This window comes from Sphaerodactylus townsendi, linkage group LG16 (assembly GCF_021028975.2).
Source record: "Sphaerodactylus townsendi isolate TG3544 linkage group LG16, MPM_Stown_v2.3, whole genome shotgun sequence".
Lineage (NCBI taxonomy): Eukaryota > Metazoa > Chordata > Lepidosauria > Squamata > Sphaerodactylidae > Sphaerodactylus > Sphaerodactylus townsendi.
The window spans coordinates 13,348,271-13,470,166 of record NC_059440.1 but is presented as its reverse complement, the minus strand read 5'-3'; the positions used below and the strand labels follow the sequence as shown (position 1 = coordinate 13,470,166).

Below are 121,896 nucleotides of genomic sequence, written 5' to 3'. Positions count from 1 at the left end.
GGGAGGGGGGAGTGAGGGGTGGCGTGCAAGGGAGGGGAGGGAGTGAGAGAGGAGTGGCTGAGGGAGGGAGGGAGTGAGGGGTGGCGTGCAAGGGAGGGGGGTGAGGGAGTGGCGTGCAAAAGGGAGGAGGGGGAGTGAGAGGTGAAGCGTGCAAGGGAGGGAGGAGTGAGGTGGCGTGCAAGGGGAGGGAGGGAGTGAGGGGTGGCGTGCAGGGAGGGAGGGAGTGAGGGGTGGCGTGCAAGGAGGGAGGAGGGTGAGGGTGGTGCAAGGGGAGGGAGGGTGAGGAGGGTGGTTCCAGGGGAGGGAGGGGGGGGGGTGGCAGGAAGTGCTTAGTGCAGGGAGGGGAGGTGAGGAGGGTGGGCGTGCAAGGGAGGGAGGGAGTGAGGTGGTGCAAGGGAGGAGGGAGGTGAGGGGTGGTGCAAGGGAGGGAGTGAGGGGGTGGCGTGCAAGGGAGGAGGGTGAGGGTGGCGTGCAAAAGGGGAGGGAGGAGTGAGAGGTGCGTGCAAGGGAGGGAGAGTGAGGGGTGGAAGTGCAAGGGAGGGAGAGTGAGGGGTGGGAGTGCAAGGGAGGGAGGAGAGTGGAAGGTAGAAGTGCAAAGGGAGGGGAGAAGTGAGGGTAGAAGTGCAAGGGAGGGAGGGAGTGAGGGTGGCCGGTCCTGAGAGAGAGGGAGAGTGAGGGTGGTGCAAGGGAGGGGAGGGAGTGAGGGGTGGCGTGCAAGGGAGGGGAGGGAGTGAGAGGTGGCGTGCAAGGGAGGGGAGGGAGTGAGAGGTGGCGTGCAAGGGAGGGGAGGGAGTGAGGAGTGGCGTGCAAGGGAGGGGAGGGAGTGAGGGGTGGCGTGCAAGGGAGGGAAGGGGAGGGGGCCTGGCATCTGGACACGGCCCACCCACCCTAATGGAGGGAGGGGAGAGGGTGGGGTGGCATGGAAGGGAGGGGCAGGAAGGGGCCCAGCATCTGGATCTGACCCACCCACCCGAGGGGAGTGTGGCATGCAAGGGGAGGAATATATATTCCGTCGCAAGTCTTTGGCTGGGTATCTCTACTTCTTCCAGTAAGTGTGCATTTATTGTGCTAGAGTGAAGATGGGTGTAGTGATTAAGAGCGGTGGACTCTAATCTGGAGTATCAGGTTGGATTCCTCATTCCTCCACATGAAGGCTGCTGGGTGACCTTGGGCCAGTCACAGTTCTCTCAGAACTCTCTCAGCCCAACAGAGACTGGCAATGGCCAAGTGAAAATCTCTTGACTTGAAAACCCTGCAGGGTCACCCTATGTCTGCGGAGACTTGATTGCAAAATCACTCACAAACACACAATGAAGTTTTTAATCGACATGATCAATGTCTACTTTGATTTAAGACACTCAAACGGCCATGACATCTGAAAACAGCCCCTGGGGATAATTAACCCCTGCATCAAAATCATGTGAAATGTTGCTTCTTCAACTATATATCAGCTCAAGTATCCTTACTGCTCTCTCTGCCCCTGATTCATTTCTGAGGATTGTCTTTCTCCATTTCAGCTAATTCCTCAGCTGTATTATGCGTGCCGCAGGTAGAAACAGGGTGGCCCACACGGGTTTTGCTTTTGTGTTAAGCTCGTCCAGATAACCATGACGTGGCCCAGGAAACCACAGCCCTGTCTTAAGACAACAGGTTGCCACATAAAGCTTGTGCCATGACTCTAAACACGTCTACCCAAAAGTAAAATGGCAATCAACCGGATCCTACTCCCTCGGGAGAAGAAGAGTTTAGTTTTCTATCCCCGCTTTCTCTCCTGTAAGGAGACTCAAAGGGTCTTACACTTTCCTTTCCCTCCCCCACCCCCCACCCCCCACAACACCTGTGAGGTGGGTGGGGCTGAGAGAGCTCCGAAGAACTGTAACTAGCCCAAGGTCACCCAGCTGGCATGTGTTGGAGTGCACAGGCAAATGTGGTTTACCAGATAAGCTTCCACAGCTCAAGCGTCAGAGCGGGGAATTAAACCCAGTTCTCCAGATTAGAATGCACCTGCTCTTAACCACTACACCAGTCTGGAAACTGACCTGAAGCTGCTATCTGGATTGATGGAGGGAGAGGTGGCCTCTCATGTACATGGAATCCAGGTCACGAAGGGCTTTAAAGGTCAGGACCAGCTCCGTTTGAACCCAGAACCACACTGTCAAGCAAGGCAAAGATTTTGAACAATGGAAAAAGTGACCCCCCGCAGCAGGTGATGCCGTTACTTGCGCAAACTGCAGTTTTGAGCCGAGGTAAGAGGTGAACCCACATCTCAAGATCTTACTAAACCGCTACCACATACTACATGTCTTCTGAATTCCTACAGTTTCATCATCACCGTTGTCTGGGGAGTTGGGGTTTAGTCATCGCTAACGGGGAAAGCCCTTGTTTCCCCCATGACTGCAAATGTTGTGAAGAGGTGGGAGTGGTAGCTCTAATCTCTGTAGACCAGGGGTAGGGAACCTGCGGCTCTCCAGATGTTCAGGAACTACAATTCCCATCAGCCTCTGTCAGCATGGCCAATTGGCCATGCTGAGGTGAGAGCTGATGGGAGCCAGTTCTGGGCTGAAACACTATGAACTTATATGTATTTATTTTAATCCGTATTTTAATGTATTTTATCAATGTATTTTATTTCAATCTTGAATGTAAGCCGCTCTGAGTCCTATGGGGGAGAGCGGCATATAAGTTTGATGAAATAAATAAATAGGGTGTTGTGGGGTTTCCGGGCTGCGTGGCCATGTTCCAGAAGCATTTTCTCCTGACGTTTCGCCTGCATCTGTGGCTGGAACATGGCCATACAGCCCGGAAACCCCACAACACCCTAGTGATTCCAGCTGCGAAAGCCTTCGACAATAAATAAACAAACAAATAAATAAGTGTTTGCTATTTGAATGTTTGGTTTGGGCCTTTAAACATCACCAAGACGGCAAGGGAAGGGGTGAGAGGTGGCGTTGGGCCTAAAGCCACCAACTTCCATCCTCCACAAACTTCAGTTCTCTGAGATAGCATGTTTAGTAAATATCACTGCCAGAATGGACTAGTAATGCATATATAAACATCACCTCCAAGTAGAGCTCAAGGCAGTTTCCATGAGTCATAAAAACATAAGAACATAAGAACTAGCCTGCTGGATCAGACCAGAGTCCATCTAGTCCAGCATTCTGCTACTCGCAGTGGCCCACCAGGTGCCTTTGGGAGCTCACATGCAGGATGTGAAAGCAACAGCCTTCTGCTGCTGCTCCTGAGCACCTGGTCTGCTAAGGCATTTGCAATCTGAGATCAAGGAGGATCAAGATTGGTAGCCATAGATAGACTTCTCCATAAATCTGTCCAAGCCCTTTTTAAAGCTATCCAGGTTAGTGGCCATAACCACCTCCTGAGTCCCACCTCCCCCAATATTATCTTTACACCAACCCTGTGAGGTAGGATTCAGTGAAGGTTCCCAGATCCCCAGAAAGCATCATGGCTGAGTAAGAATTTCTACTCGGATCCGCCCTGGTCATCTCTAATTCCCCATTCACGACACCATACTGGGCTGCATACAAGATAAACGGCAACATGTTTTTAGTACCCAGGTTTCCACACACAAAAATGACTTGATGTGTTAACTGCACTCAACCACTAAGGGATTCACAGTGGTGTGCAAGGTTCTCTTTCCCCCGTTTTATCCTTACAACGACCTTGTGAGGTAGGTAAGGCTATGCGTGGTTGTGCTTGTGTGACAGAGAGCAACGACAATATGACTGGCCGTAGTCACCTGGCAAAGTGGAAACGTCAACAGCCCTCTTCATTGAAGCTACATTAAGTTAGGAGAGTGCTCCAGTCACATAATGCAGCAGAATCCACCTGGTTTCTGTGTGCTGCTAAGAAAGAAAGTTATGAACGGAGCCTCTTTATCTTGGCAAAACTAATATGAATCATTTATTGTAAGGAATTCCATTTTAGACAGGATAGAGAAGAGGAACTAGTTAGCGTGGCTAGAGGTACCAGAGGCAAGTCTCACCCTCATGGGGCCAAATGGAGAAGAGATGGTGTAGAGAGAAGGTACCAGAAGAAGAAGAGTTTGGATTTATACCCCACCTTTCTCTCCTGTAAGGAAACTCAAGGCAACTTACAAACTCCTTTCCCTTCCTCTCCCCACAACAGACACCTTGTGAGGTAGGTGGAGCTGTGAGAGTTCCCAAAAACTGTGACTAGCCCAAGGTCACCCAGCAGGAATGTAGGAGTGTGGAAACACATCTGATTCACCAGATAAGCCTCTGCCTCTGCCACTCAGGGTGGGAATCAAACCCGGTTCTCCAGATTTGAATCCACCTGTTCTTAACTACTACACCACGCTGGCTCTCTGGAAGGAAGATTTCCTTAAAGCAGTGATTTACATTGCAAAGGGAGAACATTAGAGCAGCAGAAAGGAAAGATGTTCAGGGTCCCGACCTATCTGTTATGGTTTGGATTCCCAGCTTGAAACCCACCATTTGGCATACCTGCCAAAGAGGAGCTGATAGACGGACACCACTGGCAAAGTGAGGGGGGAAGGGGAAATGGATCCCCAGGTGCCACTTTCTTTAGGGTCGCATTGCAGGGCTGTACCCCCTCACAACTGTGCCCCAGCCCGAACTCCCTGTGGAGCAGAGTCACCCAGGCTCGCTCACCCCACTTTCCACGCAGAGGTCAGGTGGGGCAGGCCTGTACGATTCTGGCCTCAGTTTGCCCAGATCCAGCTTTAAACTGCAGCGGTCTTGTGATTCTCCTGCTCTGCCAGCAGCCAGACCACGACATCTGTGGAAGCAGCATGGTGCCACCAGAGGTGGAATCCAGCAGGTTCTCACAGGTTCCCGAGAGTGGGTTACTAATTATTTGTGTGTGCCGAGAGGGGGTTACTAATTGGTGATTTTGCCACGTGATTTTTGCCTTAGTTACGCCCCTCCTCTCGGCAGTAGTGCGCAGAACTTGAAGCAGTCTAGCAGGAGGTGAACCGGCGTGCGTGGCAGCCTGCGCCTGCGTGCATTCGTTTCCAGGCCATGGACCGGCGCAGCAGCTGTGTCCTTGCCACAGCCCCGCCCAGCAATGCCCCGCCCCCGGAATGCCTGGCCACACCCCTGTCGTGCCCCACCCAGCCCCACTGGCGCTACGCCACAGTTTGAATCCCACCACCATGGGAACCTGTTACTAAATTTTTTGGATCCCACCACTGGGTGCCACTGCCGCCCCATCCTGGTCGCCACTGGGCTCCTTGCCATCGGGATTGAGCTGTACGTCAGACATCTTACACTTCATTATCTGAATCCTGGTGACCAAAATTATACCTTGGCCGATATATTTGCATGGGGACTTTCTGCTTCAGATGTGCAGCTGCGGGAAGGGTGCTTTTTTCCCTTTGTCAGAATCTGCATTGGGCAATGAAGTTTCTCTCACTTCCCCTTAATTCTGAAGATAAAAGGACTAGCTGGTTGGCAGACACCTACAGAGCAAGGAAGAGAAACGCTGCAGTCAGTACCCCGGTGGAGTAGTTGAGGTACATCTAAGCTGCCAACTAGTATCAGCAAACATGGGCGACGTCTACATCAGACACATTGAACTCCTGGGCTTTGAAAAGAGATTTTACCCCAGCCAACACTATGTAAGTACCTGGGGATACAATCGCATCTATGGGCGCATTCAGAAGCGTTCCATACTCTCTTAGGTGCCAAGACAAAATATTTATTTTTACATGGCTTTTAATGCAGGGATTAATTATCTAGCTGTTTTGTGCTTGTGGCAGCTGTTTTTCTTTTTAATGCTGAGCATTTTTTAATGCTGATTTTTTTTGGTAATGTTGGGGTTTTAATTGTTAACTTTTATGATATATATATTATTATTGTGTTTCACTTGAAAGCTTTCTTGAGCAAGTTCTCCTGGTCAAAATGCAGCGGGATGGAGATAAGTTCTGGTGAGCCCAACCAAGTTGGGGTATAAGCAGTGGTGGGATCCAAAAATTTTAGTAACAGGTTCCCATGGTGGTGGGATTCAAACAGTGGCGTAGCGCCAATGGGGCTGGGCGGGGCACGACGGGGGCGTGGCCGGGCATTCCAGGGGCGGGGCATTAATAATTTCTCTGTTACTGTAAAAAACTCTTACTGAAAAAAAAAAGTTCCTAATTTCCAGCTGGTATCTTTCTGTCCATAATTTAAACTCACTATAGCAAGTCTTATCGTCTACTGCCAACAGAAACAACGACTTCTCCTCTAATTGACTGCCTCTCAAATACTTAATATTTTCAAATACTTAATTTTGTTTCTAGGTATCAAAAGAAGGATACTTTCCTTAAACAAGGAACTTTATCATATTTCTAAAACATGTTTTTAAAACAGCCCAACAGGGAGAATTATCCCGTTTTCTACCTTCGCTAACCAGCCACATAGGAAACAACAGGACTTTATGATTTTTGGACCGAATGGAATTTCTAACGGAAAAGCAGACTCAATTAGTAACCCCCCTCTCGGCACACACAAATAATGAGTAACCCACTCTCGGGAACTGGTGAGAACCTGCGGGATCCCATCTCTGGGTATAAGGATTCTTCTTTCCCCAAGGATTCTGCATTCCCCATTTTACAACAACCTTGTGAGGTAGGCAAGGCTGTGTGAGGGAGTAAGAGATAGAAAATATTACCAACTGTAGTAGTTTCTCTTCTCTTGCATGGCTGGAGATCCCTGATGGTTCGCAAGAGCAAGGAAACTGTGAGGTTCCCCTCTTGTTGTGGGGCTTCCCTCCTTCTGAGTGGCTCCAAACAAAGGTTACTTTGTTTTTTAAAAGCTCTTGAAAGGTATTATCAATATTACTTATATCGATATACTGGAGGGTGATTTTGTGGCTTTCACATAGATCCTTGGGATGCGGGGGGGGGGGGGGCACCCCACTGCTCTCAGAGAATGACAGCTGGCTTTTCCCTTAAAAATGCAAATGCCCCGAAAGCAGCCTCCACAATATTGATAAAAGCAACATCGATATTACATTTCAAGGGTAATATTGATCTTTCCTTTGGACTTTTGCTCTTTCCCTTTGAGCACCATGGGGACGGGCGATTGCAAGCTGCAATCGAGACACTAGGACTGAGCTGTTTAAACAGGGAAGTCCGAGGAGACCCCACGGTGGAGACACTGTGGGGTTAGGACCGCCACGGAAACCACTCCATGCATAACGAGCAATTGATTTCTCTAATCCAGAAAAGCTTTCCATCTTCTTTTATACTCTGTGGAAGGTCTGCCGGTCAATTTTCTCATCGCTGAATATTATGTTAGCTTATTCAGCCATTCCAGAAAGTACGGATGGTGGTTGGCCTTCCACTTCTGGGTTTGTTTGTTTTAAATGTCGCATCACTGTCATTTCATCATCAGGTTTACATATTCTTGGTGAAATGGCAAGATCTTACCGAAAAGATGGTGTATCGGAAGTTCACCGAGATGTATGAATTTCATGTAAGTAATGACTTGGTCTCTGCTACCTGGGGCATTGGGCTAAGAATAGAATCCTGTGCATGCTTCCCCCGGGATCAAGACTCAATGGTTTCTCAGTGAAAAGGCCAAAAATATTCTGCATGTACTCAGAGGCACACTGGATCCGAATACCAGTACCAAGACGAAGAGCTCAAGTGAAATCCTGGTGCTGCCTTGAATGGAAGCTGCCAGGTTTTCTTTTTAAAATCTTTTTACATTATTTTATCATTTAGGAATACATATTAATTGGCTGCCAGGTTTTGACCTTCTGAAGGGTTCTGTAGGTTTAAGAACCATACTAGAACCAGGGGGCATCACAATACTAGAACCAGGGGGCATACATTGAAAATGCTGGGGGGGAAGAATTAGGACTAATAAAAGGAAACACTTCTTCACGCAACGTGTGATTGGTGTTTGGAATATGCTGCCACAGGAGGTGGTGATGGCCACTAACCTGGATAGCTTTAAAAGGGGCTTGGACAGATTTATGGAGGAGAAGTCGATTTATGGCTTCCAATCTTGATCCTCTTTGATCTGAGATTGCAAATGCCTTAGCAGACCAGGTGCTCGGGAGCAACAGCCACAGAAGGCCATTGTTTTCACATCCTGCAGGTGAGCTCCCAAAGGCACCTGGTGGGCCACTGCGAGTAGCAGAGAGCTGGACTAGATGGACTCTGGTCTGATCCAGCTGGCTTGTTCTTATGTTCTTATGTTCTTAACCAGGCAGCAGAAAGGAACATTTGGCCCAAAGGAGTTTCTCCCTTTACAGCAGGGGAAAAGGGGCAGTGGGTGGAATCCTCCTTTTATATTGTTCTGAAAAGTGACAGTCGCTTCGGGATTAAAACTTGACCACTGAAGACTGACTGAAAAATAAAAATAAAAATCATGTGCCACCCGCATGCTTTTCCCTGGCATTGCTGGGCAGTCTGGGCAACCAGAAACCCAAAGGTTTCTGCTTGCACATAGGCAGGGCAGGCAGGGCAGGGCAGGCAGGTACGGGGAAAGGTATGCAGCTGGGTTGCCAGCCAGCTGGCAGCTGGCAACTGGCAAGACTCTAGAGGGCGCTGTTGCATGCTGGTGATTTTTGAAAACCTTATTTTCTCCCACTGGTCACAGAAGTTAGGGTTGCAACTTGCAAATTCTAGATATAGAGACATATGCAATATATACAGTGCACCAACTGTAACATCATGAATATTCCACCTCAGGGTATGCTGATGGTAACTCCACCTTCTTAAGCCATTTACTACTGTGTGTAAGATCCATTGGTGTGTAGCACAATTCATCTAGGAAAGTTCTTCAAGTTCTGCCGGGCTCCAGCTTAGAATATTTTGCATTAAAAACCTTCTCCGCATATAGAAAAATGACTTCAGCAGGGAGATGGGTTCTGTTCTATCCCCCTCTTTGCCTGCTGAACTTGTTTTTCGTTTTCAGGGAATTTTTCAAAACAGAAAATTATTCTCTTGCGTATGGTGAAGAGAATTAGGCTATGACAACCCACCCCACTCCCTCAGTTCGGGTCTTGCCTATGCGGCCTTCAGGTCAAAACAGAGGGGATGAAGATCTTGGATCTCTGTCCTTCTGTGAAAAAGTAAAGAAGAATAAGAGTTGGATTTATATCCCCCCTTTTTCTCCTATAGGAGATTCAAAGGGCCTTACAAACTCCTTTCCCTTCCCCCCTCAACAAACACCCTGAGAGGTAGGTGGGGCTGAGAGAACTCCAAAGAACTGTGACTAGCCCAAGGTCACCCAGCTGGCATGCGTTGGAGTATACAGGCTAATCTGAATTCCCCAGATAAGCCCCCACAGCTCAGGCGGCAGAGCGGGGAATCAAACCCGGTTCCTCCAGATTAGAGTGCACCTGCTCTAAACCACTACGCCACTGCAATAAAGTGCATATTGTACAATAATCACAACTCAGTTGGCTGACTGGGAATGGGAGGATTTAACCCCTCAACGCACACTCAGTTTCTGTGATCAAAGCTGTTCTTCCTGTGCAGCTGGCAGCATTTTAAAGGTGAAAATGAAACTTCTAGCGAGGCATGACGGTTGCTATTTCTTCCCTCCACAGAAAGCTCTAAAAGAGATGTTTCCAATTGAATCTGGGGATATCAATGTCGAGAATCGGATCATCCCCCATTTGCCAGGTACGAGACTTGGGTTACAGTTGAAACAGAGATTCTCCAGGCTAAGACATTTAATAGTGCAATCCAATGCAGAATTCCATCTTAATTAAGCACATTGCAATCAGCGGATCTAGAGAGGTATAACTCCACTTAGGATTTCCATTGTTAGTTTCCACAAACCTCCTGCTAGTTTTCCTCCTTGCCTTCTTTCTACCGGACCCTCGGCTACTTTGATTGCTTTTTAAAATGAACGCACCGAAATGCTGCATTTCCTGCTTCCCCGGGGCAGATCATCCATTCAGAAATAGTTCTAAACAATAAAATGTTGGAATCTCCCAACAGCCATGAACTTGACTGAGCTGTCAAATGATCAAGAAGAATGAGGAAGAAAGCCAGTGTGGCAAGAATTTAACTATGAAAAGCCTGGCAGAATTAAACATGTTTTTACCTTGCACTTAAATGTTAACTCCAAAGGTGTTGGATAGGAACAGTAAAAGAATGCCACAGAGGGGGTTGCTGCCACAGAAAAGATCCTGAATATCAAGCAGCCCAGTCAGTGGGAGTGTGGGAAGTTGAGTCTATGTATTTATAGTGTCTATATATGAATTGTGCTTTTTGAAAGCAATTTAAACAGCTTCCTATTAGTCATGGCACAGCTATATTTCCCCATCTGACTTCTTTGTAGTATTGCATCGTGACTACAACCCATATACTTTATTGAGAAAATTATCTTCTGGTTTGACTGTGTTCATTTTTAAGCCCTTTTATTGCTAACTCATTTACCTTTCTTGAATTTTAAAAAAAGTTTCTACTGTAGTGTCTAAATTAAGCCCTAGGAAATGAGTGATCTGCTACTGTTTTACGTAACAGCATTAAAATGGGATGTCCCATGGGGTAAACAAAGTCTATTTGGAGGGCTGGTTAGTCGAGATTGGCGTGTCTCGAGATTGAGGAATTGTGTGGGTTGAAGGATGTGAAACAGTAGTTCCCATGGGGCTAGACAAACAAACCACAGCTGTCAATCAAACTGTAGCCAGAGGTGTCAATCAATCAGCATCCAAAGTTCTCTGATATGGTCTGATGTCCATGGGAACTCTTTCTTTCTTTCTTTCTTTCTATCTTTCTTTCTTTCTTTCTTTCTTTCTTTCTTTCTTTCTTTCTTTCTTTCTTTCTTTCTTTCTTTCTTTCTTTCTTTCTTTCTTTCTTTCTTTCTTTCTTTCTTTCTTTCTTCTTTCTTTCTCTCTCTCTCTCTCTCTCTCTCTTTCTTTCTTTCTTTCTTTCTTCTCTCTCTCTCTCTCTCTCTCTCTCTCTCTCTCTCTCTCTCTCCCTCCATCCCTCCATCCCTCCCTCCATCCATCCATCCATCCATCCATCCATCCATCCATCCATCCATCCATCCATCCATCCATCCATCCATCCATCCATCCATCCATCCATCCATCCATCCATCCATCCATCCATCCATCCATCCATCCATCCATCCATCCATCCATCCATCCATCATCTAGTCCCTCTTCTCTCCCAAAGGCAGAGGTGGAGTGAGGAGAAACTCCGCCCGGGCGCACATGTGCCGTACACCTCTGCCACAGCACCGTCCCTGCTCCATCCCGGAACACCCCACCCTGCCCCTTCCACAGCCTGGCCATGCCTCCCCGTGGCTCCGCCCAAGGTGTCATGCCCCACATCACCCGGTTGGTGCTACGTCTCTGCCCAAAGGACATGAGGCGGCTTACAGTAGATTCAAAAGACTGATAGATACAAAAATGCTGAAAACACATGAACCAGAATTAAAAAACAATGTGTTGACTTTGCGATGGACATTGGTTATCTTACACCTTAAAACTCCTCAAAAACAATTCAGCCTTTCAGAGGGGCAGCAAAGCTGTCAAAGTAAGGGGATCTTCCTCACAACCTCAGGAAGGCCATTCTGTGTGGGCACCCCCACAGAGGAAGTTCCGGCCTCATTGAAGTCTGAACTTGCTTACAAATTGGAACCAATAATAGGCTTTGATTGGAAGAATGTACCTGTAGCAACATACTGTATCTCTTACAGGGGAATGTAGTGATTGGACTTTTGTAGATGACATGAGTGTACAGGTAGATTTCTAATGGATAAGGAGCTGTATCGGTAGCTACAGTATTACTGGTTCATTAAAAATAAACTCTCCTATCTTCTGTTCAAAGGGGAAGGGTTTGTAACGTTCCCCCTTCATGCCTAATTAGGTCTTGAGTAAATGAACAGATCCAGATGGGAAGTAGTCCTTTGATATTTATAATCTATGTTGCTGTTCTGTGACATTGATTTGTACTTCTGAGAAGCACCTAGAATGTGGTCTTAAAAGAGAAGGCATATAAATTCCCTAAAAGATACGCTGGGGCTTGGGCTGTAGATTGGGTTGGAAGAGAAGTTTTCTAACTTTTAAAAACTCTTTATGTAGCCCCGAGGTGGTTTGACAGCCACAGATCCACCCAAAACCGGCAAAGTACGCTGTCGGAATACTGCTCAGCCCTGATCAACTTGCCCCGCAAAATCTCCCAATGTGGGCATGTCCTGAATTTCTTCAAGGTCAGAAACGATGACGTGAATCCACCTACAGTAAGCCAGTGAGTAACAACAGGATGCTGGGAGGGAGATTGGTGTTGTGGCTTGTGGGTTTTTGAAAGGGGGGGTGGGGTTTGACTTCCAAATGGAAGTTTCATCTCTTTCACACCAGTCTGAGATTCAAGGCAGAAATGCGCAGAAGTGAGATGTGGAAGTTCAACGCTTTTTGTTTTGTTCTTTCCTCGCCAGATTCAAAAAGTCAGAAGCTTTTTTAATGCCAAAGGACCCCAAGAAAAGTGTAGCAGGTAAGCAGTGGAGCCTCAGGCTATGGTGAACAGTTCTCCATTCCTTTCTAGGGTGCCAGAACTTTTACAGGTCAGGCACAGATTCCATCTGCCCTGTGAATTCGTCCAGTTTTATGCATTCTGACAGGCAGAGATTCTCAGAGCGATTCTCATATTTGAGATTCTCTATTGGAGACAGCGAGAATTGAATCCATGACCCTCCCCCTGCATATAAAACAGGTCTGCTACTACTGACAAATGGCACTTCCTTCCAGTTTTCTCTACTATCTGTTGTGATATTGGCTTTGTGGAATAATTTTCAAGCTGTCTATTGAATTGATCTTGTGAGAATGGCGCTATTCTAAGATACTGTGAAGGTCGTTGTTATATTGACCTGTGTCTGACTACATTAAGATAACTAAAGTGCCCTTAGATTTTCTTAAGAGAAGGTGACAATTTCCACCCAATCCCCTCTCCCATTGTATTCCCCCAGGGACTGGCTGACCAGAACAAAATTTCACTACATTCAGTCAGGAACAGTGGCTGAGGGGGGAATGGGTAGAAATTGCTCCTCCCTGTTAAGAAAACTCAAGTAGCATTGGGGTCCAAATTCCAAATCTCGCTGCGTTGCCACTTCTGTCCTGAATTTCCCTCACATGACCTGCTTTTCCTCCTCTAGACATCACAGGGCCCATCATCCTCCAAACCTACAGGGCCATTGCTGATTATGAGAAGAATTCTACCACTGAGATGGGGGTCAAGACAGGCGATGCTGTGGACGTAGTGGAGAAAAGTGAGACGGGTAAAGAAGAAAGCCATTTTTTTGCACTTCCTTTGGAGCAGGTAGTTTTATAGCTACGGCAGAGGAATCAGCTGTTTTGCTATGGCAGGGGCACACCGGACCCTATGGCAGGGCTGGCTACTTGTCAAGGGAGTGTGTCTGCACAATATTCTCTCTAATGTCTCCATCAATAAGTGTGCATAAAAGTACCTTTTCTTCCTCCTTCTTTAGATAGAGCCAGACCAGCCACAATGCATTCAATAAAGCGGACTGTGTGTATCACAACTTCTTACGCGACTAATTTTTAAAGTGCCATTAGACTCCTGTTTTATTTACTATATTCCCAAATGTTTACATGCACAGACAAGAAATGCAGAATAGTTAGAAAAATGAACACACATGTCTCTGTTCTTTTATTGACTGATTCCTACTGATTCTTTGCTCAGATAGTTCTGAGGGGTCTTTGCATGTACTTTACTGGTTTTCATCCAACTTGGTAGTTTGTTTATTGTTCTTTTCCTGCGTAATTTCCTGTGTAATTTTTCAGCTCCTTCAGCTGGAAGCCACAGAATACTGCTGCTGCTGGTGTGTGTCTGTGTGGGGTACAAGTATTAAAATGCATGTCATTGTTTGTTATTCCAGGCTGGTGGTTTTGTCAACTAAAGAATAAGCGTGGTTGGGTCCCAGCTGCCTATCTAGAACCCATGGATAGTCCAGATGAATCTGAAGATCAGGAACCCAACTATGCAGGTAGAACATCCTGTGCCTTCTTCAAGGGAGTTCATGGATATTCTGGGGCAGATTATCCTTCAGATTAAGTACTGCGTAGACTACATTGACAGCTGAGGAAATGGAGCAGATAAATAATGGAGAGCTGGAAAGAGTTTCAAAAGATAAATTATTCAGGGATGAGACTGCTAAAATTGGGGTTGAGAAATATCACACCTCACAAACAAAATGATTGGGGCGGAGCATTTGAATCCTCTTTCTCAAGCCTTTCTGCCTTAGAACAGACATCTGATTCCCAGGAACAATCACTTTTCAAAATATCTGAGGTAACTTCCTGAAATGCTTGGTTGACTAATAAGAGTGGACTCATCTCCACCATGCTGCTGTAAACATGATTGCAGCAATCCTTTCCTTTCTATGGCCCTTTCTGCATAAATCACACAAAACATTTGTAAAACAGCAACCCCCTGCCTTTACCACAATGTTCGTTGGCACTCACCCCCCTCAAAACAATTCATGGGTGGCATTTGATGTCCCCCTGTTTTGTTGAATCGAAACTTCACTGCTTCTTTCTGTGACTCCCACCACTCGGATAATCGATGCCTTGAAGATTTAACCCTTCCAAAAAACAAACAGAAATGCTAATAAATAAGTGAATGGAGATTGAGCTGAGGAAATGGCCCTGACAAGAAAGTGCAGGGAAGGCAAAAAGCTGTGGAAAACTTCTTAAAGATTCCGCACACCACTGAAGCTGTTTTGAAAACGTTGCAGCCAAAAGCATCATTTTTAAAGAGGATTCACTGAAAATGTTTTGGGGCTGGAAACAAAACGTTTTCAGAACATAAGAGGGAAAAATAATGCAGAATTCCAAAGAGGAAACATTTTATTTCCTGCTTCAAAACATTTTAAAAGGTTTGTGAAGTCGGCCCGCAGGGGTCGCAAGGAAGAGGCGAGACGCGGTGATATCATCCGGTGGAGAGAGCCAGCAGCAGGAAGCGTGAGATCCGTGGATCTGGCAACTCTGCCGTGTTCTAGTCCCTGGCACCTTTTATTAGGGTTTACGTTAGGGGCGGCAATAGGGGCGGACCGGGAGGCAGGAGAGCGGGAGAATACAGTATAGCAATGACATCATGGCGTGGCCTACGTGCGGGAGGAAACGTTCACGTCTGGGTCTAATCCATACCTGGGGGCAAGTGCCCCTTTGTCCCTTTGTCTGGGACATCTGGTGACCGTGAGTCAGGCATCTCATGACCTGTGACTCATGGAGGCCTGGGGGACAGGTGAGCGTGTGCGCCCAGAAGGACACAGATGGCACAGGCATTCCTTGCGCTCTTTCTGAGGTTCTGCTGGGTTCGCGGGGCTCATCCCTACAGGTTTGTGTGGGGAAAGTCTCGTTTTTCTTTTATTCCATTTTTCTATTTCTTTTCCCCACTCTCATCCCTGGCCATTTCCATAACACATTGATTATAAATATGGGCTGCTAAATTGGGAGGGAAGAAATGGAGTGATATGTGGAGTTGGGAGGATGTGTGGATCTCCTTACAACAGCACCCAGTTCCCCTGGAGAAATGGCTACTTCAGAGCTGGACAGTATGGCAAAATTAATGATAAAAATAGTAGCAAAATCTTTCTTGGGTGCTGTGAAGCTTGAAGAGACCTTTATTAGGCGTTAACATTCAAAAGGAATTGAAACAGAAATATTGCAATTAAGTGTTTTTTAGTGCCGTGTTTGGTACCCCCCAAGACCTTTGAGTTCTTCATGAATCCTCTTCCTTTCCTGTTCAGGTGAACTCCACATTGTCCGCAAAGGCTACTCAGCTGCCCAGGAAGATGAGATCACACTGAAGGAAGGAGAAACCATTGAAGTCATCCATAAATTGCTTGACGGCTGGTGGGTTGTCAGGTAAGGCCTCAAGGAAGCTTGTTCGTTTATTGTATTTAGAGCCCCGTTTTCTATCATGAAGAAAGTTGGAGGTGCTGATTTAGAAAAGTCTAGAGATCTGCTCAAAGCAGTTCCCAAAACATAATGTAATAAAAATCATAAAAAGCAGGGGGGAAAAACCCTTAACACAGACATTTAAAAAATCCCAACCAGTGCATAAAAACAGCACAAAATAAACAGCACAAACAGAAACCTAACATGATCCACATAAAACAGTCCTCTGGCTAGAAGCAGACCATAAAACCATTGAAAAAGATAAACCTACGTTTGCATTGGATTCCCAAGTATCTTCCCCTCATAGCCTGGCAATGACCAGATCTAGATCCACTTAATGTCAGGGCCCTCCAGCTGCACCCTGGGACCCTCTCTCTGATCGAGAAAGCCCTCCTGTGATTTTCCTCCATCGTCTGCTAATTAGAAGTAATCTCCCTCTGAATATGGAGTCCATTCCAACCCACCGACAGACTTCTCTGTGCGTCCAGCCCTTTTCAAAAGCTGCCTCTGTAAATGCCAAAGGATTCCATAGACTAAAAACACACCAGGAGGATAAAAGGGCTTCCTTTTATCCATCTGAATCTCCTGTCAATTGTCAATAATCAGATATTTGTGCCTAATTTGCTACAAAGCTAGGAGATTATATAAAGATATGCTTGTTGCAAGATCACAGTTGAGATATATTCATAATTAAAAATACATTTTGTGGTTGCTCTCAGGAAATCAGTGTCTGGGTGCGACTGGAACCGCTGCATTTGCTATTTTGCAAGAACCAGCAGATACTTGCTCATGAGTGAAAGGGCAACAGTGAACACTGACCTAGGGGTTTGAAGCATGTGAAGATGGTTCACCCAACTGGTTAGGCTTTTTGCTGATTATGCTTACTAGACAGAAATTATAAGTAGCCCCATACGTAACCAAGTCAGATGTAACCAAGTGAGATGATGCTGAATGTATGCTTTTAACGCTGAATGTATTCTTTAAAAAATATATATATTGGGAATGTGCTGATTTGCAACAAGTCAAGATTGTGACCCTGCGTAGACAGCCGGCCAGGATTGGCCAGAAGTGGTCAGGAGGGTCTGTTCAGAAATGGCTTAAAATGAACTGTATTGCGATGCAGACTTCAGAGAGCTGATGCCACGCTATTGCTCTCTCCATGTCTGCAGACATGTTAATAAACCTAACTTGCTATTAGCCAACTTGGTCTGGAGTTTTCAATGGGTAAAAACTTCCATAACAAACCTTAGCCATAATTTGGTCTTTGGAGACTTTTACTAAGTGTGTGGATCACAAGTTTCCTGACTTTAATCTAACCTGGAAGAGTGGGGATGCTTCTGTGACAGGTGCCAGATTTGAGTACAGTAGTCCTTGAGGGACAAGATTTCCAGGGTATAAGCCTTTCTGTTTCAAAGCTCACTTTATCAGATGCCAGGGAGCTTTGAATCCCGGAAGCTTATATCCTGATCAACTTATCGGTCTCAATGGTGCTCCCAAACTCAAATCTTGCTCTCCTAAATGTAGACCAGTGTGGCTATCCAACCCAAACTATCTTCTGTGATGAGTCTCACCCTCAGTAGTTCATGCTCCCTGACCTTCCATGTAAATGCTGTTGTTTCTTCCATCCCAGGAAAGATGAAACCACAGGCTATTACCCTTCTATGTATCTGCAAAAATCGGGGGAAGAAAACACTCCAGAGAAGAATCAGCTGAGGAACAGAGGAGCACCACCCCGAAGGTAGTGTGGAGGGAGGGGGAGGTGTTCTTGTTACGTTGCAGGTACAGGAACAGGCAATAACGGCTTGCGGTCATCACCAGCACATACAGGATAGCAGAGAAAACTGATATGCTAAAGGAACCGCTAGGCTAAGCTGACCCTAGGCTAAGCTGACCCAGCTATTTTCTCCCAACAGCCACAGAGCTGAAGAAGAAAACCTGGGTGCTTTCACAGGGTGGAGATGCAGAAATAAGATCTGCGTGCTTTCATGCGGATTGAATTATGCACTTTCAACCTACTGTAGTCATCGTTTGCAAGTGGATTTTGCTTTTCAACATGGTAAAATCCCGTTGCAACGTTATTTGGAAGTGGGTTGAAAGTGTTTTATTCAGCAGGTGTGAAAACATATGCAGAATAAGGGACTTCGTTTACTGTGCTCAATTTGTAGCTTTGTTGCAATGTCGATTTTCAAAGTTGTTTGGAGCTTAAAAATGATACTGATTATATTAAGTAATTTAGAACATTTGTGTACACTACTTGAGTGTTGTGAGTTTTCCTTACTGTGTGGCTGTGGTCTGGTAATCTTTATTTCTAACACTTTATCCACATCTATGACTGGCATCTTCAGAGACATATCATGGTAAGATGATTCTTTCTGTGGCACGTGTCTTGCTGTGACATGCCTCTGACAATGCCAGCCATAGATGTGGGTGAAACATTAGGAACAAAAACTGCCAGACCATGGCCATCCGGGCAGTATGGCTGTGTTCCAGTAGCATTTTATCCTAAGGAGAAAATGCTACTGGAACACAACCATACAGCCTGGAAACCCCACAATACCCCAGTGATTTCGGCTGTGAAAGCCTTCGACAAAACCAGTTGATTCTGTCTGTGAAAGCCTTCGACAATACATGGTCAATACCACTTCTCCAGAATCCAGAGGCGTACCTGGGGTAACCGGTGCCCGGAGACAAATTGTCTCCAGGACGCCCCCACACTCTGCCCGCCCCCACCCCACCCCCAGGCACTGCCCTAAACCCCATCCATGTCACCATGGGCAAGGTCTAGGGTGCCCACCTTCCCCCCAGACTCCCCCTGCCGGCTGGGCTCCCAGCCAGCAGCCTGCAGTCTCTTCTGACCTCCCCTCCGGGCAGGCCAGAAGAGACTGCAGTCCCGGCCTCGGAGACCTTCTTTTATAAGCACTGAGGCTGGGTGGGGTGGGGTGGGGCTTGGGGAGCAGGAAGGGCAGGAAGGAAGGGAGGGGGAGTCCAGGGCAGGGTTGAGGGTGCTTGGAGGCAGCAGGAAGTCCTGCTGTCTCGTCGTTTTTGAGTGCCTCGGATGGGGTTGAGGCTCGCGAAAATGACGAGACAGCAGGACTTCCTGGTCACATGGGGGGCTGATTTTGCGCCCCCATGTGACCAGAAGAGTGGCGCCCGGGGACAAGGGGTACCCCTTGTCCCTAGGCAGATACACTACTGCCAGAATCTGCTTGTGGTGGTGCACTTAAAATTTACCCATTCAGATTCACCATGCGGCCTTTTGCAATGGACCAAATAAAAAGGTAAAGTTTTCCCTTCAGTCGTGTCCGACCCTGGGGTACCACTGCGAGCAGTGATTTCATAGGCAAGCCTCTTTTGTGGGGTAGTTTGCCATTGCTGCTCCCGGCTATTCTTTACCCTCTAGCTATAAGCTAGGTGCTCATTTCTTGACCAAGAAATGGATGGATGGCTGACCCACAGGGGGCTCGAACTCCTGACCGTGTGAGTGGCAGTTCAAGCACTTAACCACTATGCCACGTGGCTCCTAATGGACCAAATAGCTCCCTCCAAACTGTTTCTCTTCGGGGTAATGGGGGACAGGTTGTGGAACTTTGAAGCCCGTGCGTCACAGTCGAATCCAGGGCAAGAATTGCTCGCATGACAGGAACATATAATTTATGTATGAATATGATGGAGTTTGCTGGATAGTTTGCTGGATAGTTTCCGCTCTTTTATGACATCTAGTGGATCCTGCCACCCCTCCTTTGGGTTAGAGGGGACTGATAGTAGGTGCCATCTTGTGCTAATGTTAAATTTAATATTAATGGTAATTTGATGCTGCATTTTAATGGGGAAGGGTTTATTTTTAATCTGATTGTGTCTTATTTATATTCTGTTCACCGCCCTGAGCCCTCCGGGGGAGGGCGGTATATAAACCCAATAAATAATAATAATAATAATAATAATAATAATAATAATAATAATAATAATAATAATAATAATAATAATAATAATAATAATAATAATAGGTGTGAATTGTGCCCTAGAGGGAACAGCTGGTCAGCAAAACTTCTTCAATGGGAGAAAGGTGACCCTGGTAGTGTACACCCATTGGCAGTCTAGCGGCGGCATTTCAAATTTATACTTTTAAAACGTCTGAAGAGCGTCACATTATGAACACTGCAAAAAGCCTTCTCTTGCTGCCTCTCGGTAGATCCACCATCCGGAACATCAAGAGCATCCACAATCAAAACCGCAAGCAGATCAGCCAGGACACTTACAGGCGGAACAGCGTGAAGTACATGCAAAGCAGAAGGAAACTGAAGGGCTTCCTGAACAAAAGCAGCCCCATTGGTAAGTTCTTCTGGGGGCCATTTCAGACCTTGGCAATGCCCAGTTTGAAATTTAACCATTTTAAAAACACGCCCCTCCTAGAGATGCCAACCTCCAGGTGGGACATGGGGACCCTCTGGAATTGCAGCTCATCTCCAGACTACAGAGATCAGTTTCTCTTCAAAAAATTGGATGCTTTGGAGTGTGGACTATGGCATTGTACCCATTTAGGTCTTGTCCTCTCTAGGTTCCATCCACAAATCTCCTGGCGTTTCATAACCTGGATCTAGCAACCCTACTTCCCCTTGCCCCATCCTGATCCCCTGCTAGCTGCCAAGGAGGACCTGGTAACCCTATCCTAACTTTGAAGAAGAACAGTTTGGATTTATATCCCCCTTTCTCTCCTGTAAGAAGACTTAAAGGGGCTTACGATCTCCTTTCCCGCCCCACCTCCACAACAAACACCCTGTGAGGTGGGTGGGGCTGAGAGGGCTCCGAAGAGCTGTGACTAGCCCAAGGTTGGAGTGTTGGAGTGCACAAGCTAATCTGGTTCCCCAGATAAGCCTCCACGACTCAAGTGGCAGAGCGGGGAATCAAACCCGGTTCTCCAGTTTAGAATGCACCTGCTCTTAGCCACTATACCATGCTGGCTTTCTGAAAGGGACAAGAAGGTGGCAAGTTACAAAACCCTGGGAAAGGATTGTTCAGGCCAAAAGTTCTCATGTCATCCTTAAAATGTTTTCTAGTCCATTTCTCACTGAAGGCCAGGCTCTGGTCTAGCCACAAGATACAGTTGTTCAGTCTGGACGGAAGATTTGCAGTTTCTCCAGGCAGAGCCGGTGAAAACTTTTGCCGTGAAACGCAGGGAGTGATTTCTCTCTCTTTATTTTACAGCGGAGGATGAACGAGAGGCACAGCCTGCCATTCCCCCAAGACCCAGTAAGGACTTGATTCTGACCCGCTGCTCAGAGAGCACCAAAAGCAAAATCAAATGAAGGGTGCCGAAACTGCACGGCTTCTTTTTTGCCCTTGAGACATCTCAAAGGACCATGATGGCTGCTGAGGAATCTGTAATGATCTTTGCTCATGTGTAACAATATGTTCCAGAATGTCCCATTTACTTTTTTGGATTTCCGGCAATGTATGTAACCAGTGGTGGGATCCAAAAATTTTAGTAACAGGTTCCCATGGTGGTGGGATTCAAAATGTGGTGCGCCAATGGGGCTGGGCGGGGCACGACGGGGGCGTGGCTGGGCATTCTGGGGGTGGGGCATTCCTGGGCGGGGCTGTGGCAAGGGCCTTGCCGCTCTGCATGGCAGTCCTTGGGTGGGGAAAGCGAGATGCACTTGAAGTATGAGGCTGCCACGCATAGCCGGTGCACCTCCTGCTAGACTGCTTCAAGTTCTCTTGCGCAGCTACTGCTGAGAGGAGGGGCGTAACTAAGGCAAAACCACCAATTAGTAACCCCCTCTCGGCACACACAAATACTTAGTAACCTACTCTCGGGAACCTGGGAGAACCTGCTGGATCCCACCTCTGTATGTAACATTTTTTTGGGGGTAACATGACTTTAAATCAGAGCGAGGCTGACCAACTATGACTTGTGTGAATTGTGTTACTCGTCCAGGTTTATTCTCCCCTCTGGAGTCCACCTTGAAAACCTTACGGACTAGAGTAGAGGTCCCTATGCTTTTTGAAACAGTATGCACATTTAGAATCCTGACATGCCATAGTGGGCACAGCCGCAAAAATGGCTGCTGCAGGAGGCGGAGCCAGCTATGAAATGATTGCCATAGCTTAACTTACATAACACAGTGTAGGTCCTTGCATTGTGGCAGCAGCTGCTGCCCAAGCAACATTTGTTTAGAATCTGCTCAGCCAATCAAATTTCCAATAGTCAGTCAGAAGCTTTGCTGGGCAAAAGTCCTCCCTGACCCCGACATAATATAGATAGAAATACTTGGGGGCATCAGAAATGGGCACCATGCTGGGGAGCCTCGGACTAGTAACTTGTGTGGCTCTAGTAGCAGCTACAGCCCTAGTGCCTCTATAGCACGATCGAAGCATGGATGGCTGTAGATGTCTTGGGAGCCAGCGTGGTGAAGTGGTTTAGAGCAGGTGGATTCTAATCTGGAGAACCGGGTTTGATTCCCCACTCCTCCACCTGAGTGGCAGAGGCTTATCTGGTGAACCAGAAGTGTTTCTGTACTCCTACCACATTTCACTGCTGGTGACAGGCTGGCAGGGGTAGGAACCTCTGACTCTCCAGATGTTCAGGAACTACAAGTTCCATCAGCCAGCCTCTGTCCAGCATGGCCCGATTAGCCATGCTGGATGAGAAACTGATAGAGATGTAATCCCTCAGGCACATCTGGAGAACATAGGTTCCCTACCCTGGCTAACTCCCACGGATCTCCTTGAAACTCTCTCAGCCCCACATACCTCACAAGGTGTCTGTTGTGGGGAAAGGAGCTTGTAAGCCACCTTGAGTCTCCTTACAGGAGAGAAAGATGGGGCATAAATCCAAACTCTCCTTCTTCCTATGTTTCTTGAATTTTCACCAAGGGGACTGATGCTGCTCAGCCATATATATTGTTCCTACGTGTGGCTTTCTCAGTTTAGTTTGCTGAGATCTTTGGTGGTGGAGGAATGGGAAGGAATGGCTCATAAATCAAGTTTGGGGTAACTGTTTGAGTGTCGGAGTGAGGATTCAAATCTGGTGTGGCAGTTAGAGTCTCAGAATAGCAAATGTTATGAATCAGTGTCCCTCAGAAGGGCTTGAAGTGGGCACCCTATGGCTGCTGACTAGGTTAGACTTTCTGCATAAATTTGGAAGACGGTGGAGGAAAATGCAACTGTACATTTTCAAAAGACTTGGTGGCTTAAGAGGGACTGAAGGCAATTAATGTCTTGAGGGAGCCACAGGACTCTGAGGTCAGTCAGCATCTGAGAGAGAGAGCGACTGAGAAAACAAATGGGAAATGGAGAAATTGACTTGGTGACGAAAAAGGGAATTTCCCAGTCATTGATTCCCCACCACCACACACCAATTTTTCATAGCTGCTCAACTTGCAAAAACAATTATTCTCACCATATGTTTTTTAAAATGTATAGCATTATTTCTTTTGTGCAGTGTGTATCAGATAAATAGGATCTTGGTGTATCTGTGTTCAATATGTTATATGTCTGCAATTATCTAAGAAATAAACAGGCTGGTGGGAAAGTCTTATTTTCAACCTTCTTTCAAAAGAAAGGGAACTTGCTGTTGGTAATCAGCCAGCGTTGCGCCAGAAAGGAAATCCTTTATGGTAATTCTTGGCCTGGAGTGGCTGCATTGACTCATCACGGTGGTCCCTGACATCTCTTGCATGAGACTGTTTTCTGTGAGCTATGAATAATCCTTCAGAGTGGTTGCTCCTGCATCTGCTGCTGCTGCATTTTATAATACAGAGATAAATAACGCTGGCCTACTTTTCAGGGATGTTGCAAGGTTTGCATTCGGGGGGGGGGGGGGCTTCATCACATGCATGAAGTGTTATTTTATTGATATTTAATTTGTATACCGCCCTCCCCCGAAGGGCTCAGGACGGTGCACATCATAATACATCAGCAATACATGGTAATACAACAAAAGTAGGCAATAATAATATCAATTGCACAGGCCCCACATAAGACAACAATTCACTAAGGACTTAATCATTCTACATCAGGTTAACAAACCAATAACAGTTAATAGTTAATAATGAGCATTGACATTATATTTCATACGGCAACAGCATAATAATAACATAGGAGAAGCAGAATACCATAGTAGTCCAAATATTCCAAACAACAACATAATAATACAACAGCAATATTAAGATAATGCCCTAACAATATTAACACAGTAACCTAAATCCACAATAACAGCATTCCCTGAATTTTGAAGAAGAGGAGGAGGAGTTTGGATTTACATCCCCCCCTTTCTCCCCTGTAGGAGTCTCAAAGGGGCTAACAATCTCCTTGCCCTTCCCCCCTCACAACAAACACCCTGTGAGGTGGGTAGGGCTGAGAGTGCTCCGAAAAGCTGTGACTAGCCCAAGGTCACCCAGCTGAATTCCCCAGATAAGCCTCCACAGCTCAAGGGGAATCAAACCCGGTTCCTCCAGATTAGAGTGCACCTGCTCTTAACCACTACGCCACTGCTGCTCCAGTGGACAAATACAGGGGCCTAATGAGGCGAACTGGAGCCCGGGGCCAAACCTGAGTTGGATGCCCCCCCCCCCCCCCAATGTGCAGCCACTCCACCACGACCAAAAATTTTTTTTGCACCAAGTTATTGGTGCCTGCAGGGGGTGAATGTTTAGACATATCTGCATCAAAATGACATATTGGCACCCCGCCGGTCAATCAAGCGGAGGAGGAGGAGGAGGAAGGGCGGCGGCCCAATCGGCACGCTCTCCCGGGACTCGTCACCCCATAAGAACATAAGAACAAGCCAGCTGGATCAGACCAAAGTCCATCTAGTCCAGCTCTCTGCTACTCGCAGTGGCCCACCAGGTGCCTTTGGGAGCTCACATGTAGGATGTGAACGCAATGGCCTTCTGCGGCTGTTGCTCCCGATCACCTGGTCTGCTAAGGCATTTGCAATCTCAGATCAAGGAGGATCAAGATTGGTAGCCATAAATCGACTTCTCCTCCATAAATCTGTCCAAGCCCCTTTTAAAGCTATCCAGGTTAGTGGCCATCACCACCTCCTGTGGCAGCATATTCCAAACACCAATCACACGTTCGTGAAGAAGTGTTTCCTTTTATTAGTCCTAATTCTCCCCCCCAGCATTTTCAATGAATGCCCCCTGGTTCTAGTATTGTGAGAAAGAGAGAAAAATTTCTCTCTGTCAACATTTTCTATCCCATGCATAATTTTATAGACTTCGATCATATCCCCCCTCAGCTGCCTCCTCTCCAAACTAAAGAGTCCCAAACGCTGCAGCCTCTCCTCATAGGGAAGGTGCTCCAGTCCCTCAATCATCCTTGTTGCCCTTCTCTGCACTTTTTCTATCTCCTCAATATCCTTTTTTTGAGATCGCGGTGACCAGAACTGGACACAGTACTCCAAGTGCTTGGTCGCACCACTGCTTTAAATAAAGACATGACAATCTTTGCAGTTTTATTCGCTCAATTCCTTTTCTAATGATCCCCAGCATAGAGAGTTTGCCTTTTTTACAGCTGCCATGCATTCAGTTGACATTCCCATGGAACTATCAACTAAGACGCGTAAATCCCTTTCCTGGTCTGTGACTGATAGCACTGACCCCTGTAGCGTGTATGTGAAGTTTGGATTTTTTGCCCCGGTGTGCATCACTTTACATTGTGCTACATTGAACTGCATTTGCCATTTCTGAGCCCACTCACCTAATTTATAAAGGTCCGCTTGGAGCTCTTTGCAATCCTTTGTGGTTCTCACCACCCTACATAATTTGGTATCATCTGCAAACTTGGCCACCACGCTACCCACCCCTACTTCCAGGTCATTTATGAATAGGTTAAAGAGCACTGGTCCCAAAACGGATCCTTGGGGGACACCACTCCCGACATCTCTCCATTGTGAGAACTTCCCATTTACACCCACTCTTTGTTTCCTGTTCCTCAACCAGTTTTTAATCCATAGGAGGACTTCCCCTCTTATTCCTTCATTGCTGAGTTTTCTCAACAGTCTCTGGTGAGGAACTTTGTCAAAAGCCTTTTGGAAATCCAAGTAGACAATGTCCACTGGTTCCCCCTTATCCACATGTCTGTTTACACCCTCAAAGAACTCTAGTAAGTTTGTAAGACAGGATTTGCCTCTGCAAAAGCCATGCTGACTCTTTCTCAGCAGGTCTTGCTTTTCTACATGTTTTATAATTTTATCTTTACCCCGGAGGCGACAGGGAGGGAGGGGCTCCCGGCATTGGCTTCAAACGCCCTCCCCCCTTGGCCTGGCTCCCCCGTGACCCCCCTCCCCCCCTCCTGATCGGGTGCCGCAGTTGAGGAGAATCTGCCCCACAGTGCTCGGGAGAGCCCCGTCCCTCACCGGGACCACGCCACGCTGACCGCCGCCTTTGCACGAGCCCGCACGTGGATGTCATGGAGGGATTCCGCTATCTTCCCGAGCCTCTTTGGAGCTTGGCAGCCCCTTTGGACAATGTAGCCCAGAGCCCCTCCTAGGGCGCCACCTTCGCACGAGGCCCCACGTCCAGGTTGTGGCGTGTCCGAGCCTCTTTGGGCAGGGGAGCCGCTGGGGATGCTGCTGCTGCCCTCCAGTGGCCAAAGGTGTGAATTACAAGCGCACACCCCCTCGACCACGCAGCTGTAGTTGCTATAATGTGGCGTGTTGGGGCCTCTTTGAGAAGGGAAGCCGCTGCGGAGGGCTCCCTGAGATCGTGGTAACGCTGTCTGAGATCGCGTGAAGGCTGCGCGAGATCGTTGTAACGCCGCCGAAAAGCGTGCTATCACTCTCTGCAGCCGCGTTATCACGATCTCAGGCGCGTTATCGCTCTCTCCAGCCGCGTTATCACGGCGTCAGAACGCTCTTCCAAGGCGTTAACACGGTCTCGGACGGCGTTACAACGCTCACCAGCAGCGTTGCAACTATTTCGGACGGCGTTACCACGATATCTGGCAGCGGCACCAGCACATTCTACGCTATTTTGGACAGCGCTACAACGCTCTCCGCAGCGTCTCCCCTTCCCAAAGAGGCTCCAAAACGCCACATTATAGCAACTATAACCTGAGAACTGATGCGCATGACTCCGTAGAAGAGCGGCAGACAAGTCTGTCCGAAGTGTGATCTTTTTAATTAAAACTGTTTGCAAATTATAAAAGAAATTGTTTGATAAAATTATTAATTGTAAAAAGGAAAAATCCCCCGATTTTGCGTGCAGGCAAGTGTCATGCCCGCCGCCCGTGCCAGTTCCCCACACCCACGTGATAGAGCTTCCAGCGAATGAGATGCGAGGGAGGAGCTCCAGAAGCCGCCTTTTCCCTCTTCTGGCATGGCGGTGCCCACTTCGTCGGGTTGCGCCTGCGCAGAGGGGTCAAACGAAGCTAAAGAGGAAAGGTGGGCAAGATGGCGCTGTCCATGCCGCCATGCTGAGGTTTCTGCTGCGCTGGGCTTAGATGTGATCATTTAGGAAGAGGTCGGAGGGAGAGGGGCAGACGTAGTTCTTCTGCTCAGGGTGGTGTTGAGGAGGCTTAATGGGATCGGCCTTTTAGCATCTCAGAAGTAAATACGGAGCATCCCCCGAAGTCCCTGCTGCAATCCTTAATGCTTCAGAGAGGGATGGGGGTGGTCGCTAGAAGTGTGGGGCTTTTCTTGGGGGTCTCCCTTGGTGCCCTATAGCGGGTTGTTGCTGAGTTCTACAAACAACGCATTGAGTGCCCTGTGGGTGACATCGATAGAGCCTAAGGGAGGGCTGTTGATCCTCTGAAAAAGATATTGTGGTCTCCTTTTAAGATGTCCCTTGTGTGTCAGAGGGGGCTCTTTCCAGGCTTCCCCAAAAGGTTGCCAGGTGCCCTCTTGAGGGTTACTTTAACCCCACAGAGAGGTTTCCTTGGGGATCTCAATGGGACATTCCTAAGCCTTCCTAAGGGGATCCCACCTAAAGGGCTTGTCAGAAGCCTGGCCAAAGCGGCTGGACCGAAAACCATCAGGGACCTCAAAGAAGCTGACGACGCTGCCCCGATTTTCCAATATGTGGGGGGACAAGCCAGGAGGAAAAATCGAGTGTTCGTCTGGGGTTTCTGCTACTCGGGAGCATTGGGCATCCCTAGTTTTGTCGTGCCTGATGCAGGGTGGAAGACTCGGAGGCGAATCCAGACCACTCCATATCGGCTGGACCTGGAAGAGAAGGTGAGGAAGAGGGGAAGAAAGCGCATGAAAGCACAGTCTCCTCTCAATCAATCAATTAACCTTTATTGGCATAATTACACAGTAGCAAAATACAGTAACCGCTTTATTCACCATTGTTGATGACTAAACATAAACATTTTGCTACCAGCTCTAAGATCTTACAATCTCCGTTCAAAAGGAATATAAGTATTTGATCATCAGCTTGCTCATCAAGACCCATCAATAAAGACAGTCTCCTCTCTTGGAATGCTCTAACAGTAAATCAGATTTTGTTGCTGAATATACAAAGCTGATTTTATACTAATAAGCATAAAGGCCATTTAAGTCAACAATGTCTCCTTTGATTGGAAGCAGCTCTCCAGGATCTGAGGCATATAAGGGTCTTTCCAAATAACTGCTACTGGAGATTTAGGGAGAGATGCCACAGGTTGAGTCCAGGATATTTAAATGCACAAGTGCAATATTCAGTACGTTAATGCAAAGCTCCTGATCATTTCATTCCCAGTGTGACAATTCAGGATTTTCAGTTTCTCATCCTCTTTAGAATAATTAACAGGAGCCAGTGTCATAATTTTAATTCCATTTTATACTTTTAATCAGCTATTTTTCTAAGGGATGGATTGTGATTTCCAATTATATTCGTAGTAGGGGGAGAAACTTCAGTTGATCCAGGCATCTGCATTGAGGCAGAAAACTCTTTAGTCATGCTTGGTGTGTGAGAGAAGACGAAGGTTTGGACTTATACCCCTCTTTTCTCAGTTGTAAGGAGTCTTAAAAGCAGCTTACAAACCCCTTCACTTCCTTTCTCGACAACAGACACCTTGTGAGGTCGGTGGGGCTGAGAGAGTACTGAGAAAACTGTGACAAGCCCAAGGTCACCCAGCAGGCTTCATGTGGAGGAGTGGGGAAGCAAATCCAGTTCACCAGATCTGGACCCATTGCTCTTAACCATTACACCACACTGGAGGAAGAAGGAAAGCTCAGCAGTAAACTGTCTATCTATCTATCTATCTATCTATCTATCTATCTGTCTGTCTGTCTGTCTGTCTGTCTGTCTGTCTGTCTGTCTGTCTGTCTGTCTGTCTGTCTGTCTGTCTGTCTGTCTGTCTGTCTGTCTGTCTGTCTGTCTGTCTGTCTGTCTGTCTATCTATCTATCTATCTATCTATCTATCTATCTATCATATTTATATACCGCCCTCCCCCGGAGGGCTCAGGGCGGTGAACAGCAAAACGTATAAAATAGAGCACAAAATAAAATCAATATATCAAAATTAATTGAGTAAGTCATTACATAAACGGCTCCATGCATTAAAACCAAACCCCATTTAAAAAACCCGTTTGTGTTCATTGTGGTTAAGACTCGGTTGTGACGTCTGAACACAGCCACGCCTGCTTGCCTTTGTCTTTCCCTTCATTCTCTTGTATCATTACACTAGACCTAAAATCTTGTTGTTGTTTTTTAAAGATTTCCTCTGCTGCCTGTGGCTATGGATTCACGCTGCTTTCCTCCAGGACCACTGACATTACCAAAGTCTGGGGGATGGGACTGAACAAGGACTCTCAGATTGGATTTCATCAGAGCAGGAAGGATCGGTGTACGTACCTGATGCGTCCTACCATTGTCAGATGGGATAGGATGACATTTGACCTGATCCAGAAGGGTTCTTCTTACACTCTCTGGGTGCTTTAAAAAAAAAAATCAAACTGGTTGAAGGTACTTACAGGCATGATTGTAAGTTATGCTTTCACCACTGTTTCTCACCCTTAAGCACGTGGTTATGATTATGTCCTGGAGCCAAGCCCGATTCCATTGCCTCTGGACAAACCCCAGGAGACCCGTGTTTTGCAGGTGTCATGTGGTAGAGCACACTCCTTGATTCTGACCAATACCGAAGGAGGTAAGCGGACAGAATTTCATATCCCAATTAAGGGCAGAATACAATTGATGCCGTACTCCAGTATTTCTGTGACAGCCAGATCCGGCATTCCTTTAATTCAGGTTTTGGTGTTTGCTGTAAGGTTGGCTTTTCCAAGAGTTCAGGGTCATTTTAAAGAAAACCGGCAATGTTTGGGTAAGGATGGAGACGTAAGATCCCTGGAAATGTTGAGGCCATGAAAAAAACAGAAATTTTGTGGAAATTTATTTATTTTTATTTATTTTTATTTATCGGATTTCTATACCGCCCAATCCCCAGAGGGCTCTGGGCGGTGCGTGTTTTGTGATAGGTTGTTGGCTTAGGAAATTGAAATTAATAGGTTGTTGGCTTAGGAAATTGAAATTAATATCCTACTTACTTTCCTATCAACCCAAAACTATTATTATTGTTTTAACAATATATAGTGTAATCATTTATAATTTAGTTAGTATATAAATGTCTGCTTTCTAAAGTAAAAAGTGTAAATATCTGCAATATTTGCGAAAGAATTATAAACCACCTTTTCTACCGTAGTACTGATGTCTTTAGTTTTGCTACTTGAGAGGTAAAAAAAAAAAGATTTGAAAACAGCAAAAAAGTTCTGTTGCAAACAGGAACATGTATTATTTGAACAGAAATTTCTCATAGGCCCCTTCCGCACACGCAAAATAATGCATTTTCAAACCACTTTCACAACTGTTTGCAAGTGGATTTTGCCATTCCGCACAACTTCAAAGAGCACTGAAAGCAGTTTGAAAGTGCATTATTCTGCATGTGCGGAATGAGCCATAGAGTTACAAAAGGGTAAGACTGCCAGCCCGTTTGGATATTAAACTAAACTTTATACCACTGAAAACACAAATCTCTTTAATAATGTAGGATACCATTTAGCATATTAATTGTTGCTGATTATTTTACATTTCAAACATACCACAGTTTATATCTACAGGATAAGAGGGCTTTTTTTTTACTGCTGTCCAAAATGTCTCAGTTTCTTCCTTGGAAAAATTGAGAATATCCTCAGAATTTTTCAGGCTGTTCATTTGGAATGTCTGAAATGCTTTTTTTCCCACTGAGAAAATGTTTCATAGGAGGGCTTTTTTTGCCTCTGGTCCCTCAAGTTTCCCAATTAAACAGTGCTGCTGAACATTTTGAGTGTGAAAGACCTTGCCTCAATAAGCATTTTACTTGTTCCAAAGAAAATATCTTATAGGAGGTTCTTCCCCGACTCCTTGCCAGTGCTCTGCCAGATTTTCCAATGGAAAATTTTGGGGAAACAAAAAGACCTTGTGTCTTTGTTTCCCCTGAGCCTTCACATGCCGAGCAGAGGGAGAGAGGTCGCACAGATGGAGTGTTTGGTGGTAAAAGACCTGCTTTTTGTGCAGCAGGACAAAAGGTTCTCTGGGAGTAGATGTTAGGAAAACATGTCTACTTAGGGCCCTGTAGAGCCATTGCCTGCTGGAATAGACAGTGCTAAGCTGGATATCTCTAGGGGTCTTCCTCGCTAGAAAGGATAACTTCTAGAAAGGGTAAAAGGAGGATGGGAAACGTTGTGGGTTGTCTGAAGGGATGTTTGATGCTTTCTGAGGTTTGGAGCTTTCCAAGGTTTGCCTGACCCCATCATTTGGCTTTGTTTCAGTCTTCAGCATGGGTAACAATGTCTACGGGCAGTGCGGCCGAAAGGTGATCGAGGGGGAAATTTACAGGTAAGAAGATCCCTTTCATTCCCAATGCACCTTCCTTCTCAGCATGCTGCAAACAGGAAGTGCTTCAGGATGAGATTTCTTGCTGGACGCTCTTCCTGTCTAACCGTGCGCTTCTGCACTGGTGGCTAATCGGCCATTTATTACACATTGTGTTAATACATGGTTCTATGTAGCTTATAAGTATGTTGCTTTTCCATACTTAAAGGCAAAAAAGTCTTGTCTTTTTTGATGCTTTGGTTGTTGCATTATGCTGCTTTACATGTGATTTCTGACATGCTAACTACTACAGATTGACACTCCACATCCCAAGGACCACGGCTCCCCCACCAATATTAAGCAGATTTTTGTCTGGTTCAGCATTATAACTGCGTTATTTTTGACACCTGCCATTGTCTATAAATTAGGGATCCTCAGTCTTTTTGAGTCTGTGGACAACTTTGCAATTCTGACATAGTGTGGTGGATACTGTCCAAAATGGCTGCCAAAGGAGGCTTCTGCAACGTACTTTCTGTCACACAGTGAAGATCCTTGGGCTGTAGTGGCAGCTGCTGAACCAAAGTTTTAAAAAACCTGGAGGAACCGGGTTTGATTCCCAGCTCTGCCACCTGAGCTGTGGAGGCTTATCTGGGGAATTCAGATTAGCTTGTACACTCCCACACACGCCAGCTGGGTGACCTTGGGCTAGTCACAGCTTCTCGGAGCTCTCTCAGCCCCACCTACCTCACAGGGTGTTTGTTGTGAGAGGGGAAGGGCAAGGAGATTGTAAACCCCTTTGAGTCTCCTGCAGGAGAGAAAGGGGGGAATATAAATCCAAACTCTTCTTCTTCTTAAAAAATCTGCACTGCCAGTCAGAAGCCTTGCTGGGCAGAGGTCCCACCTGACTCTCCGTACTTTCTAAAAACACAGAATGGATGTCGGTAACATCGTGCACAACAGGACAAGACTGCAGTTCTTTCTCAGTTGTGTGCACATCTTTTTCTGGTGTTCTTTTAAACATGCAAATGAACTTATTTTTTAAATTCCTTTACTGCCTCATTATCTTTCAACGGTGAAACGCAGCGAAAGCCAGCTGATTCACAGACTGAAGGGATTTGAGGATCGGGTTGTCCAGGTAAGAAATCTGTCGCTTGTGAATAGCCACGTGGCTTGTTTTTCAAAGAAGGCTGTCCATTCCGGGCATGCCAGCCTGGTAGCTGAGGATGAAATCTGTTTGCATTCATGCAAAGCCCTTGAGTTGGATTTGTAAGCACTCAAGGTTGGGGTTAGCTGTAATGCAGAGTCATGGTTTACGCTAGCTGCCGTTCTTAATGGTCTGAAGTATTGCTGCAGGATCCATGAATGTAGGTTTTGGAATTGGTATATTAATGACTGCTATTCTTGAGTGTGTGGATGGGGAAGAGAGAGAGGAACGGCCTGCCTTATGGGTCCATCGTATACCCTGTTGATCTGCCATGATGGTTGTGTGTTACAGGAGGCTGGACAACCTGGACTCTCTTGTCTGATTCAGCAGGGCTCTTTTGACATTCTTATGTAAATGTAGTGGCTTAAAGCGTGAGCTGCAAAGCTCAGAACAAATCTTACTCTTCGGCAAGCTCACTAGCAGCAATATGGTGTGTGTGTATGTGAGATAATGCTGGCCTGCCTTCCAGGGCTGTTGTAAGATTTACTCTAAGGCACCATTGTGCAAAGTCCTTTAGAACACTGAGCTACATAAATGCAATGGTTGTTATTGGGTTTTCTTGTCTTACTGGGGCGCTGTAGTGCAGAAAAATTTAAAAGTATTTTTCAAATCAAGTAGTATTCCAAGTTTTTCAGATTTGCTGGCATATAAAAATCAATTAAGCGATGATTAAGCGTCAAAATCAATAGGTTGTAAAAGAAATAAAATTAGTGATTAAACAGCTCTGCCACTTTCTTGTTTTCAACAAGATTTCGTTTTTAGTTAGTGGGGCAGCGTAGCACAGAAAAGTTTAAAATATTTTTGAAATGAATCAGTGTTCCCAGTTTTTTCTTCTTGGCCTTCATTTCTCCTCCTCCCTTCCCTTCATTTTTGCCAACAGGTTGCGTGCGGGCAAGACCACAGTCTCTTTCGGACTGAGAAAGGAGACGTCTATTCCTGTGGCTGGGGAGCAGATGGCCAAACAGGTAGGATAATGGAAGTGAGCCAAGCTGCGGGGCCTCGACAGCCGTGGGCCCCAGAAACACGGGAGTTGGATGGCGCTGGTGATTAGAGCGTTTATTGAGCAACCAGCAGATTGTCATTGTCTTTTTAATTAAATTACCAATTGGAAAAATGGGTCAAGTGAGAGTCACCCTTTGTGTGATTCTAAACCCAGGGCCAAATATCTCCCCCACCTTTCTATTGTTCTTTCTGTTTTTTTAAAATATATCTGTATATTTATTTTCTCAACATATAGAAACACAAGAGGAAATAACAATAGACATAAACACTTTCATGCCTCTCCATAAGCGTGAAATACAAAAAGAAAGATGAAGGCAAGAAAATATCCAAATCATGACTTCCCGCTGTCTCACTATTGAATTCTAATTCATTCTAGGTTCCTGCATCCAATTAAAATAAAATATCTTGTCGGTTATACCCTATATAATTTCTAATGTAGAGTGTAACTGATAAGATGTTTTATTTTATTTCCAGAATTCTGAGCTCATTTCGTTAGGTGGATTGAAGATAGATGGATGTACACTCCATTGCGTCTGATGAAGTGAGCTCAGAATCATGACGAACTTATGCTGGCCTCAGTTGCGTTCATCTTCGAGGTTGTGCTGGGCTCCTGTTTTTATTTTACTGCTCCCTACTTGCACCATCTTATGTCTTAGCTACAATGAGTCCCCTTCTCCACCCAACAGGTCTCGGCCATTACAACTGTGTCAGCACCCCCACAAAACTGAGTGGCGACATGGCTGGGGTCCCTATTGTCCAACTTTCTACTTATGGAGACTGCTGCCTTGCTGTGTCAGCGGATGGAGACCTTTTTGGCTGGGGGAACTCAGAATACCTGCAGCTGGCTTCCATTACGGACCTGCCACAGGTTAGAAGGATTCTGAAGGGATTTGCCTCTCTCTGACTCACTGTCTTGGAATGTGTGGGGTGCAGATATCCTTCTCCCATTGTGATTTTCACTTCATGTGATCTTATTTGAATGCTGGTGCCCTTTAATTTCGGGGGCGGGGGTTAATGCCAGTCCTTTTGGCTAGTTTAATTGCCATCAAAGCTTTCATTCGTTTCACTAGATACGTCAAGGGTTTGAAGGGGCAGAGATTTATCAGGATATTGAAGAGTGAATTCTGCACCCAGGCGGAGTCTGGACAGGCCAAAAACAGCGCCCCTGGAACGGTAAAAACACTGTTCCAGGGGCTCTGTTTGCATGGCTTCCGCCTCCACAACGAAGCAGTGCCGTGCTTCCCCCACCACACACTTGGTTCAGACACGCTTTTTCCCTGCCTCACACAATGAGTGAGGCTTTTGGGAAACAGTGTTTCCGTGCCGGTGCCGTGGGAACAGCACTGGATTGGAGGCACCGCTTTTTGGCACCTCCATTTCCCCCCACACTTACCTTTTCTCCCTGCGGAGCTCCTCAGGGAGAGAAGGCAAGTGTGGGGAAAGGAAATGGAAGTGCCTCTGTGCAGAGGTGCCTCCATGGGCCGCAGCCACTCTGGGGCCTCTCACACCTCTGTGCAAACGGCCCCGGGGCTCCACCGGCATGATATATGCCGATGGGATGCCGCTGTAGGGGCATGTGCGGAATCCCCCCCAGCGTTGGCTACAGAATCATCACAGCCCTTCAAACATGGGTTGGTCCTTTCTGAGAAGGTGGAAACTGGTTTTAATTTAGACAAGTTTTTGCGCCATCTTCCCCTTTTTGGTCCCTTTTGCTTTTTCTATCAAACATAAATGTGATCGCCGCTTGGGAAACTGTCGGAAAGGAACATGAGATCACCTGTGAATCTTGCACCCTGAACAGATGAACGTGCCGAGACATCTGCCTTTCAAAGTGGGAAAGGTGAAGGAAGCTGCTTGCGGGGGAACGGTCAACGCTCTCTTAAATGGTGAGCTTCTCTCTTCAGGGGAACTTTTATTTATTTGTTTGTTTCTCGAATTTCTTAATCGCCCCTCCCAGAACTGGCTCGGGTCAATTTGCAGATCAACAACAACACAATAAAAGTGTCTCGGCGTATGTAGACCCATAAAATTGGAAAGCCGAGTAACGGTCTAAAATTTATGATAAATTAATTCAAATTAGAATTCAAAATGCAAATTATAATTAAAAATAAAATAGTCTAATTAAGGTTTTAATAAATATTTAATAAAGTTAACAAATACCACTAACTGAACCAACCACTATGGCTGGATCAGATGGTAGACCAATAAATGATGGCGACAATCACAGAACTTCACACCCTGTTTCCCCGAATATAAGACATCCTCTGAAAATAAGACGTAGTAGAGGTTTTGCTGAAGTGCGAAATATAAGGCATCCCCCGAAAGTGAGACGTAGCAAAGTTTTTGTTTGGAACCATGCCCACCGAACAGAACACAGAAAAAATAAGACATCCCCTGAAAATAAGACATAGCACATCTTTGGGAGCAAAAATTAATATAAGACACTGTCTTATTTTCGGGGAAACACGGTACTCACGAGAGATATATGGAAACAATTTGGAGACTCCTGGCTTTTTGAGGTTCAAGGGGTAGCTTTGCTGTTTTATGGATGACATGTCTGACGTTAGGGTAAGCGAGTGAAACTCTTGGCAGTGTCTGATTTGGCATAAGCAAGGGGCATGCCCCTCCTTTTCAGTGCAAGTGCCAAAATAACCCCACAGCATCTGGCTGTTTTCAAGCGAGCCAAACCAACAAACCATTTTGCGCTCCTCGACCCATAGTAGTACAATACTGTGACCCCTTCCGCACATGCAGAATAATCCACTTTCAATGCACTTTGAAGCTGGATTTTACTGTGCAGAATAGCAAAATTCCACTTTCAAACAAGTGTGAAAGTGGATTTAATGTGCATTATTCTGCATGTACGGAAGGAGCCTGTGTTTTACAGTTAATAATATCTTCATAAGTAGAGTGTGTGTTGTCTATCTCAATTTAATCACGAATAAATTCCAATATCAATTCTAATACAGATGCAGTGTTCCTCAAAACTCGAAAACTGATTTCAGTGCAATTATTCACAGTATATCCCACTAGGTATTCCTCTGAACTCAGAAACAGATTTCAATGCAATTATTCACAGTATATCCCACTAGGTTTATTGGCCACTGGTTAAAGCCTTATCTCGAAGAGTCTTTTAGGCCCGTGGTAATATGATACATTTTTCTTGAAAATATCTCTAATCCCATACGCACCAGGGTGGAACTAGAGAATCTTGCCGCAATCGCAGTCCGAATTGAAAATTGCTTGAGCATATGGGGTTAGATATAGTTTCAAGAAAAATTGATCATGTCAGCACAGGCCTGTGAAGACCCTTTGAGAAAAGATGTTAACCGGTGGTCGATCAGCCTAGTGGGATATACTGTGAATAATTTCATTTTTTTTGAGTTTAGAGGAACGCCTAGTGGGATATACTGTGAGTAATTGCTTTGAAATCTGTTTCTGAGATTAGAGGAACGCCTAGGGCGATATACTATGAATAACTGCATTGAAATCTATTTTTGAGCTTAGGGGAACTTTGTATTTGAATTGTATTAGAACTGATCTGGGAATTTATTCAACCTGGTTAAATTGGGATAGACAACACACACTATACATATGAAGATGTTATTCATTGTAAATAATACTAGTATTGTATGTCCACATGTGAATTGAGGAGCGTAAAGTGGTTTTGATGAGTTATGTGTAGATTCGGGTTGTATGGCGGTATTTTCTAGTAGTATTCTTTTCTGGACGTTTCGCCTGCATCTGTATTGGCATCTTCAGAGGATCCAAATACTGCAGAGGATCCAAATACTGCAAATGATCCTCTGAAGATGCCAGCCACAGATGCAGGCGAAACGTCAGGAGAGAATGCTGCTAGAACACGGCCACACAGCCCGGAAACCACACAGCACCCAAGTGATTCCGGCCGTGAAAGCCTTCGACAATACATGGTTTTACATTTATTGCATGGGCCTTTTTTTTTGAGGTATGCGCTAGTGAGCTGGCAAATAAAAGGGCGGGAGGGGAGATCGATAAGCAGGCTTAGAATGGATCCCAGGTCATCAAGGATCACATAAGGGTTGGATCCTGCCAGTTTTTCTGCTGGTGCAAGTTGAAGGTGGCCTTTAAGAACCAAAAAAGGGGATTATGTGACCCACATATAAAATCAGGTGGGAGGAAGGAAGGAACAATATTGTGTGAAAGGACTGGTTGGGTCCATAGCCTATATTTTACAGGCTAGGGACAGATCTTGGAAGCTAAGCTGGGTCTGCACTGGTTAGCATTTGGGTGAGAAAGTCCCAGGTTGCTACGCAGAGGAAGTCAACGGCAAACCACCTCTCTCTGTTACTTGCCGTGAAAACCATATTGAGTCGCCATAAGTCAGCTGCAACTTCACAGCACTTTTCCCATACGCAGAATGACATTTCAAGACGATTGCTGGTTCTCCCATTTCCAATCCTTTCCCCGTTTTTGGACATCCTGATGTGTGTAAATGCCTCTACTTTAAGAGAGCAGTATGGGGACCCATTTGGGTCTAGTGAATGTGGCATTGCAACTGTGTGCACCAAATCTGTTTTGAATGCAATCCAGAGGAAGGCCATGTCTACGTGTGGGGCTATGGGATCCTCGGGAAAGGCCCCAAACTGATGGAGACGGAGATTCCTGAAATCATCCCACCCTCCCTCTTCGGCTTCTCAGACCTCAGCCCAGACATTCGCGTGGTTCGGATCCGTTGTGGACTCAACCAGTTTGCTGCTATCACCAGTGAGTCTCTTAAATCTTGTTTCAGCTTGGATAGTCAGAGGGAGAAGGGCGTTGCCTTCCACGGGCTGGGCTGCCTTGACGTCCCAGAATATTTAGCAGCATTTTATCTGCTTGTTAAAAAAATGTGACTCACATATTCAAGTCAGGGGGTTGTCGTAAGGAAGGAACAATATTGGCTTCTATGGCATTTTACCTTACTTAAGTCCCTGTCCTCCCCAGACCCCATCTGTAAATCCCCAGGGGTTTCCCCACTGGATCTGACACAATTGGATCTGGTGGCCGAGGTGGGGGGGATCCGGTAATTCTAGTCGGTTGTTTCAGCAAATGGATGGTCTTGGAAACATCTCATGTCAAGTGCAGCCTGTAGGGGGCAGCAGCACCAAAAACTGGAAACGGGTTTCCCTTTTCTTGTTGAGTAGGTTTTTAAGCTTGAGCACGCACCCAGATGCAGACATAGACAGACAACGAGGGTTTGTTTTTGTAAGAAGGAAGCTGAGAAGAATTGAACTTTGTTAGGGAGCTTGTTGAAGCTGTGGTTGTCTGGTGGATCCTGTTCCTGACTGTTTCACCAGGTTCCTATGATAGTAGGAATCTTATAATTCCAGATGGATCATACCTTCATCAGCCCCTTCCAATTGGCCATGTTGGAAGGGGCTGATGGGAATTGTAGTCCGTAACATCTGGAGTGCCAAAGGTTCGCCACCACAGCTCTATGATACACCTCTGAAGAGGCCAGCCACAGATGCAGGCGAAGCGTTAGGAACAAGATCCACCAGACCACGGCCACACAGCCCGGAAAACCCACCTCAACCAGTTGAATCAGGCCGTGAAAGCCTTCAACAATAAACTGAACCTTCTTTGCTTTTTTGGATAGCTGAAGAACAGGTAGTCGTGAGTAAACTGGTTCTCTGGCACTGAAACACAAGCTTCGTCTAACTGTATTAAGCAATTAATTTAAGCAGAGAAATTTCTGGAAATTTGGGGGTGGAGCTTGGGTTGGGGGGTGGGGTTTGGGGAGGGAAGGAACCTCAGTGGGGTGTAATGGCATAGAATCTACCCCTCAAAGCAGCCATTTTCTCCAACTTTGTTGTCTGGAAATAACTTGTAATTCTGGCACCTGTTGTCTGGTAAAAGGTAAAGCTAGTCCCAGTGCAAGCACCGGGTCATTACTGACCCTTGGGGTGATGTCACATGACAACGTTTGCTAGGCAGACTGCGTTTACGGGATGGTTTGCCTTTCCCAGTCATCCTTGCTTTACCCCAGCAGGCTGGTACTCATTTTTTAATGACCTCAGAAAGGTGGAAGTCTGAATCAGTCTTGCGGAGTCGCCACCTGAAACCGGCTTCCAACGGGGGCAGAGCTTTTGAGTGTAGCACTGCGACTTACCACTCTGTCCCACTGGGTGGCGTGGAGATCTGTTGTAATTCCAGGTCTCCAGGCACTCGCTAGAGCATCGATTCCCAACCAGGGTTCCGTGGTACCCTGGGATGCTGTGAGCATGTCCCAGGGGTACTGCGGCAACACTGCCGCCTCACTTTGTGGCCTCCAACGCGCCAGTAAGGGACATGGAGCTGGTCCAGGAGGCAGGGTCTGCTGTAAGGTCAGTGGTGCCAATTTCTATCAGTCAAGTAGTTTCCTTCACCCTGGGGTGGGTGGGTGCTGCGGTACTGGGAGGGGAAGTGGGGAATTGGTGGGTACCGCGGAGATATGAAGAGTGAGGTCAAGGGTACCGTGATGTCGAAAAGGTTGGGAAACACTTCCCTAGAGGTTAGTAACCCCAACCCTCAGTGACAGTCTGGCGTGTCCTTTTGGCTTGCAGATCGAGGAGAGCTCTTCGCCTGGGGGAAGAACACCCGGGGCTGCTTGGGGATTGGCCGGATGGAGGACCAGTACTTCCCATGGAGGGTAAGAAGTGTTCTGCAGCAGCTCTCCAGGAGATGGAAGCCTGTGTGCTTCGTAATGCGCTGCTCGAAGACAATGCCAATCCACTAGTTGGACTTCCCACCCTCAATCCCCTTGCCTTGAAAACTCTACAGGGCTGTGACTTGATTGCGAATGAATAAATAAGGCCTAGCATTTCCTTCAACCCCTCCCCATAACTTTCAAACATATCCAGAAAATACTTTAATTAGTTTAGAGGGAGGACTTGTATCTAGATGCTATGGATTCATCCTCTGCCAGCATGGCCAATTGGCCATGCTGGTAGCGGCTGATGGGAGTTGTAGTCCATAACATCTGGAGTGCCAAAGGTTCGCCACCACGGGTATAGAATCAGCAGCCCTACAAGAGGGATAATTTTAGTTTCTGAATGGTCCAGTCTTCAGTTCTGGCTATGATAATGGAAAGCAGTCGTTCAATTTTCAGGATTTACCTCCTGATGCTTGAATGTAACCACAGGGGTAGCTCTATCATGCTGTTGCTTCTGAATTGCTAGCTACTGCTACAGGAGGAGGGAGGGGAAGATCAACCCAACCCACCCACCTATATGATATTGACAAGCTGGAACAGGTCCATAGGAGGACAACCAAAATGGTAAAAGGTCTGGAATCCATGCCCTACGAGGAAAGACTTACGGAGCTGGGTATGTTTTGTTTGATGAAGAGAAGGTTAGGAGGTGACATGATAGCCATGTTTAGATAGTTGAAAGGATGTCATGTTGGAGAGGGAGCAAGCTTGTTTTCTGTCGTTTCCAGAAACTAGACCAGGAGTCATGGTTCACAGGAAGGAAAAGAGATTCCACCCCAAACATCAGGAAAACCTCCTGACAGTGAGGGCTGTTGACAGTGGAATGCAATTCACCAGAGTATGGTGGAACGCCTCTTTGAGTTTTAAAGAGAGACTGGATGGGTCAGCCTGTCAGGAGTGCTTTGATTGTGTGTTCTTACATGCAGGGTTGGATCTGATGAGGCCTGGGCCCCCCCTTCCAACTCTAGGATTCTACCATTCTATATGAACTAATACAAGTCTTGTCTGGATATATTTGAATGTTATGGGGAGGGGTCAAAGGGGATGCTAGACCATTTATTTATTCACAATCAAGTCGCAGCCCTAGAAAGCCAGAGTGACTTCCAGATGTTATGGACTACAATTCCCATCAGCCCCTGCCAGCATGGTCAATTGGCCTTGCTGGCAGGGGCTGATGGGAATTGTAGTCCATAACATCTGGAGTGCCAAAGGTTCGCCACCACTGCTATGGGGTTTTCAAGGCAAGAGACACTCAGAGGTAGTTTGTCGTTGCCTGCCTCTGTGTAGTAACCCTGGACTTCCTTGAAGGTCTCTCATCTAAGCACTAACCAGAGCTGAGCCTGCTTAGCTTCTGAGATCTGATGAGATTGAGGCTAGTCTGGGGCATCCAGGTGAGGGCAAGCCTTATTTAACCTTTTTTTTTTTTAATCAGGAGGGGAGGTAGGAGCTGGCCCATTCCTGTACCTGGCTGCAGTTTTGCCGAGACGCCCCTTCCTGAGAGCCATTTGGCATTATACCGATTTCTTGTACGAGAACTGATTTCATTTGGTTGCTGGGAACTTTTGTCATTGGCCAGCTTTGAATCAAGACGTGCAGGCTGCTGTCTTCCCGCCCTATAGAGAGGTTGGAAACTAGTGGAAAACTCTTCCCTGTTTTTCTTTCCTTGTCTAGGTGACCGTGCCTGGTGAAGTGGTTGATGTGGCTTGTGGGGTAGACCACATGGTTACTCTGGCCAAATCCTTCATCTAGCAGTAACTGGACACTGCCACGAAGTACCCAGCCCATTGGACCTAGAAGGCTAAAATCTGTTAGCGTTTGCTTCTTCCTGGATTCCCAGCATACCCAAGCATGGAAGACGCACCATATCATCGGGTCCAGGAGGAACAGAGAACCCATGCTTAGGAGGTGTTGTGAACATTAGCCGAAGATAAAGAAACTCTAGCTGGCAAACAGTTTCAGAGATGTTGCCAATTACCTTTAAAAAACGAACACACTCGTTGTGGGAGAAACCCGTGGTACGTTCTCCTTCGCAAAAGGTTGCAAAGGCTTTGGACCAGCGTATTGTTCAAGAGGCAAGTTCATGCCTGCTTGTTTCGCAATGGGGGCGTGTTTGAATCGTGAAACTGAACAGGCTGTACTGTTCTGAAGACACCAATCGGAGATAAGTGAACGTGGTTTTGTCTCTTTGGCGGAAAAAAAACCCCAGCTCGTTGTTTGGGGCAGCTCTGCCTTGCTCTCTATGTACCGCTGAAGCTAGGAAACGTAATATTGTTGTATGTTTTGTTCTGTGGTAATCGACTTCAACTAAGCAGCTCCTCAAGGATCATCCCACTAGAGAATAGAGATCCGTCCTTCACAACCCGTCCAACCGTCCCAACCCAAATCCGTTCACGTTGGCTACATCCACTTTCAATCCAATTTCCACCAACATTTGTAGTGGGATTTTGCTGTTCCACACGTACCCATAGCTAAAAGGGATTGTGCGTATTTTCACTTGCATGCAGGTTGCATGTAAGCAGTCAGCATCTAAGGCCGCAAGGCTGAAGTTTCTAACTATGTGGAGGGAACCGAGACAGCAGAACAGAGAGAAAGAAAAATTCAGAGGCAAACTGACTTAGGCTGGAAAATTTTTGCAGCAAAGATGTATTGGGTGACTGCAGAGGGGCACTCGTAGAGGCATATGGTTACAGAAACATAGAGAAGGGGCCAGAGTACAGTGGGATCAGAAGTAAAAAATCCCCCTCCCCAATTCCAAAAACACTTGTAACCATCATACCCTCCAATTTCCACTTGGTCTCAAATGGACAGCAAGAGGGATGACTGGTCACAGTAGTACAACCTGATTGTCAGAGAACCAGACATCCCAAGGTTGAGTTGTACAATACCATGGAAGTTCTTTCATACACACTTCTGAGGCATCAACAGGAGTTGTGCAAGAGCTTTGCCACGGTACCATTTCCTGTGCGTTCCACAGTGGTGTGTGTGAAAAAGTTTCCTGAGGAACTTGGTTTTTACAGGGAATATGTAACCATTTTTTGTCACCAAGGCCATGGCTGCCCCACTCCCAAATCTGGTGAAAATTTGATACGATAGAAGTCTACTGTTAAATTCTGAACAGACCAATTTCTTTCAGTTATGTCATAATTTCACCAGTCAGGATAATGTTGTCTTGGCAGTAACATTGGCCTGTGAAAAACAGAAGAGTTTGGGTTTATACCTCACTTTTCTTAGCCATGAGGAGTCTTAAAACAGTTTACAAAGCTCCTTTCCCTTCCCCTCCCCACAACAGACACCTTGTGAGGTAGGAGGGGCTGAGAGAATTCTGAGAGAACTGTGAATGGCCCAAGATCACCAGCAGGCTTCATGCGTAGGAGTGGGGGAATAAATCCAGTTCACCAGTTAAGAGTCCACCGCACATATGGAGGAGTGGGAATCAAACCCGGTTCTCCAGATTAGAGTCCACTGCTCTTAACCACTACACCACGCTGGATCTCACAGATCACTCAAAGTTGCCCTTCACTGACATTCTATATAGCTCAGTTCCAGCAGGGGAAGCAATATGGCGCAGACCCCTTGAGAAATTCAATCAAGTAAAACACTTTTGGGTGAACACCTTCAAATTATCATCAATTAGCAGAGGCAGTGACCCCGGTCCCATGCCTGCCAGGTTCTAGACTCTTCCATTTACACAATCCACACTTCCTCATAATGGAAATGGCTCTTTTCCTTCACAGATTTATTTTCTCCCGCCATTGCACGCTATCGGTTGATATAGTTCCTCTCATTTCGAACCTCTGCAGGTATTTCTGTCACACCACACTCACACACGCACACAAATAGAACAGTTTTGCTTTGGAGTTAAACTTCAGAAAAAAAAAATCTTCACAGTTCCTTTATCCCGACAATTCTCCCTCCCCCAGCCTCATCCTTCCCTCCTGCCCGAAGAATTATTTTTTAAAAAATCATTTCTTTTAAAAAGCTCCCGGCGAGGAGTCGTTTGCAGTCTTCTCGGTGGTGGTTTTTCGGCGTGGCACTGCATCCTGTCTCCCGCACGCTTTTGGAGTTTAAAAAAACAAAACAAAAACAAACTATCCCCCCCTCCCCAAGAAAATACTGAGAAGAATTATTAGTATTCTTGATGAAAAATGCAGCTAGGTCCCGCTCTAACGTTTTTCAGCTTGACTAACTTGGAGTGCATTGATAACACCGTTTATATTTTCTTCTGGTACCTGTGAAAACAGACACGAAAAGTAGGTTGTTAGATGCTGATCAGGTGTCTGAACAGAGGGGTGGCTAAGTAATCGCATTAGAGATCGCCTCGGATATTGAACAGCTTCGGAAATGCCCAAAGCGTTCAGAGGGGTGACTAAGTGCAATATACCTCCCCAGAGATCATCTTTTCCTTGAGCAACTGAAACAAAATGTTCGTGTGAAACTGTTAACCTGGTTTCTCGTTGGCCTGTTGCCCAGTTAAATAAAAAGTAGCTAGCCAATTGCATCAGTTCTAATCAACTCACCTGGCCTATGAATAGTCCATAATAAAAGCCACAATTCTGTTAAATGATTTTTAAAAATGCTTTACAGGTGATTATTACTCAATCTAAGAGATATTTCTGGTGTAGCTTATAATAATCGGATTGGCCAGTATGCATGGTTTTGTGCCTTGCTGAGACTTTTCCTTGAAAAAATTCGTCTTCAATTAATTCTTCTAGGGAACAATACTTTAAATTAGCTCAGTTCATAGGTGAAACGCTGCTGTGTTAGTTTTCACTGGGTACTTGGTAAGGAGAAAGACACAAAAGGCCACAATAGAGCCCTTCCCAAGTCAACCAAGCTATCCTCTACATCGACTGAATGTTCTTTTGATGGTTTTATATACCCCTATTAGGAGTCAAATCACCAATACAGTGTTTGGTTGACACTGTTAGAGGATACTCTCTAATGGAATCGACCGTTTATTCTCAGAATCGTTTTCCAGATGTTCAGGAATTACATATTCTATCAGTTTTACCAGCATGGCCAATTGGCCATGCTGACAGAGGCTGATGGGAATTGTAGTTCCTGAACATCTGGAGAGCCGCAGGTTCCCTACCCCTGGCCTAGACCAACCCAATCCTGTTGGAACTTAGAAGTTAAACTGCGTTAGCCATAGGTAGTACTTGGACAAGAGCCTGCCCAGAAAGACTACGGTTGCTATGCAGAGGAAGATTACAGCAAGCCACCGTGGCACATCTCTTGCGTCGAAAACCCCATGGGGGTGCTATCTGTCAGTTGCAACTGGACTGCACACAATTGTCATTATGAGGAATCAAGTCAGTCTCTGGGAGGTTGAATACCTCTTGAAAGAGCAAGCTAAACATGTCCCACAGTTCCCTCTGTTGACCCCCAGATATTACTTCTTTGCCAGCTGCCCCAAAAAACCAAGTCGATGACGAACAGCTCGATTCGAGTCCAGGAGCACCTCAGAGACCAGAGGGATTGTCAAGATATAAGGTTTCAAAAATGAAGGCTCTCTTGGTTAGAAAAAGCCGATGGAAAGCTATGGACCCCTTCCATTTTGCAACACGGAGTCTGTTTCTAGTTGGTGAGGATCACTATCTTCCGTCTCCCTCTTCTTAGCACCTACGTTGTGTTTGGTGTGAAATGAATGAGTGCTATCATTCAGCTCCCGTTAATCCCAAGTCCTTATTTACTATAATTAAATTATTTCTTAGCTGTCTCCAGAAAAACTGTTCCAGGACGTTCATTTTTATCCTTACCTTCTTGTGAGGAATTGGGAAAGGGGGGAGGTACATGTGTTTTGCTGCTGACAATTCATCCATGAAATGGGACAACCTAGAGGCAGGCTCAGTGACTCCGAATGCTCCTCTAACCTAGTCCCCTACACCTGGGAAAGTAGTGCTTCAGATCAGGTGCTCAGAGGCAGCAGCAGAAGGCCATTGCTTTCACCTCCTGCATGTGAGCTCCCAAAGGCACCTGGTGGGCCACTGCGAGTAGCAGAGTGCTGGACTAGATGGACTCTGGCCTGATCCAGCAGGCTTGTTCTTATGTTCTTAGTGCAGATGGGTTCTAGACAAGTCATGCTATTTGTCCTGCGTCCAGGGCTTTGCGTACGGAGATGCACTCAGTCACGTAAGTTGCTTCCTGCCACGAGAATCAGACTTGTGTGCTGGTTTGTAAAATGGGCAGCTTTTACGAGCTTATCTTATCGGCATGGTTAATGTTCAAGAAAGCAAACACAATGGATATAACCATTTGACCTTTGTTATCTGTGATGATGTTGACTTTTTTTGCTGTGTATACACACACACATCCATACACACAGTGAGAAGAGGGCTGGCCTGCAGAACAGGCATGGAGGAGGAGGAGGGGGAGAATACCGGTTTGTTGCCTGAATGTTTCATAGATTAAAAGAGGGTTGATGTATTCTGATTGGTAATGGACACCATCTTGTGGGTTGCCTCGGGGGGGGGGGATGAGTGGGGGGGGGGCAAAATACACACAGCATGTGACCCTGTACTCTGTATTAGCTCAGCTAGTGATGCTGATAGGCAGAGACAAGCATTGAAAATTACCACCCCTGGCCTTTCGCATCACCTCATTGCCTGATCCTTTTAACTGGAGGTGCTGAGGACTGAACTTGGGACCTTGCGCGCAAAGGAGACGCTTTGCTACTGAGGCACAGTCCCTGTCAGTCTGAATTCACTTCTTGCCCAGCAAAATATCCTTGCTGAAATCCCATGCACAGATCGGCAAGAAAAGGTTCACGGAAGTCCAAATGGTTTGCCTCCTTTCCAGAAAGTGCGCCAAAGAGAAGTCGTAGTGTTGGTTCTTATACCCTGCTTTTCTCTCCCTTTAAGGAGTCACAAAGCAGCTTATAATCACCTTCCCTTCTCCACAAGAAGAGTTTGGATTTATACCCTGGTTTTCACAACTATGAGGAGTCTCAAAGTTTGGCAAGTGGGGGGGGGGGAAGAGGAGGAGGAAGAAGAGCTGGTTTTTATATTAACTTTTCTCAACCAAAAGAAGCCTACAGACTTCTTCCCTTCCCCTCCTTCAACAGACACCTTGTGATGTTGATGGGGCTGAGAGAGTTCAGAGAGAACTGTGACTGGCCCAAAGTCATCCAGCAGCCTTCAATGTGGAGGAACGGGAAAGCAAATCCCGTTCACCAGATAAGAATCTGCTGCTCATGTGGAGGAGTGGGGAATCAAACCCGATTCTCCAGATTAGAGTCCACTGCTTTTAACCACTACACCTTGCTGGCTCTCAGAGGGAACATGTATATCTTCTTGGGTACATCATTCCACACTGGGGACTACTGTAATAATGCCTGAAGCTAATGTTATTTATTAATAGATTTTATAATGGATTTTAATTTATATTATATTTTTGTATAAGTGGAGTGCTATGTATTCACATGTACTCTGATTTTAAACTATTGGCTGGCCAAAAGGCCGTAATAAATATCTATCTATCACACTGGGGACTGTGGGAATGGGTTAATGTTGCTTGAAAAGTTTGATACAACCATTAAACCCCTCAATGGGACACCCTGAGGGTGTCTGAGCATCCCCTTCAAAGTGGAAGAGATGGTCTGCAGTTTTAAGAAAAAGCTTAAATTTATGGGGAGAATCGAAGGGAACTTCCATGAGCAGAGGCAGTGTACCTCTGACTAAAAGTTGCTGGGCAGGGCAACCACCGCCTCTGTGTGCTGCTTGTGTGCTGCTTGGCTTGACAGACCCTTGCTCTAATCTAGAAAGACTTTCTGCTTTCCCTCACATCATTTCGAGGACTTACCAGTGCATGATCAAACTTGAAAGTACTGATGTAGTAGGCAGGGATGTCAGCAGCAGCCAGCGGCTCAGAAATCTGAGCAACGATTCCACATTCATCTAGGAAGAGGAGGAGAAAATAGAACCAGCAGAGTCCCGGGTTAGCCACAAACCCATCGACTTGACACCAACCAAGTCAGAACGATGCACATTCCACACATCTACCTGAGGATAGCCTTCAATCTCGAATTTGGCACATCACTTCCTGAGCCTATGTGTTTACATGATTTGTCAACATAGCCAAAATTCTGACCCCTTTGGGACTCTCGGCACCTCCCCTCGGCTCAGCACATCTGCAAACGCTTGCGAGGACTGTTCGGCCTGCCTGCAAAGTACAGAATCTTTACAGCTTGCCAAATGTCGGAGGAAAAGGAACAGGGCTGCCAGCTGCACTTTGGGAAATTCCTGGATATTTTGCCCTTGGGTCTAGGGAGGGGAGGGTTTGGAGAGAGAAGGGATCTTAGCAGGAGTAATGCCATCGAGTCTACCCTTCGAAGCAATCATTTTCTCTGGGGGAACTAATCTCTGCCAGCTGGAGACTGACTCTGGGAGATTTCCTGGACCTATTTGGAGATAGCAACCCAGAAAGGGAACAACCCCCCCCCCCGCCCCCCCACACAAAAAGAGATCAGGAATAACTGCTGACTTGCTAGTGTGAGACTGACTGTAAAACTAGCAGAACAGCCACAGCTAAGATGGAGTTGAAAGAGAAAGAGGAAGGTTATGTTACAGGGCTCATATGAGGGCAGTGTTTCTCTGTGCCTGGATTTTACCTCTCTTCCTTAGGGCTTCTCTGAGTGGATGCCAGACTATATAATGGCTTAATTATTTGAACATGAGAATCTGCTTTGTACTCAGTTGATCAGTGTACTCAAAGGGTGAGCAGCGGTCCAGAAATGGCTGCAGCAGTCAAAAAGTGGCTATTTGACTTGATGATTTAATGGAACACCCATGTTCAAAGGCACTGTACCTCAGAATGTTGGTTGCTGGGGCGGGGTCACAGCGGGGAGGGGGAGGCTTTGAGCTGAAGCTTGCTGTAATGTTATTGCAAGAAAAACAGGGGTAGGTGCACTTTAAGATAGCAAACCAAACCACCCTGCACCACAGGCTAATAAAATTGGTGAAGAAGCACAAGTTTCACTCAGAATGTTTCTAACTCTTTTTTCTTGTTAACCAACACAAATTCGAAACAAATGCAAAAACAAAGATTTTTCATATACAGCACTATTCAAAAGTACATATTCTCTAACATCGACAACTTAAAGATACAGCTTGATACTTGTAATCACACTGACAGAATACAGCAAAATGCTGACGAATACAAACAGGTGGATAGCGTCACCCTTCGAAATACTTATAATCAAACTCAAAAATACAAAAAAACCCACTTGTCAAGACCTAAACTCAGAGTGTGCGGTACAGAGTGGTTTGGTTTGCTAGCTGCGATGTCGTAGCAATGATGGGTATCAAAATGGGTGAGGAGTTTCTGTTTAGATTGGCAAGACATCTAAGGAGAGGTCTGAGGGTGAGATTTGAAGTAGAAAATGCCAGTGACCAACCCTAGGATAGAACCTACCAAAGCCAAGGGGCTGTCCTCCGATCCGAACCATCTTCCACAGTTCTCCTGATGCACTCGTAAACAACAAATTGTTGGGAAACCTGGGAGAGGGAAAATACCGAACCAATAAGGACCATGTTCAAAAGTGACGCAACAGGGTGTCTGAGCTGTTTAAGAATTGTTTGTTGCCCTGAATCATTTATTGTTTCCAGAGACTCCCAGGTCAGCTTAGCTGGATCCTACAGTTGTGGATGACTGTCTAATAGATTGTGCCCGTGTAATGCTGACTCAGTCAAATCTTAGACCCACCAATTATTACACTGTCCCAGATTCAAGGAAATCAGATCCAAGTATGTGAATCTGATCTCAACTGATCTCCCTAATCTGTTTAGATTACACCACTTGCTGAATAATCCAGATCCTTCCTTCTGTGTGATAGTGGCAAACTTCCCCTTGGAAATTATCAAAAGCCAATAGCATTTTTTTACTTAACATTTTATTCTTTGCTCTGTGTAGCCATGTTTTTTTTTACCAGTCTTCTCTTGCTGTATTTATTTTATTGTTTACTATGCCAATAAAGGCTTGATTGATTGATTGATTGATGACTGATCAGCTGACCTTTCACTAGACCATTGAATGTTCACTGTAAAAAGCTCCTTCTCTGCTGAGGACAGGAAGACATCTTGTCCAGGTGATTCCCATCTCTCGGTATAGGGAGGCAGGAAATGATTTTTTTCACTTCCTGTCTCCTTGGTGGGAGTCTGCCATTTTCAGTAAGGTAACACCAACAGCACTATAATCCGCTAACTAGATAACCAGCAATCAGAAAGAACAACTACAATTCAACTCTATTCTAATGATAGAAGACAAGAAAAAGAAACCAGAAGAACTGAATACTAAATACATCGTCCAGTAAGCTGATCTGTACAATGACCGGAGAAGGTCCAATTGCCCTCCTGTTCTCAGCGGACCTTAGATAATGACATTGCTATTGTTCACATGACTGTGTGTGGTTTTTTTTTTAACAACTAATATCTCGCTTTCCCCCCATTGGAGACTCAAAGCGGCTTACAACATAATTGTTCCCTCCTCCAAGGTCACCCAGTAAACTTCCACGTCAGGGTGGAGATTTGAACCTGTGTCTCCCGGATCCTAATTTGACAGTCTAACCTGAACACCGTACTGACTCTTATTCTCAAAGGAGTCTCAGAGGACACAAATTATTCTGGGGCACTTTAACTGCCCTTCAGCTTCCGATTTGTGGCTCCATTTCCTGGATACTGGAATTTCTGATCGGCAAATAATATGTTGCTCTAAATCACTTATTGTCTCCAGGAAGGCCTCAAATGACTTAGCTGTATCCTACCCCTAACTATTCTGGGGCATCTTGAGCTCAAGTCAACCTCTGCATTATTTCTTTTGGTTCAGTGAATCATCACATGTGCAAACTCTCCTGCTGACTGGCGGAAAGTTGTGCGAAGAGGATTATGAAGCCAGCTCACCTTTTCTGTGTCTGTACATCCATCACCAAAGAAATGTAACCCTCGATAAGTGAAAAGGAGAAAAAACGAATGTGCCCAGGATCTTCATTGCCCGCCACAGAATCTTTTACTCTGGTGGGAGGAAAGAGCAGCGGTTAAAATCTAAATCAAGAGGAGCTCGAATATGTCTGCATGATTTATTAAAGTGACACGGAGGGCTGCCACATGGCTGTGTTCTAACCAATCAGAGGTGGGGATGTGCAACCGGTCAAATAAATTTTTGCACTTTATTTGGACCGAAGTAACGAAAGGGAATCTGCTTTCTCCTCTCTGAGCCTGCTAAGATCAGTGTAGCTGAGGACCTGCTAGGAATTCTGAGGCAGATGGCAGGTAACAGAACCTCCTCTGTGGTGGCATCTTGACCATGGAGTGACCTTCCCACAGCTGTTCTAGCTTGATAAGTTTCATTCACCAGATGAAAACTTTTCTATGTGCCTGGACATTTGGTTATTTCTGCTCTTTATATTACCGTGACTTTGCTATCTCTCTCTTTCTGTCTCTCGTTGAACTGCTGCTCTGATAATGGTTAATGTTTTTTCAAGTTTTGGTTTTGTGATACTGTGATACTGTCTTTCTAACAACAGTGGCCACCCAGGGCATACATAACAAATAAAGAAATAAAGCAAGGCCCATGGCTAGAAACCTGCCAAAGTTTACAACCTGAGACAGGACACTGAATGAATCTGTTTATTACATGGGGAAAATGCTGGAGGCAGTTTAGAAAGCAGAATGTCAGGGGACTGTGAACTGTCACTTCCTCTGGGCACATACTGACCCTTTCCACACAAACCTTTTAAAAAAATTTGAGGCTGGAAATAAACCATCTCCTTCATGGAATTTCGCATTGTTTTTACCCCCAAATGTTTCATTTCTAGCCTCAAAACGTTTTAAATGAATCCCCTTTCAAAACGATTCTCTGGCTGAAACGTTTTGAAAGTCTTCGATGGCTGTGCGATCTATTGACTACGTTTCCCACGCTTCTCTGCTTCCCTGAACTTCTTTCTTGGGTCGTTTTCTGAACTCACTCTGCTCCCCCTCGCCTATTTGTTTGAAGCATTTTTCTGCTTGTTCTTTTATTTTTGGGGAGGGCGTTCTTCGAAGCACGAGGCTGTGAAGCATTGAAGCATTAATTCAACACAGAACTAAAAAAAATAATCATGTGACGGTTGTCAGCAATCATTTCAAGGGGGTGAATGCCAACATCCATCGTTGTAAAAGGCGAGAGGATTGAGAATGGTTAAGAAATGTTTTAAGGGATTTGTGTGGAAAGGGCCTTTGTGAAACAAATCACACCTTGTTCCCTCCAGCAGGTTGAGTGAAGCATGACTGAAAGAGAGAAAAACCACAATTTGGGGAATAGGAATATGGCTATGATGGGGGAAACTCACACACTTCCTTTGCTGAAGGGCCCATAAAACCCTACAGCCAATATTGGGGATGCTGCATTTATACTGTTTTGTTCTACTTTGACAGGAACAGGGAAGATTTTTTTTTCAAATGACAACTTCCTTTGGGACAATACAAGACAACTGAAGCTACTTGCGGCCCCATAAAAACCCCACGGACTGCGGAATGATCTTGTTCCACAACCACTCAAATTTTACAGCGGACTATAAAGCCAGTGTTTCTGTTTCTTTGATTTGAACGTACCCATTGGAGTAAAACATGACATCCATTAGGAGTGTAGCAACAGAAGGAAGGGTGTCAGGATCCAAGCTGGTGACACAAAACATATTACTTGGACTGGAAAGGGGATGAATTACAGGTCTCTGAACTGGAAGAGAGAGAGAGACAGAAATTAAGTCCTTGTCTGTATCGAGAAGGAATATTTGTACTTGGGCTGTATCACCTGTTAAAAGTAGGCGAATAACCTTTAATGGAGTATATCAAAATGTTTACAACACACAGACTACTAGATAATTAAAAAAAAAAGATTCTCAGCTCAATTTCATTCAAATTAAAAAAAAGATCAATAATTCAATCAAAACTAGATGAAGTAACGAGCGTTTGAGCAATTTCTTCAAGTTTAAGAACGTTTTGTTTCATAGCTTCCATCAAGAAGTTTGCAACTAAGTCTGCCGTTTTCTGGTTCCTATCATTTAGCAGGAATTTGGTCAATTTAACACCTCTTAGATGGCTATAATTTATTTCGGTAAGATGGTGTCTAAGGGGGATACTTAAAGAATAAAATTTGTCATAGTCTATATACAGGTAATTAAGTGCATCTGGAACATAACATCCGTGTAGACAAAGTCTGTCTGTCCATCCATCCGTCTGCCCATCCACCCATAGAATAATTAGTATGTGTTGGCGTTCGTATTGTGATATCTGTGCATGAGAACAGAGGAAGCTTCCCAATCGATAGATTTCATAATTATGGGGAAAATATTTAGAATAATTTAGAAAACATTTAGAATAATTGTAACTGAATATCAATTGAACATTGTATGCCCTTAGAGACATACTTGTAACAAACTGGATCTTCATATTTATATTTAGAATTGTAATTAAGCTAAGTTTCATTCTCGGTGCTTATCCTTTTCTTTGTTTAACTGGTTTTATATTGTTTTTTTTAAAAATAAATAATTGTTTTTAAAAAATAGAGATGAGCTGTAACCTCAGTAGATCCCTAGTCTCACCTGGAGGCTAGCATCCCTAATGCACCTAGCCTATCTTAAAGCATGCTCTGCCCAGTCTACAGCTATTTGACAGCAAAGGTGCTGTGGTAGAGAGGATCGTACCCAGTTTTGGCTTCATAAATCCGTTCGTTATCCCCAGGCTGTCGGCTGCCACCGTCTCCCCGTTCACGACCCTGAGGATGGTAAACTCAGCAGCCAGCGTGTGCATCACAAAGGGCAAGTCTCGCTCACGCACCTGTGCAAGGGAGATGTCAATTTGTCAACAACCAGTGGCGTGATAACTTACCTGTGGCTGAGTCTTTTCTTGGTGAGACCCACAGTATGGCATGGGAGCCAGGTGGTCTGCCAATTTGTGGTGGGAGGACGGAATCTTTTCCTCATCAAGCTTGAAAACTGGATTACTCTGCAGCACATATGTTGGAGGAGGGGGAATTTGTCTTGAAAGCATTATCTGGGCCAGATATGAATGCAGGGAAGTAATGCTCGCATAACTTTGAACATAGGCATGATAACCTACTGAAGTCTGTCTTAAAGACAAGGGAGTTTGAACTCTGGTGGAATCTCAGCTGGAACTCAGGAGAGTGTTGCGTTCCAAAAGCTAGCCTACCCAAACTTGAATGGTAACCATCTCAGCCCCTCAGCCCTGGTTTGCAACATGTTTCCTTACCAGGATGAAGTCCGTCTGGTAGGTGGAGAGCATAAATACTGAGATGTTCTGATCAGCGAGTGGAGCTATGACTGACTTGGCGATCTTAGTCACTCCAATGGGCTGGGAGCTGGAAAAGCTGCCTCCCCCGGAAACCACATTGAGGGCCAGCCAGGTAGCATCTGCCACACTCAAGTGTTCTGATGAAGGAAGTTCTGAGGAGAAAACACACACACACAAATATAATTTATCTATTCAATTCTTATCCCTTTCTTCTTCCAAGTGGCCCAAGACCTGGACATGGTCTCCCCCAGTTTTATACTTGCGACAACCCAGTGAGGTAATTGCACCTCAGAAATAGCGACTGACCCAAGGTCAGTGGGAATTTGAACCCTGGTCCCTCCTAATCTGACACAGCAACAACTATAACTAAGGATTAATTCAGTTGAGGAAACAGAGGTGAAGTTGAAAATTCAGAATAGAAATCGCCACTGATGGAACATTCTAGAAGAGGCTGTTCAAGTGTATGGGCCTATTATTTATCCTGTCAAGGACTTTTAAAAGAGAACTGATTTAAAGAGGCAAATTTAGACAACGGGAGGCTATATGAGGGAAGTTTAAAGTGACTCTCATGGTGCCAGCAAACACAACCTGTAGCTTCGAACAACATGAGGCATTGTTGCTTTGGCTCTGCCTGGGGAAATGAGAGGGGCTGTAACTGCTAAGGACAACCTCAACTTTGGGGTCTACCAATGACTGCCTCCTCAGCTACCGGCAGGTACGAAGTGCATTAGATGTTATAACTGCTTCATTGAAAGGAATGCTTTTTGGGGTGGGGTCATGAAATTTTTCCAATAAAGTGTAGCCATTTTCTTCAGTCTGGTTTTCACTCAAATAGCATAATGTGTGAGGATTATATCACCAAACGTCTCTCCATACTGAATCATCCTCCTTATTAAAAAAAAGTGCTCTGTTTTTACTGATTCCCTCTTTTACACATGGCCTTATTTTATTGAAAGTAAGCAGCGGGCATACGGTCTTGATTTAAGATGGTAATAGGTGACTTCCATGTATCATAACTGATCTAGTTCTCACCTATCACTCATGATCTAGAACCTGCACTCTATTATTGTGAACCCATTCTTCCAATAGTGCCACGGATAATCTCGAACCTTCCTTCTCTTGTATGGTCCACGATCTAGAGCCCATCCTGAATTATGATCCTTCGTTCTCAAAAGCCTTGGGTGGGAGGGTGTTTCATGCCTACAAATAGCCCCCTACTCTGAAAGAACTAATCACTTACAACACACACCAAACAAAATCATCAATAGCCTAGGGACCAGATCCCGCTACAAGCCCAGCTGCCAACTCTCTATGTTTATTCTACTATTACGGGGCTTAACCATATCAGCTGTACTACCAGGGCTGATTTCACCTGCTCATCCTCCAATATGATACACACAATTATCTGTCAGGATCTTTCTCCTATCTATGTGCAACAGGTTGGTCTCTATACAAAGAAATAAAAGGGCGCATGTTTGACAGCAAGAACTGTAATATCCAAAATCCAGCCAGGCAACATTTCCATCCATCAAGCATGTTCCTGCTGACCCAAAAGTCAGCATGCTTCAACACAGCATCAAGAACTTGCTGAATTAGAACTGATCAGCAGGTGTAATTGCGTGAAAGCTTTTGAAAATAGACCCTACACCTTTTCAGGTGTTAAACAGCTTAACATTAATAAAGCTAAATTATGAGAAGTTACAGAACCCGTGACCTAAATGGTCCAGGCTACCTTGATTTTTCCAGATTTGGGAATCAATGGAACATCAGACCTGGTTAGTACTTGGATGAAGCATTTTAAAGGGGCAAATAAACCCAAAAGGCATCTGGTTTATTGTTTAAGAAAAGAAACAGGAAAAATGGAGGATTTTTGCGGTTAAAAAAAGGTGATCAAGTGCTCCATACAGAACAAGAGATTCATCAACGTATAAAGGAATTCCCTCCCAATCTTTATAAAAGAGAAACTGAATAATGTGATGGTTTAGATGTCTATATATCAGAAGTTCCGATTAAAGGATTCACATTTAATCAAAGAAAAATATCAAATCACACATAACAATGCCAGAAATAAATTTGGCTATAAGAAAATGAAAGAAAGACAAAGCTCTGGGACCAAATAGATTGACGCTGGCTTATTATAAATGCTTCAAAGATATACTAGCCATCCCATTATAGCAAGCGATGAATGAGATTCAAGAAAGACACCTACATGGCAGGAAGCAAATATAACTCTAATATACAAAGAAGGCAATGATACAACATTACTACAATCATATAGGCCAATATCACTGTTGAATGTGGACTAAAAATATTTACAACAACTATGGCTGAAGAGGGTAAAAATGCATTTCTGAAATAAGTCATAAAGATCATACTGGATTTATTTCACAGAGGTATATGAAAGACAAGGTGAGATTTCTCTTGAATGCAGTAGAATATTCTAAGAAGAAGGGAGAGAAGACATCACTTATGTCCCTAGATCAGGGGTCTGCAACCTGCGGTTCCGGAGCTGCATGCGGCTCTTTCAGCCTTATACTGTGGCTCCACGTGGCCTGGAGGTTGGGTGGTAGCATGGGCGTGTCCCTCCAGTCCTCCAGAACAGCGCTGGAAGGAAAGGTGAGTGGAGGGGCCAAACCGGGGGCGGTTCCGTGCAGAGCCACCTCTGCGGCTTGGTAGATCTTCGGGGCCATGGAAAACGGGTCCAAATAGCTCTTTGGGTGGTAAAAGTTGCCGACCTCTGCCCTAGATGCAGAGATAGCGTTTGATAAAGTCTCTCGACTTTTTTCTAATAAAAGCTTTGAAATATATGAACTGCAGCAGGTATGTTGTGACTTGCTGTTAGTCAATCATTAAATACTAGACTGTGCTAAAATATTAACATTTGTTATTGAAAAATGGATACTTAGCATGTGTTTTATCAAAGTAATGAACAATATTAACTTTTTTTGTGAGTGGTTGTGTAGGTTGGGGCCTGGGGCCTATAATGCAGTTAAGAGCCAGCATGGTGTAGTGGTTAAGAGCAGGTGGATTCTAATTTGGAGAACTGGGTTTGATTCCCCACTCCTCCACCTGAGTGGCGGAGGCTTATCTGGTGAACCAGATGTGTTTCCGCATTCATACATTCCTGCTGGGTGACCTTGGGCTAGTCACAGTTCTTCGGAACTCTCTCAGCCCCACCTACCTCACAAGGTGATTGTTGTGTGGGGAGAGGAAGGGAAAGGAGCTTGTAAACCACCTTGAGTCTCCTTACGGGAGAGAAAAGTGGGGTATAAATCCAAATTCCTCCTCCTCCACCACCTCCTCCTCCTCCTCCTCCTTAAGATGGCCCTGTGCACCATTCAGAATTTTTACTTCTGAAGGAGAGGTGGAACAATAGGTAACTGGTACAGCAAAAACAAAAGGCCAGAAAGGGGGAGGCTGAGAGAGTGTTTTATCGGGTACAGTTTTTAGAAAACAGGAACAGTAAATAGGAAGAGCTGGAAAATTTAAAGAGCAACTTTTTTTTTGCTTGGTTCTTTATCTTTACATTGGTGAAACAGACAATCTTTTGTAATGGGATTCACAGAACCTAGCAGATAATGTGGATGAAAATGCCTCAGGGCCTTTCTACAATTTAAATCCTGACCTTTCTGAAAATTCAAATACTCATTCCTCCTTCCCCACCAGGCCTCCCACCGAATGATCATTGTCTAGGTTTTGTACCATTCTCTGGTTGCAGAACAGTGGTTTGGACCTAGACAACCTGACATAAAGGCTAGAAATTTTATTTCTTTGTTTAAAACAAAAGAACATATTATGTAACAGTTGAGCACACTGGCCCATAAAGCAATATATCCCATTAAACTCTCGTGGTTCATAGACACAGATGGCCAAATCCTCCTTGACTGATTTCTAATTGTCCTTTACAGCCATCTAAGTTAGTGGCCAGCTCTACATTTTGTGGTAGTGAACTCCATAAACGAATTACACTTTACATGAGAAGAACTGGGTATCAGTTTCAAGTTCCCAGTCCATTGGATTTTGCACACGAGTTGTCTCCTTTGCTGTGAGCGTACATTCCCTTTGGATTTGATTCACATTATATGCACACATTTTCCTCTATTCAGCAGTCACCCCTACGTCAGATCAGAGAATCCCCACAGTTTCTGACAGCTGTTGAAGTGTGACTTTTTCTCTCCCTTCACAGGGAAAGAGGAAAGCACCAGGTGTTAAACTTTCTTTGGGGTTTCTTGTCCCCACCGTTCCCTAGCCAGAGACGTAGCTAGGGAAAATGGAGCCCGGGGCAAAATCTGAATCCCCCTCCCACCATGGGCGGCCACTGTGATGTTGGAATCCACCCCCAAACGGCATCACTTTCAATGGTGTTTAAACTAGGGAGTCCAGATTCTCCTTTTAAGTCCACCTTAAAGGGAGAATCTGGGGTCCCCAGTTTAAACAACATTGAAAGTGATGCTGTTTTGGGGTGGATTATCCCCCCTTTAAACAGCAATGTTTAAACTGGGGACCTCAACTTCTCCCTTCAAATCCATGCCGAAGGGGGTAGATTCAAAAGGAGAATCTGGGGAAATTTGGGGAGGGGAGGTGTCTGCTATCAGGGGTGCGATTGTTAAGCTAGCAACACCAAAATTTCAGGGTATCTTTAGGAGACTCTCCTGATGATACCACCCAGGTTTGGTGAAATTTGGTTCACGGGGTCCAAAGTTATGGACCCTCAAAAGTGTAGCCCCCATCTCCTATTAGCTCCCATTGGAAACAATGGGGGATGGGGCACCCCATAACTTTGAAATTAATCTAGTGATTCTTCAGCAAATGAGACCCTTCCATTTTAAAGGGTTTAGGACCAGAATTTAGAAGGATTCTGGTAAGAAACTGAAAATTATCAGGAACTGGAGACAAGGCAGTAGGGAAACCCTCTTTTCTGTTATGTGCTGGTGAGATCATGCTGCCCAGCTAGGCTATTAGCCAAGTTTTTGGTCTATTAGAGGGGACGGGGGAAAGGAGATGGAAAGGATTTAACAAGGCTTGATTAAATCTGAAAGATCAAACAGGGAAATAAAAAGGTCCCAATAAGCTAGTAAACGGAGTACAGAGGAATCTGCAAAATCCTTAAATTAATCCTGGTCTGGCAAGGTTACAACTGTTCCGACCACCATTTAGTGCCTTGGAAAAGAAAGGACTCAAGTAATTCCAACATGGCAGCAATTAAGAGTCTGTCAGCGATGGTAACACCTCCCCCAGGTGTGGGGCTTTGAGGCAACTGCCTCTTACTCGTTCAAAAAGGCCCGGAAGCAGTTGGCACTATCATTATTTTGACAGTTTTGTCCTGGAAGAAACAGAAAAAGGAAACAATGCATGCCCATATCCGTTTTCAGAGAATTTAACATTTAGACTAGAAGTCTCCAAGCCAATGTTATGCTGGTAAGTTCGGGGTGCATGTAGGGAACGTGTAGTCAAGTCACGGTGGACTTTTGGCAGTCCTGTAGATTTTTCAAGGCAGGAAACATTCAGAGGTGGTTTGCCACTGCCTGCCCCTATGTAGGAACTGTGGATTTCTTTGGAGGTCTCCCATCCAAGGATCATGATCTGAGCGTCCAAGATCTGAGTTCGGACTAGCCAAGGCCATCCAGGTCAGGGTTCATAAGTTCTATATAAATCCTTCCAGCCCCTTGAAAGCCAATCATTTGAACAAACCAACCAGCAATTTCATTAATCAAGCAGTATATATTTTTTTTCCACAATGGAAACACAGCAGGTGAGTGATACAGCCACCTCCAGATAGGAGGGTTCTTCTGGAACAGTGTTTCTTCATGTGGATATTTCATTTGCTGCTTTGTTCCCCATTCAAAATCCACACAACTTTTTTTTAAAGCTTTTAATATGAGGGATCAGGTTAAAAATTTGCCAGGAAAACGAAGGACAGACCAATTTCTCCTCAGGCTCACCACACACGATAATGCATCTATTTGCAATCCTGGAAAACAGCCAGGACTCCGTAACCACCTTTAATTGGTGAACGGGGACCATGATGAACAGGCGTAAATAAATTACACTGTGCGTCAAGCTCATCGCACCACTCTCTATGTGAGTGTAATCGAAGAGACAACGGCACTACTGAAATGTTTATATTAACCTCACCCAAGCATTGGGGATCCTCCTGGTGAAACTGTGGTGAAAATTTCACTGAAGACAATGCATTTCCCTGACCATGTCTGTCTGGGCTTTGCCCCCTAAAACAGACATCACTACAGAGAAATGTGGAGAGATATTACAGTTCCCAACTCTGGGTTGGGAGATTCCTGGAGATTTGGTGGGGGGGGGTAGTGTGGGGAGGATGGAGTTTGGGGAGGGACCTCAGTGGGGCTCAATGCCATAAACTCCATCTTCCTTGTTCTTTGCCTCCCCGGGCTGCAAAAATAAAACCCCTCTTGAAAGCAGCGGGACGGAGCAGCTGTGGCGCCGCATCCTGTTGTCTCCGGCTTTGGATGGGGCTTTAAACTGTGTCAGTCACTGCCAGGAGATGTACTGATGGCCTCAAGTGCAGATGGCTTTAAATATGCAGATTTAGGGAGGAGAGATTCATTAGAGGTTACCCCCCTTGGTGGCCACATTCAGACAACCTTCACATTCGGACGCAGTAAGCATCCAAAAGCCAGTGGCTACCCAGCAGACAACATCAGAGAAGGCCTTGGCCTCTATGCTCTGTTTGCTAGCCCTCCAGAGATGCTGGTTGGTTGCTGTGTGAAATGTGATGATGGACTAGATGGGATTACGGTTTTCAGGTCCTATCTGGCCACTGGTGGTGGGTGGGTGGGTGGATAGGGTTGCCAGATCCAGTTTGGAAACTCTTGGGAGATTTGGGGACATAGCCTGGGGTATCCACAGAGCCCATGCTCCAAAACATTCAGGTTCTCCGTGGGCACTAGTCTCTGGAGATGAGCTGTAATTTCAGGGGACCCCCAGATCCCCCGAGATAGATCGCTGGTTTGATCCAGCAGAGCCCTTTTATTCTGCGGCTCGTGCCTCACGACGGCACATTTGCTCTTGCTTGCTTGTATTTCCAGTCCCTAGCTCTCTTTGCCTGCTGACCGTATAAACCAGCATCATTTCCAGCCTTCGAGAATTTGCACGTGTGCAGGTATGTCACAGCTACCAATTGCAGAAAGGGGAAAGAACTCTTTTTGTCGATTTTGTACCACCAAACAGGGAGGGAAGCCCTCTTAGCTGATTTCTTTAGACACTACAGCATAAGCCGGGCTGGAATTTCTATTTTGAGCTGGGTTAATTCTTTTTCTAGGCTAGTGGGAAGGAGGGGCAAAGTAATGCATTTTTTAAAAAGAATATTTTTGGCCTTCTGGTGAGGATTTGACCACTTCGTTGGATCCACTGTGATTCTTGATCAAATGTGCTGCAAGGAGATAATTAGAGGCGCCCCCCCCCCCAGCTTACTCTTAGAGGGTTATTCTGTTTGGACACCAGCCTGCTGATCTTGAAGCAAACCACACAAAATGCCCCCCAACTGGAGGGTTCGTTACATAATGAAGGTTACATAAGAGAAAAAAGCAACTAAAAATATACTCCAGGATAACTTCCAATGCAGCGAAGCATGAATTGACAATCCTTTTCCTTCCAGAAAGAGAGCCATCTCTCTCTCCGCCCCCCCACTCCTTTGCAGAATTGTAAATCAAAGTAGTTTGCACCAATTCGTGCCACCGGATGACTCTAATGCAGTCTGCTGGGTGTCAGGGTTAGACCTGAAATTTCAGAAGGCTTCCTCCCTTCCTTAGGACTTCCTGAGAAAACATCTCAGGGTGAATTAAGGCAAGTTATTTTCTGCTAGGATTTGGGAAGTTTGACTGAAGGCTTCACTTTATATCAGTAGGCACAACCAAATTTGTTCGGCACGACTGGCAAGATTCTACCCTCTGTTGCAATTTAGCATAGCCAGGATCTAGTTTACTAGGCTGTGTGCCTTGGTGGGCAACAGCCCACCCTTGCTGTTCAAGCTTCTGCCCTCGCACAATGGAGTGGTGACATCAAGTTGAATGTTGTGCAGCGCTGCAACATCTGGGTTAGTGACATCACAGCATCATGCGATGCTCTAGGGATTTCCCTGACGATCTATGGTTTGTCCTATAGGGATTGACAGAATTCCTAGAACATGGCACAGTGCTTTGAGGAGACATCCATCCTCAGCTGCTCGACAAGGAAACTTCCACGCATAGATGCAGTCAACTTTTGAATATAAACATCCACATTCAACATCAGGGGAAGGCATTGGCCTCTGTGCCCTGTTCATTGGCCCTCCAGGAAAACTGGTTGGCCACTGTGTAAAACAGGGTGCTGAGGTCAACGGGCCCTTGATCTGATCCAGCAAGGCTCTTCTTATGTCTTAACAGGTAGCGACAGATGTATATAAATTTATCAGCAGCAAATTGACAATTACATTTTTACCCCACAGTGTGGTTGGGTGGGGGACACCATTCGGATCTTCTGACTCACCCACCAAAATGTTCCCCTCACCCATCTCATTTCCCCCTCAGTTCACCCAAGGAAGCTAGCACCCATGCAAACCCTCCCGACATCCCCTCCAGCCACTGGAGATATTCTAGAGGAAATGGCTGCTTGAGAAGATCCTACAGCCTTGGTGGCGAACCTTTGGCACTCCAGATGTTATGGACTACAATTCCCATCAGCTCCTGCCAGCATGCTGGCAGGGGCTGATGGGAATTGTAGTCCATAACATCTGGAGTGCCAAAGGTTCACCACCACTGTCCTACAGCAATGTACTCCACTGGGGGCATAGTACACTATCTATTTATTGTATTACGCACTGTATGTTAACGTTCGTTCGAAGCTGAGCTCTGTGCTCCCAAACCCTCTGAGCTCAGATGAGGACCGAATCCAATTTTGGTTGGCTGATGTTTTCCCTTTCATTACTTATTCCGTTGTTTCCTTTATTTTCTTATCATTTAATCCCAGGAAGAAGGTTTAAGTATTTATCGATGGGGCCTTAATCGAGGTGGTTTTGTTTAATTGTTTTTGTAACGATTTGTGTTTTTATCAATTTTAGACTTTTTTCAGGAGGGCAAATGTGGTACTTTATTTTAAAATGTAAGGCTGTATTTGTTATGGCCAGGGGCTCAAACGATAATGTTATTTGCTTCAGTTTCCCATTTGCTTCATGGTTGCCAATATCCAGGTGGGAACTGGAGACCTTTTGCAATAACTGCTCTCCAGACTACAGAGAAAATGGCCACTCAGTTGGGTGTCAATCTTATTTTTATTTATTTATTTATTTGTTTGTTTGTTTGCTTGCTTATTTAATTAATTATTTGAATTTGCATACCGCCCTCCCCTGGAGGTGTCCAACAATCATATACAACATTTAGAGCAATCATATACGGCATTTAAATTAAAACAGTCAATCCCCACTAAAAGGAACCATAAATATCTAATTTCCATACTTTCAGACAGCATTAAAATACTCCTTCACCCCCCCCCTCCCTTGCGCCCACGGGAGGCCAGATGTTTATTATAGCAGATTTTCGATGTTATCCAGGCTGGCCAAATGCCTGGCGGAACAGGTCCGTTTTACAGGCCCTGCGGACACTCTGTATGTCTCGCAGGGCCCTGATCTCACCAGGAAGCCTGTTCCACCAGGTAGGGGGCCAGGGTTGTAAAAGCCCTGGCCCTTGTAGAGGCCAGCCAGATCGCTTTGGGGCATTATACTCCACTGAGGTCCCCCCCCCGCCCCAATCCTGCCCTCTTCAGGTGGCACCACCAAATCTCCTAGACTTTCTCAACTCGGAATCGGCAACCCTACCATGCCGGCAGGTGAGATTAAGTGCCACTAGGAACAATGCAAAAGCTCACAGCTTTCTCCCTCCCTGGAGGAAGACCCAGCCCTCTTGCTTGCTCAGTCTCCCGAGGGTATTGTTTGCCCATATAATTCTCCAGGGCACCTTATCAGATTAGCAGGACTTCAAAGCCTTAAGTGCACCTGGGCTCAAAAAGAATTTTGCACTTGGCTTGCATCCGGCAACAAGGCTGCAGTTGGCATACAAACACATTCTTGATGCAAGGAAACTGTGTGGGTCAATGATGGGACCATCCCTCATGGGCATAATTATAGAAACAGGGAGACCTGCTAAACACGTTGAACAGTATTTGGTGGTTGGTTTGACCTCACACGTCACCAGCACCCTGTCCTTCAAGCCGGTGCTCAGGAGAGATGAGGAATTTGCTGACTCCCGTGGAAGGGAGGATTTGACCACAATGCGACAAAGAGATCAACCAACCCAGGACTCGTATCAGTGCCCAAGGGAAGGAAGCAATAGAAAAAAAAGGGTGCAGCAGATGAAACGGCAAGTTGGACAGCCAGACTATCAGACTAGGGCCTTTCCTGCATGAGTCATTTACATTATCTTGTCACCAAATGCTACTTTTCCCCCCTTTGAATTCTGTGCATTTCCCCCCTCCGGCTCCAGCAGAGGCGTAGCAAGGGAGGAAAGAGCCCGGTACACCAGTGCGTCCTCCGCTGCCCCATCCTGGAACGCCCCACCCCCAGAATGCCCACAGGGGGTGCCCAGTGAGTCACGCACCCCCTTGCCCCCTTGAAGCTACGCCTCTGGATTCCAGAAACATTCCCCCTTCATTTTTCCTCCATTGTTTTCCTAAGCACTTTTACCCCCATGGTTATTTTGATCAGTTTCCACGCCAGTTTCCCCTGAACATGCAATCATATTGAAACAGTCTTTTTGTCTGCCCCACCAAACACCTGGCCCCCAAGCCCTGTCTGGCTGCCCAACCTCCCCTTCTGCCATTTTTTCCTCCCCTTCTCCCGCTTACAAAAAGAAATTTTAATTTTTTCCCTCTTTGCCATGTGGAATTCGTGATGTAACGTTGAGGCAGAGATACTAAGTTCCAGAGTTGATTGAATCAGCTTTGTCAATTTCACATAGAACTTGCGATGTTAACCTTCAGGCAGAGGTACAAAGAAGCAGACCAATTGGATCAGTTTTGTCAATTTCACACAGAACTTGTGATGTTAATCTTGTGGCAGAGCTACAAAGGTACAGGGACAATTGGATCAGCTTTGTCAATTTCCTGGATGACACCCTGCAAACTACCAGGAATAATACAATTTCAGCTGCAATAAGTGGAATAAATGTAACTGAACAGACAAGGGGGGAAACCTCAAAACAGTGGGGGTGAGGAGGGGCGCGGAATGATTTCACAGAAAACGTTTCCAAGACGCAAAGTTTTACCACTGAGAAAATCTGTGGGAAAGCTGTGCATATGGAAAAGGCCTAGGACTGGGGAGCCCCAGGTTTAAATTTCTACTTCACCAAAATACAGACAGCAAAAACAGACAACTCCACTTTTATAGGTGCTGGGTCCGACCACGGTCAGGGTAGACAATACTGAACAGATGGAGCAAAAGCTTGCATGAAGGCAGGTTCGTATGTTCACTGGGATGGACTATAGCTCATTACGACAGCATTTGTGCTGAGGTCCCAGGCACAATGTGGCAGTACTGGCAAAAACTAAAGACTGTGGCTCTTAAATTTTTTGAAGTAGGACCCTCTTCTGAACTTCCTACACATTTTGGGACCACTTTGCCAAATGCTACTTTCTCCTTTTTGAAGAGCCATGCATATGTTCTTCCACCGAGCCACATTCCCTTTCCAACCTAAACTCTGCAGGTGCGCAAACAACAGTGCATAAGGGACATCTTGTGGCTTCTTGTCTAACATGGATGGACAGAATGGAGCTGAGGTCTTTCAGGTTTCCCCCTTACTTTTTCTTTCTTTTTTAAAAGAATTGCCAAGTTACCCTGGGATGCCACCCATCTCACACCACAGTTGCTGCTAATTACTCTTTCCTCACACCAAGCTTCCAGCACATCACCGCCAATTGCAGCAACGTGACTAAATGTGCTTGATACATATATATTTTTGGACGGTCAGTTCTATTTGTGACAGAGGTGCTGCTTCCAAGAGAAATCAGAAAGGGGCAGTGGTGGTAAAGTCTGATGATGAGCAGCACTCTTCTCTCTCTTGTTAGCTAGTGATAAACCAGGCCTTCCGCCGGAGCGCACAGAACCACATGCTCAGCTCCTTGCCCTGCCACTGTGTTGAGAAATACGAGTGGCAGGCCAGCTCCTCCCAGTGAAAAAAGTGTGTAAGCATTTGAGTTACACAAAGCTCTTTGCCAGGAAGAATGTTTTCCTGTCGGTGTCTTGGGAATAAGAAAGTGTCTTGGGAATAAGAAGATACAATTCTGACTTGGAAAATGGCATCATTAAAGAGGGGGAGAGAGAAAGAGCATTTTTTGTTTGCAGCACTTTACTGGCGACCTGACCAAACCCACTGTACCTCCATTAGCAAAACAAGACAGGATGAACAAAAAGAAAAACTTCTTTACTTAATAAGTAACTAAGTTGAGGAAATTTCTGCCAATGAACCTAATGGTGACCACAAAGGGGATTGAGAAGATAAATGCAAGAATACTCCATCAATGACTATTATTTACCAGGATGACTAAAAGGAACCTCCTCATTTAAAAGTACCACTGAATACCACTGACTTGGCCACATTAGGGGAAAACCTCTATGCCTGGTTAGTTGGTCCTCCAGGACAACTAGTTGGCCTCTTTGTGAAACAACATGCTGGACTAGATGGGCTACCAGTCTGATCCAGCAGGGCTCTTCTGATGTTCTTAGATATACTAGAGAGGCGCATGGGTCTGTTATAGTTCCTTCCGCACATGCACTTTCAATCCACTTTCACAATTGTTTGCAAGTGGATTTTCTGTTCCGCACAGCTGCAAAGTGCATTGAAAGTGGATTGAAAGTGCATTATTTTGCATGTGTGGAATGGGCCAAAGATATGTTAAATACTACAGGATGTAGCTCAGCCACTAACAGCATGTGAACAGTCATCTGTGTAATGTCTTAGCATCCATAAACATGGGTTTATCTGTATATGTACTAGAGCAGTGATGGCGAACCTATGGCACAAGTGCCAGAGGTGGCACTCAGAGCCCTCTCTTTGGGCACACGTGCACAAAGTTCATCATGTGGTGGGCGGAAAATCACCCCCACAAACACACACATCTAGGCTGGCCTGGGCCACTGGACACAACGCCCCGCGGCGAGCAGGGAGGACTCGGCTGGCAGGCCTGGTGCCTGTGCTCTGGGTGGTTGATGCCTAAGGAGGGGCAGAGGAGGTGGAGATGCTAGAGAGGTGCAGAGAGGTGCACGCGGGACTTGCTGGAGGCTAGAGCAGGCTGGCCTCTGCTTGAGCGGGTGGGGCGGAGGCAGAGGGGTAGGGTGGAGGCACTGGAGCAGTGCAGGGCAGAGTGGCGGGTGCACGCAGGACTAAAACCTCAGTATTCAGGTTAAATTGCCGGGTTGGCACTTTGCAATAAATAAGTGGGTTTTGGGTTGCAATTTGGGCACTCGGTCTCAAAAAGGTTTGCCACCACTGTACTAGAGAGATGTTCCCAGCCACTCAAGTACTGAACTTCTATAGATGCTGAAGAGAGAATGAAATCTTGAAGAATAATAACTCTACCAATGCACAAAAAGGTTACCAGGCAGGCAGCAATGGGGACAGGAATATATCAAGGTCAGAATGAATCTCTCTGTCTCATCTTTTATGGCCAGAGGTCCCAAGAATTATTTCCCTGGGTTCAGTACAATTTCGCAACACACGCAGCTGCTACAATTCCATTTTACACATTCAATCTCCTATATTGCGATAGAAAACAAAATCTATTTTCTTTCTGAAATAGCTTACATTTTACGCCCTAAGGAATGGAAATTAGAATGCTGGATGAAATCGACATTATATTTACTTCTAATTTTCCTCCAATGTTGTTGTGTTCCTTGGCTGCAAAAAAAAGACAGCCCGGGGTCCTTGCCACACAGCCAAAGTAAAACTTTTTGAGGCAGGAGGCAGGAAATAAAAGACTTCCTCTGTGGAGTTCTGCATGGTTTCTCCTCCAAAATGTTTTATTTTCAGCCCAAAAATGTTTTAAATGAATTGTCTTCTTTAGCAATTCTTTTGTGGAAATGATTTCATTGTAGCGATTTTTCTCGTGGAACTGTTTTCACTTGCTGTGCGGATCTCTTTAAAACAATTCCCACGCCCCTCTGCAGTCCCCGGACTTTCTCCTCAGCGCCATTTTCTGAGCTCGCTCCACTGACTCGCCTGGGTTTTTTTTTTTTGTCATTTTAAAAACATATATTTTGGGAGGTCAAATCTTCGAAGCCTTGTGTATACAACCTCTGGGAATGGCAGCACAAGGCTTTGAAGCAAAGTGGCACTGAATCCACAGAGAGAGAGAGAGAGAGAGAGAGACAGAGAGAGACAGAGAGAGACAGAGAGAGAGAGAACTCTGGAATGATCACAAAGTGGTGGCCAGGAATCATTTTGTGGATGTGAGTGTGGACAAATGGTGGGGAGGGGGAGGGATTTAAAACATTTTGCAAACATTTTGAGGGATCTGTGTGGAAAGGGCCAGTGTGTTGTAGTGGTTAAAGTGCTAGATGAGGCCTGTGGAACTCCAGTACTGAATCTCCACTTGTCATGAAACTCAAGGATGATCTTGGACGAGTCATTTCCTCTCAGTTTATAAGACATAGGCCTGAACAGGGAAGCAGGACAAACCTCTGTTTGCCCCAGAGCTGGAACAGTCCAAACAGGTGCACTTTCAAGTTGTCATGTTTTTATATAGTTTGGATGGTTGTTTACGGTGCTATGAACACGCTCCGTTCTGCCCCACAGATTCTTTGGTGTGCATTTGCTGGTGTTAATTAGGATTTTTTTTTTAAAAAAAAGAGGTCCAAATGCAGGAAAAAAGAACCCAGACTTCTATTCTTAGCTAACCAAACCCTGCATTATTTCTTCCATGGTATTAAGGAACAAGAATAGGAACGGCTGGAAACCAGCCGCTGAAGACGCAGCCTCGCGCTGTTGATCAAACACAAAGAGAACACTTGGAAGGTTCAGGGTAGCAATTTCTACCCATAGCAATCAAAGCAGGCTGTAAACAAACTAGAGGCAATAGAAGGAGGAAGCCTGTTCACACACACACACACCTGTCCCACCTGAACCTCATGCTAGCTTCTTTGAGGATGTTTCCATTAAGAACAGAACAAACAAGGGGCCAAATCATGAATAAACAGAATCTGTGCCAAATATAGGCTTTTATCATCAAGGGCTACCTGATGGTCCCCAACCTGGAACAACACTGTTTTTGGATTCAAGCAAATTATAACAAGAGGGTGAGAGGAAGAGAGAGGGTTTGGATTTATACCCCGCTTTGTTCAACCACAAGGAGTCTCAATGTGGTTTATAAACTCCTTTCCCTTCCTCTCCCCACAACAGGCACCTTGTGAGGTAAATGAGGCTGAGAGAGAGAACTGCGACTGGTCTAAGGTCACCCAGCAGGCTTCATGTGGAGGAGAGGATAAAACAAACCCGGTTCATCAGATTAGAGTATGCCGCTTATGTGGAAGAGTGGAGAAAACCTGATTCTCCAGATTAGAGTTCACCTTCTGAACCAGGTGAGCCACGCAGTCTCAATGGGAGCAGAAACCCTCAATTAAGGTATTAGAATTAGTGAGGAACCTTTACTAAGATGGATATTGGACCTTATCAGCCCCTGCCAGCATGGCCAATAGGGCATGCTGGCAGGGACTGATGGGAATTGTAGTCCATAACATCTGGAGTGCCAAAGGTTCGCCACCACGGTACTAGAAAGTGTATCAGCAATATGGCAGAAGCCTACATCCGTTGCCAGAGATCAATTCCTGTTGTGACCTGTGGCCCCTCATCTAATTCGCTCGGTCAGATCGTATGAATCAAATAGTAGACACACACACACACACGGCCAAGTGTGATTCATTTCTACCCACTCAACTCCCCGTTGGTGTTTCATGACGACTGTAGATGACATCATAAATCAGAGACAGCAGACAGGTCGGTCAGAGGACTGTGATGGAGGATCCCTCAAAAACAGAAGCCGCACGACAGTCCTTTTAGCATCTTTTAATCCCAGGGTACACTTTGCCTCCTCGAAAGCCCAGCCAGCTCCTTCCAAACAAGACAGCCAGTCGATTGCTATCGTCTGCTCCTCAAACTTCTGCTGATACAGTTCATTATCTTATAAAACAAATTGCGTCTAGTGAACTGTGACATTAGCGTGCCGCGCGATTCTCCGATCACCGAGGCTATTAAAGTTTAAGATGCAATTAGAATTGAGGGCAGAAAATAGCTTTGTAGAATATTTCGCAGGCCATTAGTTTAAAGAATTTTCCACACAATTTATCCCTGACATTTTTAAGTGCAAAGGCTTTAAATAAATGGGGGGAAAGAAAGTCAAAACACACCATCGCTGCTTAGCGAAAAGCAGTGCATTTGAAAACCAGAACTGAGGTGGGGGGGGGGGGTGTTACTTGAGATGACCCCTGCTTCTAAACAAATGCCTGATCACGTCCAAGAAGATCAAAACCAACTGTTAGCACAGCAATTTGTCCTCTGTGATTATGAACATGCAAAATTTCAAGTTCCTAGCCCTCACTGGTACAAACCCTCTGACCTTGAAGCAGGAAATACTTGATCAACACACAACCCTTCTGATTTCATACAAATATAAGGACAGCCCCGATGGATAAGAAAACAGGTTCTTGTAGCCCAGATCAGCGAGTGGTCAGGCAGATACCTCCAGCCATGAGCCACTATCTTGAACTATCCTCCTATGGAGGAGTCCGGCGGCTCCCTAGGGGAGGGTTTTAAGAGTAAGGATTTACCGGGCGCCTTTTATTATGATTACTGCTGTTTTAACAAAAATTTAGTATGTTTTAGTATGTTTTAATGATGGAGCCTTATGGATCGTTGTTGTTTTAATTATTGTTCGCTCCTGAATTCGTTGTATTAGTTCTGTTGTACACCGCCCAGAGCTCCTGGGGATGGGGCGATATAAAAATTCAATCAATCAATCAATCAATCAATCAATCAATCAATCATTCCTAGAATAGGGGACCTGCAGCTCATTTCAGGAATTCAATTCCTATCAGTTTCTCTGTCAGCATGGCCAATTGGCCATGCTGGTAGGGCTGATGGGAATTGTAGTTCCTGAACATCTGGAGAGCCGCAGGTTCCCTACCCCTGTCCTAGAAAGAGTGGCTTTCTACAAACACAGTAAATAAATGGTGAGTTTAGATTTATACCCCATCTTTCTCTCCTGTAAGGAGACTCTCTCAAGGTGACTTACAAGCTCCTTTCCCTTCCTCTCCCCACAACAGACATCCTGTGAGGTAGGTGATGCTGAGAGAGTTTCAAAGAACTGTGACTAGCACAAGGTCACTGAGCGGGAATGTAGGGGAACAAACTCGGTTCACCAGATTAGAGTCTGCCACCCATGTGGAGGAATAAGGAATCAAACCTGGTTCTCCAGATTAGAGTCCATCTACTTTTAACCACTACACCATGTTGCTGGCTCTCATGTGTGTTCTGTGGTGTTATCTGTGGTTTCTTCAAGTGAAATAGCGTGAATTGAACACTATGGCCCGACTATGGCCTGTGAAAATTTCAGTTCAAGTAACCGATTCATAGGGTTCAGGTGCCCAGACAGTTCGCGGACTACAAACTATCAGCTCTCGCCAGCATGGCCAATTGGCCATGGGAATTGTAGTCCATGAACATCTGGAGAGCCACAGGTTGCAGACCCCTGATCTAAGGAGTTATTGGAATTTTCCAGAACTCACCCAGGAAGCCTTCTTCATCCACAATGATTGTGTAGTCCTCAGGCGTCTCCGTCAGGCTGAAAAACTTGCACCTATAGAGCAGGGATGGAGAAAAAAAACATCATTTCAGTTACCAATCTAAAGGCAGGCCAGTGAAGTGGGAAGAATTTGTATTACAGGGCTGAAAAAGAAAACTATTTTGCAGTCACTATAAGACCATGCAGCACTTTTGACCCACTGTGCATTTTCAGAACAAATCAGATGAGCAGAAGGCAACCTCTAGAGCAGACCTCGGCATTATACGGCCCGCGGGCCACATTCGGCCCGCTGGATGACCCTGACTGGCCCCCCTGCCATGCTGGGGAGTGAGGGTAATTTTGAGTCTCCGCAGAAGCCGGGTTGCCTTGGCTGTCGGCTTCTGCGGGCTTTCAAAAGCCCCCCTGCCTTTGGTCCGCCCTCCACAATATTTTCGTTTCCTTATGCCCCATGGAAAAATAATTGCTCACTTCACTTAGCATATAAGCAATACTCAAGGGGCCCTCCAGATGTTATTGACTACAGTTCCCACCATCCCCTGCCAGCATCATCCTGGCAGGGGATGATGGGAACTGTAGTCCATAACATCTGGAGGGCCGCGAGTTTGACACCTATGCTCTAGAGAGTAAAAAAGCTGAAACATCTACCTATAAAAAAGAGGAAGAGGAAGAAGACGAGGAGGAGGAGGAGGAGGAGTTTGGATTTATACCCCACCTTTCTCTCCTGTAAGGAGCGCCATTCATGTAGGGCCATTCATGCAGCCATTGCCAGCCCAAACCAGCAATGATTTGTCAATCTGGACATTGTGTAAACCCCAAGTAAACTTCCTGAACCAATGTTGGGTGTGAGATGTGAAATGAATAACTGGACAGGCTAGCGCTGCTTTGTCCTCACTAAGGAGAGGCCCAAAAAATGTATTTGTTTTACCAAACCTCCCCCTTTAAATAAAGAAATAGCTGCTCTGCATTCAGGTTTCCCCCCCTAACAAAATGCAAAAACCAAATTCCACCCCAGCTTTTATGAACTGTTCTTCCCAACTGTGTTTCTCCCTGCTAATACTTTCCTTTAAAAGAGACTGTTTACATCGATAAAATGCTGAGAACAACAGGGAGTTGGCTCCATACAGTCACTTCCCCCCCAGTTCCTCGGAGAGATGGCCGAGGAATGTTTTTCTTGAAGTGCCACTGTGGATCTTGCTCAGACAAGAAAAATAATCAGCTTAAAAAAAAAACCCCACCCCTAGGAACCCACTGTTAAACAAAATCAATTTTCTACAAACCGCAGCATAAAATGGATCGCCATGCTTGCTCCCAAAACGTTTTCAATTAATGGGCCAACAGTAGCAGAACCGGTTGCCAGACCCTAACGCAGTTGCCAGACCTGAATTGTTTAGGTTGTATTCATTACTGGGAACGTTGACATTTATTCTTAGTGCAGCGGCTTCTGAAACCGGCACTCGCAGTTTGGAGTATAAACTTCAGCTTGCTCTGAAAGCCTTATAAATCGAGATGAAGAAGAAGAGTTGGTGTTCATACCCAGAGGTGGGATCCAGCAGGTTCTCACAGGTTCCAGAGAGTAGGTTACTAATTATTTGTGTGTGCCGAGAGGGGGTTACTAATTGGTGATTTTGCCACATGATTTTTGCCTTAGTTACACCCCTCCTCCGCAGTAGTGCACAGAACTTGAAGCAGTCTAGCAGGAGGTGCACCGGCGAGCGCAAGGCAGCCTGCGCCTGCTGCATCTGCTTTCCTCACTAAGGACCACACACGCTTAGGGCTGCCCTTGCTACAGCCCTGCTCCAGCAATGTTCTCACATATACTGTCCAAAACATATAGTTGGATAGGTAACTATATACGTTAATGTTATTGTGTGTACAGATAGAAGTCAAAGAAGATAAATATAAATTCATTCAATGATTATTTTTTATTGTTTAAAGAAATGTAAATACAGATTGGAAATGTAAATTTTTTTTCTCTCTTCCCCTTCTTTCTTCTCCTCTCCTCTTCATTCTTTTTTTTCTTCTTCCTCACTCTTTTTTCTTCTATTTCCCACCTCTCACTTACCTCTCCTTCTCCAATATTATACCACTTTCGCTCTTTTTTTTTACTCTCTGAGGGATTTAAATGTAAAGATTACTATAATATTTTGATTATTTGTACTTGTATAAAAATCCCAATAAAAATCTAAAATCGCAAAAAAAAAAGCAATGCCCTCACTGAATGCTCCTCCGCCACCACGTAGTTCTTGTTCAGCCTTTATTGGCTTAACACGCCACTGTTTGAATCCCACCACCATGGGAACCTGTTACTAAAATTTTTGATCCCAATTAATTCAGTCTATACCTTGCTTTTTTCTCCCATTATTATGAGTCTCTAAAGCAGCTGGATCTCCACTGCTTTCCTTCCTCTTACTCGACAGATACCTTGTGAGGTAGGTGAGGATGAGAGAGTTGCGAGAGAACTGTGACTGGTCCAAGGTCATTCGGCAGGTTTCATACAAAGGAGTGGGGAAACAAATGAGGTCCACCAGATTAGAGCCTGCCACTCATGTGGAAAAGTGGGGAATCATCTGTTGTCGAGCCACAGCCAGATTCAATCTGAGTTCTGGTATTGGGGCTGTGTGGTTTGGTTCAGGGATCCTGTTCCTAATGTTTCGCCTGCATCTGTGGCTGGCATCTTCAGAGGTGTACCACAGAGGGAAGTCTGTTACACACTGTGTGATATACCTCTGGAGATGCAGGTGAAACATTAGGAACAAGATCCACTAGACCACGGCCACACAGCCCAGAAAACCCACCAGAACCAATCAAACCCATCCTTAACCATTATGCCACACTAGTAATTCTTCTTCTTCAGCGTGGATAGTCATTCCAAATCAGAGAAGGATTCCTCTTCTCCTTTTTAACCTACCCCACTCCAATTTGCCTGCTCTGCTGCTGGGGATGGGGTAGGGGTGCCAACTCTGGGCTTGTGGGGGGGGGGGGCTAAGCACGGCAGGGTCTGGGGAAGGGCGGGATCTATCAGCGGGGTATAATACTACAGAGCCCCACACCAAAGCAGTCATTTTCTCCAGGGGAAATGATCTTGGTTGTGGGAGATCACTTTTGACAGCAGGACATCTCCAGCTGCCACCTTCAGGTTGGCAACTTAGGCTAGAGTTGCCAGATCCAAACTGGGAAATCCCTAGTGGTTCATGGGATGAAGTCTGGGGTGGTCATGATTTATTTTTATTTATTTTTAAACATTTATACTCTGCCTATATACAGGATCTCTAGGTGGTTTGGGGCTGGACGTCAGCAGGCTAGTATACCTCCAAAGAAGCCCTCTTCTCCAGGGGATGCAGTCTCAGACATCAGTTATAATTCCAGGAGATCTCCACGCCCCATCTGGAAATGGGCAACCCTAGTTGAGGAGAGAAGTGATGGTGCAGCTGAGAGGAGGGGAAATTTTATCTGCTTCCCACCATCAATTGTTCCTTCATCAATTGAGCAGGTGGATTCTAATCTGGAGAACTGGGTTTGATTCCCCACTCCTCCACCTGAATGGCAGAGGCTTATCTGGTGAACCAGATGTGTTTCCGCACTCCTGCATTCCTGCTGGGTGACCTTGGGCTAGTCACCATTCTCTCAGAACTCTCCCAGTCCCGCCTACCTCACAAGGAGTCTGTTGTGGGGAGAGGAAGGGAAAGGAGCTTGTAAGCCACCTTGAGTCTTCTTACAGGAGAGAAAGGGCCTCCCTCAGCCCCTCCTCCCTCCTCCCTTCCTCTTCCTGTTTCTCAATCCCCACCCCTTGATTCTAGACTAGAACCCAGCCTGATGCTCAGGAACTACAATTCCTCATCAGCTCTGTCAGCATGGGCCACTGGGCCATGCTGGTAGGGGCTGGGATGGGAATCTGTAGTCTCTAACATCTGGAGAGCCGCAGGTTCCCACCCCGACTCTAGACCATCCACCCAGTCGGGTTAATTTTTTCTGCCTCACGCATGCATGTATGTATGTATGTGTGTGTGTGTGTGTGTGTGTTTGTTTGTTTGTTTGTTTGTGGTTCCCCTACAGTTGTAACCTAAAGTTTTCTGCAACAAGGAAGAAAGGGCAGACCCTTTGGCTAAAATTCCATTTTAATTGATATTTGCATCCGTTTTTAATTACCGCAAGCCTCTTTGGGACCCAACTGCTGGGGGCGGGGGGACGGGACTGAAAAGCAAAGGGAACATCCAACGAATCAAGTGCAAACCAGACTGGAGATGGAAAAGCATCCTAGGTTGAAGAAAGAACCCTATTGCAAGTGAGGCTATTGGAGAGTTTTGGCCTCAAGGAAAGACAGGGCAATTCTTCATGTTCTTCAGCAGAGGTTTAATGCGGCTGAGCTTCAAAGGCTGTGCCGACTAGAAAGAAATGCAAACACTTTTTTCCCCTCCAATTCACTTCCGGCAAATATTTGTATTTGATTTCTCTCTCTCTCTCTCTCGCTTCACGCTTTTAGGCTTACAAACTCTTAAACAAGCAAACGTGGGTGTGCTGTAATTAAGGCTGTCAACAACCTGGGGGGGGGGGGGAGCACCTCGCCCCTTTAACAGAGACTAAATAGTAACAGTTGCCAACCTCCAGGCGGTCGCTGGAGCCAGCGTGGTGTAGTGGTTAAGAGCAGGTGCACTCTAATCGGGGGAACCGGGTTTGATTCCCCACTCTGCCACTTGAGCTATGGAAGCTTATCTGGTGAACTAGATTAGCTTGTGCACTCTAGCACATCTGGGTGACCTTGGGTCAGTCACAGTTCTTCGGAGCTCTCTCAGCTCCACCTACCTCACAGGGTGTTTGCTGTGAAGAAGAAGAAGAGTTTGGATTTATAATAATGTGAGGGGGGATTTATAATAATGCGAGAGGGGAAGGGAAAGGAGATTGTAACCCCCTTTGAGTCTCCTGCAGGAGAGAAGGGGGGGCTATAAATCCAAACTTTCTTCTTCTCTTTTCTTTTCTGCTAAGACGACTGATCTCTAGTTGGTCCAGATTAGTTCCCCTGGATAAAAACAGCTGCTTTGGAAGATGGATCATATGGCATCATATCCTGCTGAGACCCCTCCCCTCCTGAAACCCTGCTCTCCTCAGGCTCCACCTCCTAAATATCCAGGTATTTCCCAACTGATATTGAACCCATCAAAGACGAAGGTCTTGTGGCTGGATTGGGGGAAGCTAGTGGAGGAACTCCAACTGCCACAACTGGATGGTGTGGTGTTACAGCCTGCCACATCGATCAAAAGCCTGGGTGTGATTCTGTAGTCCTCCTTGTCAATGGAGTCCCAGGTGACACAGATGATGAGGGTGGTCTTTTTCTATCTTTGGCCAGCCAGGCAGTTGGCCCCTTGCCTATCCTGCTCAGGCCTAGCCTCAGTGATCCACGCAACAGTCACCTCTAGGCTAGATTACTGTAACTCGCTCTACGTGGGCCTGCCCTTGAGACTGATCCAGAAACTAAAATCACTCCAGAATGCAGCAGTGAAACTCTTCATTGGGATAGCGGTGAGGGAACACATTATACCTGTGTTGTGCTGACTGCACTGGCTACCTGTTGAATTCCAGATCATGTCCACGGTGTTGGACTTCAAGGCCTTGAGTGGTCTGGGGCCTTTGTATCTTCAGAACTACATTTCCCCATACCATTCCCATTTTGGTCCTCTGGTGGTCCTTGGCCCCAAGGACATCAGGTTGGTCTCAACTAGAGCCAGGGTTATTTTGGCCCTGGGTCCAGCCTGGTGGAACACTCTGTTGGCTGACACCAAGGCCCTGGGGGAGTTTGAACAGTTCCACAGGACCTGTAAGACAGAGATGTTCCACCAGGCCTTTGGTTGAGGCCACCTGATGTCCGCCATTTCATCTTGCTGGCCTCCCAGTTACTACCTACCATTTACCATCAATTAATTGTCTATGAATGACTACTATTATATTCTCCTCCACTTTTCTGTTTTGCCCATTCTCGGATGCTGTAAGAAACTTGCCAAGATAAGACTATAAGATGATGTTGTTTTAATTGCCATCAATTAGTTCTTATGTAGGTTTTAGTGGTGTTATATTTATATGGTTTTATTGTATTATTGATGTTTTAAGCTGTTGTAAGCTGCCCTGAGACAGACCTTGGTTGGGAAGAGACACATTATTATTAAATTTAATAACATAAAATTAATTTTAAAAAACCAGAGCTGGCAAGCCTATTAATAGGATATCATTAACCTGGTGATGTTACTGATCTCCCTGCTATTACAAGCTGCTGTCCAATATCCACTTCCATACCTTAAGCCTCTATTAAAGGAAACAGGATTATGGACCTTGCTGCACAGACATTTTAAAACGTTTTGAGCCAGGACGTAAAACATTTTCCCTGAGGAGTTCCGCACAGTTTTTGCCCCAAAACATCTTATTTCCATTCTGAAAACATCTTAAGTGATTCTGCCGCTGAAACGTTTTCAACACATTTTGACTTGCTGTGTGATCTCTTTAAGACGTTTCCCACACTTCTCCGCAGTCCCCGGACTTCCTCCCCGGCGCGATTTTCTGTGCTGACTCCATTCCATCTCTCCCATTTATTTTCACCATTCTGTTTCTTTTTAATTATTTTCAGGGCTGGAATCTGTGAAGCATCACTTACACGAGCTGTGGCAAATCCTAGCATGAACTCTTGAAGCACTGAATCCATGAAGATTTTTTTTTTTTTAAAAGGGAAAATCACACAATGACAGCCAGGCATCACTTCGAGGGGGTAAGAACATAAGAACAAGCCAGCTGGATCAGACCAGAGTCCATCTAGTCCAGCTCTCTGCTACTCGCAGTGGCCCACCAGGTGCCGTTGGGAGCTCACATGCAGGAGGTGAAAGCAAGGGCCTTCTGCTGCTGCTGCTCCCAAGCACCTGGTCTGCTAAGGCATTTGCAGTCTCAGATCAAAGAGGACCAAGATTGGTAGCCATAAATCGACTTCTCCTCCATAAATCTGTCCAAGCCCCTTTTAAAGCTATCCAGGTTAGTGGCCATCACCACCTCCTGTGGCAGCATATTCCAAACACCAACCACACGTTGCGTGAAGAAGTGTTTCCTTTTATTAGTCCTAATTCTTCCCCCCAGCATTTTCAATGTATGCCCCCTGGTTCTAGTATTTTAAGTGGGGTATTTAGTATTTAGTATTAAGTATCTAGTATTTAAGTGGGGACAGACGTGGAGAGGGGGAGATTAAAAACATTTTGCAAACGTTTTTGGTGACAGTTGCGGAAAGGGTCACTTTTTTCTTCAGACGGTAGTCAATCATAGCCATCATATGAGTGCTAAGTTGTCTATTTTGCTGCAATTGCAGGGCATCTGAACATGAGCACCTGTCAAAAAATGAAGTGCCTAAAAGTTGGCAGGTCCGTTTTCATGCAGTTTTCCCTGGCAATTATCCCCCCCCCCCCCCCCCCCCCCCAAAAAAAAAATCCACATGGGAAGCAATCTCCAATCAGCCAATTTAGGACCCAGCTCCACTGAAGTAATACAGTCACCATTTCCTCTGCCACTTCTGCTGTTTTCAATTGGTTACCATGAGTAAAGATGTCTGTATACTTTCCAGCCCAAGCTGGGGAAAACAGGGAGAGTGGAGTTTGGCTGATGCTCACAAGTAAATAGGAAGAAGCAAATCATACATGAACTCTGGAGGCTCGTCTCAGCTCTGGAACAACCAAAATGAAGGACTGAATGTCTCAGGGTCCGTATACGGCTAACACAACAGCTCCATTTTCATGTGAACGTCAAAAACTTCAGAACTGATCCAGACAGAGACCGCAGCTCTAAATAAATCAAGTGAAGTCTCAGCAAGAGAAAGCCTTATAAATATTGCAGAAAAGCAGGCCAACCAGTGGTCCTTATTTATCAAGGACGGATCCAATACCAGCGACAAACTGTTTGGTATCTCTAGATGACCGCCACTTTGCTGGATATGCCAACCTGCATTTCCTGGCCAGAAGTCTGCAGAGGCAGAAGCAGGAATCGACGGCATGCATGCAACTGATACCCCTACGGAGGAAATGGATCCAGTCTCTCAAAACAGCTGGGCTGTCGAGTCGTGACATGCCAAGCATGTTGAGGAGAGGGGAGATGGCCAACTCGCTTCACAAGCGCTACTGCTTAAGGGTGAAAATGGACGACCCACCTGCTACAGGGGCTGGTGACTGTAACCCAGTAGGGGCTCTGAAACGCTCTGAACTTGGCTCCCCCTTCTAAATTTATTCGGCCTTCCAGAATCCTCTACCCCTAAGCCCACCATCTGTTTTGTGGGCGAGAGCGTGGAGATCCTCGTGAACACCAAAACGTGCCCTGGTGCTGCACGGCACTCTGTCATAGAGACTAGATCAGTGGTGGCGAACCTTTGGCATGGGTGCCAGAGGTGGCACTCAGAGACCTCTCTGTGGGCACGCGCTAGCAGAGTGCTCCCCACACACATCTAGGCTGGCCTGGGTCACTGGGCTCGATTATTAGCATTAAACCTAAGACCTAGTTTTGGGGAAGCAGTGTCGGTAACCCTGCTAAGTGCTGTTAAACCCCACTGATTTTCATGCGAAGAACTAAAGCGTGATCCTTTACCTGGGAGTAAGCTCGGTTGCTGGCAAGGGGGATTGCTTCTGAGTAAACCCTCCTAGGGTCATGATTCACCCGCTCAAAGAGTTGCACGGTTGCTTCAAAACAAAGCCACCGACTACCACCAAGCTTTCTAAACTAAACCTCAGTATTCAGGTTAAATTGCCATGTTGGCACTTTGCCATAAATAAGTAGGTTTGGGGTTGCAACTTGGGCACTCGGTCTCAAAAAGGTTCGCCATCACTGGACTAGATGGTACATGGGTTGGAATCAGGGGCGTATCAAGGGAAAATGTAGCCCGGTGCAAAATCTGAGTTTTCGTCCCCGTCCCGTTCCCCCCCACCCCAGTACGGGCGGCTGCCTTCCCCCACTACAACAAAACAACTTTTTTTGCACCAGGTCTTAAAGTCAGTGTATGGACCTGGGGGGAAGGATGAGGGGTGTGGGGGGCGATTTTCCGCCCCCACGTGACTAAATGGCCACAGCCTGGAGACATTTGACTACCATCCTGTATCTCTTATAAAGCGTCTGATTTCATACCCTGCCTGCACACTCCACCCCTTTCTTGTAGGTCTTGGTTGTCAAATGAACGAAAGCAATGAGCTGAAGAGGACTCTCTTCCCTCTGTGCACATTTAATAGCATTTGCCCCCAAGCTGACGGAAGAGGCAGACTGCAAATCGAAAGAGAGAAAAGAATGAAATCCGAGTCAATCCATGCCTAACTGAATGTTTGAGAAGATTCCAACCCCCCCTCCCCGGCCAACATCCAAAACACTGCACAGTTCAAAAAGTTAAATAGACTGAAACGAAATCACATGGAACTTGCAGGCAAATATCACAGATTTATGCTCCAGCCCTGCCTCGACCGCAAAGCTGGCTGCCCTTCCCGGTCAAATTCCTTTGCCAGTTCTACCTCTCCGAACTATATAAAATTTCTCTGAACTATATAAAATTAGACACCATATGTAAAAAGTTCAGATTTTTTTACCTTGCTCCTCTTCCACACCAAACAGATGGAAAAAAAATGAGATGGGAAAAGAAAGAAAGCACTTGTTTGCATAATACGCTATTGATTTGTGGAACTCATTGCCACAAGATGTGACGATGACCACTTCGAAAGGGCAACAGGCAAACGTCCGGAGCAAGAGAAATTCATTAATAGCTGCCAGCTACCGCTGCTAAAACGAACCTCCATGTTCAGTAGCAGAACACCACAGGAAGAGCGATCCAAAGCAAGTCTATTCACAATCCTATTGAAGTCTATTCAGGCGGTTCATTCCTGGGAAAGCATTTTCAGGATTGGGGATATTCCAACACCTATTGGTTCAGCTTACATCCTGTTTACTGGCCAGGAACAGGGAACCAGTTTGTTGATTATTGGTTTCACAATTTATTGATTTGATGAAGTTTTTTGACAGGTGGCTTCATGACATTCCTTTCAGCATGGTGTAGTGGTTAGGAGCAGTGGACTCTGATCTGGAGAACTGGATTTGATTCCTCACTCCTCCAGATGAGCAGCGGACTCTTTATCTGTGAACTGGATCCGTTTCCCTGCTCCTACACATGAAGCCTACTGGCCTCCAGATGAGCAGTGGACTCCTTATCTGTGAACTGGATCCGTTTCCCTGCTCCTACACATGAAGCCTGCTGGGTGATTTTGGGTCTGTTGTGGAGAGAGGGAGGGAAAGGAGTTTGTAAGCTGGCGTGAGTGTCCTTACAGGAGAGAAACGTGGGGTATAAATCCAAACTTTTCTTCTAATCACAGTTCTAGGATCTATCACAGTTCTGCAGGGCCTGCAAGACGGAGCCATTACACCTATGGTTGGATGGTTGAGGTCTATGGTTGAGGGCAGCCACAATATGACAATTCCTCTGGCCTCTCCTCTCTTTCTTGCCTTCTTTGGTTGTTAGATTGTAGATCTCAAGTCATATGGATGGGTGCCATCATGTGGGTATTTTATGTTATGTTGATTTTAATTGGAAATCATACATCGTTCTGAGCCTGTTTTATGGGGAGACTGTTTGTAAATCAAATCAACAAATTTAACAACCGACAACGTTGCAGTAGAGTGCAGTTGAAGAATAAGAGGAGTTTGGATTTATACCCCGCTTTTTTCTCCTAAAAGGAATCTCAAAGCGGCTTCCAACTCCTTCCAATCCCCTCCCCACAACAGACACCTTGTGAGTAGGTGAGGCTGAGAGAGATCTGAATCAAACTCAGTTCTACAGATTTGAGTCTGCTGCTCTTAACCACTACACCAGTGATGGTGAACCTTTTCGAGACTGAGTGCCCAAACTGCAACCCAAAGCCCACTTATTTATCACAAAGTGCCAGTAGGGCAATTTAACCTGAATACTGAGGTTTTAGTTTAGAAAAAACAATTGGCTCCAAGGCACGCATTACTTGGGAGTAAGCTTGGTGGTAGTTGGTGGCTTTGCTTTGAAGCAACCGTGCAATGCTTCGAATAGGTGAATCACGACCCTAGGAGGGTTTAGAAGCAAGCCCCATTGTCAGCAACCGAGCTGACTCCCAGGTAAAGGATTGTGCTTTAGTTCTTCCCATGAAAATCAGTGGGGTTTAACAGCACTTAACAGGGTTACCTATCGCCCCCCCACCCCCCATGATGAGCTCTGTGCACTGCACTACACCATGCTGGCTTTGATATTTCGTTGCCTTTTGTGTTTTCTTGCACCCCCCCCTTTTTTTTTTTAGGATTACATCATAATACCTGGAAAAAGGGTGTTTTCCTTAAGGGTAGTGAGCAGGAAAGCATGAGAATAAAGCAAGAATCCTCACCAGCCCACCATTTTGTCTCCCACAAAGATCTTGAAATGCCTTTGCATGGAGTTGTATGTCACTGATAATCATTCTCCTAGGCTACAAAGCAAAGTGCTTATTTAACCAGCTTCATAATAACACTTGTCTCCCCGCCCTCCTCCCGGTTTGATCCCCAGTGTGCATTTAACCTCTCCTGAAGATTTCATTTGCCCAAAGCTCTGTACATATTGACCTGAGAACCGGTGCCATAAATAAGTTTATTCTGGACTCTCGGGCAAAAAAGGAATGAGACAGAAGACACAATTATAACATTGCACAGTCTGTTCTTTGCTTCCCACAGAAAAACAAGACCATTACGGCAAAGGCAAAAGGTCAGCTCTTAAGGGGGGGGGGGAGGAGGCCCCCACAGGTAATAGTTTCCAAAGTCCAGTGAGTCAGCAAGCATGGTGTCCCAACAGATTCGGGCTGCGATGGGACATTTCAATAATACTATTTTCCCTTTTTCTTCTTCTTTCTGGACTGGTTTCCTGAACGTGCACGGTCAGTTTTGTAACTGTCTCACTGCTGTCTGCTCTAGAGGGCTGAGTGGCAGTGACTGGGTGGCTGTTCCTTAGCAATGACACCCAGTGGTGGGATCCAAAAATTTTAGTAACAGGTTCCCATGGTTGTGGGATTCAAGCAGTGGCATAGCACCAGTGGGGCTGGGCGGGGCATGACGGGGGCGTGGCCGGGCATTCCAGGGGCGGGGCATTCCTGGGCGGGGCTGTGGCAAGGACGCAGCCACTGCGCCGGTCCTTGGGCGGGAAACGAATGCACGCAGGCGCAGGCCGCCACACACGCCAGTGCACCTCCTGCTAGACTACTTCAAGTTCTGCACGCTACTGCTGAGAGGAGGGGTGTAACTAAGATAAAAATCACATGGCAAAATCACCAATTAGTAACCCCTTCTCAGCACACACAAATAATTAGTATCCTACTCTCAGGAATCTGTGAGAACCTGCTGGATCCCACCTCTGATGACACCCCTCCTCTCCCCCGTTACCCTATTTGACAAAATAGTCTGCTCAAAAAGAGATCCAGCTGGCCTTGACCAGGGCCAGGAGCAGGGCTTTCTCGGCTTTGGCCCCTGCCTGGTGGAACGTTGTCTGCTGAGACCAGGGCCCTGTGGGACCTGATGCAGTTCTGCAAGGCCTACAAGAAGGAGCTGTTCCACCAGGCTTATAGTCAAGCAGATGGGGGCACTATCTAATTGGCCTCCCTCTTCTCTGTCCTCTCAGTAGAGTTTGAGCAAGATTAGTATGGGGCTATTTATTGTAAAACATGTTACTGCCATCTGGGTTTACTGGTTTGTTTATTTATGGCTTGTGCCTAAACTGGGAATGTTTGCGGCCTAGAAATGTAAATAAATGAGCAAATAAATACTTTCAGTCACACAGTGAAGATCCTTGCCCTCTGGTCACAGCTATTGACTGAGCAACTGTTTAAAAATCTGCAAAGCCTGTCAAAATGGCCAGTGAGAAACCTTGCTGGGAAAAGCTGCACCTGGCCTCACTTTCTATAAGTACTTCAAGGCACCAGAAAAAGGTGTTGGTTGGCACCGTGTGTTGGGGACTTTTGGTGTAGGGCTTCAAACAATTCCTTTTGAGACAGCCAACCAATCCTTGACGACGGTTAGAGCACCAGACCAGGACTTGGAAGACCTGGATTCAAATTCTGACTAAACCATGAAGCTTGCAGGGTAGTCGTGGGCCACTTCTCCCATCTCAGCCTAGCTTGTTGCACAAGATTGCGGAGTTGATCAAATGGAAGAAAGGAGAATCATGCACGTCCTGTTTAGCTCTTAAATGCAAGGCGCGAGAGAGACAAGGCGTGAGAGAGACAGTCCATCCTGTGTGCACAGATTTCTCCAATTCCAGTTCGTTACCATTCCAGCATTATTCCTCTAATCCACTACTCCAATTCATTTTAAAAAAAACAGTTTGCATGAACAGTTTGCTACAGCTTTCTCATTCCCATCTCCCATTCCCCCCCATGTTACCGATGCTCACATGTACATTGCTAAAACACTGCAAAAAAATAATAATCTGGATGCAGTTGTACATGCCACTGCATCAAGATTTTTTTTGCAGTGTTTCATCAATGCATATGTACTTACAAGTGCATCAGCTTTCTCTGTGAGATATTTTACTGATGTTCCCTCCCTATGTCAGAGGGCAACCACACACAAAAGGAATCTTGATACAACCCCTCCTCATAAGTGCTTTTTTGCAGTGTTTTAAAGGCAGAAATGAAGGGAAAGAAGCTGAAATGGCAAACAGAACCCGTATAGAGCAATACTTGTTATTTTTAAAAACAGGAACCACGAAGAGTTCCTACCACATCAGTTCTGCACTGGAAACAAGATCACACAGTTTGAAACTTCAAGATCTGGGGAGGAATTCTGAGGAGGAGAATGTCAAATGCAGCCCCTACAGAATACCAGTCCATTCAAGGAATCCAGCAAACAGCAGGCTGTGACCACTCGAGGGTTTTCTTTGGCAGGCCCAATGGTGATTGAGTCTAACTTTGGGGCAGCCAGAGAACAAAATGATTAACTTTCCAAAGGCAGCCTTGAGCCAACCAGTTCCTGAAGAGCAGCCCAAGCGATCGGGTGAAAGAGTGCATTCCAAAGGCGAGTTTGTGTAAGCGCTGGCTGACCATCCCCGGGAGAAGCCAAGGGGTGCGCCTCCAAATGGTCTACTCCAAGATCGAGCTGTTGCCAGGTCAAGAGCCTGGTTGCTTAATGTTTTCTCTGTGCTAGCTTAACAGAATTGTGGGGGAAAGGCAGTCAGCAAGAAAAAAACGAGTCCTGCTGCACACAGGTCCCTTCCGCACATGCAGAATAACTAGGCTGACCAGACGTCCTGCTTTTGGCGGGACAGTCCCGCCTTAAAACAATTTGTCCCACGTCCCGCGGGTTTTTTCAAGTGTCCCGATTTTTTGAAGGCTGCCGCACTGCCTTCTGGGGCTCAAAACAGTGCGGCAGCCTCCCACGCACGCGCGCAGTCGCAGAAGCGCATGGACTTCTGGGGTGCTCCCGTTTCCCGCCCTGTGACAGGGCGGGAAATGGGAGCGCCCCAGAAGGCCGTCAGCAGCTTCCCTGGAAGTGTGCCGGCAATACAAGGGCAAATCTTGTAACACCGCCCGCCCACCCATCCCGGTTTACAAAGGTGACCATCTGGTCACCTTAAGAATAACGCACTTTCAATCCACTTCCACAATTGGATTTTGGATTTTTTTTGGAAGTGGATTTTGCTATTCTGCACAGCTGCAAAGTGGATTGAAAGTAGATTGAAAGTGCATTATTCTGCATGTGTGGAAGGGGCCACAGTTCCGTCAAACCGAATATTGGCACATCAATACGCATCAACTGTCATCTATCCTTGTGAAGCAGTGTGTTATAATGGCTACAGTACTGGACAACTACAATTGAGAAGACCAGAATCCAAATCTTCCTGCGGCCAGGAAACTCCTTGGGTGACTGTAAACATGTCAATTTTTTTTTCTCTAGGGCAAGACTGCAGCTTATAACTCTCAGTTTAGAGACTGGGTATTCAATTCTGATGCACTGATCGATCGATGTTTAATTTTAAAATCTAGAGCTGCACCATGGTATAAATTAACTATTTGGTTAACATCACTAATTATAAACTCAGAACGACCCTTACGTCTATTTTTACAACCTATTTTATTACTTATTTACATTGAAATGTTGGAAGGCGTTTTATAATTTTAATCTTCTGTCTATTTACAGTTTTAGTGTGTTTTAACCTGTTGTAACCCAATTCTGAAAGTCACCTCCTCGGGGAAAGGGCAGGATAAAATACAAAGTAAACAAACAAACATGCTCACCGTTTTCAGAAACAATACTTGTGCCAATAAGGGGTTATTCTGTCTGGCTGTTATTCTCAAACACCAAGGGACCAACAAGAATGTATTTGTGGCTCCCCAACTGTGGAGGACTTATCACACTTTGCCCATTGTATACTGATCAGAGGGCTAAGTCTCGGGTGAGAAAATTGTCTGGGATAAATTTATACTCAGATGTTGAGAAAATCAGATTCTGGCTGCTGGATTGCGATGCAAAGAAAATAAGGCGCAAGGTGTTATCGAAGTGAGCAGCCATTTCGTTTTTTAGCTGAACTGTTTTGGCTTGTTTTGAATGCCTGTTAAATGTCCTATTTGCATTGGAAGTATAGCTCAGGGGAATTTGAGGAACCTCCAGCTCTCCTGATGTTCAGGAACTACATAGTTCCCATATTTCTACCAGCATGGCCAATTGGCCATGCTGACAGAGGCTGATGGGAATTGTAGTTCCTGAACATCTGGAGAGCCGCAGGTTCCCTACCCCTGGTATAGCCTATGTATTTGAATTGTTACTTATCTGTTTTACCTAATTTTTGATGGCCAGTGGCTGTATACAATAAATTTTACTTGACTCAGCTCACCGGGCTGATGTAAGGATAAAGTGAAGGAGAGGAGAGCAATCACAGATCTGATTTTGTCAGAAGGTCCAGCAACTCATTGATTGGTGATTTGGGGCTGTATCAATAGGAGTATAGTGTCAAGATCGAGGGATTTAATTGTAGCTCTATTCTGCTCTGGTTAGACTTCGCCTGGAATATTGTGTACAGTTCTGGGCACCGCAGTTCAAGAAGGATGTTGACAAGCTGGAACAGGTCCAGAGGAGAGCAACCAAAATGGTAAAAGATCTGGAATCCACGCCCTAGAAGGGAGCTGAGTATGTTCAGTTTGGTGAAGAGAAGGTTAAGAGGTGACATACTAGCCATGTTTAGATATTTGAAGGGATGTCATGTTGGTGAGAGAGCAAGCTTGTTTTCTGCTGCTCCAAAGACTAGGATCAGGAGTAATGGGTTCAAGGTGAAGGAAAAGAAACATCAGGAAAAGCTTCCTGACAGTAAGGGCTGTTCAACAGTGGAACGCACTACCTCGGAGTGTGGTGAAGTCTCCTTCTTTGGAGGTTTTTAAAGAGAGACTGGATGGCCATCTGCCAGGAGTGCTTTGATTGTGTGTTCCTGCATTGCAGGGGGTTGAACTTGATGGCCCTTGGGGTCTCTTCCAGCTCTGGCAGATTCCACATGGGGCAAAAACAGCGGTGTGAAAACAGTGTGAAAATGGTGTAAAAAGGTTTAAAATGATGTAAAATGGCTATGAATTAATAGTCCATGGCATACAACAATAACATGAATTTAAGAACAATTGTTCAGTTACCTAAAAAAAATCCAGATTTAAGACAACCCAAATCTCCTTCTTAGCACATAGTTGGCCAACCCAAGGTTGTCTTTGCATCACTGTGACATCAGAGCAGTTTAACCAATGACAGTTACTGTGGCAGTTACTGTTTGCCCACAAAACCACCAATGCAAGTATCTAATGGCATAAAGAGTGTCCAGAGGAGGGGAAGAGGAACAAAGGGTCTCAAAACAGAGATGCTAGAAGCAAGAGGGGCCTCAGCCTCAGAACTTTTCCAGTTCAATAAACTGAAGTTGCGTTGGTTAAGAGCCAATCAGAGAAGACTTTCCTAGCCCGGTGGTTAGGCTCCATAAAAGACAACTTCATGCATTCCCAGCCGCCTCTGAAGAACTTTGGTCGACAGGAGGTAAACAGCGGCTGACAGACATGCTCTCACAGCTATGCAGGACACAAACAATGAAAGATAAAACTAAACCATATGTTACAGTGCGCAAGCTGGGATGGGGTGCCAAGGCGCACAATCTAGACAGGGAAGGGACAGGTTTACAAGGGGAAAAGACATAGAGAATAGGGACCATAAAACTCCAGGTTGAGCAATTGGAATATTGCTCCCCGCCCCCCCCCATTAACTGTTATTTGGTTTGTTTGATTCAGTGGCCTGATTTATTTAAATACTTGCATGCTTCAAACAGGACGTGTTGTAAACCTGTACAGTTTACCCCCTAAATGTCTTATGATACATCTTTTTTTCTGTAATCAATAGGAACTCAAAGTGACTTACAATAAGATTCACCCCTCCTCTGTGTTATCCTCACAACAACCACCCTGTTTGGTAGGGCAGGCTAAGAGACAGAGAGTGGCTGGTTGGCCCAAGCTCACCAAGTAATCTTTGGTGGCAGAGTGGGGAATCAAACCCACATCTCCACTAGGAGCAGTAGGATCCTCCACTGGTGCTCAGTGGAGCTGCAGAGGAACTTATTTCGGGGTGTGTGGCAGCATCACATTATATTAGGAACCTGGAAGTGATGTGCCATACTCTAGGAATCTCCCTGATATCTACAGCTTATACCATAGAGTTTTGGGGAAATCCTAGAGTGCCCCCCAAAAGTGGGGATGTCAGACCTTCTGCATACAAAGCGGATACCTGACCACTGGGTCTTCAAATCCCCCCACACCTGCCAGTGGAAGAATGTCTATCAATACCCTTGACGCTCAGAAATGGAAAAAAATGTGTCCCGAAGTATTTATGGGGGGAGATAGATGGGGCAAAATAACTTCCCTCTATTGTTTTAAATCTTTGTGAGCACATAATTTATTTGAGGAGGGGGGGAATAATATAAAAAACTTTTTTTAAAAAAATGCCATAATTCAAAATTTATCTGTATGACAACCCTGGATAGCTAATGTTACTTAGAGATGCATGCAAGGCAGACACGATGGAGCCACTGGAATATTATGGCATTTGTAAGTCAGCCAAATATAGTTAAATGGGAAATGTAAAACATGTCAACATGGTTACCTATATTAGAAAGAGGGCCTGCTGCTGACAGGTATGGATGGCACCCAGCCAGGACTGAGCCCTTTTGGCTTTCTGCCAAGAGAGAAGGATGGATAAAAATCACCAACAAGATGGTGTTGCTGCTACTTCAGATGCGTCAGCTGTTCAGTAAAGGAAAAGGGGGTCCCCTCTGTGCAAGCAACAGATGTCACAACCTACCTTCACACTCCTGACTCATTTCGTAGCAAGTTCTCACCTGCGCAGAGTTTAGGAACACCAGCAAAGAGATGGAAAGAAAAGTACTTCTGGGAACGTGCAGAATTCCCTTGACTGCAGCTCCCTGCTAAGGCTGCCAGCTCCAGGTTGGAAGATACCTGCCGATTCTGTGGACGGAGCCTGGGGAGGTTGAGGTTTGGGACTTCAGTATCGTGTCCATCATCCAAAGCATCTATTTTCTCCCAGGGAACTGAGCGCTGTCACCTGGAGATCAGGTGTAATATCACAAGATCTCCAGGCGCCACCTGGGAGTTGGAAACCTAATCTCCTGCCACACCTGCACAATTGGGATTCTCTATCAGGTTGCCTGTGAGCTCAAGGAGAAGCAGGAGAACAGAGCCCTTAAATCCCCCTCTTTTACTACAACAGCCCCACCCCTTCTTCCTAGGGTTCCATGCCATGGTTTCCTAGGGTTGCCAACCTCAAGGTGTGGCCTAGTGATTTCCCAGAATTCCAGCTGATGTCCAGACTACAGATCTCAGTCCCCCAGAAGGAAATGGCTGCTTTGGGGGATAGTCTGTATGGCATTGTACCTGCTGAGGTCTCTCCCCTTTCCAGAGCCAGCGTGGTGTAGTGATTAAGAGCAAATGTATTCTAATCTGGAGAACCGGGTTTGATTCTCCACTCCTCCATCTGAGTGGCAGAGGCTTGTCTGGTGAACCAAGGGTGTTTCCGCACTCCTCCATTCCTGCTGGGTGACCTTGGGCTAGTCACAGTTCTCTCTGAACTCTCTCAGCCCCAACTGCCTCACAAGGTGTCTGTTGTGGGGAGAGGAAGGGAAAGGAGCTTGTAAGCCACCTTGAGTCTCCTTACAGGAGAGAAAGGTGGGGTAAAAATTCAAACTCCTCCTCCTTCAGAAACCACCCCCAAATCACTAGGATTTCTCAACTTGGAGTCCCCAAGCCTTCTTGAACCCCCCTCTGCCTCCTTCCCATTGGCACCAAACCTATACTAACGCAGTGGAAGAAAACTCGTTTTGGCTTGTTTGCAGGTTCTTCGGGATTCTTTAACCATAAACTGAAGCATGCGAGGCTGCAATAGGCTGAAAGAAGGAACGAGCCAACTAACATAGTCAAGAGGGTTGGGGTTGTAATTGTTAAGGCTCTCCTACTCCAGCGCGTCTCAAAAAGGCCACGCGTGCAGCTTAGTGAGATAAGTAACCGTCAGGCTTTCCTGGATTTCAGCTGCCACAGACAAGCGTTGGGAATGTACACGAGGCTGAGAAAATTGCGGAGAGCTCTTGCTTGGCAAAATATGAAAATATTTTGAGCTTGCTAAGCTGCCCCCTGCTGGACAACAGGACCCCAAGCAGTTGTTTTGTGTCTGGCAGTGTGACTCCGCTGAGTCGTCAGTCCTTACATTTTCGAGCTACCCGCTTATTTTTCTCCTGCCCTGAAGCATTTTCCTTGCTGGCTTTGATCGTTTTCATGTTTCTCGGAGCGGGGGACTCTAATCTGGAGAACCGGGTTTGATTCCCCGCTCCTGCCCATGAACCCTGCTGGGTGACCTCGGTCAGTCACTATTTTCTCAAAACTCTCAGCCCACGCAGAGGCAGGCAATGGTAAACAACTTCTGAACTCTAATCTGCAGAAACCCATAGCAGCCAGTTAATTCCAGCCATGAAAGCCTTCGACAATATACAGAAAAGAAGACCTTGCTATCTATTTCTTCCACCCCATGCATCGTTTGACAACCCATTCTCATACCTCCACTCTTGGCTTTATTTCCCCCCTGTAAATGCAAAAGCCCTAAACCAGTGATGGAGAACGTTTTCGACACCAAGTGCCCAAAGTGCAACCCAAAACCCACTTATTTATCGCAGAGCGCCAGCACGGCAATTTAACCCGAATACTGAGGTTTTAGTTTAGAAAAAAACGGTTGGCTCCAAGGTGCGCGTTACTCGGGAGTAAGCTTGGTGGTAGTCGGTGACTTTGCTTTGAAGCAACCATGCAACTCTTCCAACGGGTGAATCACGACCCTAGGAGGGTTTACTCAGAAGCAAGCCCCATTGCCAGCAACCGAGCTTACTCCCAGGTAAAGGATCACGCTTTCGTTCTTCCCATGAAAAACAGTAGGGTTTAACAGCGCTTAACAGAGTTACCTACACTGCTTCCCCAAAACTAGGTCTTCGGTTTAATGCTAATAATCTCCCTGAAATAATTACACTATTATTACGTGACGAACTCTGTGCACGCATGCCCACAGAGAGGGCTCTGAGTGCCACCTCTGGCACCCGTGCCATAGGTTCGCCACCACTGCCCTAAACCTTGTCACCTTTCCTGAGGTTTGCCACCCCCTCTTTTGGGTTGCTGTTTTGTGCAGTCTCTTTTCAAAAGGTTACACTTTTCCTTCATTCTCGAGTTTCCTTTCTGGTCCAAAGATGCCACTCGTGCCGAGTTACCCGGTAGGCAGGGCAGGGGAAGCCTTCGTCTAGATAAATATGCTGTCCGTTGTCAGTTCCCATCAAAAGAAGGGAGCTGTAAGGATGGCCCACAGTTTTGTGGCGCAGCATCCTTGCAAGACGGTCACAGGGTCAATCCCCTAGACCGCCAATTAAAATGATCAGATAGTGGGTGATGTGCTGAAATGGATAATCCACGCTAGCCCCATCTTGTCAAATCTCAGCTGCTAAGTAGGGTCAGCGCTGCTTAGCCCTTGGATAGCAGACGGCCTGTGAAGTCCAGGGTTGCTCTGCGGATGTAGGCAATAGTACACCCCCTCTACCAGCACGGTGTAGTGGTGAAGAGCGGTGAACTCTCATTTGGAGAACCAGATTTGATTCCACACTCCTCCGCGTGAGTTCTAATTGGGTGCACTAGGTTTGTTTCAACACTCTTCCACAGAAAGCCGGCTGGGTGACCTTGGGCGAGTCACAGTTCTCTCAGAACTCTCTCAGCCCCACCTACCTCACAAGGTACCTGTTGCGGGGAGAGGAAGGGAAGGGAGTTTGTAAGCCGCTTTGAGACTCCCTAGAGGAGAGAAAGGCGCTAAACTCTTCTTCTTCGATAATATGCACAATAAATACAATATGTGCTAAATCCTGCATACACGGCATGTAATGAGATCATGGTGGAACTTCTGGATGTCCCAACCCTATCCTGAAACCCATAGAACAGTGGTGGTGAACCTATGGCATGGGTGCCAGAGGTGGAACTCAGAGCCCTCTCTGTGGGCATGCGTGCAGAGTTCATCGCCCCCCCCCCCCCCCGCCCACACATCTAGGCTGGCCTGGGCCGCTGGGTACGACATGTAGGTAACTCTGTTAAGTGCCGTTAAACCCCACTGATGTTTATGGGAAGAACTAAAGCACAATCTTTTACCTGGGAGTAAGCTCGGTTGCTGGCAATGGGGCTTGCTTCTAAACCCTCCTAGGGTCATGATTCACCCATTTGAAGCGTTGCACGATTGCTTCAAAGCAAAGCCACTGACTACCACCAAGCTTACTCCGGAGTAATGTGTGCCTTGGAGCCAACCGTTGTTTCTAAACTAAAACCTCAGTATTCAGGTTAAATTGCTGTGTTGGCACTTTGCGATAAGTGGGTTTTGGGTTGCAGTTTGGGCACACGGTCTCGAAAAGGCTCACCATCACTGCCATAGAACAATGGAAGGGAGATACAAAAAGGAGGGGAAAGGAGGCCCGTAATAATGGAGCCATGACCTCTTGCTGTTTTCAACTATAGGCCTGGCAGAACATCTTATGGGCCCTGTGGAACTGAGGCAAGTCCAGTGTTCCAAGGTGGCTGAGAAATGCAGGGCATAAATCCAAAGTTCTCCTCTTCTTCTCTGGCCACCTGTGGCCTCAAAAAGCCTACAGTGTTGCCATGAGTCATCTGTGACTTAATGACACTTTCTGCCACCAGTGGGCGATGGGAACGACGGCCACCTGAAACCCCAGAGAACCACTGCCAGACGAAGCCGACAAGACTGGCCTTCGGAGACGAGTCGCCCGGCAAGAGTACAAGCCAACTTCACGCGTTTACATGTTTAGATGCTGGCCAAATTTGTTGGCTCCCTCGGGCGGAAGTTCAGCGAGGGCCACAAAAGGTTTGTGACAGAGCAAAAATTATTCTGAAAGGGTCATTAAAGCTCCGGTTTGCAAGGGCAGCACAGACAGGCTTTGTAGAGCAAGCAGAAAACGCAAGGGAAGCCAGCCGCTTGTGCCAACCACCGAGCCAGCCTTTTATAAAGCAAGAGCATTTTGTTGTTGTTGCTAAATTGACTTCTCTCTTAATAACTATATCCCCCTCATTAGCTACACACAACTGAGCTGAGCTTCAGGGGTGGGCGGGTGGAGTAAGACAGATCTTTCTGCAGTAGAATCCCATAAAGACTGCCAGGGCAGCTCCTGAGCCAATAGCAGGGTTCGGCCCATTCTGAATCCAGGAGTCAATTTCCATGCTTGCCAAGTGCCAATATGAAGATCACTTTCCTTTTCCTGACTCCAGAGACTGACCACCACCCTGCCCCACCTTGGTAACATTCACAAATGCAGATGAGAATTCTCGACCAGCAAAACCTTGGGAGGGAATCAATTTATTGATCTCTAGCTGGAGGCCCGAACTAGGCATAACTTTAAGGTTGCCAACTCGAGATCGGGAAATTCCTTGAGATTCGGAGGCGGAGCCCGGGGAGGGCGGAGTATGGGAGTTGGCAAGGAAGTGACATCATACCGTCCACCCTCCAAAGCTGCCATATTCTCCAGGGGACCTGTAACCTGCAGTCTTTAGATCATCTGTAATTTTAGGGAAACTTCAGGTCCCACCAGGAAGTTGGCAACTCTAAATGCAACCAGATTTCCTGCAGTGTGTAAGCAGAAGGGAGGGGAAATCTAGACTGGTGCCATAGCCTGGAAGTAAGGTTGTCACAGTCAATTCCCCCCTACATCATTCTGCCAATTTAACCCCCTTCCCCCAAACAGGCAAACATACAAGTTGTCCCTGTAGGTTTCTCTCCACGAGCCTGGGTGGGCAGGAGGAAGAGCAGTACAATTTTATTTATTTCGCCATTTATACCCTGCTTTTCTTCCCAGTGGTGACCCAAAGCAGCTTACAGAATTACAAAATGTCCTCATAATAACCACCCAGGCCAGGCTGACTGGCCCAAGATCACCTGGCGAGCTTCCACGGCAGAGACAGGACTGGCACCTGGATTGTCCGGACACTAAACTAGAGGTTCCCAAAGTAGGCAGTGGAAACATCAAGGGGGAGGTGAGGTAAGGTGGTGAGGAGCAGCAGTGGCGTAGGAGGTTAAGAGCTCGTGTATCTAATCTGGAGGAACCGGGTTTGATTCTCCGCTCTGCCGCCTGAGCTGTGGAGGCTTATCTGGGGAATTCAAATTAGCCTGGGCACTCCCAAACACGCCAGCTGGGTGACCTTGGGCTAGTCACAGCTTCTCGGAGCTCTCTCAGCCCCACCTACCTCACAGGGTGTTTGTTGTGAGGGGGGGAGGGAAAGGAGAGTGTAAGCCCCTTTGAGTCTCCTGCAGGAGAGAAAGGGGGGATATAAATCCAAACTCTTCTTCTTCTTCTACGGGGCCAAGGAGAATTTTGGGGCAGCAGAGGGATGGCATAGGGACTCCTGGGCCAGCTGGCGTGGAAAAAGACTTTTCCTTGCATGCTGGTGACTGGGGAGTTTTAAAGGAAAATCACTCCCTTTGCTGTGTTGCCCGGGGACGGGGGAGCCAAGGCAAAGAGCCCCATTGCTGATGCTTTGCAAGGCAAGATGTGTTTTTGCAACAACACTCTCCTTGCTGTGTAGCCCTGTGGGGAAAAGCCAAGGCAAAGCCCCCTGCCCCCATTGCTACTGCTTTGCAAAGCAAGATTTTTTGACAAGAAAAGCAGAAGCACTCTCCTCGCTATGTGGGGAAGGGGGGGGGGGCAGAGCCAAGACAGAGCCAGCAAAGACATCTTTATTACTCAATTTCTGTGCCCCGTTTAAGTGGTTTTCTCAAAAAGACCTTCCTGACCGCTACCCTGCGCTGGAGACAAAGTCAAGATGTTCTTTATTGCCTTCCCAACTTCGTATTAAGTAAAGCAGGGCTTCGGTGCAGCCACCAGCTTCTTTCCAAGAGGAGAAACAGGCTGAAAATTACTGAATCTAAGACGTCTCAGTTTGTCACCCCAACAAACTCTGTGTTTTACACTAAATTTTTAATATTGTATATTATGATGACATTTAGGCTTTGTTGATAAGTCTTTGGCTTGGAATGGCACTTTTGATGAGCTTGTTTGGTCTACAAATGGAGATCAAGTGGAGCGGGTGGCTAGTTTTAAATTTCTGGGCGTTATGATTAAAGAGGACTTGACCTGGGGCGTACAGACTGCCGCGGTGGTTAAGAAAGCCCAGCAAAGACTGTACTTTCTGAGACTTTTAAGGAAGCAACAACTAGATGGAAAACTTCTGGTGTCCTTTTACCGCTGTGCTATAGAGAGTGTCTTAACTCATCACTGCATCTGTGTATGGTTCTCCAGTTGCACAGTGGCGAATAGGAAGGCGCTCCAAAGGGTGATCACTACTGCACAAAGGATTATCGGCTGCCCTCTTCCCTCCTTGGAAGAAATCTATAATTCCCGAAGCCTAAATAAAGCCCAAAATATTCTGAGAGGGACCCGTCTCATCCAGCACACTCTCTTTTCAAGAGCTGTTACCATCTGGCAGACTCGATACAGGGCTCTCTAGAACTAGGACAAAGAGGCTTAGAGACTTGGCTTCTACTCTAGAGCTGTGGCTATGCTAAACTCCGCTGCTTCATATTGATGTATTTGGGGCTGTGTAGGGATGGGTGGAGGAAGGGGAAGTGAGGATGATGTATGAGTCTGAAATTGTGTGCATCGAGGAATGCTGCTGTAAATTTCGTTGTGCGTGCACAATGACAATAAAATGCTTATGCTTATGCTTATGCTTATGCTACACTATTGATAAGAGGCTGAATGTCTGATGTATCCATCTGTTTTATATGGACAATTGTTTTATTGTAACTTGGAATGCCAATAAAGGCTTGTCTGTTAATAAAAAAAGACTTCTCAGTTCCTCCCAAACTGATGCTGAAAAGAAGAAGAAGAAGAAGAAGAAGAAGAAGAGTTTGGATTTATATCCCCCCTTTCTCTCCTGTAGGAGACTCAAAGGGGCTTACAATCTCCTTGCCCTTCCCCCCTCACGACAAACACCCTGTGAGGTAGGTGGGGCTGAGAGAGCTGGTATCCCTGCACCAAGCACATCCATCCAAATACGACCGTGAAGACATAATGCACGAGATGCAAACAGACCCTTTCATATTGCCCGAACAGCTCAATAAATTGGTTTACTTTTACTAGGTAATGTTTTATTTGTGAAAGACATGTGTGTGTTTACCATGTTAAAAGTTGTTTTGAATTTTGTAGTAGACTTAATACCAAGGAAGAGGTGTGTGTTCATGTGTGTGTGGGGAGGGGGGGGGGCAGAGGTGGGATCCAGCAGGTTCTCACAGGTTCCCGAGAGTAGGTTACTAATTATTTGTGTGTGCCGAGAGGGGGTTACTAATTGGTGATTTTGCCACGTGATTTTTGCCTTAGTCACGCCCCTCCTGTCAGCAGTAGTGCGCAGAACTTGAAGCAGTCTAGCAGGAGGTGCACCGGCGTGTGTGGCAGCCTGCGCCTGCGTGCATTTGTTTCCCGCCCCAAGGACCGGCACAGTGGCTGCGTCCTTGCCACAGCACTGCCCAGGAATGCCCCGGCCATGCCCCCGTCGTGCCCCGCCCAGCCCCATTGGCGCTACGCCACAGTTTGAATCCCACCACCATGGGAACCTGTTACTAAAATTTTTGGATCCCACCACTGGGGGGGGGGCACTAGGGATGTAAATCTGGGAGCCAAGGGAGCAGCAGCCCCGGAAAGTTTGGGGGGACCATCACTGCACTAGGCTGACCCTATACCATGCTTGCTTTCAATAGCAGACAAATGGCACCGGATAAAGGACTGAACTCCCACTGTCTGCCCCTCCCCTGCTACGATATTTACACTGCAGACAAAACCACTGGAGATCCCGTCATGGATTTCCCTCAGCTTCATCTTCCAGCTGGGCACAGTTCCAACAGGAGGACGAGATAGTCAAATGCTGAGGCTTGAACTAGATGAAAGATCGCATTTTAGGGGCACTCCCCTACGCTCATGCCCCTGCCCTGCAAAATAAAACCACTCCAGCAAGCCAGGAAAGGGGGTAGAAAAGTTTCTGTTGTGCAAGATTTCCGTGTGAACAAGAGTTTTTTTTAACTACAGGGAAGAAACATTCAAAGATGGAATTCACTCCTTTCAGTCTGAAGCGGACGGGTCTATTCTAACACCTCTGAGTTCTGCCATTTCACTTTGTTGCATGGCTGAACCAAGGTTGTTAAGGAGAAGCCGAACTGCATTGTGGGACTGTAAGTATTGCTTACTATACTCTGCCTCAGAAAAAGATGTTAATTTGGTCAGTTGAGATGCAGTGGTCGAGAAAACGATGCGTTTGCATTAGAATATAGTCCCGACTCCCGAACAAATATGATAATTATTAATTTTTACGCGCTGCCTTTGTCAAAACCATTGTTCTGTGCATTATTGAGCCTGTAACTCTTGATACAAAAGCATTATTTGACACTTTCAAACAGATGAAGGTGAGCAGGATCCAGGCAGACACTAGGATCCAGGCAGAACATTCTACAACAAAGAAGGTCCGGCATGCTGAGTTCTGTGGTGGAGGAATATACAACCCTACTAACATCTTTTTCTGAGACAGACTATAGTTGCAGAAAAGATAAGTCTGTGTCTACCCTGCAGAATTTTGTACTCCAGGTGAGACTCACACCTCTGAATGTTCCTCTGTATTCACAACTCTACATGTAGAAAATTAGCTAGTCAGGGAAAATAGTTCTGCCCTAGCCTTTTCCCTGATACACTGGCTTTCTACATGCAGGAAGTGCCATGTATGCAGAGAAGCATTCAGTGATGCAAGTGTCCCTACAGCCTGAAGCAGTCTAGTCCAGGTACAGTCTAGTCCTACGACTCCAAACAATGGTTGCCAGCCATTTTCAGCAACCCAGTGAGAGAATTCGGGGAGAGTGGAGACAACTTCATCGGCACTGCACATCGCTTCTTGCCCAGAACAGGAAGTTATGTCATCAGATTGACACAATTCATTAGGATTCACTCTAGGGTTGGGGTGAATCCCAGAGTGTTGGCATAACGGGATGATGTCACTTCTGGTTCTGTGCCAGATATGACATTGTGTGCGGCCATGATTGTGCCCCTACATTCCATCCCTATGGTCTGGCAAGCGTCGGAGGAAGATGGGGAGGGGTCCGGGCCAAAGGGACATGCTCTCCTCACTTCCATCTGTTGTTTAATTTTTTTTCTTTTAGTAGAGGAATTTCACTACCTAGAGCAGAGGTCTTCAAACTATGGCCCTCCAGATGTTAATGGACTACAATTCCCATCAGCCTCTGCCAGGATGGCAGAGTGGCAGGGCTGATGGGAATTGTAGTTCCTGAACATCTGGAAAGCCATAGTTTGAAGACCCCTGACCTAGAGCTTGGAGACAGAGCTCATGGGATGCTGCAAATGGATAAATCTGTACTGTATGCTTCCTCTGCTCCCACTGACACACCTTCTTTCTCTTCTGGGGGAATCTACATTAGGTACTGAAGAATACACTATTACCATTTTGAAAACGGGGGTTGCAGCAGGAAAATGCATGTAAATGACACACCTGTAATGAAAACCAGGAGCATCAGCATCTTGCGGGGGTGGCTGACGATAGACGCCTGCTGAGTCAGATCACTGGTCTATCAAGGTAGGCATTGTCTATCCTGACTGGCAGCTGCCCCCCTGGGTTTCAGGTCAAAGTCTTTCACATTACCTACTGCCTGGTCTTTTGAACCTGGGATCTTCAGCCTGGGATCTTCAGTCTGCCAAGCAGATCCTCTCTCACTGAGCCACAAGCCCTCCCTAACGCTGGCTTGGCAAGAGGGGTCACAATAGTTTGTTTGGATTTGGGGGAGCTTGCCAGTTTTCCATTCGTTTCTTGGAAGTCCCACCTGGAAAATGTGGCGGCCCCACCAAGAATGATGGATCTCTGGCCAAACCTGGCAAAACAATCCTTGTCCAATCATATCAGAGGTCGAAAGGTCATGTCTCAGGTCTGCTAACAAGTAGGGCCAGTTCCACATTTTGGGGAACGTCTAGTAAGAGGCCATCCAGAGTGCCCCTTCCTGAGCACTACGTTGACACAGAAAGGTCGGTCGCTTCCCGGTCTCTTGTGGGGGCAAATGGGCCACTGCAGTTTAGGGGGCCCACCCTCTCCTTCCAGTTGGTATCAGCTTCTGCCCTAGGAGCCTTTACTGCTTCCTTGGCCAGATGACTGGCTAGTGACATGCAGCAGCCAATGCCTCTTGCCTTCTGTGGCAGGGAGGAAGAAAAGATGTCACTGCTGCCAGCTGAGCCAGCAAGATGTAGTGGTGAAGAGCAGTGGACTCTAATCTGGAGAACTGGGTTTGATTCCCCACTCCTCCCCATGAGCGGTCTGCTTCACGAGCCCGAGGAATAGTTTCGAAGGATAATATAGGTTGCTGACTCTTGCTTTCTGCTATTATGAACACTGCTTGGGTGTCGTGTTGTTTTCATGCCCTGGCTGGGATTTATGGGTGTTTCTTAGTGTTGTGTTGCTTTTAATGAATTTTATTGTTTGTTTATTCATGTTGTTTATTTATGTTACTTTGACACTTAATGATTTTAAAGTATTTGTGAGCTGCTTCAAATTGGCTCCTCTTCTCCTGCATAGAGACTTGGGAAATAGCCTTGCCTTTATCAGACTGTTCTCCTAAAGAAATGAGGCAAAGGGCTCCTTTTCCGCCACCTCTCCGGCCTGGCCAACGGTAGATTTCACACAGGAAAAGGGCTCTTCAAGTCACTGTCCTCCATCATTGACACTAAACGAGCCTTGAGCCAAGTTGTAACATATACTGCTACTTAAGCTCATTCTGGCTTTAGAATGTTGTGAGCCTAAGGGGTTAATGAGCGGGCTATTCTGATATAGATCCATGCTCTGAAGGCTGAGGGCCAGTTCTGTGAGAGCTAGACAACTCGGAGTTAGGGCCAATAAGGGCAGATTTCTGTAAACGAATCTGTGCCAAGGTCCCATAGGAAACCATTACACAGAAACCTAATTAATCACATTGGTCACTTGGTTTAGCTTCTCTGAGGAGAACTCACCCAGATATGGGGCAGAGAAACTCCTGAAGTGGTGGAAGTGTAAACAGAGAAAGGATTAGGTTTTCTGGGGGACAACCACAAGTCCTTCTCTGGTAAACACCATGCAAAACAGACGTCTCAGAAAAGGGAGATAGTCCAGGAGTTGGTGGTTTAAAACCTCTGTCAGTTACACTTAATTGAAGTGAGGCATTAAGTCTTGTCAGCACTGGAATTAGAAATTTCCAAATAGTAAAGAAACACCTCCTGAGGAGTAGGATAGTTTTTTCTAAATGACTGTAACAAACTTGAAGACCCTGGAGATAGTACCCAGTGCTACTCTTGTGATAGCAATTTAAAGATATTGAAACATCTTGTAAACAAGTATCTTCTCTGAACTGGCTTCTTGTATATACTTATTAATGTGATTCTTGGCTTAAAACCCTCCTTGATTTACATCAATGTCCTTGTAACTAAATAAGCATCTAAATCTTTGTTTGAACTCTACATGCCTCTAGTGCCAACTTAATATCTCTCTGACTGACAGAAATAGATTACTGAGTGTCTATACATCTTCCTGAATGTAAAGTGCCTTGTGGGGGGGGGGGTAATCTATCATACAAGTCTTCCCTGAACAATGCTGATTGGCCATTATTTGCAGGACACAGGCAAATAATTTCTTCCCTGCTTCTCATGATAAGTGGTTGAATTCATCCCTTATGTATCTACTAAAGCCACCTACTCAAGCCTGTTTGTTTGAGGCACCTGAAGGATCATCTTCAGCAGAGCTTCTGCTCACTCTGCAAAAAATGAGTGCCCAGGCCTTGACTTGTGTTTGAAGAGCCCTTTGCCCAGGCCATTTTCCATAGGAGAAAAGGGTTGCAGAACTTTTTGAGATATTAGGGGGCAAATTGGGAGCCCTCCTCAGGCTCCACTCCCAAATCTCCAGGGATTTTAACTGTTATTTGTTTTAGTTTTTTGATGTTACAAATTGTTTTGGAAGCCAAAGGTATTTTGTGTGTGTAGAAGTAGGATAAACATGCAATGAGACAGATAAGATTTTGATGGCAATTTATTTTTGCATTTTCAAATCCTTTCATATTAAAAATTTCCCTGCATGTAGAAAGCCAGCCCATCAATGATAGTGTAGCTCTAACCCTTTCTCTCTGATGTGCAGTTCAATACATTCAGAGGATTAAAAAAAAGATGACCCCTACTTGCCCAGAAATGGTATGATCCAGAAGTCTATCACTTCATTAACTCTAAATCGTGTGTGTGTGTGTGTGGGGGGGGGGGGATGGGTTTGGAGCAGGGAGGGTGGACTTGGGTGTGCTTTTTGAAAATGGGTGACCAGTAAAAACATGAATGAAGACATTCTGCATAATCAATACAGCAAAGCTAGATCAGCCCAGGAAAACATCACTCTAAAAATGCAGCTGGAAAACCCTAGGAAAAGCCACAGAAAATTTCAATCTACTGCTAGAGATGCCTGAAGATGTGTGGGAAACATCACAAAACCCCAAAGCAATATTGGGCCAGACCTGACGGGAATAGCACATTCAGAAAAGGTCACACTTTCAACAGAACAGTAGTAGAAAAGCGCTATTATTTCATACTGTGCATGTATACATGTTTCATGGGGGGAAATATTCCCTCACATAGAAAACTAGCATATCAGGTAGAAGGGCTATCCTAATACAGTACAGCTATCCCTTCCACATCACAACTTTCCCCACTGCGGTTTTGATATGTTGTGGGTTGGCATAAGAAATTAAATTGGATTTTTCGGGGAATTTGCAGAAGTCACAGGCAACACAGAAAAAGTTAAGAAACTCAGAAATGCATAAAATATATGTACAATATTGTATAATATCAACATATTTTATCTGTTAATACCATAAATATAATTTTTTAAAAAGTTTTAAAAGTTAAAATAAAATTAAATTTAAATTTAAAATAAAATAAAATACATTTAAAATAAAATAAATTAAATTCAGACTTCTTATCTGGTACGAAGGGGGGGGGATTTTATGCGGATTTCCAGATTCCAGGGGGTGCCATGCCACCAAACCCCCATGATGTGGAAGGGATAAACATTTCTCATGAGCCAGGAGTTGCATTTCTTCATAAAGGAAGCTTTCAAACAACCTCCCCTCCTGTAGCTTGAATAGCACAGTCCAGTAACCACTTGAATTTGCCAAACATTTAAAAGTGACTTTTTTAGAACGGGTCTCACTTTACTGGGAGCAGTGAGGGCCAGAGTTGAAAAGTATATCGACAAAGTAATTTCGCACCTGTGAGAACTAGGCCATTTTATTTATTTAGAAAGTTGTTAGGTTGCCTCTCCAGAGACCTGCTTGAGGCAGTATACAAAAGCAAAAACACACAAAAAATTAAAAATGTCAAAAATCATCAAAATTGGCAAACCATAAAAACCCATTAAAACCATAAAAACAAACCATGAAACCATTAAAACCCCATAAAAACAGCACAAAGGGTTGGATTAAGGCTACATTTGTACGAATAACAGGAATGGGGTAATTTCTACTAGTTCCCTCTTGCTGCTTCATGCCTTGAGTTGCCAGTTGTAAGGCTCATGAGACTCCTGTCCCTCTGGCACGGCATTTTGGGGAGATCAGTCTTCTGGAGTGGGAATGGGGGCGGAAGGAATATTCTGTTCCACTGATCAAAGTACCTTGAGTGAATGGAAAACACAGCTGGGATCCAACCTCAAACACTGAGCAGCCTAAAATGACTTTTGTAAAACAGGCTGGAAGTAGACTGCTGAAACAGATCAGACCCTTAGGTAAACATTTGGCGAGAAAGAAACAGTTTGACTTGGTGCCTCAAGGAGGCAGGGCACTCCACAGGAAGGGAGTCAACACTAAAAAGGCCCTGTTTCCAATGCCTCACCTCTGCAGGTGGGGTTGTGGAAAGCAGGGCTAATGAGTTGGCTCTTAATAGGCAAATGGGACACTACGGAAGGAGGTGGGCCTTCAAGTATCCCCAGCCCAAAACATTTTGAGTCTTACAGGTAAGCGTCAGCATTTGAATTCTATCCAGAAACAGCCACTGCAGAACTCTCAATGCAGGGGTGATGTGATCCATTTCTCACTGCAGGTGATAACAAAGACTCACAAGGACACTGCAAAACTGGTTTGTCTTACACCCATTTTATGGATGAAACACACTCCTTAGCATCAGAACTGGAAATACTGAGACACACAGAAAGAGAGAGAGAGAGAGAGAGAGAGAGAGAGGGGCCAACTTTGTCCTTTCATTGAAGCATCTGATTTTGGGGAACGGTCTTTTGTCATAACGTTGTCAGGATGGGTAGCTGGAGTTCTGCTCCAACACACCATATTCTGGACAAGCCAAACCCGAAAGGTTATGGGCAGTCTTTTAAAAATCCTTTGCGATTTCCCACTGCCAACCAAAGGGAACCAGATGATCAAGGGGAGGAGGAGGAAGCTGTCACAGTCCATCGGCAAGGGGGAAGTGCTCATTTAAAAATAAATTGTGTTGGATTTTCAATTTTAATACCCTGTTGAGTTATTGGAGAGAAGCAGTAAACAAAAGGAGAACAGGACCCCCCGCCAGGAATGCAAGAAACACCACAGATCAGGGTGAAATTTCAACACATTCAAGTTTTCACTCAAGTTAAGGGACAGCGATCCAATTAATGCACACCCCCTTCATTTGCAGGCACGATGATGATGGAAAGAAAGAGGCCTTTTCTAACACTTTCCAATGGCCATTCCAGTTTGAACAAGCACATTACAGGAACTTATTACCAGCCTTTCTGCTTGGCCAACCAGCTTGTGCAAAAAGGGGAGGGTCTGAAGCCAGATCTGAGTCGAAAAGGATATTATTTAATTGATTTAAGTTTGTTTTTTTCCAATGACACTGGACTTTTATTCTTTCTGTGGCCCCCCCTTGCCAAGTCTATCTGCGTTAACTGGGGGGAGGAGGGGGGGAAAGAGAGGAGAAGCAAAGGGAAAGGGCTCTCCTGTTTACTCTGCATTTGCAATTCAAATTGTTTTCCTGGACAGTGGAAAAACCCCACAAACACTCCACGCGTGGAACGCCTCCGCTGTGATCCTGATTTATTTTGATGCGTCTGATCTAACTTTACCCCTTCATTTCATTTTGCTTAGCCAAAAGGCATTATCTCAGTATTTGGGGGGTGGGGGGAGTGGAATTAACGACAGGACAGGATGTTGCAAGAAAGCCAGGAGGACCTTCTTACTCTCCTTTCTCCGAGCAACACTTCTTTCCCACCAACATGACATGTTTTTTTAAAAACTGCTGCAAGTCAAAAAATATGTTACACACCAACACTGCTCCTCTGTCTCTCCCTCCCCTCTTCGCCTGCCTTTCTTTGTTGTCCTGCCTGTCTCCTTTGAGTTTCCAATTTCACCCTCCTTTTTAAAAATCAGTTTCACCCTCCTTCGAAACTTTCGATTTTTCCCCCCCATTCCCTGGCCATCCAAACACCTGTTTTGACTAAACAGCTTTCAAAACATAATCAGGATTTTCTTTAAAAAAAAAGAATTTCTGAGGGGGAGGGGAAAGAGGGGGGCGTGTTTGTGCGAGGAAAGAGGGGAGAAAAAATCTCCAAGATTCTTTGCAAAAGCAAAGCCTTTGGGGGGACAGGAGAAAATAGATGATGATCGCAGTAAAGACTAAGGGGTTTTCTTCTCTGCTGGACCCAGCCCCCCAACTCCCCCCTCTCCCAGCTCTGAATCCGGCATCTGAATTAGCCAAGGACTCCTAAGCGCATTGCTTGACCACAATATTCTTCCGTGTCCTCCTTCCCAAGATTAGTAATTACTGTTAATACATCATTATTATTATTTATTATTAGTTCCAAAGAAAGGTTGCGCTTACCTTGTTTTGGAGGAGAGAAAAGCCAGTTTGATCAAGCCATAGGTAAACAACTGTATCCTCTCCTTAGCCACACTGGCTACTTTGAGCCGGTGCTCTAAAATGTGCAGTTCCATTTTTTCCTTTTGGTCATTTGTGGTTCATCTATTGGGGTTGGGGGTGGATTCTCTGATCTGTCGTGAGCTTGTGCTGTTCTTGCCCCCTTTGTCAACGGGGTATTTTTCCACTCTGTTCCTTTAACGTCTCCAGTACGAGCAGGCAGAGGGGAGAAAGAATGACTTGGAAAAGGGGGTGGGGGTGGAAGATGGTATTTATATTTATATATAAAAGAGAAACCAACAAAGGGACAGAGGAAGGGAGATGTTGCAAACTATAGGAGAAGTGGAGGGGGCAAGAAAGAGGGGGGGGGGGGAAGAAAGATGCAAAGCAATTCTTAAAAAAAAAAGAAGAGAGGGAGGGAGGGAAAGAGCAGAAGCTAGCAGGAGAGTTGAGAGCTCCAGAGCGCAGAAAGAGCTGCTGGTGTTTCGGTGGAACAAACAACTTGCCACTCAAACCCCAAGCCGCACTGGGCATGCGCGCGGGAGCAAGGCGTGCCGGGAGATGTAGTCCTAAGGCGGGGCCTCGCTAGTCGTTCCTCTTCAAAAGTGGTAGGGGGCCAACAATCAAGGAAACTCAAAAATAAAAAACGCAGCCGGGATTTGTTGGACGACAACTAAGTTAATTCTTTTCAGAGAATGTTTTTTCTTTTAAAAACAGCTCCTCTCTCGTTTTCAGATGGGTGTTTCCCAACATTTTGGGGAACTTGCCCGTATTGTGATTTGGGAGGAACTGACGGACAGGACCAGCCTTCTAAGGCGTTGCTCAAATCTATGCCCGTTGACCCAAAATTCACTGCCACCCCTCCAAAAAAAAAAAATGTGTGTTTACTCAAAAATGGCATATATTCCTCCTGAGTCTGTTTTCCAAGGACAAACTTTATTTCCTGTTCTCTGTTTTCAGGGGTGCACCTTGCTAAAAGCTTTGCTAGCATGAGTTTCAAAAGTTGCCCTCTCAGAATTCAGCTTCCTCTCCAGATGTGGTTGCCAGCTCTAGGTTGGGAAATATGTGGAGATACCTCAGATCCTCTGAAGATGCCAGCCACAGATGCAGGCGAAACGTCAGGAGAGAATGCTGCTAGAACATGGCCATACAGTCCGGAAACCACACAGCACCCCAATACCTGGAGAGTGGTCATTGTATCCAAGTGAACTGATCTCTGTTGCCTGGAGATCAGGGGTAACAGTGGGAGATCTCTGGGCACCATCTGGAGATTGGCAACTTTATCTCCAGAGTCCTTCAAAGCTGGATCTTTGAGACTGGGGATGATGAATCTTATTCCTAGGGGATATGCACATGCATGAAGACTAAGGATTCATGCATCAAACACCCTTCAGAACCTCCACCTTACAACTGTGCTGTTCTAGGATAATTTGGCCTTTCTGGTGTACCTTGAACCTTTAGAACCTGTGTCACTCAGAGTATAGGATAATTGGGCCCCTTCTAAGATTGTGTACCTGGAAATCCCTCTTAACTCTTTAAAAAAGCAGTGTAAGAGGCATGCTATGACTGGCTGATTCATCGGCGTGGTATGTGAGAATTCTTTATCTGCAAGATATTAGCGCAATCAAGTGATTCCTGGCAGGTTTCTATCTATACTGGAGTTTTGTATAGCATCTGCATTACTACTTTAGAAGTGGATCTCATAAGTATTTCGGGAAGATAGCACCCACCTCTATTAAAAAAGAATCAAATTACAGTGGATATCCAAGCCTTTTCCCTGCACATTTTCCAGTTGGAGCTTCCATGAAGGATTTTATTGGAAACAAATACCCCAAAGAGCAAAACTGATTTACTTGCTCCAAAACTTGTTCTCCAATTTTCTTAGTAAATTCTGGAATACGTGACATTTTAGGGGGAAAAAAATCAAGTTTTTATCATAATTAACAGTACGTCCCTCTAGTCCTCAATAATCAGCAGAGAGTTGTATTAAATGTTACAGCCTCACAGGTGTTCTGGCACACAAAACATCATGAGCGTAGAGGAGTACAGATGTCGGGAATTTGACAACACAGGAACTTGTGAATTAAGTCTTTTTTTCCAAAGAGGTCACCATATTAGATAAAAATAAATTAAACGACATGGATGCCAACTTAGGTTGCATAGTAGAAACTATGTTGCAGTTAGACCTGGGAATTCAGTCTTTGGAAGTACGTGCTGGGCTATTGCATTTTGTGTGTGGCTGAATATTTATTTGTTCTTGATAAGACTGGTTATCTTTCCTTGGTGGACTCTTAAGTAAGTCCTTGAATACAATTGATTAAATCAAAAAGGGAGTTTAGATTTAATCAATTGTATTCAAGGACTTACTTAAGAGTCCACCAAGGAAAGATAACCAGGGAGCTTAGATTTGGGAGTTTGAGGACCCGAGGTCATCAGAGACAGAAGTTGCTCTAATGTTGATTTTGAACCATTTGTAGGAACTGGTTTTGCTGAGTACTTTTAATAGAGTTTACTTCCCCCTTTGTTTGGATTTGTCATATCCAAGGGACTTTCCTGAATATTTAACTGTTACACTAAAATATTTAACTGTTCCACAGTAAAGAAGAGCATTTATTTTAGCCAGGTTGAATGCAAAAGTGACTTCAGAATTCCAATCAGTCCGCCAAAATTGGGATGTTTCTGTTTATTCAACTCTGCCAAAAATCAGGGGCCGTGTTAGATGTCTATGTAAGTTGTTATGCAGTTGGCAATCCAGTAGTATGGAATCAGGGATGTTAGTTCCATGCATGCAGAGTCTCTCATGCAGTGAGATCTGTTGAAATCTCCCTATGAATACTGAGGAAGTGAAAACATTCAGTCTTTGCATCGTCAATTCCATAGATTGTCGAGATCTGAGAACTGTCACTCATGGTCTTTGAGTCTTTGCTTTGTCTCTCGCAAAATGTACAACTCATCACAGTGGGCTAGTGAGTAGAGTGTGATACCAGTTCAGCTAATTTTATGGCGAATGGCTTCTTCCCATTGTGAAAGGTAAGTATCGGCCAACATAAACGACATTAAACTGTTTGGTTTAGTTCTGAAGTAGACCCTGAGAAGACACTTGAGGGCTGGCCCTTGGCTCTCATCCAGGCCAAAGGGTGTGATGAAATCAAAACTGTTTTTGTTGTTACATGGGCAATATGCATGGGCAATATGCAAATAGATTCAAGCAGGCTTTGCAAGAGCTCAGCTGCTAATAAGAGGCAAAACATGCTTTAATTTCTATTTGTATTCTATTTAACACATGTACAAAGTCTTATAGAAGGAAAGAACAGACAATATGATTCTTTATTGTGAGGAAAACAGATACTACTTCTGTGTCAGGGCAAGTGGCATGAGAGAGGGAGAGGGAGAGGGAGAGAGAGAGAGAAAGAGAGGGACTGTGGCTCAGTAGTAGTTCATTTGTTTTGTAATCCAAAGGTCCCAGAGTTCAATTCTTGGTACCTACAATTAAAGGCAACAGGTATTAGGAAAGACCTTTGAACCACTGCCAATTGAAGCAGACTTGTTGACCCAGTGAGTATTTTTGGAATGCTGAGAACAAGTAGGTTGCGCCATAACAAAATGGCTCTCTGGAGTGAGTGGGAATGATCACAAAATGGTTGCTGTGGGGACGGAGTCTACTGAGAAAAGGGAGTGGGCGTCACAACAAAATTGCTACCATAGAGTGGGTGGAACAAAACCCCAGCTGGCTGTAGTGGAGGTTGGGTCCAATCATGTACTGCTGGTAGTTCTTCAACATGTTTGTTAGAAGTCAGGTGTCTCCTTATGGGTGCTCCTAGGTGGGAAAGATCTGTTGATTTTGAAGCGGGAATTTGAGAAGGATGGGGCTTGGGGAGGGAGGGACTTCAATGGTCTATGATGCCATAGAGTCCACCTTCCAAAGCGGCCATTTTCTCCAGGTGAACTGATCTCAGTCGCCTGGAGATCCCTTGTAATAGTAGGCAATCTCCTGTCACCCCCTGGAGGTTGGCACCCCTCGTGCTTCCTGCAGTGCAGCCCAGTGGGAGATGCCTCCTAGGGCTCTTTTGAATAGGGATGCTCTGGGTAGAGAAATACCTGGAGATTCTGCTGGTGGAATTGAGGAGGGCGGGGTTTGGGGAGGGAGGGACTCCCATGAGATCAGTTCTCCTGGCTCAGGGGTCTGCAACCTGAGGCTCTCCAATTGGCCATGCTGTCAGGGGCTAATGGAATTTGTCGTCCATGAACATCTGGAGAGCCGCAGGTTGCAGACTCCTGCCCTGGCTGCTTCGGAGGGTGGAGTCTAAGAGGCTCCTCCCCTTCTCAAACTCCACGCTCTCCAGTTTTCACTCCCAAAATCTCCAGGAATTTCCCAACACAGAGTTGGCAACTCTAAAAGGCCATTTTGAATATTTGTAGAACTAAGATCCATCCATTCCCTGCTCGTATGTTAACTCCTACAGGAGCTAAAAATCATTAACTTGTGCTAACACAATTGTAATAAAACACAGACAAACACAAGGCAAAATAGGAACTGTGGTTTAGCAGAGACAGGTAGCAAAAAAATAGGGATATAAATAGGGATGGTTAAAGCATATGTGTGATGCTCTGTGCATGTGCAGAGTTCTTGAATGAGCAATGGCAGCCATCTGGGATTAGGGATTTGGGTTTCTAGGGGGTTAGGATTTATTGTACTTATTTTATTTTATTTCATTTGTGCCCTACTTTTTGTGGCTTGCAATATTCTCTTCCTCATTTTTATCCCTACAACAACCCTGCAAGGGAGGTTAGATTGAGAGTGTGTGACTGGTCCAAAGTCACCCAATGAACCTCCACGGTGGAGCACTGAGCAGGGTTTGAACCCAGATCCTAGTCTGACACTTTACCCACTCCACATTGCCATCGGGGTAAATCTCTGCACTTTTTAATTTTAGAAATTAAGTGGAATTTTCCCTTGTTTTCGCAAAGGATTTTTGAACGAAAGATTTTCCTGCGTGTTTTTGCTGGCCAAGGTGGTGGGTGTTTGAATACCAGAGACAATGTAAATCAGGGCAGAATTTGGCAAAAGGATTTTTTTGGCCCTGGGTGACAGCCAGCACTTTCCTGCTCTGGAATATTCAGCTCTGCTGAGCTTGGCAAGTTCTTTGCCTGGTGTTGCAAGCGAAAGATACTTCTGCTGTCAACACCAGGGAGGTTCCTGTAATGGAAGAGCTCGCTCCCATTTGGAAGAGAGTTTTAAAAACAGGTTTCTGTCCAAGACCATGGAGGAAGGGGAGGGGAGGGGAGGGGAGGAAGCCGCAGAGTTGGGCAAACCTGGAGGTTGGGATCAGTAACTAATAGTCCAGTTTCACCCTAAAGACCAAAAAGATTTTTTGTGGGATAAGCTTCCAAGTGTCAATACTCCCTTCATCAGACATGAGTAAGAATGGAGATTAGAGCCTTGTTATCTCAGGCAGACAGTGGGAGGGGTGTTGTAAAGAGTGATTGTCAAAGATGCAGAGATACAATGCATATTGTAATCAACTTGATTTAAGCCCGGGAGAAACGCTTGGGGGTAGCAAATCAGCATCTGAAGTGTGATAAGAGCCCTATGTCCCTGTTCAGCCATTGTTCTGACTTGGTGAATGAATTCCAGTTCAGCAATCTCACATTGTAATTTCCCTTTGAAATTTCTGAGGTCAACAGTGGAATAACCTGGAAGGTTGAAATGTTCTCCCACTGGTTTTTGAGTGCTTGTTTGTTCAATGTAGAGAGTGGAAGTGCATTACTGTCCTTTGATGGCACATAAAATGGGGGAAGACGAACAAATGAATGAACCTGAGATTGTTAGGTGTTGTTAGGTCTTGTTATTGTGTTGTTAGGGTCGATACAGGGACAGAGGTGACATCTTGGTAAGTTGCAGGCTCTGGTCCCAGAGTCCGTGTCCATGTTAGGAAGGATATTACTGTGGGTGAGAAGTCTATTAAGGGCAGAAAGAAGAAGAATTGGTTTTATACCAGTGACGAAGGGAGGGGGAACTGGGTGTTTGTTGAGAGGGAGGAAGAGAAAGGACAATGTAAGCCCCTTTGAGTCTCCTTACAAGAGAAAAAAGGGGAATATAAATCCAAACTCCTCCTCCTCCTCCTCCTCCTCCTCCTCCTCCTCCTCCTCCTCCTCCTCCTCCTCCTTCTTCTCATCATCCAGGTGTTTTGGGGGCATTTGGCATCTACCTCATTGCCGTCCTTGGGATCTGACCATTCTCCATGCAAAGGATGTGGCCAGCCCGTCAAAGTCTTCTGTGTGCAATGATAGTATGGAGTTTGCGCATGCTACTCCTTTGGAGCACTTCTTCGCTAGTGATGTGGTCATAATATCAGATCTTCAGGATTCGGCATAGGCACTTGGAAGACGTTGAGCCTGTTGTTGATACTTGTTGATGCCTTCCAGGTCTCTCTAGCTTAAATGGCTGTCGGGATCACAATGGAGGTGAATGGGCAGAGCTTGGCCTTGGTTGGTGAGCACCAGATCTTGTTCATTCTCTGAAAAACGGCTGTAGCCTTCCCGATGTGGCACCTGACTTGTGGAAGAGAACATGGTCAAAATGGAGGCTGCTTCAAAATATCATGCTGTTTCACATGCCATTGCAGAAAGAGTTTTTTTGTGTGGTGCTTGACTCCCCCACAGATGTATTCCTTTCAAAAAATACATTGCCATAAACACAATCAAGTCTAGACTGCTTTGTGTGTGTATTCATGCATGTTTGCAGGGAAGGAAAAAGATGCGACTGAATGTCTAAGGGGATGTTAGGAATCCCAAACTCTGGCCAAAGTCTGCAACCATCAGATAAGAAGCCAGACAGCCCCCTAGATCAGTGATGGCGTACCTTTTCGAGACCGAGTGCCCAAATTGCAACCCAAAACACTAACTTATTTTATCACCCAAAGGGAGTGCCAACATGGTTCCCAATTTAACGTCCTGAATACTGAAGGTTTCAAGCCAGCCTTTTAGAAAAAACCGGTTGGCTCCAAGCTGTGTTGCTCCCAAGAGTAAGCAGTAGTAGTCGGAGTGGCTTTGCTTTGAAAAGCAACTTCAGTGCTACTCTCTCCAACGGGCTAAATCACACAACCCTAGAGAGGAGGTTTACTCAGAAGCAAGCCCCATTGCCAGCAACCAAGCTTACTCCCAGGTAAAGGATCGCGCTTTAGTTCTTTGCATGAAAATCAGTGGGGTTTAACAGCACTTAACAGGGTTACCTGCACTACTTCCCCAAATCTAGGTCTTAGGTTTAATGCTAATAATCGAGCCCAGCGGCCCAGGCCAGTCTAGATGTGTGTGGGGGGCCAGGGAACACTACATTTGTCGTCGTGCTGCACCTCAGAGGGGGGTCTGAGTGCCCGTGCCATAGGTTCGCCACCACTGCCCTAGATGGCAGTTTGTGTGACCATTACATTATAGTCCTAAACAGAGTTCCATCTTTTGAAGTCCATCAAAGTCAATGGACTTAGTAAAGAGTAACTCTGTTTAGGATGACGCTATTAGGAAAATGTTGACGTGACATTTCTCCGCTGCTCTGAGCAAGGAAGAGCCTCTATTCGGACCTTCCTGTTCTCCACCCACTTCTCAACTTTGCCTTTGCAGCTCATTACCCTGATCTCAGGACTTTGCATCGTGACGCAGCTGGATCTGGCCTGACAGCCTGCCAAAAAGAGCTACTGATAAATAAGCCAAATTCACGCGCTAGCAAGAACGTTCATACTTTAGACCTCTGGAGTTCTGTTTGTTGGTTAAACTCTGCTGTTAACTGATGGGGAGCTCTTTCTTCTAGTATTGGGGAAAAGGCCTTCTTTGCATTCCTGGCTGTCAAAGTGGGAATAAAAATGTTTTGGTCATAACTTCTGTTTTTCCCAGAAGACTTCGGTCCCAGCATCAGAGCCCTCTATAGACAACAGCCATTTAAGCACATGTGGTCTCCTTTGCCTTGATCATACATTCCCTTCAAGTTTGATTCTTGGTTGCACACATGGAGACGTCTGAGGGGGGGGATATGATTGAAGTCTATAAAATTATGCATGGGGTAGAAAATGTTGACAGAAAGAAATTTTTCTCTCTTTCTCACAATACTAGAACCAGGGGGCATTCATTGAAAATGCTGGGGGGAAGAATTAGGACTAATAAAAGGAAACACTTCTTCACACAACGTGTGATTGGTGTTTGGAATATGCTGCCACAGGAGGTGGTGATGGCTACTAACCTGGATAGCTTTAAGAAGGGCTTGGACAGATTTATGGAGGAGAAGTTGATCTATGGCTACCAATCTTGATCCTCCTTGATCTCAGATTGCCAATGCCTTAGCAGACCAGGTGCTCGGGAGCAGCAGCAGCAGAAGGCCATTGCTTTCACATCCTGCATGTGAGCTCCCAAAGTCATCTGGTGGGCCACTGCGAGTAGCAGAGAGCTGGACTAGATGGACTCTGGTCTGATCCAGCAGGCTAGTTCTTATGTTCTTACACGTGTTCCCCTTGGGCAGTCACCCTGCCTTCAGATCGGAGAATCTCAGTGGTTTCTGAAAGCTTTGAAATTGCAACTTTCTCTCTAACTTCGCAGGGAAAGTGAAGGAGATCAAGATGCTTTTAGCTTTCTTTGTGTTTTCTGGCTTCTCCTGGCTTCCTCTGCCCATACCACAGCAGTCCCTCCCACTCTTCAGGCCACTGTTTCAGAAGAACCAGAAGGGCTTTTTGAAGAACATTTCCGTGCTGAAGTGATAGGCCCCATGATATTGACACGAAACTGGCATGACCTAGCAAACTCGTGCCAGACCAAAAATGTCAGAATAAAAAGATGGCAGACAACCTCCCTGAATGGAGGTTGCATGGAACCAACAAGGAATCAGTGGGTGGACAAAATGGCAGATCGGCTCAGCTAGGGACACTTTGCAAGAGAAGAATCCCTCTGCAAACAAAAAACTGTAGGAAAAGAGCCACGGGGTAAGTAGTGCATGCATAAATGGCCCATGTACATGCTCTGAAATCAGTTCAGGTAGAGGGGGAGTGTGCCTTTGTAACCCCTATGTTCAGAATGGGTTGACCCAGAAAGGGGTGGAGACTCAAAGCAGCAGAAGGCTGCAAAAACTGGTGAAGTTGGAGGAAGCAAGGCTACCAGGCTGGGACCTTGAATTAATTCTTTATAAGCTCTTAACACCTTGTTTAAGGTAACTGCAAAGTTGTTGGGAACTAGTGGGGAGTTGTTTATTTTTGCTCTTTTTGTAAATGTTAGAATTTATTGTTTCAGGGCTTGCTTTGTATGTAATTGATGGGAGTTCGTTTGGGGACCTTCATCATCTTGGATCCCATTCACCAAGCCTCTGAAGTCTTCATAAGCCAACCACCGGCAGGAAGAATTGGACTTGGCATTTATCAGTAGATTGTCAAGATAAGGACTTGAAATGCAACCTAGAAGGACTGTAAATTGTTAAAAGTTAAATGTTAATGTTAAAAGTGTTATTTGTTAAGGAAGTAAACCATTTTGTTTTAAAATTTAGTTCTTTGCAACTCCTTCCAAGTTCTGCCCCACAGAACCCACAGTTAGAGGTTACACCTTGACTTGGATGGCCCAGGTTAGCCTTATCTGGTTAGTACTTGGATGGGAGACCACTAGGAAAGTCCAGGGTTATGACACAGAGGCAAGCAATGGCAAACCACCTTTGAACATCTGGCCCTGAAAACCTATTGGCAGTAATTCCCAACCTGGGGTAGCATCATAGAATCATAGAGTTGGAAGAGACCACAAGGGCCACCAAGTCAACTCTCCTGCAATGCATGTGCACCCCAGGGATACACAGCACAGCAGTTGAGGAAGCATGAAAAAATTATGTAATGAGTTTCCAAATATGGGGATACAATTTTAGGGAACTGAGTTGCCAAGGAGTATGTGAGTAAAAAAAAGGCTGGGACTGCTGCCTTATAGGGTAGCCAGAAGTTGGCTGTGACTTGACAGTACTTTCAGCCACCACCAAAGGGGGGGTAGATAGAATCATAGAATCGTAAAGTTGGAAGACACCACAAGGGCCATCAAGTCCAACCCCCTGCCAGGCTGCCACACAGGAACAGACAATCAAAGCACCCCTGACAGATGGCCATCCAGCCTCTGTCCAAAGAAGGAGACTCCACTACACTCCGAGGAAGTGTATTCCACTGTTGAACAGCCCTGACAGTCAGAAAGTTCTTCCTAATGTTTAGGTGGAATCTCTTTTCCTGCACCTTAAGTCCATTATTCTGCGTCCTAGTCTCTGGAGCAGCAGAAAACAAGCTTGCTTCCTCTTCAGCATGACAGCCCTTCAAATATTTAAACATGGTTATCATGTTACCCCTTAACCTTCTCTTTGCCAAACTAAACATACCCAGCTCCCTCTCCTCATACGGAATGGATAACCCTAACCCTAACCTTTTAACCATTTTGGTCACCCTCCTCTGGACCCGTTCCATCTTGTCAATATTGTTCTTGAATTGCAGTGCCCAGAACTGAACACAGTATTTCAGATGAGGTCTGACCAGAGCAGAATAGAGAGGAACTATTGCATCTACTGTAAGACTGAGTTGTTCCGCCGGGCCTTTGGAGTGTCCAGTCGCTGAGGTGCGCCCCCTCCCCCGCTCCTTTGCTTTGCTCCTTGGGCTTTTGCTCTCTATTTTATAATTTATCTGTATATTTATTGTTATTTTAAGGAAGAGTCTGGCCGCTCCCTCCTTTTTGGGGCGGTTGCAAGGAATTGGGTTACGGGACGCCATCATCATCTTTATTATTGTTACTGCTTTTGTCCGTTGCTTAAATGGTTTTAACGGTTTTTAATGGATTTTAGTGTATTTGGTCACCATTGCGACCCTTGTAATATATTGCGTATATAGTGTTGTACACCGCCCAGAGCCCCTCGGGGATTGGGCAGTTTATAAATTCAAATAATAAAATAAATAAAATAAAATCCCTTGACCTAGATACTATACTCCTATTGATGCATCCCAGAATTGCATTGGCTTTCTTGGCTGCCGCATCACACTGCTGAATCATGTTCATCTTGTGGTCCACTAAGATTCCAAGATCCCTTTCACATGTAGGATGTCACCCATCCTATATCTGTACATTTCTTTTTTTTTTTCGGCCTAAGTGGAGTATCTTACATTTATCTCTGTTGAAGTTCATTTTGTTAGCTTTGGCCTATCTCTTTAACCTGTCCAGGTCATTTTGAATCCTGACTCTCTGTCCTCTGCGGTGTTAGCTACTCCTCCTAATTTGGTGTCACCTGCAAATTTTATTAGCATGCCCTCTATTTCATCATCCGTCATTGATAAAAAATATTGAATAGCACTGGGCCCAGGACAGAGCCCTGTGGCACCCCACTAGTCACTTCTCTCCGGGCTGAAGATGAGCCATTGGTGAGCATTCTGTGGGTTCAGTCAGTCTGCAAATCCATCACAGTAGTTCAGTCAGTCTGCAAATCCATCACAGTAGCTGATGAAGTGAGCGCAAGCCAGAGATAGCAGCCAATTCTTCACCCTTCTGTTTTTACTGAAAAAGCCCGTTTAAAAATCTCACACACGCACAAATATTTTGATTCAGCCTCCCTCTTGTGCAACTGCAATCTCTTCTGATTCTTTATGTGCATGCAATTTTCAGTATCCTTGCCCAGCAATATTTTCCCCATAAAATATATGTACTTTTCCCAATGATATTTGCTTGCCAGTAAACCAGCATTATATATCAGACCTTTTCAAAATGTTCTTTGGCTTTAGGAACCACCTCAAAAATGTAGACGCCGGTCTAGTTTGTCAGCATTTGGGATTTTATATTTGAATGTCCGTGCTTTTTTTTTTTAAAAAAAAATTATTGCTGCCACAAAACCTAATCTTGAACTCTTCATAGTTTCTTGTCATTTTTCAAAAAGCTATAGCAAGGGTGTGGTAATGTGTAGATAAGGCAACCACGGCTGTCATCAAAACAAAAGCTGTCTTTCTTTGTGCCTCTACTGAGAATTACTGATAGGAATGACAATAAATAACTGAAAATCTAACTGTTTTGCTGAAGATAGCAGATGCCACAATAAAATTTATAAGAACCATGGCATGGGATTTGTCGAGGAGCAGCAGTGGTGTAGTGGCTAAGAGCAGGTGTACTCTGATCTGGAGGAACCGGGTTTGATTCCCAGTTCTTCAGCCCCACCCACCTCACAGGGTGTTTGTTGTGAGGGGGGAAGGCAAGGAGTGAGTAAGCTCATTTGAGTCTCCTTACAGGAGAGAAAAGGGGATATAAATCCTACTCTCCCTCAGGAATCCTCGTCGTCCTCCTAGATCCGTCCTAGATGCGTCCTCATAAATTCGTCCTCGTCCAGATTAGATTCCGTCGTGCATTCGTCATTCAAATTAAATTAAGATTAAGATAAATCAAGTCCTTCTTCTTCTTCTTCTTCTTCTTCTTCTTCTTCTTCTTCTTCTTCTTCTTCTTCTTCTTCTTCTTCTTCTTCTTCTTCTTCTTCTTCTTCTTCTTCTTCTTCTGTATTATATGCCTCAGTGAAATTAATTGTATATCATGTACCTTGTATATCAAAGCCATACGACGTTTATGCAATGCAAACAAAGCAGCGCTTGTAGTACTGGGACTTAGAGACTCTCCACCTCTAAAAGTACACAGGATGGAATGGAGCAAAGAAGAACCACAGGAGATCTATGAGAAGAAAGGCAGATTAAAAGTGTAGTAGATGGCAAGGAGTGCATCTTCGGTTCCCTGGATCCGGCAGGTTCCTTGTCTGAGTCTTCCAGGGCCTACAATGCATCAATGACTGCTGTGGGCTGCTTTTTCTGAGAAAGTTCACACAGTGTCAGGGAGGTGTGATAGGTTGCCATTTACCCACTTTACTGTGGAAGATTTCCTGTCAATGCGCCTATCTCTCGCTCTTAATGGAGCAGTGAAGAAAAATGGAAGGAGGGAAATGACAGTAATCAATGCATTGACACCACTTTCTGTTTTGGAACAGGAAGTGCTGTCCTGTCACTCTAGGATTTTCCCTTATGACACTATGGTAAAAACCATAGAGATCTGAAAATTCCTAGAACAGCATGACACTACTTCCTGTTCCAAAACAGAAAACCATGTCCCAGAAGTCTCCACCCCCCTCAATGCATCTGGTGACTGCCCGCGAAGGATGGGCAACCCTAGTGTAAAAGATACTGACAAGGGCCACTTTCCTCATAATCTTCTAAATTTAAGCTTTGCTATTATTGAGCAGAAGGAACTTTGCCCTTATCTTGAGTTTCTCAGTGGGCAGTGGGCCTCCCGTGGGCATAAAGGTAGGAAGTGGGGGGAGAGGATGACGCCATCTGACGAGATATGGTTCCGGTTTTTATTCTCATTATTGCGAATCAGTTTTTATGTTTTTTAGTTGTTTTATCATTGTTGTTCACCGCCCTGAGCCCCTAGGGAGAGGGCGGTTTAGAAATCAAATAAATAAATAAAATAAAAATACCAGAATTTTTGAAAACCCAAAGTGGCAAGCCTAGAAAGGGATGGATGAACATAAAAAACCATTTATTGCTTCCTCCTTGTTTCATGACTCAGCTAATTTTATAGGGGGTGGCAGAAACAACTCACTGCTTAGAGATAGCCCATAGTTTCCATGATGCCAGTTAGTACATTTTTTATCCCACCCTTCTTCCAAGGAGCTAAGAGAAGCACACATGGTTCTCCTTTTCCCATTTAATTCTCACAGCAACCGTGTGATGGTGGTTAGGTTGAGAGTGATTGGCCCAGTGCCGTGGTGGCGAACCTTTGGCACTCCAGATGTTATGGACTACAACTCCCATCAGCCCCTGCCAGCATGGCCAATTGGCCATGCTGGCAGGGGCTGATGGGAATTGTAGTCCATAACATCTGGAGTGCCAAAGGTTCGCCACCACTGGCCAGTGTCATCTAGAGAACTTCATGGTAGAGGGGGGATTTGAACCCAAGTCTCTTAGGTCTGAGTCCAACACTATAACCACTCCACCACGCTCAATCTCTTTCAAAGTCAAGTGAGGGGCCAGTGGTTTCTTCACTGTTTTGTTTTTAGTGCTGCACTGTCATTTGCTTTAATGAACCTGGTTACCTCCTGTCCTTTGAGTCACGCTAAACCATCTTGGGAGTCTTTTAGAATCACTCCCGTCAGCGCAATTTGGAGGAATTACTGTAAAATAGCTTGAAATAGAGAGAGACCAAATAACATGTAATCATGTTTAGTATAGTAAGCTGAAGATGTTTTTTGTAAAAAGACTCTTCCTATAAATACAGTAGTTAGACAGAAAAGTTCTCTTGCTAAACCCGTTGAAGCCAAATAAACATCCCCACAATGGAGCTCCAAACGTGTTCAACAGGAAACCGAACAAGACGAAGTGGAAACATGTAAACAGTGTTTGCAGCAGGCTGGTTATCAGACTACTCATGATAGAAGAAGAAGAGGAAGAAGAGGAAGAAGAGGAAGAAGAGGAGGAGGAGGAGAGTTTGGATTTATGTCCCCCTTTCTCACCTGTAGGAGACTCAAAGGGGCTGACAATCTCCTTGCCCTTCCCTCCTCACAACAAACACCCTGTGAGGTAGGTGAGGCTGAGAGAGCTCAGAAGAACTGTGACTAGCCCGAGGTCACCCAGCTGGCATGTGTGGGAGTGCACAGGCTAATCTGAATTCCCCAGATAAGCCTCCACAGCTAAGGCGGCAGAGCGGGGATCTCTCAGCCCCACCCACATCAC

At 45.6% G+C, this 121,896-nt stretch overlaps 3 protein-coding genes across 3 annotated transcripts; 2 read left to right on the top strand and 1 right to left on the bottom strand.

The window, feature by feature from the left end:
• Positions 1 to 5,475: 5,475 nt before the first annotated feature.
• On the top strand, positions 5,476 to 21,383 carry NCF1 (neutrophil cytosolic factor 1). Its single transcript, XM_048519295.1, has 11 exons — positions 5,476 to 5,617; positions 7,374 to 7,454; positions 9,544 to 9,619; positions 12,037 to 12,202; positions 12,390 to 12,445; positions 13,104 to 13,226; positions 13,848 to 13,955; positions 15,720 to 15,837; positions 17,501 to 17,608; positions 20,060 to 20,199; positions 21,073 to 21,383. The coding sequence occupies exons 1-11, from the start codon at positions 5,546 to 5,548 to the stop codon at positions 21,171 to 21,173; spliced, it is 1,149 nt and encodes a 382-aa protein (XP_048375252.1). The 5' UTR covers positions 5,476 to 5,545; the 3' UTR covers positions 21,174 to 21,383.
• Positions 21,384 to 27,242: 5,859 nt separating this feature from the next.
• On the top strand, positions 27,243 to 42,816 carry RCC1L (RCC1 like). Its single transcript, XM_048519416.1, has 11 exons — positions 27,243 to 28,048; positions 29,514 to 29,643; positions 29,818 to 29,946; positions 31,604 to 31,670; positions 32,730 to 32,781; positions 33,731 to 33,815; positions 34,539 to 34,720; positions 35,654 to 35,738; positions 38,425 to 38,598; positions 40,419 to 40,504; positions 42,236 to 42,816. The coding sequence occupies exons 1-11, from the start codon at positions 27,653 to 27,655 to the stop codon at positions 42,311 to 42,313; spliced, it is 1,464 nt and encodes a 487-aa protein (XP_048375373.1). The 5' UTR covers positions 27,243 to 27,652; the 3' UTR covers positions 42,314 to 42,816.
• Positions 42,817 to 44,270: 1,454 nt separating this feature from the next.
• On the bottom strand, positions 44,271 to 107,663 carry CASTOR2 (cytosolic arginine sensor for mTORC1 subunit 2). The gene is made up of 9 exons (XM_048519102.1): positions 107,120 to 107,663; positions 72,623 to 72,693; positions 54,805 to 54,998; positions 54,240 to 54,372; positions 53,149 to 53,272; positions 51,460 to 51,570; positions 49,976 to 50,058; positions 48,365 to 48,459; positions 44,271 to 44,793 (listed from the first exon to the last, which is right to left on the bottom strand). Exons 1-9 carry the CDS (start codon positions 107,230 to 107,232, stop codon positions 44,728 to 44,730), a joined length of 990 nt encoding a protein of 329 aa, XP_048375059.1. The 5' UTR covers positions 107,233 to 107,663; the 3' UTR covers positions 44,271 to 44,727.
• Positions 107,664 to 121,896: the final 14,233 nt, after the last annotated feature.

What these genes read in the sequence shown, in the direction of transcription:
- NCF1 (XM_048519295.1), top strand. Translation starts at nt 5,546, where the DNA reads ATGGGCGACGTCTACATCAGACACATTGAACTCCTGGGCTTTGAAAAG. An exon ending in GATCATCCCCCATTTGCCAG is followed by an intron (nt 9,620 to 12,036) that starts GTACGAGACTTG and finishes CTCTTTATGTAG; the next exon opens with CCCCGAGGTGGTTTGACAGC. An exon ending in GAACAAAAGCAGCCCCATTG is followed by an intron (nt 20,200 to 21,072) that starts GTAAGTTCTTCT and finishes TTTATTTTACAG; the next exon opens with CGGAGGATGAACGAGAGGCA.
- RCC1L (XM_048519416.1), top strand. Translation starts at nt 27,653, where the DNA reads ATGTCCCTTGTGTGTCAGAGGGGGCTCTTTCCAGGCTTCCCCAAAAGG. An exon ending in GGCTGGACCTGGAAGAGAAG is followed by an intron (nt 28,049 to 29,513) that starts GTGAGGAAGAGG and finishes TGTTTTTTAAAG; the next exon opens with ATTTCCTCTGCTGCCTGTGG. An exon ending in TTGAGGATCGGGTTGTCCAG is followed by an intron (nt 32,782 to 33,730) that starts GTAAGAAATCTG and finishes TTTTGCCAACAG; the next exon opens with GTTGCGTGCGGGCAAGACCA.
- CASTOR2 (XM_048519102.1), bottom strand. Translation starts at nt 107,232, where the DNA reads ATGGAACTGCACATTTTAGAGCACCGGCTCAAAGTAGCCAGTGTGGCT. An exon ending in TTTCTCTCCTCCAAAACAAG is followed by an intron (nt 72,694 to 107,119) that starts GTAAGCGCAACC and finishes CCTGCTCTATAG; the next exon opens with GTGCAAGTTTTTCAGCCTGA. An exon ending in GATGTACAGACACAGAAAAG is followed by an intron (nt 50,059 to 51,459) that starts GTGAGCTGGCTT and finishes TCCCTCTCCCAG; the next exon opens with GTTTCCCAACAATTTGTTGT.